At 41.7% G+C, this 137,372-nt stretch overlaps 3 protein-coding genes across 4 annotated transcripts; 2 read left to right on the top strand and 1 right to left on the bottom strand.

Moving 5' to 3' along the window:
* The first annotated feature begins 16,788 nt into the window (after nt 1-16,788).
* On the top strand, nt 16,789-31,841 carry cdh15 (cadherin 15, type 1, M-cadherin (myotubule)). Its single transcript, XM_053423770.1, has 15 exons — nt 16,789-16,991; nt 24,188-24,355; nt 25,841-25,996; nt 26,821-26,965; nt 27,605-27,786; nt 27,871-27,999; nt 28,131-28,313; nt 29,006-29,250; nt 29,344-29,484; nt 29,708-29,709; nt 30,242-30,472; nt 30,582-30,821; nt 31,063-31,211; nt 31,322-31,513; nt 31,641-31,841. Exons 1-15 carry the CDS (start codon nt 16,941-16,943, stop codon nt 31,839-31,841), a joined length of 2,415 nt encoding a protein of 804 aa, XP_053279745.1. The 5' UTR covers nt 16,789-16,940.
* A 724-nt stretch (nt 31,842-32,565) lies between these two features.
* On the bottom strand, nt 32,566-40,640 carry spg7 (SPG7 matrix AAA peptidase subunit, paraplegin). Its single transcript, XM_053443488.1, has 17 exons — nt 40,213-40,640; nt 39,550-39,652; nt 39,369-39,458; nt 39,016-39,257; nt 38,786-38,925; nt 38,248-38,350; nt 38,008-38,133; nt 37,645-37,807; nt 37,358-37,531; nt 37,152-37,276; nt 36,168-36,270; nt 35,923-36,033; nt 35,716-35,831; nt 34,941-35,097; nt 34,477-34,640; nt 34,188-34,265; nt 32,566-33,717 (listed from the first exon to the last, which is right to left on the bottom strand). Exons 1-17 carry the CDS (start codon nt 40,414-40,416, stop codon nt 33,511-33,513), a joined length of 2,406 nt encoding a protein of 801 aa, XP_053299463.1. The 5' UTR covers nt 40,417-40,640; the 3' UTR covers nt 32,566-33,510.
* A 1,970-nt stretch (nt 40,641-42,610) lies between these two features.
* On the top strand, nt 42,611-136,443 carry ankrd11 (ankyrin repeat domain 11). Of its 2 annotated transcripts, none has more exons than XM_053443043.1 (14): nt 42,611-43,054; nt 66,756-66,835; nt 110,736-110,881; nt 115,202-115,334; nt 122,075-122,248; nt 123,241-123,441; nt 123,547-123,689; nt 123,989-124,136; nt 124,261-128,710; nt 128,828-131,570; nt 131,766-131,864; nt 131,968-132,111; nt 132,217-132,309; nt 132,424-136,443. In XM_053443043.1, the coding sequence occupies exons 3-14, from the start codon at nt 110,795-110,797 to the stop codon at nt 132,607-132,609; spliced, it is 8,601 nt and encodes a 2,866-aa protein (XP_053299018.1). In that variant the 5' UTR covers nt 42,611-43,054; nt 66,756-66,835; nt 110,736-110,794; the 3' UTR covers nt 132,610-136,443. The 2 variants fall into 2 exon arrangements, with proteins under 2 accessions (XP_053299018.1, XP_053298945.1); XM_053442970.1 differs by having other exon boundaries at nt 128,825-131,570.
* Nucleotides 136,444-137,372: the final 929 nt, after the last annotated feature.

Below are 137,372 nucleotides of genomic sequence, written 5' to 3'. Positions count from 1 at the left end.
GTGGGGCTGGCAGAGACTCTGAACCGGACAGGCAGACAAAGACGAGGCCGGACGTGGCCGGTCACAGGCACAGGTGGGGTAGTGAACCCGAGGCAAACAAGTGTTTAACAGGAGGGAGCCGACCGACTGGGAAAGCATCAAAGCAGAGGCAAAGCGTGGCTGTGACGTTTGTTCCACCGCTGGTGACTGAACAATCTGCTGGAGACTGGAGGGAAGATGGTTTTACAGCTGCGTCTCATGAGGAGCTGACCTAAAGGGGAAACATGAGGAAGAGGGGAATGAGGAGGGATACTCTCAACACGTGGGGCTGAGTTAAGCTTAGTATGTGGTGTCAATCTTCTCAGCACAGAACTAATTAAAAGAATACTTGAAAATGTGCATACTAGTTTATAACTTATACTGCAGCCATCAGCCACCATGATCCTTTCTTATTTTCAGCTCTGGGTTCCTCTAGAGTAAAGTCCTGTGACCTGAGTCACTATGAATACAACAATTCTGAAATGTGCCCAGGACCTGCAGCATCTGGAGCCTGGGATGCAATAATTAACATTTAATATTGAAATAAAATGAATATTTAAACATTACAGCCGTGATGCAGAGGGGTGACACTGTATTAATGTGCTCGCTGCATTCACAGCATTTGAAATCAGTCGTGCGCATACACACTGTGTTACTTTGAAAGTCATCCTCGGCTGCTCCGGCTCCTCAGAGGTCTCCGTCAGCCTGTCATCCTGCCGGGAACATGAAAGCCGTCCGTCATGAATGATTCTGGAGAAGAAAGAAGTTCTTCCCTCGTCTCTTCTTAACACCGGCTGCATAATAAACAGGTCAGACTGAAGTAGTGAGTCACAGACACACGGTGGCCTCTGCGTTCACGGCAGAGCTCTTACACACTGCTGCTCTGTTGTACATTTCTGGCACAAACAGAAATATCAAGCTACAATTATACAGTCAAACATTTGCATGTGCACACTTTTGACAGTCACAAAAGGTCTGCGGGCCTGCAGCTACTTGATCAACATGACAGGCTTTATGCATGTAAGTGGGTGGAGGGGAGGAGTGATCGGAGGATGACAGGCAGGGCTCCTCAGCCCCGGGGACACCCTGAGTGTACAGAGCACACACACACTCAAATGCACATCAGTGAATCCAGAACCCCACCAGGTCCGTGTGGGTACATAACCGATGCTTGTAGTGGCAGGTTGTTGTTTACATGGAGCTCATGTTTATTCTAAAGCTACTTACACCTCACTGGCTCGGCCTCGGGCTCCGTTCCTGTGAATCTCCTGCTGACTCGCTCTCTGTTTTCTCTTTGCCTTTTTTCTCTGTTGATCTTTTTTCACATTTTCTATCCCTCTTTTTTCTTTTCTTGTCTTCTCGCCTCTGTCCCTCATGACTCTGTTATTTTTATTTGTCCCATCGTTTAGGATAGAGGATATTAGACGTCACATTTCAGAGGGCTATATTTTATAGTATGATCTTTACGTCCGCCTGCAAAGTTGGGTTATCAACTGTGATTGTTTGTTAGTCAGCAGGATTATACCAAAACTTACGGTTTGCCAGGAAACATAGTTCTGATATCCTATAGGGAATAATTTATAGATCTTGATTGAATTTAAGGGGACAGTTGGGACTTGGTGGAGCCATGTTCTCTGAGTAACATTCTAGTTTTTATTTGTATTGGAACATCTCATCATGATATTGCCAAGTAAATATTTGTTATGCTTTTTTTCACATCTCTATGTGTGTCTTTTGATTTGCAGTTAAAATAACAGTTTTTTTTGGGGGGGGGAATAAAAGTTAAAAGCTCAGAATCAATACTGAATTATCATGTTTTAGCTCTCATAACTCGGCCCACTCCACAATGGAGAGAGACAAGGTCATGAGAGAATAAATAGCAGGCGGACTAGCTAATGATCTATCATTCTGGACAAGCGGCTGCACCCAAGAGCGGGCCGGCTGACAAGATCATTAATAAAAGCTGCTGGGAGAGTGATCGATCGGCTTGATGGATGATCAGAGCCACAAATACTATAAAACACCTGGATGTCAAGCCTCGTCTCTTTGAAGAGAGGGACGGAGGGAGGGAGGGAGGAGAAAGAAAGAAGGAAAAAATCCCGACCCCGATGGGGAGTCGTCAGAGGGGATCAAACCCCCGGCGCTCAACCTCTGTACTGTGCTGGAAAATGAATTCAGTGCCGCAGCCGCAGGTGTGGTTTCATGCACGCAGCCTATCTGTGCATAGCCGCGCTGTAAATCTGTCTGTTTTTGATGCAGTCGCTGGGTGTTGTCGTTCCACAGACGCTCAGTGTGAGAGCATCATTGTAATTTGAGGTGGATGGGGGAGCCGGCAGGTGTCGTGTTGTACAGGCTGATGCAGCAGTCCACTGTGGTGTAATGGGAGGTATTTATTATTGACGTGCTCCGCTCACACCATTACTGAGCTCTGTGGTGGTAATCTGTGTCTCTGCAACGCGTCTCCACTCCCTCCTTCTATCTCCTCTTTCTCCCTGCTCTATCTGTGGTATCTGCCGGTGTGTTACAGTCTCTTTTGTCATCTACACACACACACACACACACACACACCTTACTCAGCAGTTCATCTCAATTCCTAATCTTTTCAGTAAGAGAGAGAATGAGTTCAGAGGGAGTGTAGTCTCCTTGCATGGCTGCGTGTATCAATATCTGTACATTGATCTGGCCTCGCCTCTCCTCCATTCGTGCAGATATAGATTGGTTTTCCCAGCAGGTATCTGTGCCTAGAATCTGACTGATGGGCGGAGTGCATAAGGGAGGCGGTATTGAACCAGGGTGTCCCACATGCCACTAGAGTGTGTTAGACCACTGAGCAAAAAAGCTTTGGGAGGAGGAAGAGGGGGGGGGGGGGGGCAAAGCTCTACTTCAGGTGAGTGCAGCAGATACTGGGGATAGAGGAGCGACTTCTTACCGATATCTGACCTCATGCTGATGTAAATACAAAGGCAGAGGGCTGCAATGATCGTTTTAGTTATGGATTCAACTTTTGATTACTTTGGGATTTATTGATCAGTCATTTAGTCGATGGAATGTCACCAGTGAAAGTGGTGAAAAATGCCCATCGACCAGGAGTCCAAAATGTAAAGATATTTAACCCAACAAACATTTCAGAAGCCCAAACCAGATAAGATATAACATTTTTTAGATTTTAGCTTGATAAAACATGAACTTAATTAATATATGAAAATTTGGACCTCATAAATTATGTTCATTCAGACTTAGCTGCAGATAAAAATAACATTGAGGTGAACCTTTTTGAAACATTGCATTGATATCGTACCATTTTTTTTTAGAATAGTTTTTATATCAAACCTAGGATATATTAAACCTAGGATATATCAAACCTAGGATATATCAAACCTAGGATTACTGGCCTTTGGTTGTATGCCTCCCTCGTATGAGGTCACGTTGACCTTTGACCACTCAATTTGAGACTGAGGCACAGATGGTTAATTTCTCAGCCTCAGTGAACATTTGTGATAAACCTGAAAGGATTCTCCCCGGGCTTTTTTAAGAAAACCTATTCATAAGACAAAAACATGTTTTTCTGATGTTGCTGTGACCTTGACCTTTGACCTTCACCCCCAAAAGTCGAATCAGTTCTTCTTTGAGTCCAACTGAACATTAGAACCAAATATGAAGGAGTTCCCTCAAGGTGATTTTGAGATATCGTGTTCACAATAGTAGGAGAGACAGCCAGCCAAGACATAAAGATATTATTTTAAAAACTTTATGACATCTTTAAAAGTCATGTTATATTTTGTAGTTAAAGACATATAACCAAGGCTACCTGCTCTGTGACTGGCAAATACCATACATGAATTAGTCAGCACATTTATTTAAAAAACAGACACATGGTCACACACAAACTTTTCAACAACAATAATATTAATGTTAAGATGTCAGAACATTTATCTAAACATATATAATAATAATAAATGACATCCTGATTAATGCATGTTGTCCCCTACATTTAAAAGCACCAGCTTGACGGCACTGACTATTTAGTTTACTATAAATATGTTAAAGCATAAACCTGATGGATAAACTCCATACAGTAAATAGAAAGCTGTGTAATCTGTGTTTGGGTTTTGGAGTGTGTAGGATGTTTTATGTGCGAATGCATTTTGTCTGTGTGTGTCTGTGCTGTTAGCATCGGTGCCTGACCATAAATCAGAGGCCCTCAGGCCGGGGGATTGCCCATCGCGTGGCTCCACGTGTAATTACAAAGCTGACATTTAAACAGCAGCAGCCATATTTCACTCGCGCCAGCACCGGACGCAGAGTGGTCTACGGATGGAGTAAAAGTTTTCAAAAAAAAAGAAGTCAGGAAAAAAAAATCAATAGGACATAGAATGCATTCTAATGCCTTGTTAATGGACCCGCATATTAATTATTCAGCGGTGGCCATTTTGTCTGCTCATTAAAGTGGCAGCTGTGAGGAGAAATGTGCAGCATTACTCCGGCCTGCTCTGCAGCTCGGGCGACGCTATTACCTCATTCTCCTCCTCCCACAATGCAACATGTCTGCATGCGCCTGTCCCCTCTCAGAACACTGATGTGGATGTGTTGGTCTAAAGATCCCTCATGTTTGTATTTCCTGGTTCTTCTAGGAGATGATATCTCGGTGTGTTGAGAGGAAACTTTGTTTTTGAGTTTAATGCACCATGTAATGTAATCGCTAATGAATTATTTCACATCAATCATGTTATATTATTACTTTTATTTATTTACTTGTGTGAGATTAGTATTAATTATTATTTTCTACTCATTAGGAATGGAAAAACACCTTCATCTTTGACTTCCCTTCTTCGATTGCTCTTCTGCATTACATCTCTCTAACATGGATATACACTATCATACTGTCTGACTGAGGCAGAAGCTGAGGCAACGTGAAAATAGAAGTCGAAAGGCAAACTCTGGAGTTCATGTCCGAAAATGACTATACAGTCACATGTTTATTTACAGGCTGCAAAAATGTATAGAATTTAACTTGAAAACTGTCTTAAAAGAGGCAAAGTAAGATTTGTCTCCATTTCAAATTAACTGTTTTTTAAACTCGACAAATAATGAAAGGACATGATCTTTGTTATTCAATGTATGATTAAGATGACGTTTTCCTTTTTATTTAAGTTTTTATCTAAATCTTTGAACATCCTCCGTATTTACTAAATCGTATTTACTAAATCAATATCTTATTTTTTTTACTAAATTGAGGAATACACAGTTCACACTAAAAAGGGAAATTAGAAAATTCCAACATTTAGAAAATGGGTTTTAACCTTTTCAAGCTTGTTTTTGCATTCTGCATGTTACTCATTATGTTACTGGAAGTAGTTTTTAAAATCCATGAAGGTTCAGCAGTGTCGAGGATGAGGGTGCACGCTGCTGCTGGCAGGTTGACCCGGTGGTTAGGAAATGTATCTGAGGTGGGAGCTGTGAGACATGGGTGGGGGGGGGGATTAAAATTCCTGTTTGGCCTGCTGTCAACCTGCGTCTGCTGACTGCTAAGAGAAGCCGCTGCGTGACGGGACTCCTAATGACACTGCAGCAGCTATTGCCACAAATTGCTTTGACTTGATTTATTTCTTCTTTTACAACCCACCTCGCCACCCACCCACCCACCGCTGCTCCTCCTCCTTCTTCTTCTTCCTTCCAACAGCCAGGCATTCGGTTTCTCTCTCTGTCTCCCTCTGTCTTCGTACACACACACACACACTGTGTGCACATGGGATGGCATCTCCTCTGCAGCGCCATGCCAGTGGCAGGCAACATCTGTCTCTAGGTCCCCCTGCCACACAGTGTTAGAGTCAGGGTAGGTCACTCACTCGACTGGCCAGTTTGGAAAGGCCTGTGGGCAGAGCAGAGCAAGACTGGCTCCGAAATGAGGGCGTCCAGGCGGAAACTTGTCCCCAGGTCCATCCTGCTTTGCCTGCCTCATGCAATTTGTATCTGTTTGTGTGTGTGTATTTGTGTGTGTGAGAGAGAGAGAGAGAGATAGAGAGAGAGAAAGAGAGAGAGAGAGAGAGAGAGAGAGAGAGCTTTTGCAAGCACAGACAATGATTTTGTAGGTCAGAGGGCAGCAAGGCATCAAAAACAACTAAAGGCTGCTTCTACAAGTCCTCTCGCCCTGTGTGTCTTTTCTGAGCTTGTCCAATGCTTGTCTTTCTGTTTGACTTTGAAATGTGAGTGTGTGTGTGTGTGTGTGCGTGTGTGTGTGTGTGAGTGTGCGTCTCTCATTCTTTCGGCAGAGCACAACCCGCAGTGATGCATCCCTGTGCTCAGCCACTGTTTGGCCAGTTTTAATCTCCTTACATTTAGACTGTTTAAATTGTCTCAGTTCAGTTAAGTTCCTATTTACCTAACCAAAGTGGAATGCTATCTGAGGCAGCAGGCAGTCGTCTGCCAATCACACAACAGATAGCTCCTTCATGCAGCGACAGCCCAGATAAGAGGAGAAAGTACCGTTTCATTAAACAGTGGAGGGAATAGGGGATGAGCACAGGCAGCCTGGACCGGCTCGCATCAGCTCTTTATTCATTCCATCGCAAAGTTAGTCTTTAAATTCAAAGTAGTGCTACTGCTTCAAAGTAGTGATTTACAAAACTGGCCTGAACCTTTAAACTGTATCTAAATCAGTGGTAATGTCCAGTAAAAAGCAATAATCAGCTTGGTCAACACGAAGTCACAAATATCACTACTAATTTTAACTGTTTAAGAGAGAGGTTGAAAATAAATGTTATGGTAGGTATCACCATAACCATGAAACTTGCGTGTGGATTTCTGGCTTTTGCTCCAGCTGGAAAAAAGATGCTTGAAACCGTATGAAGAATCAATGTGAAGCAAAAAGTATAAGACCCAGACTCACATTATCATCTTGTCATGAAGCAATGGAGGCACTGGCCAATCAGATGGTCTTAATTTGACAGAGGAGGCAGAGAACTAGTATATAGACAGAAGTGGAACAGCAAACACTTTGTTTTATGGGTCTATAAATTATAATTAATTTCCAAATGATTTCTCAAGATGTTTCATAGAAAGAACCGTGTAATCTGATATTACAGGTAAAATCAGAAGAATCAGTCGATAAACTAGCTTTTTATAAAAAAGTGTGAAATTTGTTTAACAAACACTTGACACTGTTCAGCCTGAATAAGGAATACAGTTTGCAGTAGAAATTAATAAACTTTTTATAAATATTTGCTGGGAAGATTACTGAAGAATTTATCTAACGCAAATTATAGTATATATTTTTCTCAAAATAAATGATTGGACAAAACGAAAATAACTGTTTTTTATTCTACTTGTTCCAAATTCAAAACTATATAAATTAAATCTCTTTGTACTGAGGTTATAGTGAAGCTGGGTTTGGGTTTATGAACTGTATAGCGGAGGTTCCTGGTGCGCTCATGGTCGTCCTGTCCCTTTCTCTGTTGTTTGTCTTCTTCTTCACTTTCTTTCATCTTGAAATCCACGTCATTCTTCTCCTTCAACTCCACAGTTTTTTTTCTCCTCTCCCACAATCAGTTCATTTCGATATCTGTAACTGTCTCTCTCATTCCATATCCATCCATCTTTTCCTCATGCCCTTTCCAGGAGGTGGGGTATTTATCATCTTTATACCTGGAGGTTTGAGGGCTGTGCACTGGCCTGATAGATGGGCGAGCCACTGATGTGCAACCACCTCAGGAGACACAAACCAGACAGCTATTTAGTAACTGAACAAGACACATTGCTTTTTTATTTTATTGTTTTCGAACTGCAAGGATGTGTGTTTGCGTCTGTGTGTGTGTGTGTGTGTGTGTGTGTACAGGGAGGGTGGGGAGAGGGCGGTTTAAGAGGATGAGGACAAGGAAGGAAAGAGAGGAAGAAAAAACTAAACAACAGATGCTCCTTCGCTGTCCAGAAAAATGCAACAACTGTGCACAAGATGGGCCATTATCCATCTATAGTGTATCACAATGTTGTTGACAAATCAATGGCTCTGACAGTGATGACTCTGTGTTACAGCAAAACACAAAGCACTCAGACAGTCTCCCTGCCTGCTATGGAGACTGCAGCGAGGGAGCACTCGGGGCAAGGGTACTCAGAGCCAGGAGGAGTGTATGCGTGTGTGTGAGTGTGTGTCAGTGTCCGTGTGTGACACACAAAGAGTTTATATTGAGCATATTTGTGTTTGCTGTTTTTTCTAAATTAATGTAAAAGCAAAAGAGATCCTCATTAAACCTTTATGCGATTGATCAGATTTAATGAATCGTACATATTATTGCTGAGGCGAAATATTAACATTAATTTAAAAAGCACCTCTCAGCCTGACCTCAGACATTTTCCTGGTGTCCTGAAGTGCTGAGGTTAACTCAGCCACTTTAGTTCTTTAACACAAATCAGTCTTTTCACAAGCGCCTGCAGAGGCTTTAATGTGAGACCTGACCTGTTCCTGGGTAAAGCTGCTCTGCATTCATATCCTGCAGACTGGAAAATCTTCAGGAATCGCACGTGCCGCCTGTAGCAGACTGTGCTGCAGAACAAAAATCCATCTGTGCCGACAGACTGCACAGAACGTGGGATTCCTGGTTAACATGCAACATGCACGCTGAGACAGGGTCGGAGATGAGCGTGTGGCATGTAGTGAGAAAGAGAGGGGTGGGCGTAAATAGGAGTTTGATTGACAGGTGGTCTCAGAGCCCCCCCGTGGACGGTGCCAGGGGCAGGTCACTGGGGCGAGAGCACTGTTGCCCATATAGATATAAACGCTTGAGCGCTTGACTGCTGTCTTTGCATAAGGGCCTCTCCCCGCTCCTGAGTCCACTGGTTTATAGCGAGTGAAGCTGGTGCATTAGTTTATTCTCTTATTCTTCAGGGACACATTGATAAACACGCGGTGTGTTTTTCCTTTGTTGACCGTGTTCAGACGTCAAAGGGCAAGACTGTCCTCCCATCAAAAATGTAAACCCAGAGGACATTTGTGCGAGCAGCTTGATATGTCCCAGAGTTATGTTCTACCAGGAGGTGACGTCTATTAGTCTTGTCAGGCGGCATCAGTCTTTTCAGCAAATGCCCGAAAACATGTTTACATTCAAGTGACTGAGTCGTCTTTTGGCTGAAATATTATGACGGAGCAGGGGAGGAAGTCAGGTGACGTTCTGGAGCGAGGCTGCTTCTCATTTCCTGTTTCCTACTGAGAATTAACGCTGCTACTTTTATACTTTGTTATCACAATGACAAAGATCGTTTTATCTGAAAGGAGAACGCATTTTAAGTTATTGACTTTTAATCATATTTATCCGTGGCATATCTCTTGTTGTCATAAGGGATTAAAATTCATATAAAACTCCTGAAGGGACTTTTGTATACGCTCATTTATTTTCAAGGGCTTGTTGTAAAAGGCTCCTCAGATGCAGCGTTTATTGTTGAAGCCATGGAATTGAATTGAGTACAGTACAACTGAGCATCCAAGGAAAAAACATAGAAATAACATGTTTTTTATTCATACACCCTTGATAAAAAAAAAAACCTTGAATGTTGTACACAAAAAATTGTGGAAAAACAACATTTTACATTCATAATAATTATGTACATATAAGGGACTTAATATAATTATATGGAAGCTTTGTGAGTGTGGAGAAGTGAGTGTAATTTAGTTTGCAGGTTTAAAAGCACTAAGAAAAAATGTGCCTTTGAGTCGCAGCTGTTCAAGTAATCACCGTGTTTTAAAAACACTTTCTGCTGTTATTTCCAGAATCCTGCAACCACCTGGACGGTTCCTGGAAACAATAAAAACTATTTTCATACCTATATGAAAATCACCAATATTGATAAGAAAATAAACAAGTAGATTGGAATATTACAAATGGAGAAAGGAGTTATGACATTTCAGGCGACAATCTTTTCTCTCTTTTTTTTTGATTAGACAAAAGACTAAGACACAAACACACACACACACACACACACACACACACACACACACACACACACACACAAACTGGGGGGTCAGAGCTCAGGATCAGTGCAGAACAGCATCAGTGCTGAAGGATGGTCCCTGTTCTCAATGCAAAACCACACAGCCACAATTAAAGAGGCTACAAAATCTGGTTATGGATGAAAGGACAGAGGCTGGAGGAGAAAAGTAAAATCCCTGTGAGTGTCACTCTAACGTCCCTGCACAGACACGGGAGGGGGGGGGGGGGGGAGCAGCAGGGAGAAACAACAGGGGGAGCTGAGGGGGTTAAAAGGGAACAACGTCAGCGGCACACAGGCAATAAGACAAGTGTCGACAGCGACAGGAAAAATACGGAGGCTGCCCATGTGCCTATGTCTCCTCCGCCACCCGACCCCCAGCCCCCCCTCTGCCCCCACCCCCTCCACTGCAGACGAGCATATGTGGGCTGACAACATGACATTGCCGGTGAAGAGAGGGAGGGACAGACAGAGAGAGAGAGAGAGAGAGAGAGGGAAAGAGAGAGAGAAAGAGAGAGAGGGAGGACCAGGAGCCTCTGTAGCCCTGACATCCCCGAGTCTGACAGCTGATGGAGGCAGATTAGGCTCACGCATGCACATAACTGTCACCCACCTCCAACTCCACACACATCCCTGTCCAATCCCCCCCCCCCCTACCCAAAAAGACCTCTCTCTGCTCCTCTCCATCCCCCGGCTGCTGCTGCTCCTCCATCCCTCCATCCCTGCTCCGGCTGCACAGAGACCAGCACTGACTCCTAAACTCTCCTCCCTCTACTCCTTTTACACACACACACACACAAACACACACTTTCACACACACGGTTGGCAGAGAAAGTGACCATTACCGGCTCAGCACTGAGGGGATGATGTTACACAGATGGGTTTTGCATCACACAGAGCTTGGTGAATTTGCACTGGTACAATGCTTTCATACTTTTGCTTTGCGGGCCATGACCCGGCTCGTACTGACAGTCAGGGTCGTAACAACCGAATCAAGATGCAAGCCGGCAACCGCAGAGTCGAGACCTGTTACTGGGAGCAAGTTCACACCAAGCCGTCTGCCTATTGCAGTACACAGCAGATAACCATTACCATAATGTCTGTAAGCCCCGTGACTCGAGTGCCCTCACACAGCCCTGACACGGGGAGCTGGAGTTATGAACGCTGATGCATTAGCTGTACAGGTGCACGCATAACTTCACTATGCATCGAGATCTTTGGGTCTTATCTCACAGCGGATAATGGGGGGTGCTTTTCTAGTGGGAGGTCGTTGTTCGAAGCATAAAGGAAGACAAAGAGTGTGTGCGTGTGTATAGGGCTTGTGTGGCTTGTGTAGCTCATGTAGCTTGTGTACTGTGAGTAAGAAACAAAAAGCTGACATTTTACTCTCCGACAGAGAAGAGGTTGAGGCGAGAAAATGGAAGAGAAAGTGTGTGCATGTGTGTTGCCTCTGTGTGTGTGTGTGTGTGTGTGTGTGTATTTGTGTGTGTAGCGGGGCAGACGTCCACCCTGGGACTGTATGTCATCGATTGAGCTGCAGGAAGAGGCCTATTATCTCCAGCCATGGTTCAAGCGGGGGAGTCAAGTGTGTCATATGTGTTGGCTCTAATTGGCAACCCACCCTGGTGGAGGCTGACTGGGGGTGAAGGCAGAGCTGCTGCAGCAACACGACCACCTCACACACACACACACACACACACACACACACACACACACACACACACTCACCTCCCTCCACCGGTGCCTTTGGTTATGTTTCATTATTCTGTTTGGTGTTTGAGTCGCTGTTTCTCTGCACGTACACAGATTTGTAACGAGAGGAATGTTCAGAAATATGATATCGAGCATAATGACAAGCCGACGTAAACGCAGGGATTATTACAGTGCATTGTGTTGCTCTGTGTTTGTTTCTGTTGTTATATATGATGCAAGGATTTGGGGGATTAGCCGACTTCACTTTACTGTCGTGCTGTGAGTCAGTCTCTGTTTTGTTTTTTTTGCTCAATATTTTGCCCTCCATCCTCAGGGTCATTATTTGTTCTATTCTGCAGACAGATCTCTTATCAGACAAACCCTCAAGTCTCACAAGTTTCCCCTTCTCTTGTCTCTTCAGCTGTCTGCTAACACAGTCTAACACTGCCCCCTACAGGTCCACAAAATCATTGCTTTCCCTGCAAAGATAACTGCTTTCAAAACACAAAAAGACCTGATTTTGGCTCATGAGGTCACAGTGGATGGAAAATGCACAATCTGATTGATGCAGAGGTTTTTTTAAAGTCCTGTATATGAGTTTTAAAGAGCTTTTTCAGCCTCAAGTCTTTTACTTGAATCGTCATAAACTACTGAATATTTCGTGACATTCATTTGTTTAGTTGGTTTAATATTTCCCCCCTAAATTATTGTGATACAACATAAATAGTTCTATATGAGCAAAGAAAGATTAGATGTGATGGTACATCCATGTGTCTAAAGACAAATGACTTTGCCAAAATGTGCAAAAACAACAACTTAAACAAATCTGAGGCTCTGGCAGCCAATCAGTGACTCACACTGACGATGCCAGAGGAATTAATCAGTTGTTCACTGACAAATAAGAGCTGCAGCTACAAAGTTGAGTAAATGAAATATATATGTCAAAGTATCCGTATGATAAAGTGATTCAAGTATTACTATGAAGGGGCAGCAGAGTGGATTGGTGGTTAGAGAAGGATGGCAATTCAAATCCTGGGGTTCTAAATAGAGGTGTAAATGTGAGTGTCTCTGTATTTTGATTGGCTGGCGCCCTCTGCAGGGTGTACGTCGCCTCTTCTCCAATGTCAGCTGAAAGGGATAAGTGGTACAGATAGTGGATTGATCGATAGATAATGGACTGATCGATTACTGTGAGGCTGCCTTGTTACACCATGAGCCACCGATAGAAGTTTCATTCTTTGATTTGTGAGTCAAACCTTAAAGAGATATCTTGTGAGAGGAGATATAGTTCTCATCAGGCAACACTGCTTTTATTATTTTTTTTTCAATTTAAAGAGCTTTAAATTAAACCATGATAACATTCTTCATTGTTTCTTAAAGTGGGCTTCATAACCAAATGACATTTAGAGGAAATAATCCTCAACAGTAGACTTGTTCTCGACTGTAGCTGCCACTGACGACAGATGTACGTGAAAACCAAGTTGCTCTGCTCCCTCCCCACAACATCCATCATTACTGGTGTTACTGTCTGCCTGGAGAGCCAGAGAGCTCCCACGTCTGGGGCCTTATTTTCCGATCAGTGGGGCTCCGAGCCACCTGTATGTTCACAATATTGTGTAGTTACATGACTACAGCTTCCAGAGCACTACAAGTCTGCTTCGCCATTATCACCTCAGTGGGTCCCAACAGGAACCAGCCTTTGAAAACCTCATTTCATCGTGTTCTGCTGTGTCTGATGTTGGCAATGAGGTTCAGTAAATATATACATAAATTATATGAATTACCTTTGCAGAGTAACCTATATTTTCACCACTGTTAGTTTGTTTGTTTGTTGGTTTGTATGTTGTCTGTTTGTGAGCAAGATTACACAAAAACAATTGAATGGATTTTCACGAAACCTAGTGGAGAAATGCCGTACAGGTCAGGGATGAACCCATTCAATTTTGGTGTGGATACGGATCAGATGGTGAATCCAGGAATATTATATAACGCTCTGTCTCTCAGTGAAATTTATATATATTTATTTCACTGAGAGACAGAGCGTTTTCTCTGGGAATAATTTATGTATCTTGATGGAAAAGATCTGGCACAATTAGGGGATTGACATTTCTGTGTGTGACATTTGGTGCATCTTGATTTAGCTTAAGGTGACAGTCGGGCCTTGGTGGAGGTACTTCGTGTACGTTCTTTTGTGTGCTTTTCCAGTTTGAATTGTCACCCCGAGAAAATAACTCTGAAACTGTTCCTTCCTTCTGGATTAATATTTTTATGATCATGTCGAAACAGCCCATTAAAACAGAGCCTGAGCTTGAGCTGCATTGCTAGCAAGCATGGATGATGTTAGAGAGAGCGCATAGTGCACTGCGGAAAACCAGCTAAACTTTCTGTAACATTTATTTTTAAATATTCTCTAAAAAGATATATGTTCATTAATAATCATTGAGATGAGGTTCTTATAGGGTGTTGCAATAATTATTGTTGTATATTCAACCACAGATTTGAGGTATGCAGCTTTCTTCAGATCTATGTTTAGCATCTTTCATCTTCTTGTTTTAGTTTTGCTGCCTGGATTGTAAATAACACATTTCATCATTCAACCAGAAACATGACTTTTTTTTAAGGATCCTCTTTGCTAAAACGTTAACGAACAGTCTCTTCTTACAATAGAAAGAGACATATTATCATATTGTGATACTTTCCTAGGGTTGTGTTTACATTTGATTATTTTAATTAGATGAAACATGGCTTCGATGAAAACAAGGCCACATCATTCATTTATAGGATTTACAGAATTTCTGAGTGTTCCATCAAGGTTCCACTCTTATTTAGTTTTGAATAGATTTAGTTTTTTTAGGTGCTGCTTGCCCATGTGTTCCATTCAAAAGGCTCAGTTGAGTTCATGCAGCCTGCTGCCTCCAGTGGGCAGCAGAGCTCTGTCACTAAATGTGTAAGGAATGTTTTTTAGCAAGATTATAAATAGTTCAACTTACTGACTTTAGTTTTTACCTTGTGTTTATGAGAAACTCACCTGGACACCTTTTAATCCAAACTACATTATCAACTGGAGAAGAGGCACTCCTCTGGCACCATCTGAAATGTCTGCAGGCATGCTGTTAAGAGCTGTGTGTGTGTGTGTGTGTGTGTGTGTGTGTGTGTGTGTGTGTGTGTGTGTGTGTGTGTGTGTGTGTGTGTGTGTGTGTGTGTGTGTGTGTGTCATCAGTGTGGCTCCTGCCAACTGCCTCTGCCTAAAATGACAGAGACAGGTGCTGTAAAATCACCCCTTTATACCAGACACACACACACACGTACACACACATTCATGAACACACATGGAAGCATGCGGACACCCACTCAGCATGCAGGGCCAGTCTGCCAACACATTCCCTCTGCTCTGCTTTCTAGCACCAGTCTCTCTACTGTAATATCAACAGTCTCGCTTCTCTTACTGTACATTCATAACCCAGCCCGTGATTTTCATGTGTGTGGCAGCGTTAACTGGCGGAGCGAGTCTTCACTTGAGGTTTTCAGCAGAGTTTGTTGTCTGACCTGTGTGGTAAACCGATGTGCTCCGACATTGTTTATGCTCTAAAGATCCGTATCGACCGCTGACCTGTGATCAGACTTGCTGAGAGGGTGTTGATGAGTGCTGAACGTAGCGTGGAGGAGACTCTCTACGTCTAACGGTCCCATAATGACAAACACATCTTTCCTGCAGGTTTTCTCTCCCTCGAGGGCGTCCGTCCTGCATAACAAACCGACCTTCTCAACTTTGTCCCAATGAGGCGGACAAACAGCAAACCACCTGTACGCAGGCATTCCTCACTTGTACCTGGCGACGTGTCAGTCACATTTCAAGCGTCTCAGAAATGGCAGTCTGAATTTTGACATCACTCGTAGAGAACTTGGACAGAGAGTTGAAAATAGCAGGCCATCAAAGGGTTGTGTGTGAATGTTCTGAATATGTGAAGGTGCAACTCACACCACACGGCACAGGGAGGTCAAACATCCAACCTCACGACATCAAGACCCCTTGACACAAGATGGATTTAAGAAGAAATCCTCTTTTACGCCCCTGTAGACTTTGACAGAAGAGTATATTGTGTTGTCAAGTTGGGTCTGTAAAACACTAGAAACATGTTGTATTTCTGTTTCTCTGTTATCATTTCAGCAGGAGATGTTAGAGGACTTACAAATAATCGAACTCTTGAATCGATTTTTCGTGCCAATTTAGTTTTAGAACAACTTTTTTTTTATAGAAGCCAATTTCTCACCACTTTCCATCAAGTCATTATAATGAGAAACTTTAACAAAATAATGAGATACTTCTTCAAAATAGCCTGCTCAAAATTACATCAAACCACCTTAACTTACTGACTCAGTATCTCAAAATAATGAGTTAATTTCACAAAATAATTCATTTGTATCTCAAAATGATGAATATTCAGCTCTTTGTTTTATACCATTATATAGTTTTGGGCTGTTAATGAGACAAAGCAAGACATCTGAAGATGTGACTTTGTTTCTAAGAAACTTTGATGATTTCACCGACAGCAGATTTTATTACAGCAATTTGAAATTCAAGTCCTTTTTTTTTTGCTGCTAAATGGTACGGTGCCATCGCAGACGACCAGAGTTGCATCTGACTTCACATTATTCCGTCATTGCCAGAACCAGAGCTCAGAGAATTTGGAACAGCTTTCATCACTTTTCAATAAGCTACATTTAAAAAGAGAATTTTAAAACACTTTCGGTTTGACTGAAATAATGATTTCACAATTCTGCTTCTTATGTTTTGCTCAGAAACGTGTGGAAGTTTACTCACACGCTCATTTTCATCTGGTGAGGACACAGACTGCGTCCACACTACCAGCAGCTGCCCTGCCTCTCTCTCCATCTCCCTCCCTCTCTCCATCTCTCTCCCTGTTCCACTGGGTCCATGAGTGACAGCACATGTGCTGGGGTACTTGGGAGGGCCGCTGCTGAAATTCAAACCCCCTACCCAGCGACTGTGAGACATACCCCAGCTATGGACAGGGAGGAGCCCTAAGAGACGGGCGCTGGGAGAGGGAAGGGGGGAGAGAGAGAGGGAGAGACTGCGGGAGCGAGAGGACAGAGAGAAGGACGGAGAAGGTTCAGGATTGGAGAGTTTGGCCCAGTGGAGACACTCAGGAGCTCAGGTCTCAGTTGGAGGAGCCTCGGATCTTTGATTCCTCAGTGGTCTGTTAGTACTGAGTTTCTGAGTGCAGGTACTGAGGATGGGGGTGAAGACGTTGATGGTGTGTCTGCTGGGTGCACTGGTTGGTCAGGTAAGAAACAGACTTTACCTCATGTTGAGTTATTTGAGCATTAAAGTACGTTTTCTCTCGTTTCCTGTTGAGTTGAAGACTTTCGAAGATTTTAAAGCACAGGTGCTAGTAGGAGTGGTAGGGGTCTCTTCTGAAATCGCTTCTTAAAAATGTCACTAGCAAGTACATCGACTACTACAAAGACATATGTAGTTTGTATCCTTTATGGTACTGCCCCCCCCCCCCCCCCCCCCCCTCCTCTGCTCTTTGGGTCTATATTCAACCTACCTCTATTTGTTGGCTCTTCTCACTTCCTGCCCCTTCAGAGTGCGAGCTTGGCTGGAGAGTGACCTTTCACTGGCCCTGCTCCTCAGATACACAGTTTATGTATTTACCTGACTGATGTCCTCAACCAAACATCAACTTATTTCCATCAATATGGAGCCACTGCACCAGCTCTGCAATCAGAGGCCGAGGCCGATATAAACACTCGAGTTGTATCGAGGATGATGAAGCGTCCCGAGGAGGACGAGACTCCAGATGTGTACAGAGGGCTCCGGGCATCATTAGTCGCCCCTGTCAGCAGACGCCATTATGAGTTCCAAAATGGATGGCAATGTAAACTGACTTATTACCAACAGCACTTCCAAGGCCCATCTGTCTTTCTCTGTGTTTGGAGCTGTAATGCGGCCCAGGTCGGGAGGCTGAGTGACGGGGCCATGGGTGATTCTTGGGGAATGTCTTGCTATGATTTGCTCATAGTAAATAATTAAAGCCATTGTTAAATGTGGCAGTTTCTGTGTGGCTGTGGAAAGGAATAATTCAGATCTTCTTTATCTGTGAAATTTCTCACCAATCATACATTTTTGCAAATGTTGAGTATCTTCAGAGTCTTTATTTTTACCTTGCAATACTTTTGTGGTTCATTTTCATCTTCCACCAACTAACTGATTGAGAGAAAGGCCCAGAAAATATTTTTTGTCTATTTTGAACATGGGAGTAATAAATCACTGCCACAGCCATGGGGAAAACCAATTAGTCACAGTGAGGCCCTGAAGTCCTGTGACATTACACAAAAGATATTTCTGCTCAAATACTCAGGAGAGTAATACTTTCATGTCAATGAACAGAAGTAACCTATGAATGATCTGAAAGCAACATGACCTGTAGTTCATGGATCCTGATGAAGAAAAATCTGTCATATTATTTTATATGATTATATGATTTAGTTTATTTTTATTAAAGAAAGTTAATTTGAACATTTATGCATAAATGCAATAACTTAATAAGTGACGAATTGACTACTGTAAAAAACGTTGAGGCCGAAAAACAAAGTAAAGGAAACCGACTCCTCGGTCAACTGGTTTTATGACCGGGACGTTGTCTCTTTATCGTTTGCTCCCCCTGAAACCTTAGTCGGTGTAAAACAGCTTGCAGGTATCCACGCCCAGCAGGACGACTGATTCAGGCTCTAAATCCTCTGACTGATTGTTTCCGATGAGTGAGACCTCAGCGGCAGCTGGCTGCTGCTACACTCTCTTGATTTGTACCCAATTTCATGCTCCAGAAGTGGCCCACTCCTCTTTCCGCCAGGGGGATTACAGAGCGGGACAAATGGCATCACGTATGCATCTGGGAACAGCTGTGGCTGCTGCCCACTCCTCACCTCAACAGACACCCACCACCGCAGGGCCGAGCACTGTCCGCTTCAAAACAACACCAGCCCACTGAGAATGAATGGAGCACAACTGACGCACAAGTGGAAGCTATCAGGTGACACTGAGAGCTTTCACTTGGACTGGACAGACAGCTGCTGATGGTTGAATATTGATCTATTCAGATTATTTACTCATTAGAATTCATAATATATTTCTATTCATTTTACATATGAAACAGCCAAGGGTAATACTTGAAGAATAATTTACAAAGAAAATATGGGTAATCTCTGTAGAGATTCTGCACATGAGGCCACTCTCCGTGTTAGTGGATGGGACATGGGCCAAACTAAAAAAGTCAAAGTACATGTTAAATACATTATTATCTGGTGAGATTGGATTTAATTAGTCATTTGATACAATAACTGTGGCTCCACTCCATGTTTACATCTCCACAGACTTCAGGTCCATATTGTTTCTATTTTAGCTTTATTTTGGGACAAAGGAAGTGGAGATGTGTTTTCCATGTTTATTTTCATTCTAAACTTAAAACTCTGGAAAGCTTTTAGCAATTGTTGATTAGCCTCGAGCCATATGTCCTCCTCCAAGGGAAGGGAAGGGAAATACAGACTTGAAATTCTGTAAACAGACTTGTTCGGTGTTGTAAATTCACTCTCTAAAAATGAAGCTTCTGAGTCTTCGGTTCCTCAGTGTAGATCGTGTGTTCAGTACGTTCCAAACACTTCACTGTTGATCAGTCTCTTCCTGTTTGTCATGACGCTTGCCTGAACGAGGTGTGTCTAGCGGTTTTTGGTTTGTTTGGAGTAATTTAAGATGTTTTCTCTCATCACGGTGATATTGGATTGTAATTGGAGTCAACTAATGCTGCTGTTTCATGTGAGGGAGTCAGTTATAAACATTTTAGAGTCATCTTTAAAGCTGTCATTGGATTAGTCATTTGTATTCCAATGATGGCAAATCAGATTTGCCACACAATAAATAGACTGAAGTAGATCGGCACTCAGCGGAGGGGATTCCTCCACCAACGCCCAACAGTCTCCTTATGAAACCACATTCAAATTCACTAGAGACTAAGATTTCTGATTGGATCTTCACCAAAATTGCACACTCTCATACATATCAGTCCCTAAATATGAAATCATCAAGATCCATACATTTTTATGGAGAGAAATCAAACCAAATTTGTCATAGTTTTTGCGTAATCCTGCTAAACAAACACGAATGAGAACAAACCTCCTTGACCGATCTCATCACTTTTTTAAGTATCTTGAAACCACCACTTGTCAGATGACGTTATTTCCGTGTGCATTGTTTCAGTGCCTCCACATTTCTCCCCTTATTGAGTCCTCCCTTTGGACTTACTTGAATGTTACAACCTTGCTCAGCATTCCGAAAGATCAGACATCTGCTCCAAAGAGGACGCACACTTGTAGTGGCTCCAGAAATAGGGTGTCCATACCGATGCTGGGCAGTCATGACTTAGCAAAGAGTAGGGTGTGTGGGACCAGTGGGTGGTTGCGGGTGAATGTGGTTGATTGACCAGTAACAGAAGTGACCAGGGAGGCACCTGTGCGACCTCATGGCCTGCGGCTGAAGGAAGTGTCAGACGTGTGAGACGTTACTTCTCAGGCTGCGCAGTGTGTTGATCTGGAGTTGTTTGTGTGACTGGTCCACTTACACACGTCTGGTCCGGAGACGCTCAGGTTGAGAGAGATTGAGATAAAGATACAAAACAGAGATTCACTGGGCTCGTCTATAGGTGGGGGTGCTTTTCTAATAAGTCAAATGCTATGAGGAGGCATTTTTTAAAATTCTATCACTTGTTTAAAAACATCAGAGGAACTGTGGTTGTCCCAGTTTCATTTCTTTCTTTCACATGTCTCCTTTGTAGTGTGGTGCAAACATTCCCCACTTCCTGTAGGCTACCAACACCTTGAGATTGTACCAAACAATCTGAAAGGTGTCCCTCTAAAATCAGGGCTGTTCTGAGGCATGCTGGGAAGGATGATTGTAAATGCTCTTGAATGTGTGTCCATAAGACATAAGGCATTTGTACCAGTTACAATACTTGGAAAGTAGACAGCCCCGTTGGATTTGTGAGTGAAGGTCCCAGGTTTATTGTATTTGCTGCAGTGGCCAAGCTTAAAAAGGCAATTTTTCAGCCATCAACATATGGTGGTGAATGTCTCATACTAGTTTCCTATTTTTGTCAATACCAGTATATCCTGGCTCTATTGATATGTCTATTTTCTGTTGTTATTGCTCTAAGTTATTAAACAAGAAACAGGAGACTGCATACCTTGCATGCCAACAGTGCTCCTAATGAAACCACTTTTAAATTTACTAGAAGATTTTATTTGGACCGGCACCAAATCGCACAGACTAATAAATATCTGTCTCTTAAAAGTGACAGATTTCTTACATCATGATCCATAAATTATCCTCTAACAAATCAGTGAAAATGTTGAAAAATGGCCGAACTCGCAATGTTCTCGCTTATCTTAATAAGCACCAAACTTTAATTGTTTATTTCTTGACCCCTCACACATCCTTCCACCAAGTTTCGTGGAAATCCTTCTGGTGGTTTTTTGTGTAATTTTACTTACAAATAAACGAACAAACAAATGGACAGGGGTGAAAACATGTCCTCCCTGGCAGAGACATTCATAAATTACAAACTGAATTTTGACAAAGTCATTTTTGATTAACAGTCATTTCCCAAAGAAAGGACACACTTCTGTACTTAAAATACTATCAACAGAATATTAAGTACAATGTGACACTTTTATTTTCACAATCCAGCATCAAGGAGGCAGAATCTAGCTTTTAAGAACTCAGCCAACAGTCTTCAGCAGCAGCAGAGTGCTTCATAGCTCCTGTAGTGAGGGCCTATCCTCCCTAAACAAGCTGTCCATGCTCATGTGAGGGCCAGGGGTCAAAGGTCAAGCTGTAATAGTGTCTGGGAAAAGCCTCTAAAACGGTTGATCTGTGTGTGGTGACATCTCTCAGACTGTCAGAAAAGGTACTTGTTGCTCTAATTGGTAACTTGACACTTCCATTCAAGTTTCCTCATCTTGGTCTGGTCAAACATTATAACAGATACTTGGTGGAGCCACCGTCCAAAACACGGTGTCATGTTCCGTTCAGACTGAAGAGACAGGACACTGATAAAGGTTGTGTTCAAAGAAACAAAACACTGTTCTCTGACTGTTCTATGCTTTTCCGTCTATTTCTTGTTTTAAAATCTGGAAAATGTTGTGGTTTACTTCAGTATTTCCACAACAAAGTTTGTTACTTCATTACTGTCCATTAAACTTGAAAACAAGCAACAGACTTTTACTTCAGTCCACAATTCTTTATTCACCAAACATTTCCAGATTTATTGCAATCATTGCCTGAGATTGTTTTTCATCTTCATTTACTGCATGTAACTGACGATCGGTTACACAACGTAAATATTTACACATATTGAAAACATCATTCAAGAAGAGAAATATAAATTGTAATAAACAGGAATTATTCAGTTTTCCAAATTGTTTTAAATATTCTGTAGCACATGCAGGCTTAATCACGGCATGTTGGTCAGTGATCAAGAAAATAAATAAGTGAATATATTTATATTTTAGTGGCACTTTCCTGACATTGCACCGAATTAGAGGAGAATTCAATAAGATGAGTGTCCTAAAGAATAAGAAGCAGTATTATGAATTAATGAAGAATTATAGACCATAATGTCCAATTAGTTTTTGAATCCACATCAAATTTTCTGAAGATCTGAAAGTCTCAATGAATCAGCGCAGTAATTCTAAAACATGATTCCTCCATGCATATTAGAGGAAGATAAAGATGGTGCAAAAATAGACCAGCAAATTAATAAAGCTACCAACTTATTTTCTAAAAATAAATCTCCAGGACCTGATGGTTCTGACAATGATCTTGATGCTCTACTTTTGCATGTATAGCCACCATCTTAGACTAGATTAACATTCATCCTAAAATGCTGCTGATTTGAATTTAACCAAATGTCAAAACTAACATCAACCATCATCCTCAACCATATAGTTTAGTACGAATGATCAAATTCTATCAATATTTAGACAGAAAATAGTTTTTGTCAAATTCATCATTTCAAAGTCTCATAGACGATATCATGTCACACTTTTATCCTAAATGTTCTATTGCTTACGTGGGTAGTAACACAGGATGTTCTACAGAGAAGGGCTGTGTCTCTATGATGAATTTGCTATGTGTGTGCATTCTTAAGGAGGAGGTGGTTGCGCCGACCGAAGAGTTCACAGATCAGTCAAACTGAGAAAGTGCTATATTTGGACGTACGACTGTGATGCAGCTGTTATTGATTTTGAGGTGAAGTAACCATACACAATGTGTGCAATGCTGCAGGAGGCTCGAGAGCTGGTATGTGCAGAGGGCTTAAACATGGAAGTGGATAGATATCAGGATGAATTTGTGTGGGCGACAGGCACTGCTGGAATGCGCCTGTAAACATCTCGGTGGATGTGTAGTTTGAGGACGGCTTCGAAAAGTTAAATAGGTACGAGCCGGGAATATAGAAAAAGTCTAAGATTAGCCTGCCCCCCACTGGGCCTGCAGATGCCTGCCATGGTTGCCATTCCTCGCTGTACTGTCCAGCGGCGTGCCAGAGGATCGGAATATTAGCTCCCCCACCCCAGAGACAAGGGATCACAGGCCATTAGGGAAAATATTCACAATTGTATCCACTGTTTTAGTGAGTTCATGTTCAGTTATATCTCGGTTTATGTCTGGTTTCATTGGACTGTGTCTTTGAGCTGTTCAACATATGGGACGTAATGCTGAGTCCAGTGAATTCCCACAGAGGAAGCAACTTACGGAAGTGTAATGTTGGACGTGAGCGTGGGATGGTGCTTTGTTGATGCACGTGCGTGTACTGTATATCAGGGTGTGTGTGTGTGTGTGTGTTTGTGGGGGTGGGTGCGTTTGGGTCTGTGGGATTCTTGCAGCAGAGCAGATCCGTAAGGTGACCCCCAAACTCCCAGTCAGGTGCAGAGCTAAGCATGAAGGGGGAATTTGTGAATGTGAGTGGGAATGCTGGTGGGAAAGCACAGGATCTAAATCCACAGTCGACAGCTGTGGCCTGAGTATGTTTCTCGTGTGTGTGGGTGTATTTGTGAAACGAGCGTGAGTGTTTGTGTTTCCTCGTCCTCAGATGAATTTGCGCCCAGTTCAAAGGGAGCTGACAAAGACGTGTATTAGTGAGTGAAACCTGAAGCCGCGGCCCCTCAGACCTCCTGCCCTGAACAATCCCCGCTACGGCTAACATACAGAAATTCCATCAGGCCTCTGAGAGTAAATAGCACTGAGGGATACTCGTGATATTGTTTTTAACAGCTGCATATGTCCATAACGACATAATTTGTGTCGGTCCCTGAAGGAGAAAGACTGGAAACAAAAACTTCAAGCGACTTATCCACATATTATATGTTCATGTTTGATGTAATGTAGGTTAACTTTGAATTGATTGCATGTTCCTGTGACCATCAGGCGTGGAGCGCTGCAGAACATCAACGCAATGAGGAAGAGCTTCCTCCTCTGGTCCTCTACCCCTGGAGAAATCAAGGAAGGGGATTGGTCCGGGTGAGGAGAGACTGGATCATCCCTCCAATCAGAGTGTTGGAGAACAGCAAGCAGGTTCCTGAAAACCTTGTCCAGGTAAAAGCTCCAATATATAACATCATGATAGATAAATGCAGATCCCTGGAGTAAATGGTACTTCAATTTAAGGTTTACAATAGAATCTGCTGAAAGACGATGTCCCTACAGTGTAATAACATTATATAATAATGATAATAATATTTCTCCTTGCTGTGGTGCAAAGTCACTCACTCTTTACAAATTAAGAGTTTATGTAATTATAGCTGAAGTAGCTGATGTGAGGCCCCAGCAGAGAAACACACTCAAGACAAGGAGCATGATCAATGCCTGTTCACACGGCTCACACACAGTTTTCAATTTACCTCTCAAATTATTTTGAAAGCTTCAACGCTACAGTTCCCTGACTTTCAAAAGAGGTGCAGGTGACTGAAACTATAACTGTTTTATAACTGTCTTTTCAATCTCTCCAGCTGTGAAATCATAAATCTTGGAGGTATCTAAAATTTGATAAGAAAAGACTGAGGCTAAAGCTACATGACTTGATCCATATAATACATTGTTCTTGCAATATAATAGATATAGAGCTGTTCTGTTGTAGTATTGCAAAGTACATGGAGGAAAAAAACGGTCTCTGATTTCATGGAACAAATCGTGTTTGGCTGCTCAGCAAGCTAATAAATGACCTCATGTAAATCATTCACATTTTCATTCACTTGAAACATTGCAAGAAAACACTCCGACATGTTTGGACAGTTTAACAGGGAGCTGACAGGAACGGCTCTGGAAAATGTCCAGAGCAATGGACACGGACATTCGCGTTCTCACAATCAGCCCATCTGGAGAAATGAAAATGTCTTTCAGTACATGTCTGAAAACAGCTTGACTTTAGTTGTAGTGACATTTGGCTTCTAAAGTTGAACAGCAGTTGCTAACCATTTGCCAAACAAGTGCATATATATGTCTATATAATGTGAGTCACAGTTATACTTTCACTATAATCAAAATTAGATTGTGATGAAGGAAGAATCTGGTGTTTTTCTTCTCCTGAGGGAAAACTCTTTATTCTGCATTTGTTTCAATGAGCTGATGACTGACTCCAGTTAAACACACTGTCTGGTGGAGCCATGCACTGTTGATTTGAAATGATGACCTCACACTGCACTGCACCCGTTTTTAAAAGACGTGTGTCATGTAAATGTTGTGTTAATGCTGTTACAGGCGACCTGTAATATATAAATCCTATCAAGCAAGAATAAATATTGAGGCACTTTTATGAAGTGATGAATTTGCTGTAAAGACGATATGTCAAAAGCAGGTTCTGCAAAATGCATGAAATATGGACTCCCTGCCACTATTACTTCAGAATCTCATTTCCTGCTATAAGTCAAAGACCTCTCTGAGTTTAAACACTCTTGTCTCAAGGTCCCCGTCAACATCCAAACATCTGGTCTTACGACATATGGTTTACAACCCCCCATCCCCCCCCCCCCCCTTCCTCCTTCCCCTGAGGTTGTAACAATCATATCTCCTTCCTCTGCCCAGATCAAATCGGACAAAATCTTTACAGGTGAGGTGATCTACAAGTTGGAGGGACCGGGGGTGGACCAGGAGCCCAAGAATCTGTTTGAGATCGACGATATAACGGGGATGATCAGGAGCAAGCGGCCACTGGACCGAGAGAGACACAGAAGCTTCACGGTGAGAGAGCATTTATTGGTGCGGCCGCTTTGAGTCCTCCAGTCGCTTGAAATGGGTTTTAAAGCCCAATCAAACCGAGGCACTTAACACAGCGAGACACCGGCCAAGTGTTTCAAAGTGTGGGTCCATGTTTTCATCTCAAAGCCCAGATCTGCCTCAGACACCAGCACAAACAGCCAGAGGTCAGTTTCCAAGGGCTTTAATGGGCATCTAGGGAGCGACTTCAGGATGTTTCACACCAGATGACTCGTGATGGATGCTCATGGTTTCGAGGCAAACATCCTGCACATTTCTTTCTGCCATACCCAGCATGTGTTGTGTACACATATTACAGATACCTGCAGGTTGTCTCCTCTGTAGTTTCAGGGGTAAACAGCGTTGCAGCCAAATACTATACAATTGAAGTACATTTTGAACCACAACTTCAAACAGGAAAAAAACATAAAATGCCTCCGTACTGCTCGTGTGGTATCATCCAAGTGTCCATAAGCCTCGACATCCAATTAAAACTCTAAATGGTGTCATTTACACAATTCTTTTTACATTTGAAGAAGTGGTCACACTTAATTGCTATTTAACCCTGACTCTATGTCAGCATCGGCCTCACATTGTCACAGATGGTTTAAAACATTGAGTGGCATTATGGGCCATGTTCAGCTTATGAAATGACAGTGTTTAATAAATTTGAAACCATCATTACTGTATTTCATCATAGTACAGTCATATTAGTTAGTTTACAGCTCAATAAATTCAGAAGAATTAAAAAAAATTATTGAGAAACATTTGCTCTTCTAACTATTTGTGTATGTTTTTGTAACTTGCAGCTAAAAGCCTTTGCGCTGTCGCCCAGTGGAGAGAGACTAGAGAATCCCACCACCATAGAGATAGTAGTGCTGGATCAGAACGACAACAGACCCGCTTTCATCCAGAGGGAGTTTGTCGGTGCTGTCTCTGAGTTCTCTGTTCCAGGTACGTCCATGTGTCATATGTTACATCACTAACCTTTCATTCTCTCACTTTACACGCAGTTTTACTAAAAATCCCAGGTTACATTTCCTTCCTGAAGTGGCCTGAGTAGCTTTCTGGTTTGAATCCGGGGTCTCCCTGTGTGCAGTTTGCATGTTCTGGGTTTTCTCTGTGTACCACGGCTCCCTCACACATCACATTTGACAGATTTAATATTTATCACTTTGCTGCATAATGTGAATAAAACTTTAATCCATAACCTCATCCATGAACATGATTTGCACCTGAGTTGCATCAGGTAGATTTTCATTGGTAATGGTGATGAATCATTGATCCAAAGCTGCTTCATGCTTCCATCAGAGCAGGTCTTTTCTTCTTGTTTAGATTGGGAGACCCCTTGTTGCTAGTTATATATAGTAAATTTAACTTAAATGTGTAATTTGCTAACAAAGTCACCGAATCAACTTACATCAAATATGTCAGTGTTGTGTTTACAGGCCGAAAAATCTTAAATTGAAGGTTTCAGTAAAATACTTCATTAACCTAGAGACACATTGTCTTTCCATTTTAGCTATAGTATTTATATATAGTTTAAATCCTGCAGCCTCAGCTCAGCCATCACGTTCTTGTTATTTCTCATAGGCACATCAGTGATGACAGTCTCAGCCACTGATGCAGACGACCCAATGACAGAAAACGCCTTTCTGAGCTACTCCATCCTTGGCCAGGAGAGTGATCCTGCCAACGCCATCAGCAAGACCATGTTTGGGATTAACAACGAGACGGGAGCCATCTACACGAGGGACGTCGGCCTGGACAGAGAGGTGAAGTGCAGGTCAACGTTAAGATGCGTTTTCTCTCATCATTACATCGTTCATTTCATTAAAATGAGCTGAACTCTGTTTCAGGTGGTGAAAAGTTTCAGATTGAGAGTGCAGGTTGCTGACATGGGGGGCATGGGACTAACAGGGGAAGGTGTGGCGGTCATACATGTATCTGACATCAACAACCATGCTCCACAGTTCAGCCCTGTCTCGGTGAGTCTCACACAACCATACAAGAAGTCATCCATATTATATTACATAAGGTTAAGTTAATTTATATATTATGAGATACGTTGCTTCCCAGTGATTTCAATGCTTCGGCCTGTGTTCTGTGTGTTCTGCAGTACATTATGACAGCAGTGGAGAACAGGCAGGACTACGAGATCGGCCGGGTGAATGTGACGGACAGAGACGATCGGGGAGCAGGAAACTGGGAGGCCAAATATTTTATTGCCGATGATCCTGATGGAAATTTCGCCATCGCTACAGACCCCGTCACCAACCAGGGCGTCCTGTCAGTAGTTAAGGTACAGTGTGCAGGAGGAGAGGGTGAGGGAGGGGTCGTGATCATTGTTAGGTATCACACATGCTTTTATTTTACAGAATTATTGTTGTGTTTGTTTCTTCTCTTTATTTATAATTGCTTTTAATCAAGTTTGTGATTAAACTTTAAAAGGTATCAAGCCTCAGTTGTATTTCATTGTCATAAGGGTTTGATAACATCTCAGGAATCCTTGCCAGTAATTTCCAACATACATATTTCCGCAGATATATCGGTTTCAGGAATATTTTACTCCTTTATATTCGTGTCGACTTCAGCTTCCAAACCTCCACATCAGTCGAGCTCTGATTGAGACATCACATGAGTCTCAGTGTGATCAAACATGTGGATTCATGTCACGTAACCACAGTCACTCTGACAAACACAAATGAATCGTGTATCTGTTGCTGTGGGGCACAGGAGTAACAAGAGGTTTTCAAAATGGGTGACTTTGCCCTTTAAATTAAAACATACACTGAGGTCCACAGACCCAGCTCAACTCAATAACACCATCTAGTGGTCAGGTTTGGAACTAGAGGTTTCTCGTATAAAGATTTTAATTTGGCTTTCCCAACATGTGCGATGGTGAATTCGCTAGAAATGACTGAAATGTTGGTTTTTGCTTTAAAAGTGAATTTTTTCCTTCAATTAAAAACGTCGTCCTCTCCTGTGTTGCAGCCTCTGGATTTCGAAGCACATAGTGAGCATGTGCTGAGTGTAACTGTGGAAAACGTCAACAGTCTGAGCAACAAGGCTCCCAACCTCCCAGCGAGCTCTGCTATGGTGGTGGTCAGTGTTACGAATGAGAACGAAGCTCCACATTTCAGGGAGGACCCGATTCAGATCGTGGTCCCTGAGTCGGTGGTGCCCGGGACCCTCCTGAAGAGCAACATCGCCTTTGACCCTGATTATTCTGAGCTGAGGTATGAAGAAACATCAGCAACACATCGGGACCATTTTTCTATTTATAGAAACTGACAGTAAATAAAAGTAATCCTCCGCTCTCTGTGTTGTAGATATGAGATCGTCAGGGATCCGGAGAAATGGCTGGACATCAACAGAGATACAGGAGAAATTAGAGCCAAGAGAACCTTTAACATGAGATCTCCAAATGTTAAGAACCGTATCTACACTGCTGTGGTGAAGGTGACAGGTCAGTTCATCCACTTACTCTCACTCTGCTCCTCTGTTATTCAAAATGTAATATTTGCATCTATATCTGTATTTAATATGACATTTGAGAGTTGCAACAGTTCGAATGAGTTGCAGGTTTGTTCTTGAAGGAAATTAGTCTTGGACACACACTGTTAAAAAAGAGTAACAAACTTGCATACACTGGCTTTCACACACATGCACACACACAGGGCGGCTGTGGCTGAGGGGTAGAGTGGTCGTCCTCCAACCTGAAGGTCGGCAGTTCGATCCCCAGTCTGACCCATCTGCATGCTGAAGTGTCCTTGGGCAAGATGCTGAACCCCGAATGGCCCCCCCCCCCCCATAGAATAACAAAGTGCTGCGAATAGATGCACTGTATGAATGTGTGTGTGAATGGGTGAATGTAAAACTGTACTGTAAAGCGCTTTGAGTGGTCATCAAGACTAGAAAAGCGCTATATAAATAAAAAAAACATTTACACACATACACATTTTTCGTAGTGAATCAATTTATAAAGCAAGAGACCTAAAAAGAGCATTTAACTGCCTTAAAATATACTAAAAGAAGGCAGGTCACTACACGAATATCAACATATCGAATTATAAATTGTAGATGAGGAAATAATGTCTCAATACAAACTTTAATTGACTTGTTTTTGCATTTGGAGAGAGATTAGCAAACCTAATGGATTGTTGTGGTATTTATGGTGGACGTTGATAATACAAAGTTGTATCATTGTATTTATTGTCTTCCCTGTAGACGGTGGTGGTGTGTCGACCACAGCCACAGTCGTCATCACCCTGAAGGAGACCAATGACTTCCCCCCTCAGCTGTTTCCTCTGAGCGGCTCCCTGTGCAGGGGTGCACACCGCACACGCTCTGGCCTGATGGTGACGGCGGTGGATGAGGATCTCCCTCCGCACACTGCACCCTTCACCTTTGAAATGTCAGATCATCTGTCAGTCAACTGGACTGTTCATCAAGTCAATGGTAAGGAGACAGTACTAAGGGTGAGAGCGGAGGGGGTGCTGTGGATTTGTATAGAGGATGTTTAGTCTCCTCCAGATGTCAAACCATTCTCGTTTTTTCTCATCTTCAGACACTCATGCTGTGCTTCAGCCCCTGGTGGAGCTGGAGGCAGGAGAGTATGCAGTCACAGTGCTGGTGTCAGACTCCGGCAGCCCAACTCTGAGCGCCTACGCTCAGGTCAACATCACCGTGTGTCCCTGCGACTCCTTCGGAGACTGTAAGACTGAGGCCGGGGCTGTCTCAAGTACCAGTGTGGGAATCAGCTTCATCGCTCTCATTATCATCATGGCCTGTGTTGCACTCCTACTGGGTAAGTCCTCTTAGAGAAGCATCAGTCTAGTTTCAGACGCTTTCAAACCTGTGGGCTGATGTGTAATATGAACTGAACTATAAAGACATGTTGACTTTGGACTGTTTTATGGAATCTGAAGAATGTTTTATTTATTCTTCAGATTCAATAAAACAGTTAAATAGTAAAATATGTCACTAATAATGTTGGCTTCAGCTCTATCACCATTGAATCCTCACTGACTTCCTGTGTTTGATTGCAGTGCTGCTGCTCCTGGCTGTGGCAGCGACCACCTGCCGGAGACGCCACCACATCAAGAAAGGAGGCGGTCTGCTTGTCGGGGAATCGGAGGATGACATCCGGGACAACGTCATCAACTATGACGAGCAGGGAGGGGGTGAGGAGGACGAGGTGAGGCTACTATAGATTTGAATTACGGTGGATTTGTTTTGTTAGTTTTTATGCGTCATAACGCTGATCATTAATGTGCACGTCGTCAAACCGTTCATCTTATCTTGCAGAACGCCTTTAACATCGACATGCTGTGGACTCCCCATGATGCACCTTCAACCCCAGGGTCATACTGCCCGATGCCCCGTGTCCCTCGAGGCAAGCAGCCCCTCAGGATGGACGCCCCACACAACCTGCCCTCGCCCAGCTACCCAAGGAGACCTCCTGCAGATCCTACTGACATCGAGGAGTACATCAATGACGTGAGAGACATTCATGACAGGCCCAAATCCTAATTTAATGTCATACAAAAGACTGTCCCTGTGTTCTTCTCTGGGCATTTTCCTTTCACATGTCAAACCTTCTACATCATTCTGTTTTGTCCCTCAGGGCCTAGAAGCAGCAGACAACGATCCCAACGTGCCTCCATACGACACAGCTCTGATCTACGACTATGAGGGAGAGGGATCCCTGGCAGGCAGCCTCAGCTCCATCGCCTCAGGCAGCTCGGACGGAGACCAAGACTACGACTACCTCAACAACTGGGGACCACGCTTCCAGAAACTGGCCAACATGTATGACCCACGTTAAGTCAGACAGCGCCCCCCCCCCCCCCCTCTCCACAGAGAGAAGTATCACGAGTAGCTAGAGACACAGATCCTGCTGCAGGCGTTATTTTCTAGACACGTTTGATGAGTGTTTTTTGTCCAGGAGGAGATTTGAAGTGCACCGGGGGAAATGAAAGTGATGTGAAAAAAACGTGGGGCTTTAATCTAATGTGCCTTATGTTGAGGATCATTCGGACACAAGTGTCAAAATGGCTCGTGCCACTGTCAGGAGGTGAGCTCAGGAGAAGTCAATGAGAATGTACAAATCATATGTTGACGTGGTCACACAGGAAGGAGCTGTGCATGTTACAGGACAAACAGAACGTGTGTTGGAATGTGAGTCCATTTCTGTTGTGGTTTCTCTTCAGACAAGGATGACTCGGTAATGATTCATACAACAAACCTGAAATATAAAATATCTTTGAAATGTATTTCTTTTTTTTATATCAGTGATTATTTTATAAAAATGTTTTGCTTTGATATTGATTTTGTTTGTTTGTTTTTTCTGTTGTCATCACAAATCCTTGGAGGTTGGAGGTTCAACATTTTAATGTTTATTAATGTTTATTATATTTTGGTCGTACTGGTTTCTTCAGAATAAATGTAATTATTTTATTTAGTGTCTACTTCATATAATGATCACTATCAGATACGCTGCAGGGTTACTCGTACTACATACATGATACCAATGCTACAAGAACAACACACAGTATTTAAATATTTATTTATTTAAATATTTAACAACACAACCCTTTGGATTTTCTTATTCACAAACCAGCACAGAGCCTCTCAGACAGATACTGTGTTATGTTTTTCTGTTAATTCAATCTCTATCTGCTGCCAAATCACCAACAAGAGTCTTTTGAATTTCAACCTTTAAGGCCTATTTCAAAATGAAAAGTTTCCCTGGTGATGGAGAGCAGTTTAATTTGTCCTTTTTTTCTTCCACATCTGTTTCAACCTGGTCAAAGAAAACACTCCACAGCAATTTACTCATGTGATTACAAACACAGTGATGAGGACCTGAAAGCGTTTGTGTAGAGTCAAAACATCCAGATATTTTTGTTGCAGTTGGCAACTCAAAATCTCCCTTAGTTAACTTTTTCCATAAGTGTGCAACTTGAATCCGAACCTGTGTGTGCCACAGTGCATCTGCATCAAATGATCCCACATCTGTTTCAGGTATTAACACAGAGTTGTGGTATCCGAAAGACAAAACATTTAATTGTTGATTACACACAAAGTAAAATGCTGATTAGAAGCTTTTTTCTCTCTTGTCTTTATGCAAGTCAGAGACATCCTGTTTAAAAAGACTTGTCTTTATTGCTTCCAGGGTATAATTAACTGCGGCACACGACTAAAAAAAGTAATGGACTTCCTCCCAAAATAATCATTCTGCACTGGCTGCACATTTAGACCTACGTCAGCTGATCAAATGGCTCCGTACACTGGAAAATAAGTGCAAATGTTCATTTGGACAAACGTCTGCATGGAGTTCTGAGAAGCTCAGATTTCACCTTCAGTCATATAAAGCTTCAAAGTGAGGGAACAGCACCGGGTCTCATAAAGCTCACCCAGCCCCTGATGAACCGCTGCCCCCCCTTCAACAAACGCAGTAGTTTGAAAATACTTTTGCTACATTCACTTCAAGATCAGACTAGCTGTGGATCCATGTCGTCTTCACTCTGTTTGCGAGGAGGTGGTTGAGGTTCGTCCTCTCCTGTGTCTTGTTTGTCCTTCTCAGCTTCCATCCAGCTCTGAGGCATGATCATCTTCTTGGGTCCGTGAGGGGACGGGCCCAGCAAAGCTTCAATGTCATCGTAGTTCACCACCTCGCGCTCTAACAGGGCATTGGCCAACTGCAGAGACAGAAACAGACTTGGTCACTTAGGCCCCGTTCGGATCAGGTATTAACATCCGTCCTGAGTGATCCAATCACAAGTGGACAGAGCTAAGTTCTCCTGTGATCAGATCTCACGTCACCGCTCTATATGCAAATCAGAACCTACGTCATTTGTGTTTGTGGAAACCAAATGATATTTTTACACAGCTTACAAATGTGTCCAATATTACTGTGAGTGTATGTGTGTGTGTCTGCACGAGTGAGAGAGAGAGAGAGAGAGAGAGGGAGCAGAGTCAGTAGGGGCTGGATGTATAAATCAACGGTACGAAGAGCTTCTATGCAGAAAGATCTGGAAAGGTATCAATTGGATGTGGTGATCAGTGTTGTGTACGTTAACACATGTACTTAGTGTAGAGCACTAGTGATCAGATCATTTTGTAAAGAAGTTAATAGCAGGGTTAAGACAAAAAAAAAGTAAAGTCTGACCAGTGTCAGTTTGTCTCTGTTGTCCTGTATCAGCTTCTCCGTTTGTCGGTAAGCGCGGGCTATCAGCAGCTTTGCCTCCTGAAAGAACACGTTCACATTAATAACATCCATTGTGAACTAGATCAGTTAAACAGGGTTAACATTTCGGCCTCATGAAACATAAATAGCTAAAGTTAAAAAAAATATCAACATTTCAAGGATTTTAAGGTGATAACCAAAACTGAATGTGTCGACTTTCACAGTGTGCTAATTTAAGAACAGAGAACTAATCCAATTTTAGAAAACTCACGAGGTCCATCTGCTGCTGCAGGCCCTGGCTGAAAGGACGACGCCCGACGGCACCCTGCGCCTCGGTCTCTGCGAACGAGACCTGTCCGACGCTGTCACACATGCCGTACTGCTTCACCATCGAGTAGGCCACACGTGTCACCTTACGCAAATCATCCTGAGCTCCTGAGGACACAGCGGGACATTCAGTGGGTGTCGGGGTGAACCACACAGAGTAGTAGAGTATTGGCTGTGTAGTCGGATGTTTTTAAACATTTCTCTTATTTAATTTTTGTAGCAAGAATAAAAATCAGATTTCATGTTAGGAATAATACAAAAAAATTATTTGCGTGATTTGAAAACTTAGGAATTTGGAAAAAGTGAGAGTGAAAGCTATGAAGAAGTTACTTGGAAACTATCAGCAGGATAAGTGAGGAGCGTTTGTGAGAAGATGAAATGCAAGTGAACAGGCTGTGGGAGATGTACCTGTTGTAACTTTGTTAAAGGTGATAGCTTCTGCTGCTCGGCCTCCCAGAGCCATACACATCCGCTCAAACAGCTGCTCCTTGGTGAACAGGTACTGGTCACGGGGCAAGATCTGAGCAAATCCCAGCGCTGCATTGGTGCGTGGAGCAATGGACACCTGGAAAACACATCAGGTCATCCATCAATACCTGAAAAAGTTACCGTCTTCAAGGCCTTTCTCTGAGTCTATGCATATTGTGCAAACATTTTATCAGCCATGAGAGGGTTGCTGCTGTTGTTTTCACCTTGTGAGTCAGTGTGTTTTATAGGTGTGTCTCAGTAAACAGATTTTGTCACCGCAATCACAGCTGCCACAACTTCCTGCACTGACTTTGCCCACAGCAGAAATCGTAAAAACATTTTCATTCATAATTTTGGCGACAATTTGTACTCATTCATAGATAAGGTTGGGTTTGTAGGTCGCTACGTCTGGCAGCCAATACCGTATTAATTGAGCGTTCCATATTTAACACTTAGTCTGATGCCCTGGTCGATTGGGTTTCGACTCATAGACGTGTGGAGGAGGATCTGGTTCATTGTTCTACTTTAATATAATACACAATTGCTGCAGCTTTATACATTGCCGGAAAAAAACATCATGTCCTCAGAGTCCTCTCAAAACATTAACACAACACTGAACAACTTTTTTTAAGTTAGGGGATGTATTTACTCAGATCTTGCGTTTTAAATAAAAGCCTACCCCACATCAAGCAGCAGACATACACAAGTGTGTTACCTTCATGACTGCCTCTGTGTGCTCAAGTAACCATCCCACTAGGGCATGTCCAGACTCATGGAAGGCAACCACCCTCTGCTCCTCTTTACACAGGATCTTACTCTTCTTTACGCTTCCTGAGGAGACACACACACACAAGCGTATATGATTTCAGGGTAGCAACTGAGACATATGAAATGTGTTGGTGTGCTGCTTGTACCATGGTACCTGCTATCACTCTCTCCACTGCGTACTCAAAGTTGAAGGTGTGGATGGACTTGTGTCCCTCTCTGGCAGCATGCAGAGCGGCTTCGTTGCAAATGTTAGCAATGTCTGCACCTGCAGAGAAACAGCGGAACAGAGTGTTTTCATATTTGTTGGAGAGTTTTGACATCGGGGGTGCGGGCAATTATTTTGTTATGGCCACAGATGTTCATCGATTCACATGAGGACAGACCAGTAAACATGCGTACCACTGAAGCCTGGAGTTAGCTCAGCCAGACGCTGAGAGTAGAAGTGAGCTGGCTGCGTCAGCTTCAGGATCTTCAGATGCTGCTCGTAGATCTCCTTCCTCTCCTGAGAGACAACAAGGGAGATGAAACAAAGTAGATCTAATGTAGGTGTGTATGCGTCAATTGTCCCGGTATTATATGTTGATACATTGTACTTTAGATTGTACAATAGAACAGGTTAATCGAAAACTAATGTTCAGGAATGGAGTAGTTACAAGCAATGGAAAGTTTTTTTTTGTCAGGATTACATCTGAGATTGTGAAATAAACTATAGTTCACTATCATTCAACAGATACAGTGGTTTGTCAACAGTTAATAAACTCACAGGGTTTTGCTTTACAATAGTACAAAAACAACATGTTGAGTAGAGATGTTCCAATACAGATACCAGCATCAAAATTGCGTCTGATACTGCAGAAAATGCTTCGAAAAGCATTGACAAGTACACAAATGTATGTTCCATATTTTAAGTTTATAAATAATCACCCAGATAAAACTTCTATTTTCTTTTCGTGGAAATTACTTCTTCTTCTGTTTTTAGACCAGTGAAGAAGACGTGATTTCCAGTACTGTAGCGTGAAACAGAGCTAGTAAAAAATGGTGATGAGTACCATATCCAGGAATCCAGTTTCATATGGTGCCACTAATTAAAAGGTCTTTTTTTTTGTAATTTCATGAAACTGGGGCTACACTTTACGTCAAGTTTTCAAGTTTTAATAGGAAGTAACTGTTGTATATTCCAAGCTTAATTTAGATTTGATAACAATCATAACTCCCATATAGGGTTACTAGCATACAGCTGTTAAAATATAAAAATATATTAATAATAAATGTTTTTATGCAACCACGTCAACTTATTATTGAAAAGACTCAAAAAGATACAAGTAAGGGCAGTACAGTAACTACACTTTTTTAATTTAAACCAAAGTGAGTGTATAAGTCTACCTGCAGGGTCGGCATGTCTATGAAGATATGCCTGTCCAGTCTGCCCGGTCTCATAAGAGCATTGTCCAAGATGTCTGCTCTGTTGGTGGAAGCGAGGACGATGACATGGTCTGTCGTTCCCATTCCTGTAGGAGAAGAAGAGTGCAGCGTTTCATGGTTCTGCCTCTGAACAAAAAGACTGCTATAACGTCCCAGGTTTTACTCACCATCCATCTCGACCAGCAGCTGGTTGAGGGTCTGCTCCTCCTCATTGTTGGAGAAGCCGGACGTGTTGGTCGAGCGCTTCTTTCCTACAGCGTCGATCTCGTCGATGTAGACGATGCAGGGCGCTCGGGCACGAGCCTCCTTGAACAGACTCCTGACCCTCGCAGCACCCAGGCCTACAAACACAAACACAAAATAAGTCAGATCACAGCTGTAACATACCCACATCTAATGTGTCATGAGAAATGAGTCTTCTGATAAGCCTGCCATGAACTGCCGTTATAATTACCTCCAATGACCTCCACAAACTCAGAGCCAGCCATAGCCAGAAAGGGCACCGCGGCCTCAGTGGCTACAGCCTTAGCCAGCAGTGTCTTGCCACAGCCTGGAGGACCCAGCAGCAACGCACCCTTGGGAACCTTGGCTCCCAGCTGGAGGTATCGTTCTGGATTCTGACAACACACAAAATCACTGTGGTGAGCAATGCACTGCAATCTTAAGTGTTCAAAGTTTCATTGACATCCTGTAGCTAAGGGGGACTTAAACCTGAATCTAAATCCCTCCATCTTTAGATTACTTAATTGGAATTGAATATTTAGGGGCTAATATATCATACAAGAGTGACATATATTATTTGAGTCTGGTTTCTTACCTTGAGGTAGTCAACGAATTCCTTTACTTCTGTTTTAGCCTCGTGCAGCCCTGCTACATCTTTGAAACGCACACCTTTACCCGACTTGCCATCCACAATGGTGAACTTGGCCATCTTCAGTTGATTCTGTCAAGTGTGTTGTAATATTCAATTAATACGCATGATAAAGCAGTGAAACAGCCCAAAAAAAACTAAATGTTAATGTGAACAAGTAGATTTTCTAATGCAGTGTCAACTCACAAAAGCACTGAAGCCACCTTCTTTTCCACCCATACCCGCGAGTCGAAAGATGTACCAGAGAATAGCCACGCCAATAGCGGCCATCCCCAGAGCATAGACTGCACTGTGGAGAGAAGGGAGATAAAACGGCATCGTATCAGAGCTTTGGTCTCTTTACATCAGTGTAGGAGAAAATCTAAATATGGGTTTAAGATATTAAAAATAGAGCTGCCTACATCACAAGTCACAAACATAGCCACATAAAAAAAGAAGAAAAAAGAAACTGTTCATGGATTATGGTAACAATACATAATGATAGTGACTGGCACTTTATGAAATACCAATGAGAAGAAGAAGAAGAAGAAGAAGAAGAAGAAGAAGAAGAAGAAGAAGAAGATGATGAAGAAGAAGAAGAAGAATCCAACATAATTACAAGTTCATTGATAAGCTTTTTGTGATTGACATTTCCTTTGACACTATTTGGAGATAGCATTCCTTCAAACAGGAGGAAACACCTATTCGATTTTTAAGTTTACGGTGAGAAAGTTCATCTTCTTACTTTCCGAAGAATCCAGTACGTTTGTACGACACCGGGATCCTGTCTTTAGCGTTAATACTCAGCTCCTCTTCAGCAGCTCGCAGCTTCTCCTCAAATTTGTCTATATTGGCGACCTGCATTCTGTACATGAGCGCCAACCTCTGCGGAGCGAGAAACATGGAGAGGTTAGCGTACCATGGTGATGTGAAAGCTCTGGGGCTAGTAACATGTTTGCATTAATCCATACATACAGGCCTCCCAAAGATGACTGCGCCAGGATGAAGGTAGATTTCTACGATGTCACTTTCAGGAACGACTTGCACACGGGACACCTCCCCCTTGGCCAACATCTCATTGACAAAGTCGTTCCAGGAGATGTTACCACCGCTGGTGTTAATAGAGTTCAGCAGGCTCATGATGAGCGCGATGATGAAGAGCGTTCTGAGGCGCTCCCTGTACATCTGGTCCTCTTGCTCACGCCGTTTCTTCTCCTCTGATAGGCGAGGAGGAAGGAAACAAAGAATATCAAAGAAAATCGTTAAGATCACAGCCGGATGTTGTAAAGTTATTGAACGGCCATCTGCCAAAGCAATTCATGACTTACCTTCATTTTCCTCTGGAGTTTTTCCCTTCGGTTCATCACTTTTCTTTTTCTCTTGTTTGGATTGAGACGCACTGAAGAAGTTTGTTGACCCTGATATCAGAGTGTTTTGAATCATGAGTCAGTCACAAAAAATTAATACATAATCATATTCAAACTAAGGTTAACATAATTGATTGTTTACCTAATAGATTGATCAAACCAACAGGGTTCCTCAGTAGGTTGTTCCTGATTAAATCTTTGCTAATTCCCAACAGGCCAGGACTCAATGGTCTGTGGAGAAGACTCTGAAAAGGAAAAAATAACATTAGGGTCATTCAGTGACAAATCCTCTCACTTTAGGGTCGAACCATCACAGATTTGATCTGACATGCTGATTTGATCACGAGAAACTGATGGGACTGAAGATATGAGATATGAACTTTTTTTTTTGGGTACTCTGTTACTTTGACTTTGACTCTCTTCTTTACATATACAGTAAGTCACGTGGTTCTCATATTGTTTAAAAGCTGTATTCCAGCTCGAAATTTATCCAATTATAGAAGTTATAAACCAACAACAGTGTGCACAAAATCTTTAAATAAACGTATGTATTATACTGCCTCACCCTGCATAAGCAATATAAAAACATATTGAACTTACGTTATATTGCTATCGGTGAAGATCTAATAATATGCTTATTGATATCAATCCTACGTATTGTGTGTGTTGATAAAGTTGTGTGCTATGGAAACACCTGACTCTCTTCTATCAGTTTTCTACATTTGACTCAAATTGTGTAAGACAGTTAATAACAAACCACACGTTAGCTCGGCCTGTTTGAGGATCCTGGATGTGCTGGTCTCACCTGGATGAGTTGCTGAGGCTGACTCGTCACTGTCCGCTCAGACTGGGAAAGCAGCATCTTTCTGAACAGTACATTTTGAACCCTATCGTTGCAGATCGTCCTGTTAGCTAAAGCATGAGCGCCTCGCCTCGACAGTAACCACAGTAAACGTGAGCTGTGTTTACTACACAGACCAAGACGGTGCTGTAACAACCGAGCGGCCATGACACCGGTGCTCACTGACTTTGTCAACTGAACAAGTGTTACGACATGGTAATTGATGTCGCATTAAGCTGAAAGTCAAGCTCTGTTTACCTCTAGCTTGTTGCAGCGCTAGCTAGCTTGATTGCTATGTTATTCAACTGTGCAACAGAGCCAAGATGTCAGCGGAAGAAGGAGGGACCTGGCTGCAGACAACATGGCGGACCTCCAACCTTTGCTAGCGCAGGCCCAATAGATACGCACTCGACAGGAAATTATGCAATCCCAGGAGCGGAAGGAGATCTTCTTACTTTTTCATCCTCGTGAAGAAAGCTTATTTTAACACACAGATTTATCAAATTATAAAAACTTCATTCATTATTCATGTTTTTTACATCGAGGGTCGATACTTTGCGTTATGTAAATGTATACATTTTTTAAAGTTGATTCAACAGGTTCTGTAAAGGTTTCTAATTTTTTATTTAGGTTTGAAATGAAATTTAGATACAAACAACATATTTTTAACACTGTATAAACGTATAAAGAATATAGGCGATAGTTAGATATACATGTATCAAAGCAAAACTTCCACATATGTTGTTTCCTTAAAACAACTGATGTTTTTGTTGCAGTTTTCAATGAGAATAAGGACAGTTTACAATAATATCTGAAATGCTAACTTGAATTATCAGATATATGAAAATAATTCAAAATTATCCAGTTGTGTGTTTATATATTTTCTTGTTTAGTATTTAGTTTTTCCTTTTTTTGTGCATCTGTGTGTATTATATGAAAACTATACTGTAATATATGTCCTCTTGAGTGCCATGAATAGGTGCATGTTTTGCCAACTTTATGAGAAAGTGCAATAGGGATATAAATAACATTTGTTGTTGGTGTACAAATGTGTCTTTATCAGTGTGGTATTAGGCCCATTTAAACCACACTGTTTGTCTCGTACTAAATTTCATGGTACCAAGAATTTAACAGAAAACTGTTTATTCAGTTAACTATGTGCACTTGAATGTAGAATCTGGACTCTAGAATCATATGATTTTATTTTTTGTTAGTATAAATAGATTTGTTGACATAATGGTTGAACAGAGAACCAGGAGAGGGCACTGTTGGTTAATTCATGACCCAGAGCTGTGGAACTCGGTCCAGTTGTTACGTTTAAATATTTTGTTTACAGCTGCACGAGTCTACTGGTAAAAACCCTAAACACGTTTTAAACTGGATTATCGTGTTACTAACAGTGAGCCGCCAATTATCATCGATAATAACCAGAGCAGGTCGTTTTATTAATCACTTTTAACTCCATACTTTAGAGGATCACAAATCATTGAACTTTACGACCAGTATCTTCACAAACTAATTTCCAAACAACTGCAGCGTGTTAGTGCTCGTGCCCCCATTCGTTGCTGGGATTATCGAAGGAAAGAACGTAATGTTGTTTAGCGACGTGTACGGGTCAGTTTGAGTGACATGTGAAGTCAGCGATTGAGCGTGCAGGATCTTTCTGCGAGCCAATGGGATCCTCGCTTCCATCCCCTCTACGTTTCAGCTTGACGTTGGTGCGCTCGATGTTTCTACCGACACGCTCCGATCTCTTGCGAACTCGGTGCCCCCCTTACATATGTGACCTCTATTTGAGGTCTGATTCTCTCAATTGAATACGATATATAGAGAGTAATAATGCCCCAAATATATGGTGTACACTGGCACCTTAGGTTATACATTTGTGAGAAGTTAGATGAGCATAAATAGCTGTTACTACAGAAATTCGTAAAATATCTTAGTTAGCAATATTAAGTGTATTTATAATTATTAGGTGCACTTTTGAAGGATACATTAAAGTTCAATTGACCTTTGAAAAATATATATGTATCAACAAAACCACAAAAAAAACTAATTACACTTTGTCAATACGCATCACGGTTTGTATATGTGTTGAAATCGAGCGCACCCGACGCTCGTACTCCATTTCCTTTTCTCGATCTCCAATTATATAATGGAGTGTGGTCCATTGCGCTTGAAACTGTGCGCGTCTGTCAGCCACGTTGGGGTGCAGCTCGCGTTTATTGTGAACGTGGAACGAGACGCTGAGCGGATCCAAAATGGCGTCAGTTTCATAGAGCGCGGAAATGGTATCCACCCACAGCAGCGGAGCCAATCAGGGCGCTCGTTTTTATCTTGGAGCATTTCCGCCCCGCACGTCCACACAGCGAAGTCAAAGGCCGTTCGAAACCCGCTCGAATGTGTTGGCGGAGAGGATTAAACCGAAAGAAAATATTGTCTTTTGATGGTTTACGACCACCACAGCAAGCCCGGCGTCGTGCAAATGGACTGTTAAATGTTCCGAGTTGGCGGTGGAGACGAGATAACTGCGCAGTAAACGAGCTTTCGTGGATATTTTAGTGTTTCTCCCCCCCCACCCCCCCGCTGGAAGCCTGTTCGCACTGTTTTCACAAGCTAGCGCTACTAGCCTCGGCACCGCGGAGCTGCGATGGTCGTCGCGGGTTTTAGCGGATGTGTCCGGGCCACTCTTTACTGAACCGACGACAACAAATGGGACCATCCAGCATCGGCCGAAACCATCGCGGCATAGACTAACCTTTAAGAGACATTTCTCTCTTTTGTTTTTGTGGGAATTGAACCCGAGGTAAGTCACATTTTACTTTGCACAGTTTAAAGGTGAACAACAACAAACTGAGTATTCCCAGTCCCTTGGGTGACGCTGGTTGTTGTTTGATGCAAAGAAGGTCAACTTTATATCTTCAATTCACTAACGATTTAGAAGTATTTGCGTCATCAATGGAATAATTAGTTCTCATTGGTTTTTGCCACGCTGCTCTGTTTATGTAATACATCCTCCCAGCTGCTTGTTGAATCATGATAATCTGACCAGAGATGTAGGTTATTACGTGTATAACACCACCTCACACTGTTTTGGTAAACATAGTTTAGCTGACATGAGTGTGATGGGTCTTGCACGAACAGCAAGTTGGTGTTTTTAAACTAAATTCAAATGTTTTGAGGGAGAATCTGGTGCTGCATGCCTCCGTACCATGCATGCACGTATACGTACGTGCAAGCCACCAGAATAATAAATCAGCCTTGTGCATGTGTGGTGGGAGGCTTGTGTGTGTGAAGCGATGATGCATTTATTTATTACTCTGTACAATCAGTTTAATAGTAATGTTTGGTTTTGTGCATACTGCATTTTCAATATCACACGCTCCCATTACCATTGCCGTTCTCAATGAAGAAAACTGACAACCTCCAAATGTTGACCTGGTTTTGATTGTCACATTGGCAATAGTTACTTTGCAGGTGACCAGAGTCAACTCTACTCGACCTGCCTATCCAGTTATGTGTGCATGGCGTCATAAATTGCTGTCACCATGTCTTGCCCATTTGCTGGTGTGTTCCTGCCCTACAGCAGAATTGATGTGTCACGAGCCTGTGTGCAAGGATGGCAATGGACTATATTGTGAGAACTACACAGCACCAAATATATAGGTGCTTTGTAGTACTATTTAAAGAACGGGTCTTTATAATGCCCACAGGCCATCTGGAGTTGTCAGGAAGTGTCAGTAAATAGTAGACTAACAGTGGGCTGTATGAATGGGTAAGTGCCACTGTGATTACCTGAGCTGGTTAAGTGGAGTGCCTGTGTTTTCTGTGCTAAAGAACATGTAAAGGAGGCACAGCATGATTGGATTTGAGAGACTAGTTGCAGAAGGAAACTGAGTGTGGATAAAAACCTCTCTACTTTGGTGCAGTACCAATGCTGAGGAAAACACTGCAGTGCCGCTGGTGGTGTTTTCCACCAAGATACTGAGAGTGTTTTAGTTTGTTGGGGCGTTCATGTTGACTACACTGCAGAGGCAGGGATGCATATCTCTGTCTCCCTTCAGCTTGCGTAGGTCCTATTTTTCTGTGCTATATTAAAACACTAATGTTCGAATGATATCAAATGCTCTTCTCCGTTACATGATGATTATGAGTATTGGGATGTAAACATAATCAAGGCTTTATTGCATAAGTCTTTGCAGAGGTGATATCTCGTGTGTTTCATCACTGATGTGCTCACATTGTGAAAGTATGACAACCCCAATACTGATTTAAAATCTCATTGTAATTAATCTTTCTTGCCCATTTGGACAGTGTCGTAGCAACATTTTATATTCTTGACATTCTGTTCAATTTCACAAACATTTTTAAGGTACTGCAACAGAGTGATCTCTTGTCTACCTTTTTCTGAACTGTTTCCAGTCTCTTTTTGAGACTTTCTTAATGCCAAGTACTTATCTTGTCTCATGTACCGATAATTGCCATGTTGAAGGGCGCTCCTGATCTGTATGTCTTTTGGCCCTGCCATAAGTGGTACCATATACATAAGGCATATCCTCTGTCTGCAGCAGGAAATTGAGATTTGTTGGCATCAGAAAGGGCTGTGGTTGTAGCTCCAGGTTACACATTTTGTGTCGTGTAAAAACAGGTAGCAAGTTTCTGCTCCTCAACTGTTGTTGCCAATTTGATTCTAAGACATCTTGATCCTACTGTGTATTTGTATTACCTTGAGTTGAAGGTTTAGTATAAGGCAAACACAACTGAGTTAATTCATCATGGCAAACATACAAATAGTTAGAAAAGAACCAGATACTTTACATTGCTGTATTTGGACGACTCACCATTTGTACAGGAGGACACAGAGGATTCTATTAATATTGTTATTATACATAAATATATATGCGTTGTAACAATTCTCAATCCGAAACCACGATCTACACATCCACGGTTTCGGTTTGCGATACGCAAAGACGGAACGGCAACACGTCTCCCTGCCCATCCGCAGCCGGTTGCTTGTGTGCATATGTATCCAGCCACACTCCAAACTAATCACAACAACGGGACCCCAACCCTTTGTAATATGAACCAACACAGAATTGACCAGTAGCATCAAAGCAATGCATGTCAGAGAGGATCATTTCTTTTACTTTTACAAACCTGTTTTTTAAGGTTTGCGTGTTGTCCCTGCTCGAGAGCAAATGCTCTAAAGTCGAAGTCGGGAGGAAATCAGGTGTTTGAGCCAGGTGGAATCTTAATGCCTTGTGGAGGTTTAGAGTTGCTGGTAGGGATGGCCATTCGATTAAATTGTCATAATCGATCGTCGGGAGAATTAACGATCGATTTTCTGTTAATCATTTAAATTTTATATTAAAATTCACTATTTATAGGCTATATTAAAATGCAGTGAAAATAAAAAAAACTGCGTGTTTCCTCATTGAGATCTTTATTACAAAATGAACAACTCTTGTGGCAGTAAAACGGGATCCGTTCAATGGTTACACTGGAAAATATGCGCTGCTGTACTCTTAAGCCTCGATGAGAGAGCAGCTAGCCGCTGAGAGCTAGCTGGATTTGACGGTTCTCGATCTCTCAGTCCGGTTGTTGTCACGTTCTCACTCCCGGAACCCCTCACCCAGACCAGGGTCTGTCCGGGTTCCCTTCCCCGTAGACTGAGGGTCCGTGTGCGGACATGAAATCGAGCAGCGGAGGCCAGCTCCGGGCTTCTTCCTCCAGCTGCTAACATCCTCACTGTGCTGGTCCCAGGCAACTCAGATAATCCTACCTCCTACTTGAAGAAGCATTGGACTCCTCAGTCGCTCAAGGAGACGTAGAGCTTTGCAGTGTTGGCAGTGAACGCAACAGAACATGCATTCGTTTTAGCGATGAAAAAATAATGTCATCAACGAAATTCTTAATGATCAATTAATCGATCGTCAATTAATTATGCCCATCCCTAGTTTCTGGCCAGTTTATGCCGGATTCACCTGTACATATTATATATATGAACTAGGGATGGGCATAATTAATCGACGATCGATTAATTGATCATTAAGAATTTCGTCGATGAAATATTTTTTTCATCGAGAAATTCGCTAATTACACATTTGACCACGTGGGGCAGTGTTTGAAAAAAACGCCACAGTCCTACTCAGTTACCTGCGACTGGCTACGAGTTACCCTGTAGTTCCATTTCCAAGTAAACATGAAGAGGTCACGGCGAAGTGTTGCATGGGACCATTTTGAGTTAAAAAATGACTTGGTTCACTGCCAACACTGCGAAGCTATCCCAGAGGCTGGGGGAGAAGAGGAGCCTGCGTTGTCTGACACGGATGAGGGGAGCGCAAAACACCGGAGCCGCGGCCAAGTTAGCACGGAGCTACCTGTGTATCACGGCGACGTCAGTCCCCTCAGAGCGAGTTTTTCTGCGGTTGGACTGACTGTCACCAGGCTGCGTTCGCGTCTGACCCCAGAGCATGTTAACATGCTCATCTTTAACAACACAAATCCGTAGGCTGGTGCTGAAGTTGTATGTGAGTTACTGGTTATTTTTTTTTAAGCTTTCTCGACTCGGTACCTTGTTTGATAGTTTTGAGTTACATTTGGCAAAACCTGTCAGACCTAAGTATTATATATATCTGTAGTCGTTGTTTAACATTATGTTTTTTTATATTATTATTATTTTATTTTGGAGGGAAAAAAACGAGGGTCAGTTGTGTTTAGTAGCACCGGCTTCTAGCTGTCGGCTCCGCTGCTTAAGATTACGGCAGCGCATATTTTGTTCATGTTGTAATAAAGATCTCAATGAGGAAACACGCTTTTTTTTCCCCACTGCATTTTAATGTAGCTTATAAATAGTGAATTTTTTAACTTTAAAATATTAATGATTAATCGAAAATTCGTCATTAACTCTCCCGACGATCGACGAAGACAATTTAATCGAACGCCCATCCCTAATATGAACGCTGTTGTTCTGGCTTCTCTTTCCGTTTACTTTCCTGAGGTTGTTGGTTAGGTAAGATCCGCAGTAAAAGTCGGAACAGATTGTTTTTGTTATATCTGTTTTTTGTTGTTTGAACTGGATTGAACTGAACTGTGTTGGGCCTTTGGGGGAAACTGAAACTGACTTTGTATATATATATAGATTGAACTCTGGACGTTGAGACTGTGGAAGACCCACCTCTACATCGCTCCTATTCATTGGTTATTTTTGTTTACGTAGTTTCATGTCCAACATGTTCTTTAGTGTTCTTCTCTTTGCTGCTTTTTTTTCTTACGAACCCACTACACACTCACTCCAAAATGAGGTATGTCTCAAAAACTGAGGGCCGAACTGATATGCATATAGTATAGTCAGTATATATATATATATTTGACTATCTTCACTTGAGGAGATGGTTTTGTCTATTTCTGCAATCATTATTCAATCAACAGAAAGTTAATGTTAATTTTGATAATTAGTCATTAAAGTAATTTAATAAACTAAATGCCAAACTGCTGATTTCTGGTATTGACTAGTAAGTTGTTGTTGTTGATGGAAAAAGGTAATATAAGTGGTCGCTGAAACGCTGTTTGTTTGTGCCATACACTTAACTTTGTAGTTTTGTTTATGTATCAGTTGTCTTTCCGGGAAAGAATGGGCGTTACTTTTCCTGTTCCCATGCTCTCCTTATAAGATCTTTTATATAATGATAAAATGCGGAGGTGGCTGACACTGTAAAATGATTCATTTAGCTATTTCTGCCTTGAATATTGCTGAGAAACCCTCTTTAGGATCAAATGGAAGAATACAATATCTCGTGCTGGTTGTGAGAAGGGGGGAAAGCATTTTGCTGCAACTTCAGCACTCACTCTGCCTGCCCTCTGTGTATCCAAGCTCTCCCCTCCCCCTCTTGTGCTGGGAGTGTGGTCCTTTTAGGTAAACAAGCATGGCTACTCCTGTTTCTTGCCTCTCTGTCTCTCCCTTGATTTCTCTTTCTGTCGTGGTTTCTCTCTCTCTCACTCCCCTCTCTTCCTCTGTTCAAGTTGTCTAAATCTTTAATTGCTGCTGTTATACCAGCACAATCTCAGCGGATACTCAAATGGCATCTGAAGCCCTTTGAAATTCAGACTAGTCCTTTGCCCCCTCCTCTATCCTCCAAGCAAAATGGAACAAAATGGCGGGCCCCAGTCCTGCTGTTTCCCTCTGGGACTGTAGAGCCTTATTTTGGGGTTAAGGAGGTCCTGGTGGTTGACGGCATCTTTAACTCATGTGAGGTTGTGGTTACTTGCTTGCCTTCCACTGCACCACTCTCGATAATATTTTCTCTTTCCAGAGTCGCTTGAACATCAAACGGACGGGTTCTCTATTCTGGCATGCTGCTGCTTTTCCAGAAATGTGCATTTACAGACTTGGCTTTTGATCTTTCAAATTTAAGCTTGAAGAAGGAATATTTTATGCCCTAAATTTTAGAGGTACATTACCAATATGCCTTGTCAGACTCTCGGGCCCCCAGCAGGTCTCCAAACCTGTATAATACACGAGTTTGCTCCTGGGGGGTTTGATACGACTTGTTATTCTTTCACAAATAAAAAAATCTTTAAAATGGCAGGGAACTGATCTTGTGTATTTGAAGGTTATTAGGTACATGCTATAGTAAACAGGAAGCAGATTGTCAATTTGTGCGATGAATTGTTAATGAAAGTTAGCGTTAGCATTGCTTTTCATACAGTGCTGGAAGTAGAGTCATAAGCTGCTTCTAAGTATTGGACTCGGCAGATCCACCGTCATTTTTGTGGATGAGGTGCATTTGTGCACGCAAATGTCCGAGTGAGACGCTCCACGGGTACTACAGACAATATCGGCTGACCTCCTTGTATAATGTCTGTAGAAACCCAGGAGAATCTGATGTGTGAACACAGCCAGGGATCCCCCAATGGATTTACGTGCAAGTGGGGGAAGATGACCCACAAGAGTTTGTAGAGATGAGACCTGATGACGGTGTCGGGGTAATGTAAACATGATCACGTGATCTACGCAGCAGAGTTAATACGTCACTTCCTTCCTCTCTCTGATGCACCATACTGCTCCACCTCTTGCCTGAATAATGCAGAGGATTTAAAGCTGCAAGTGTGAAATGTAGCCTCTGGGTAAACTCCGTAACCAGTTTTCCGGGTTTTACCCAGAGGTCAGGTCTTAAATGGCTTTACAGCAACTCCCAAGTGGCTGGAACACCAGGTTTAAACTAAGCACAAGTGATGTTTAAAAATTTAAAGGTATCAGTGTTGACATATGGGCAGATATGAATCAGGGGTGGTGCAAATCTTAAGACAACACTAGGTGCTTTGATTGGATGTGCCGGAAGTAGCATGGGATGATGCATTTTCCATACATGGTAGAAATGGATACTACAGGAAGTGTCCTGAGGTCAGTTGGCCAGGTCTGGGAGCTGATTGCAGAGACAGTCTGTGTGATGTGTCCCTCAGGGCTGAGCTGTTATGGTCTGCTCAGCTTCTAGTTGACACACAGCGAAGAAGACAGGCTTGCTTGCCTAGTATCACTTACCTACTCTGTCTCTACTCCTCAATCTTAAGTCCCCTTTTTAACCATTTGCCATGACTAAGGTATCAGGCTCATGTGTTTTTTTTAAACCTCTTAACAAGCTGTGTTATAAAACAGAATGTAATCCATGCTTTGCAGTGATAAATCCACTACTGAAATATATTGTGATCTAGCTCACGCATTATACACAGAACATTTAGTGAATGAAAGTTTGTTTTGAAGTAACCATAGCAGTTCTTGCTGACAGAATCCTATATTGGTTTAGTTCCATATTATGTAGGCAAGGAGCCGGTCAAAATTAATATTGGGTCATTTCAACACTTTTGTTGAGATTCGTAGGCAAATAGCTACAGCTCCCAAATGCAGATTGGAGAATGATATCAAATTGACGGTAGACGTGATATATGAAGCAGTTTTGTCTTTTGTGTTTCCCATTTCTACAGAGATGGAACAGGATTTTGTGTTGTGTCTGTAACCAACCTTTGTCATCCTGAGATAAATAAAATATGTCTGGGATTATTGCCACTTTTAGAGATTGCTTCATGCTGTCTACTTGTGTGCTCTGAGGCAAATGGCTATATCAGTTTTCTTTAAGCCGTCTTGTACCCAGACGACCGCTTCATGTTGGACATAAGCTATAAGCTGAGACAGGGGGTAAGGGTGTTGTGACAAAGTGTCGGGTGGGGGAGGGTAGAGGTGGTGTGGCCTGGCTGAATCTCAATCACCAAGGCCCTTCAGCAGGGCTGGCCTTTTGATGGGCCAGCTGCAGCCATTCATCCACCCATTTACATTGAAATGCAACAACAGGAAGGGGGGAGGGGAAAGACTGTGGGGAGATAGGCCTCTGCGCTTGTGCAAGTGGGATGTGAATGAAAAGCAAAGGCATACCTAAATACCAAAGAGAGGAGGTCCGTCAGTCGGGCCCACGCCCCTGCTAGCCAATGCGTACTTGTTTTTCACCCAGCATGCTGTGGGGCAGTATACTTTACACAAAGGATCTAAGCACCCTTTTGACCAGTACATGCATTTTCAACACTCAGCTCTTTTCCATCTTTACAGCCAGGCTAGTGGCTATAAAGAGATTGTGATTCATCCCACTGTCCGCTTTAACAGGACTCTAATGTTACACCTGTTGACCGTAATGCTTTTTTAAAACTTTTTCTTTGGTAATTGCCTTCAGACAGATGATTTACAGATGCTAGTTCTTCATCAAGACTTATTTATGAAGCTTGTAAGGGCTGTGGAATTTAAAGTTCTTGTTCCCGGCTTGCTGTAATGGAGGCCATGCTGGCTATTGGCCGGGAGAAGAAGCTTGTTCTCATTACGAGCTTTAGACACACAAATGAGGCCAGTGTGTCATTTTTCTGAGCTCATGCAGCTTTCCAGGATAACTTGGATGTTTTCAGAGGTGTGCATGTGACAATGTTCAAGAGGCGTTTTGGGGGACGTGTTAAAGCCAAATTCATACTGGCAGTAATATTGCATCACTAACCACATCCTTATTTATGTCAGGTAAACTACTACATAGGTAGCCCAGCTAGAGGGCTGCAGCAAAACTGACATAACTTAAATCTGGCTGAACTTTTGCAGCTACACAATTCATCGTCAGCCAGCAAAAATACTATTTGGGTTGGTCAAATAAGTTCAAGCCTACTTCCTAGGTAAAATTCTTGGTAGAACAAAGGATAAACAACTGCTGTAAAAGATAAGTATTAGGAACTTTAAGAATTTACAGAAATGCCAAATAATAAACATAATCCAATTTTTTTGTGTGCTAATAATCTCAACATCTGGGCCAGCTCCACAAATATAAAAATCCCTTTTGATAAAACAGAATTGGTCGGCTGGATCAAAATCATGTGGCGAAACTGTCACTATAGCAATTTTCAGACGTGACCTGCGGGTGAATCCCGGAGAATTAGTTTGTCTTCACACATGCACAAAACAATGGGAGGTTCTCTGCACAGACGCTTCACCACAGCATAAAGTCCTCCGCATAATTCAAGCCAAAGGTACAGCAGCCGGGTAAAGCGGGCCGAGGCAGGAAACAACATATTACCTTTGCTTTGGAGATCATGTGATTGTCTTCACAACACACAGACACCAATGTCAGTGTTGCACCCCTGAATAAGAATTACATAACTTGAGTCAGAAAAAAAGTGAGGGTTCAGCTTTTCAGCGTTTCATCAAGGTGATGTCTTGTTGGAGGACATCTTGTATTAATCAAACCTTTGTTTTGACGTTGGCTGAAGTGATACTTGGTTCAGGGACTAATATAGCGGCGCTTATAATATCATGCCTTACATAACTTTTAGATTGCAGGAATGGTACCTCTCAACCGAGGCTGTTGAATATTTCTGGACCACTGCACCAAGTCCTGCAATCAGATCACTATTTCATGCTCATAAACCCTTCTGCAAACAAAAACAGAGATATGTCAACTGAACCAACTGTTCTCTATGATCACATATATTCACATACAGAATGGGTGATCACAAAGAACTAGGTTGGTCAGAGGTCGATTCTTAATTTGTATAATGGCATATAGGAAGTTGAGTGCTATTGTTTGTGTTTCGTTATTAAACTGGGAAAAGAAAATCTAATTATTTACCCTTTCAACTCGTATGTCGTGAGTTGACATTGTATTTTACTTGTATCATGTCTTTGAAGAGTTGAACATAATGCAGTTGCCTTTTCACAGAGATACATTTGCATTACATCACACAATGCAGGTTTTTGACATTTATTCTATCTTTAGAAACATATTTTGGGGATATAAGGTCTGACTGAGATATTAAAGATGTCTCATTGACTCAAATAGTTATTATTGCTGTTGAACCAATGCTGTAAAAGCGTCATGGTATTACAGAGTTGGTAGCTGTAGTAAACAGTTGAAGCTTGAAGGGTAGGTGCTGCCAAGCATGCACATCAGCAACAGGACATGTACATTTCAAGTAAAAAAATTCAAAGCCCAATGATCTGTTGAAAATGTATAAAGCGAGGGAATATCACTAATTTTTGCTCGTCCACTTTGCTAACTTCGTACGTTGCTTTAGCTTGTCAAACTAGGGCACTGTAAGTAGTGTTTGATGCTTTGCTTTGATTCGCTGTACAATAGTGTGAGATTCAATGTGAGCTAATGCCATTTGTCAAACACAACAGTTGATGTTACATCTGAGAGTAAGAGTCAGAGAAGAATTCAAATATTTGAAGTGCATTTGTGTTTGAACAACATACCATCAAATCTTAAACACAACTAAGCATTGGATGTGTTTGCTGTTGGTCTGTTTCCCACAATTCTAATATTAACCAATTTAAATGTTGTAATTCATTCAAAATACAAGAAAGCTTAAATTTATATTCAAAATATTCACTTTAAGTCATCGAGAAGGTGAGAATGAAATGTGTCTTTTTGGGGGGCAGGGGCAGGAATTAGCTTGTGTGTTTAACTAGAGCAGTCAAGAGGGAGTGGAAAATCACATCATCTTCATTCAGCCTGCACAGGGACTTTCCCTCCTGAATATGTGGCAGCACAGAGCAGATTTTAAAGCTACAGGCCACTATGTGTTTGGCCCTTGTATCGAGCCTTGTACGTCCACATTGAATCCCTGTGTCAGACATTGTGAAGGTAATTCGCTGAGGTATTTGTTTTGCCCAGAAAGGCAGTAGCCTAAATGAGAAGTTGAAAATAGGAGAACAGGAAATATAGAAAACATTTGAAGTTGGCCTCGAGCTACCAATAATCTTTCCAACATTTCACTATGTTTGTCTGCCAAGGCTTCGCAACAGTCATAGATCTATGATTGGGTGACTACAGTTAACCAGACACTGATCTTCTAAGTTCTTTTGATGCAAGAACCTTCTTCCCTATAAATACACTGCCTTGTTTTTGTGCCCATCTCTGTGTTTGTGAGGGTGTCTGTGTGCGTGGTTGTGTGTGTGCTTGTGCCACTCATACTCCCTGCAGTGAATCTTTTTATAGAAACAGCAGCCAGCAGTGTAATCTCTGGCGTGGATGTAGGACCGCCTTTTATTCCTCCTCATTACTTATGCAAAGCCATTTCTCACCCACAATCACTGCATAGCCTGTTTGAAAAAGGTGAACAGTCAAAGGATCATACTCGTGTTTTTGCATGGTTCAGCACATGTTCTACAAATTGTCTATACTTTGTTGCTGCGATTCCTTTCTCTGAAGTATCATTTTTTTACTTTATTTTGAATACCTTTCTCCTAGCTATGATCTGCCATGCCTTTATTTTAATTTCAGTGCAGTTTGAAGTGTCCATGTATCGTAACAGTGTTGTTATAATACATAAATAATATAAAAGAGGAAACTTAAGCTGGCACACAGTATTATGTTCACGGTCTGTGGTGTGAGAAAACACACCTGGAAGACAGGAAGCCAACATTAGTGTCGTAAAAACAGTATAATGAATCGGATGGCTTCCTGCATAAAAATGCCCTCCTTTGTTGCCAGCTCTCTCAAGTCAGATTTTAAAGCCCCACCATTAAACCATCTAAATAATGGAAAAACACAGCTCCTGTAAGCTTTAAATGCGCACATATTTTGCCTCTGGCGTTTCATCTCAAACAATAAATGTCAGAGGCTATGATTTGGTTGATGTCACGTTAAGTTTCCCAAGGTTGTGATCAGTGATAAGTAATGTTGTTGTTGGTTTTAGTTTTTAGGGACCATGTGGTTTTTAAAGAACCTCTTTTTTGCTGCATATGTTTTATTTTTTAATTATGACGTTATTAGTGGCTATTTTTCAATCATGCAATAATTCATAAATCCGGTTTGTCTGAGTTGATTGGCAATACACATATCACCTACTTGTACTCACGTGGAACAAATCTATCAAATCTCACCATGTTATCTGTATTTCTTGGACAGAACAGATTGTCTCTTGAACTAATCCCTGTGGTGCACTGTTATGCTGCTCTCTCACTTACTTGGATCAACTCTCCCCCCATCCTCTCTTTCCATACCCAACTAACTCTGTACTTGCTCCTCTTCTGCTTCCACTCAAACCCTTATTAACCAACATTTGGCCATATATGCTGGTTTTTAAATGCAGGCAAACCCAATTATTCTATTTCCATTGCCAGTAGACACGTTACTTTACGTTTTTGTCTTTTTGGTTCTGAAGCCTGAAACATGCTTCTGCGACTGCGTCTGTGTCTTTTCACGCCGCTGTGGCGCAAGACTCGTTGTCATTCATGCTTCCCCAACCGTTGCGCGTCTTACAAAGCAATTCCGCGCCAGAACACTAGGCGGAGTAATGCTTTTTGAGAGACCTGAGAGACGCCTTCTTTCTTCTTCATCGATTGTTTATTTACATAGCTACTGCGGCTCCTTGTAGCCTTTTTCAGGCTTGCACAACACATCGGGAGGGTTTCTGCACAGACGTATTCACAACTGCATCAAATCCTCAGTGTTATTCAGGCGAGAGATGGAACAGCCGGGTGCAGCAGACAGAGACAGGAAGTGAAGTATTAACTCTGCTGTGTAGATCACTTGATCATGTTTACAATACCCCGACACCATCGTTAGCCCTTATCACCACAAACTCTCTTGACATCTTCGTCAGTGTCTTCTATGTGTGTGTAACCGCTTTTTCACCTGGGCATGTTTGTTTTCTTTCTGTTTTGTATCTTTGTGTCTCACACATGCACCTCCTCCGGAGAAATTCGGAGGCTCTGCAGAGTCCTCTGCATGTCTGAAAGCAGCTTATGTCGGTCTCTGCAACCCTCTCCGTATTTTTGAACACTGCATCCTCACATGCCCATCCTCCCTCTCCCGTCCCTGACAGCCCACCATTTCCACCTCGATGCAGTAGCCCTGGGTCCTCAGGAAGCTCTGCTTGCAGGAAGCTGAGGGCATTGGACCTTACTGTTTGTCTTGATTCCTTCTTTGACAAAAGTCATAGTTAATGATGCACACACACCTGCAGGCTTGGTGTTTTTCCGTATTTGGTCTATTGCATTTTGCTTTAGGTCGTTCAGGATTATTTACTTGACATTTTTTTTTTCTTTAGTCCAACCTTCAAATATGTACATTTATATAAGAAACCCCTTTTCCTCTGCTGGAAGAACCTGACACCAAATCTTTTAAGTGATGACCAACCTGCACTGCTGATATGATAGGGGGTGCAAAGTTCACTCTATTACCTTAGTGGAGGTGATTGAGATCTCTATTCTTTGTGTGAGGCAACGAGAGGCGGGCTACTAGCCATACAACTGTCATGGCCTTTTAACAGACCAAAAATGTGGATGAATTTAATTATCATTGCCTCTTTCATGAACATATCATCTGTTTCTACAGTTTGACATTCGATATACAGTATATCCAGATTTATGAAATGAGGAGATTGTAAGGCTCTTCTTTAGTGTTCTTGTTGCCTCCTTCAAGCTGGTTATGTTTTCAATGCTCTTTGTTTGTCTGTTAGTTTGCAGCATTTTACAAAAACTGTTGGACAGATTATCATGAAAGTTGGTGGAAAGATGGGGACTGGTTCAAGGAAGAACACAATACATTATGATGATGATGTGGACCACGAAAGTTTTCTCTTTCTTAAATGTTGCATCTTTATTGACTATTTAGATTTCCCAGTGAAAAAATCATTGATCTTATTCAAGGGTACTGATATCTGTAAGCGCGTGTGCACTTTATCCATGTTTTTGTCATAAATGGCCACCGTCCTGAGTCCTGTATATTTCATACCTCCACAGAAGAGTTGTCACCAGCTTTAACTAAGGGATCAAAGCCCTCTTCAGCAAGCTTGTGAGTGATTTGTCTTTTCCCTCCAAGGAGTGAGAAAAAAAATATATACACTACGCTCATACCGTGTGGGTGTGTGTTTATTCATGGAGTTCAATGGCAATTGTTGTTTTCATAATAGTGGCTTGACAGCCTCAGTTAACATTGTTACTTAGCATGTTTATATTCAGTGGCAACCCTTAATCGGGTCATGTTGTCATGCATCAACCTACTGCTCTTGTCATTTTCCCACTTTGTGCACTGTGGGCCTTGCACTACTTTTCACACACGCTTTTATTTATGCACGCCCATATAAAGCATTTCAATAAATGCCAGATGCAGGCCAAACAGATGACTTTTCTTAGAAATCCAGCTGGCTACTCAATCACGGTATTCCGCAAATAGTGACCACAGCCCTTCTTTTCCTAGAATGCAGAAAGTAAAGTCTTGATTTGAGGCTGACTTGTTTTAGAGATATATTTTATTTCTAATTCCCTGCGTTTGATAAGTGTAATCGTTTATATTTTAATAAGAAGCCCTGTCTGCTCACTGTCCAGGGCTCAGCCGCGGTGTATGCTCCCCAAACACGGTGAATCACAGCAGCTTCAGAGGGAGGAGGACATGAGGATGCAGTGACTACTTTGACAATTGCAATTTCAGGAATGTTTTCATTCTATTGATATTTTAGATGTCTTTGCATTGAGAGATTATTGATGTAAAAGTAACTTTTGCTGCTCTAAAATACTACTCTGATATGACTACTAGTCATATCAGATTCTCCAAATAATATTTTAAAAAGAAGTAATATAACTTCTTACAGTAAAACACATGATCGTATTGATATATTCTTTCCCACCGTGTATATATTCTACCAGAGCTACCAATTCGAGCTTTTCAATGCTAAGGACACCCCTAGCTGACTTCTTTACTTGCTCGCTTGTTGCTCTGTTTACTTTTTTTAAACCCCTGTTTTCTAAGGTTTTTACATATGTAGAAATGCCATTGTGGCGCAACCTTGTCAAAAATTAGAAATGGGTTATTGACAATATGGCCCAACAAAATACAATGACGATCACAAATGGCTTTTTGACAATGGTACAGTCATCTTGCATGATGGCAGGGTGGAATTTGCACCGATAGAAATCTGAGTTGCACATCCCTCTGTAGAATTGGAGAGTAGACTTTGGTTCAGTTTGTGTGGAGACAATATGTGTCAGCTGAAGATATGTATTAAATGCCTACTTTTTAACTGGCAGAGAATTGTGTGGGTGAACGGATGGCTGCAGGCTTTCAGAACAGTCGACTTGTTTTGTGGTGTTAGAGCATGTGCGGGTGTTTGTCGATAATGTACCATGTGCTGCTGCTCCTCCATTTCCAATATTCATAGGGCTCTGTCTTCCACTGCAACCATGGCAACATAAATTAACAATGGCAGAATTGTGGAGATAGGTGTTCTTTGAAGGGCTTATGTCGATGCCGATTATTAATAATCAGGGGACCGATAACTGACATGGTTATCAAGTGATGCGCAAGAAATAACGTTAAAGCGTATGGTTTTCTTTTTCCTAGTTAGGTGGTATTATTAAAGATCAACAAAAGAACTTTACTTTTACGTCACCTATCACATTCAAGTTAGCTCTATGAGACAACAAAGCTTACGTTATAATGGCCGTAAGCTAGCCTACCTATAACCTATGTTAAAACACCATCTAACTTAGGGTGAGTAATGTTACGTAGGGTATATGGTGGCTAAAAAGAGTTCCAGTTGCACCAACGTTACTCAAAAGATATAGCTTTACATACATAAACTTAACTGTAGGCTATATCGCAAGTGGGCATTTTCAGTGTAACTGGGAAACTTGGCTTCTTTGTCATCATAGAAATAGATGTGTGGGTTTCACTCTAACACACACGTCACTGATGCGCAACAGGTCAAATAGGATGACATCCTATCCAAATTATATAATTTATTGCCATTTTTAAGGCAACCCTTTGGGGTAGCATCTCCTCCTATGCAGAACTGTGGCTAAACAGCAGCCAGTGTAAACCGCAAACAACCGCTACACACACAAAAACAGCAACGCAGCCGTTCCACGGCGCAACAGCAGCCAGTGTGGTCCAAGCAGTTCTTTTGAAACATAGCTCTGCTCTTCGATCAAAGTTGCTCCAGTCTGAAATGCGTTCCTTTGCGTCGGTCTGTGATAGATGTGATGTCTAAGAAATCAGATAATGCTGTGGGCGGGACATTGCTCGAAACCACAGAGTTGTCAATAGATATTTTTTAATTAATTGATATTATCAGCAATCGGGATAAAAACAATTACAGATACAGATAATCTATAATAAAGAAGCAATATATCGTCCGGCCGATAATCGTCCGGCCGATAATGGATCGACCCCTTATGGAAATGCTCAGGTTGTGTGTGAGGCTGAAAGACATAGCGAGCTTTCTTGAAAGAAAATCAAATCCCTGTAACTTAAATGTCTAACTTCCCTACGCTTATTTATAATGCCATTGTTAAAAAGCACAGCGTATTCAATTGTTAAATGACGAGACAACACGACTCAAATATAATCTAAAATACTTTGTGTTGTTTGACCATTTTGTTTACTTTTGGTAACAACTAGATGCCGATGTGGGACATTCTGTATCTCGATTTGCAATATCATAATTAGGAACTATAATGTATTTGAAGCCATCAGTAGTGTTTGAAAGGAGCATATATCACTTAGACACCACGGGCCTCTAGAGAAACAGTTTGTAAGTGCAGAAATTATTGTTATGTTATAGTCAGTTGACATAAAACGGATGTCTTATACATTTTAAAGTGTATTTTCAAAGACATAACTTAGGAAGAACACATTTACATCGTCTTAAATGAAGAGCAGTGTTGTTGAGTTTTGGATTTACTGAGAAAAACCTGGTTGTGGTAGTGGTGAAATCAATAGCCTATGGATTTAGTGCTGATGTGGCTTGGCAAATGCAGACAGTTTGTCTTGAGATCAGTGATTGTTCAGTTATCAACATTAATTGCATAATAAATCTAAAGCCACACTCCTTTCTTGGCTTCTTCTGCATTCACAGGTCTTGTCTATGCAGCAGTTCTGGCCCTTGCTTCTGTAGTATTGCTTTAAGTTGTATATATGAAGTCTACAAGGAAATAGCAATAGGAAGTTGATTAACTTGATTTAATAGATATTAAACTTGGTTGCTGTTGGTTTGTGTGCTGCTGTCAGTGCTTGTCAAGAGGGTTTGTGAGCACTACATTTGTAATGCCAATGTACAGCCATGAGTTTGTAGTATTTTTCACCACAAAGTTAGACATTGTGTCTTTATTTCTGAACCATAACCACTACAATTTTAAACAACAAAGAAGGTGAGTGAGATTAACTCCCCTATAGCGGTGTTATTTTAATATGTCAGATGCATAGTCTATTGGTCAAATTCTAAATAACCTTATCAGACTCACAATCAACATAAATGCAGTATTAAAAAAAACACTTTTTCTTTAATTGGTACTCCTGTTACCACCCTAATGCCTGATTTAACAGTAAGTCAAGCCCTTCAATCACTATTCTAAACTTACATTGCTAGTAAAATGTTAATCTGCTGCCAAATAACTCTATAGTGAACCTACATTATTGGTTATTAGTTTGCTGGTGTACCTTTTTAATTCTTCATTTTCATTCCAGCTACATCTGAAGTTACAGTATGGCGGTACAGTATGATTTCTGAATTCCATGGGAATTTGGAAAGTGTTTTCCTTTGTTGCACAGCCAAGCTGAGGATACGTTCATCTGCACACCCCGTAGATTAAGAGCACATGCAAGTTTCTGCTTGAGACCATCATTGAAAAAAAAAAAAAAAATAAAGCAATTTTTTGAATGTGAAGGTTTTTCCCAGTCCAGAGAGCTTGTTACCTTGACAACAGCAGAAGATTTGCAGCAAGGGGAACTGAGCGTGTGAGCTGAGCTTGCAGTGGCATGGCTGTGCTGAACAAACAAGCGCTGTCGCTAACCATGTCACGAGCAGTGCTGCTGCTGCTGCTTTTCATTGCAGCTCTTCTCCACTCCCTGCTCCTCCTCCTCCTCCTCTAACTCCTCAGCCTTGATTTAATATCAGGCTTTTATTTGGCTGGTTTGTTGTTCAGCTACCCCAGCCATGTGACAGACACACCTTTTTATCTTTCCTATCTTTTATTTCTTCTAAAGGCTGAATTATAGTCCTGCGACTGCAACCGCGGAAGGCCACGCAGCTGCATCGACGGACTCGTTTTGGTTTATACTTCTCTAACATGCTGCGCGTGTTGCAACGCAATTCACCGCCAGAACCTTAGGCGGAGTAACGTTTTTTTTCAAAGACAAAACACACAAAGAAGAGACGTCTTCTTCTTCGTCGACTGTTTATTTACATCGCCACTCCGGCTCCTCATAGCCTATTTCTGGCGGACAAATCGGCCAGTCAGTGACGGGTTATACAAATGGTCATACTTTCGGATCTCTTCTGCCAAGTGCTCTTCTATTTGGTCCATATTCGTTCTTCTAAATCTTCCGTGATTTCCGCGTATTGTGGGCCATGAAACCGGAAACTAGACTCCGGACGGGATGTAGTAAGCAGACCAATCACAAGCCTTGCGGGCTGCGTGAGGCTCGCGTCGCTTTGTCGTGTAGTTAGAAAAATTGGCGGACGCACGCAAGCCCGCAGAGGGCACGAAAGGGGCGTGTTGCGTGCATGCGTGCAACCCGACTATAATTCGGCCTTAACTCCCAGCTCAATCCCCCCCCCTGCATGCTCCTACCTGCATTTGCTTTTATATACCTCTCATTGTTAACTTCTATGCAGATTTTTTATCTCACACTAGTGTGTTTGGTGCTTGGATAAGCTGATTTGGATAGAGCTGTCATGCTGCTGTCTGGGCTGGTTGTTCATGCTGGAGATATGGAGGACCAGTGTTCTTTGGTCCCTCCCTGCAGAAGCCAGGCTTTATCAATAATGTAGATGTTTTTGAGGAGGAGAGGTGTGGTGTGTATCTCTTTTCCTTTCTCCTCCCCCTGGCCCATCTCTCCATCCCCCTCAGCTGTCTCCCCATACCCTCCAGTGTCAGGTTTCCCCTCCAGTATTTGTGCATAGAAGAGCAGATGACTGAATCTAATTAGTGAAGATATTACAATAAGCTCCGATACCTGATGCTTTGACATACTGCAGGCCAAATCCAGGCATCTATATTAAGCTGCTGTTGCCTCCTATTGTTCATTTGGTATCGTGATCAGATCTTATATAGGGGTTCTTCACTGACAGACAACCTCCAGATATTGTAGGCAGTGTTTATTCCATGTGTAGTACATCATTTTAGTAAAAGTAGTAGGGTGTTTCCATTGATTCAATCGATTATAATTGGGATGTCAAAATACCAAAATGTAGTAGTCGATGACGATGGCATGAAATTTCCACGATTCCTGATACGAAAATGTCAGTTACTGAAAGACAACAGCAGAGGCATGCACATGCAATGTACTAACACACACAAACACACCTATATACTTGAGTTCAAGGCTGCAAGCAGTAGGTTACTACAGCAGTAGTGACGGACCATTAAAACATATATTCAAATGCTAACCCTATCAGTGCCCCACCTCTGCACCGATCATCAAATGACTCCAATCACACACAAGTAAAACCGATCTTCACAATAACCTGCTGAACTCCCTGTTCCTAGATAAACCTGCCTTAGCTGTTTCTGCAACATTGAGGTTGAAACACTGTTTCGTCACAATCTGTAGAAAGGACTTTGCCATAAGTATATAACTTCAGCTGCTTTCAGACATACACTGAAGTCTGGACATTTTCCTGAAATTTCGAGAGTGGCTGTATGAGAGAGCGTCCGCATCAATTGCTAATGGGATTTTCTGGAACTTTTCCTGGCAGGCCCCTGGTAAAATGTCTGAGTGAGGTCATTTGATAACGCAGCAAGAAAATGTCTGGAAACGAGAATGAGTGGGCATGTTGATGAAGTATCTATCACACGACAGACGTGATATGGGAAGAATGCAATTTTAACAGGACAAAAAGAGGTACCATACACGTAGACGCCGATGTTGATGTTAACTTGGAAAGATTATAAAATTTGATCGCTTTTGGCAAAAAGTGCAGATGTCGATGTGCTGTCAACCACTCAATCACATTGCCATTGATACGACAGCTAACAACGTAACTTTAGGCTAATGCATTATTTCATGGGTCTTTCATCAGGCTACATTGGGCCGATATACTTTATTTCATCGTGTCTAAAGGAACTCAATGTTCCTTTTATCTCGCAAACATTTCTATTCCAGTGCATATCGAGTCCTGTATATGAGGTCCTCTTAAATTTGGCTAGCTTGGGAATTTTTGTTCCAGAAGATTTACTGTGCTGCAGATTCTACAGTGGGATCATGAATTAATGTCCTGCTTTGACATGTATGAGGCCAGCAGTATGCTTTATGAAATCGGACAGAGGGTAGTATTTGTGCTACAGCTGCTTTTTTAGTTCTCTGTTCTGTTCGCCGACATGACAGCCAGACACAAGACTGACTGAGGAGGTGTTCTGCAGGCCTGCGGGGGGTGCACAGTGATGTGTTTGTATTATATGGTCCAGGTATCACACACAAACGTCATGTGCTCCCATTGTGGGCCCAGCATTCTTTAATTGTTTTCCGACCATGAGGTCTTGATAGCAATCTGCCGTTTTGGTTTTGTCTCATAAACTAAATTCACCTTTAGTTAATAGTTTACTATTTAATCTCCTGAATGTCACCTCGCTATTGAACATTGGAGCACATTTGAGGCTTTAGTCCTTGAATATATTGTAGGACAATTGTTGCAACGATTGAATTGAGTAAAACCAACTAGCAAAAGCCATATATGGCTGCAACTAAACATTTCAGTCTCTCTATTGCGAAGCCATTGCCCCAGCTCCAGTGAAGAGATGTATCCTTATCTGCAGTCATAGTCTGGCAGCATCAAAGACCGCTTCTGATTCTTGTTGAAGGTCACTGTTAAAACCAGCATTGGTCTCACCAGCTCTCTCACTTACAGCAGTGTTTTTAAAGAGCTTGTAGTGCAGCTGCCTCGACCACACATGTGCCTCTTGCCCCCCTGTTCCTCACTAACAATTTTGATCATCACCCATATGGCGAAATCTCGGCTGCAGTGATGAGCTTAGATCTCTAAATCTCTGATATTTCAGCTGCTTGTCGACAGTGACATGTCTTGTGAACATGCAGAGGAATTAGTAATGCGGACATGTTGTCATGGTGATGCAGAACTAGAAATTTGCTGTATGAATGGCTGCACTACGCTGAAGAAGGTTTTTGACTCAGGTCAAGGTTGAATTGAACCACGGTTTAAAGCAGGGGTTTGGCCTCTGACCTCTGTTTCATCAGCTCCACCACATTAGTCTTGTTCACAAATATTTAATCACATCTATAGATTTTATTTTGTACAGACGTAAATTTGACTATTTAGCAGATTTGCTATTTGTCATCCCCTCATTCTCGCCTTGTGTAGTTTAGTCAAAGCCAATAAGCTAGGTAGCAACTGTTACTAAAGAGCATGCTTCTTTGAACTTTGAACTGTCCCAACCTAATGTTTAGTGCTTAGTTGAATTTTACTCAGAAGCAATTCCAAAATAATTGACACCATTTCAAACAGGTCGTTTGTGTTGTGTTTAAAAGTCAAACCGATCACAGCTCAACCAGCTAACTTGGGTGCTCAGTCAACTTAATGTTTAACACTGAGACTTTTTTGAGTGAACATATGATTATTGACATATTTAATATGATTGATCTAATAATTATTTAATAGAGTTCACCCAGTGTACCATGGCCGGTTTAGTTAATCTAAACAGTACCCTCAGGTTATTATTTTCCTGCAACAAATCGATGTGTGGTAGAGTAGATGCGATTTCAGGCAACTAAGATTAACCAGCTACAGCCCTAGAAAACTTTCAGCTTCCAACTAACTGGTGCAACTAGTTCAATATGTTTATTTATATTCTTAAGCTATCATTAGTCTTATCTGTTACACCACAATTCTTGTTGGCAGAGCATTGTGACCTATGTCTTTGTCCTGTTTACACAGAGGGGTTCGTTTTCTGAAGTAAAAAATTTAAAAGCGATTGTTAGGTAGCATGTGAAATTGTCACTGATATAGCTAGTAAGTGCTCAGTTTTCATATTCTGAACGGCTTTCTTTTATTTCCCTACCTGACAATTTTCAATCTAAAAATGTTCAGTGAAGTGACAGGTGACTCGTTTTCTTACAGCTCATTGTTTTGCTTGCTAGTTTGTTTTCATGATATTGTAATAAAGATAATTCATAGTTTTCGTCCCTGGTTTACATTGGTGTAGAGATTTTTTTGTTGTTGTTATTTGAATCGTTTATTAATCTCCAACTCTCAGTTGAAACTGTGTCCTGTATGCTTTTTTGGTTGATTGACCAAGTGAATTTATGCTGTGTCTCAAACTCTGTTGTGAGTAGAGGGTTCTGCTTCCTGGCTGGATTATTACATTCTGTCAATCCTGTGATTCCTACTGGGAAAGCCCCAGAGGTTCCACTTCAGAACAAACATAAATACACATCTAACCATCATCCTTCTTATCACTTAGGCCTTTCCAGCATGGTCTGGCCTTAATCTGTCCTGCATACACACCTGCCACCCGGCTTGTACTATCAGCTTTTGAGCTCTATCCAGTAAAACCCTGTACAAGGGTCCTGTTAGATATTCATACCGATGGCAGAGGTACCAGATCACTCCTACCCAATAATAAATAATAATTTGTACATGAATGCAGATTGTTAGATAAAGGGGACTTGTAAGTACTATATCTATTTAAATGGTATTAACCCTGACAGCTAGATGCAAACGACCATTGGAATCCAAACCTCTTGTGATGCTGTAAACCAGATTGATTGAACAAATGTAGGTTCAAACTAGGGTGGGGGGGGCTTCCAATAATCACTGGAATGTTACCAGTTTAGCCTGACAATGGACCTCTGTTAAATAACCTCCCATGTCCCATGTCCGGCCTCCTAAATCCTGATAAATCCTTGTCCTAATAGTTGGGAATAGACTGGGGGAAGGGCTACTAGCCAGACAGGTCAGTAACGTTAGCAGATCTCGGACTCTGGACTGTGGCTGATGTGTGTTCCAATTTGACTCCTTACTGTGGACCAGATATGGAAATGTTCTGAGGACAACCAGGTGCAATAGTCTTAGGGGTTCGCTGCCACAGTCTTCCTTATATGTACTTCTTTTACAAACCATTAAACAGGACACAACTAAGTTATAGGTCAACATATTTTTACACGTAATCCTTGTTCATGAAGTTGATGCATTGTGTCATTTCATGAACCCTCTAAACGCAAGAATTGCAGAGCACTGTATAGTTGTGTTGGTGCAATACCTAACCACATCCTGTTTATAAATTCAGAAATCTTTGTCTCCTTCTGTCTACGATTCTAAGTTCAGGGCTTTGATAAGTGCCCTTTGAGACCCCAACCCCCAATGCTTTTAATACTAGAGTTGTTCTGATCTCACTTATGTCACAGAAATCCAGGTTGAAACGTTTAGTAAGGGGAAGGGCTGTCAATTATTTTACACCATAAAACTCCAAGCTATTTATTTCAAGTGACCTCAAAATCAGATGTTCATATGTAGGATTCCTAACAAAGCGATGTGAAGAGGCCTTTTTGTACAAAGGGCCTGTTGATGGCATTTTATGGAACTAGTATAAGTTTTCCAAATGAACTGAGAAGTAGCAGTTAGCCTATTTTAACTTTTAAATTTCTGATACCAGTAGCTGTATTCTGCCTCACTTGAATAATGTTTCCAACTCATTGCTGCAAACCTCAAAATGCAGGCAGTTTATTAGCATTTTTGTTATGTGAACATATATAAACGACTCTTGCCCTATGTTCTAAAATGTATAAAGACATGGTTTCGAAAGAACAAAAAAATTGAACAAACAGCTCACTATATTTCAGTCCCTCTGTACCCTGTTCTCCCATAGGCCTCTCTCAGCTTGTCAGAGAACAGTGGGAGAACCTATCCAGGGAGGAGAAACATGACCCTCTGCATCCACCCCAATACCCATCCATTGCAAGGAATGTGAAACTGCATGTTCTGTCCAAGTAATTAATGCCTGGTTTTGTTTTCATCTTGTTTTTCAGGACTCTGTGGACTCTGCAGCAGCAGGTGTTTTTCTAGTTGGATTTTAGCCCACTGACGTTCTCCCACAGCCATGGAATCGGTATGTTAATGAAAATCATCTTATACATCTTCAAGCCGATATTCCGTCCTTTTATGGCAGTTTTAATTGAAACCGCTGGTAAGCACTTGCTTTTTAGAAAAAAAAATTCTGACTAGTTCCTACATCTATTTGCACTATAGTACAAAATATGCAGTACATTGTGGTGTGTGTGTGTGTGTGGATGTTGTTTTTAAAATTTTGGTATAGCAACTTGAGACCCTTTGAGGATATATACAATTTCCCCTATATCTTTTTATATCATTTGCTTAAGTATACAGTATTTCTGCTTTGGTTTCACTGCTAAAATAGACCCCATACAGTGAGTAGCCTTATCAGACTGATACATTTAAACGCATTATTTCAATTCTACCAACATAGTTGTATTGAAAAAATTTCACCTGGCACCCGAAAAATGTCAATCTTTATGTGATGATCAGTGTTTAAATTGTGGCGCGTGTTTTATGTAGAGCGTGAATGCATGGCACATCGAATACCATTTATCGCAGTTCAAGTCTTTTGCGATATGTATATCGCGCTAGTTCCTATCATTATGAGGGTAAATTATTTATATATATCGTGCAGCCCTAGTACAAGGTTTTAGTACTTTATTCAATCTCTGTGGTATGATGATATACGTATACAAGAGCACAATGAAATGCCTTTGACCTTGCATGCCGCCCAAAGGGAAAAATTAAATGCGGAAGACGAGAGGGGGCCCTCCTACACAAGAGTACACTCCTGCTGTGGAGCTGGCCCTTTGCAATAATGAGGGTCGTTCATATAAAAAATTGTCAGGGAACTCCAAAGGGTTTTATGGGTCTCTGAACACTTTTGCGCTTCTAAGAGATCATCTGATGATACACAAACCAAGCTCCACGGGCCTTCCGCAAATAGTGCTGTCGTTTTCCAAGAGAATTAATTGGCCAATAGGTGGTGCTTTTATATGCATTTGTTAGTTTTGATCGAACTTAACCAGCTCCTATGCAGATTAGGTGTGTGAGGTTAGTTACCATGGCTATGTCACCTACTAGTGTTACCCTGAATAACCAGGGTTAAATATTAAAGTATCTCATAAATCAATCTGAGGCATCTCAAGCTCTTCTTTTTAAACCAAACAACTAGTGTATTGTGTTTTTTTTTTAAGCAGTATTGAAAAAGACTGCCTGTACATGAGTGCACTTAAAAGTCAGGCTCTACCTTTTATTGTCAGTCATCCCTTTGTGTGACTGACTGTGTGTGTATGTGCAGAAGTTGCTTGTACCAACAGGCAAGTGCAGCAGAATTGAGCTCTATCCACTGGAATGCATGTATTAAGATCAGGGCTTAGTGCATGGCTAACCTCTGCTTTCCTGTCCCTTCGTCAGAGGCTGTGTCTGTGTGTATGTTCTTGTGTGTTAGAGACTGTGAAAAATAGGTCACAGCTTCTGTAGTGCAGCGTTAGCATGTGTCAACCCGAAGCCCTCCACCACCCTCTCTCTGTCCCGCTCACACTTACATTGCTTACCTCAATACACACAACTACATCCTTTTGTTTTGATGATATTTTTGACAGTACAAATATGTATCTTTGACGCACTGGATCATTACTGAGTATGACCTCTCCCCTGAAAGTGTGACAGGAAAAAACTAGAGCACATTAGCTTCGATGGTTCTCCAGCTTGATTGCAAGTCCACTACATCCGAAAGTCTAGCTAAGGCTAATCTTATCTGGATGCTAAAAGTTATTACAATTTGTTAAGATGAGAAGGGATGGGTCAAGAACTCTGACAACCACCGCTAGAGCTGTGAATCTACCTCTTTGTTTGAAAGGTGCTTTATAAATAAGATTGCCTCGCCTTGCCAAGATCTGTCTTTGTAAACTTTAAAATAAGGGTTGGTAATCCTGGAAAAGTTCAAGAACAGCTAACTCTTTGTAAGAAAGCACCCAGTACATCCCAGCCTCCGTCCCCCCCCTATTTTTCCGAGCAGAAGTGTTCGATCTGTGAGCCACAATACCAGTGAATGGGTTATTAGAAATCTGCGGCCTGGTGACCAACAGCTGCAAAACTGTCTACGCCCCCCTCTTCCTCTGCAAAAAGTCATCTCTCTCCTCTGTCTCTGTCTCTGACTCTCTAACTCTCCTCCCACCTTCCTCTCTTGCGTCTGTTTGTCTGTAGCTGTGCACCAATAAGAGCTGCTAATTGTTTACTTCTCTGAGCTGCCTATATCTGCTTACTGTCAGTGGCAACCACGGAAACTGATCACAAAGCTTATTGTGGTGCCGGGAATGAAATACATGCTGTCTGCATGGGTGCCTATGGTGTCTGGGCATGCTTGCACCTTACGCGCACACACACCTTCTTCCACTCTCCTTCTACCTCCCCTCATGTGATACCAGTCACATGGTTTCCAGGCAAGCGGCTCAGTAAATCAGAATCAGACTTTTATTTTTAACTGCTTTAAATCCTCCACCTGGTCTTCATCATTAGCAGAAGTGACTGAGGTGTGACGTGATTAAGACTGGGTTTTCACAACGATTTTTATCAGTCAAATGATTCTAAAACACACGATTTGTCACGATTCCATATCTGTTTGTTTAGGGATAATTTTGTTACTCTTAACGCTATGTTTTAGCACTGAATATGTGAGTGATGTGTAGAACTCAAGTTATGGGTTCAGGCTTTTGTGGCAAGCCTTTATATTCACATGTTAGAAATAGTTTTGGGACCAAAGTGGGTTGAATGTGTCAGTTTTTGTCTAAAAGTGGTGTCGCCTCTGTGTTTTAATAGCAGCTTTGGTATTAATCTGACTGGTATCCTTCAGCAGATGAGCTCAGAGGGGAGGAGTGTCAGCGTGTTTTCGATTTATTGCAGATAAAAAGCTAAATTCTTGTTATCACACCTTCTCCACTGGTTCTCTCACCGCTCGCCTTCTATCCCCTCCCCTTCCTCTCAAGCAGGGCTCGTTCCTCAGTGGGGATTAGTGTGTGCTGCAGCTCAGAACAGGGAAGTGGGCCCTGCTAGTGGCATTACATAACCAGCCCCCGCTAGTGCAGCTCGGGCTGGCCCGGCTAGAGAGACGACTATAGAGGCTTTGTTTTTCCAACCTTCCCTTCTTCCTCCCCTCTGCCGCTGCTCCTCTTCCCCTTTAAGCAAGCTGCATACTGATGCCGTATAGAAGGAGTCTGTTTGCCGGGAACAGGCAAGGCACTGTGGCATGGAGTGCAGAGAAATACGCTAATAGCAAGCTGAATGGTGCGAAGCGCACCTCTTAGGCAGAGGAATTTGAGGGCTGCCATAGGTCATACAATTTCAGGGAGATAGGGAAACAAGGGACTGCAGAACAGGGCTTTAGTATCCACCCAGGGGCTCCACATCAGCATTCACAGTGTTTATACAGAAGGTTAGAGTTATTTTGAGTGTTGGAGCTCTATGCCAAATTTCTCAATGTTGACAGGTTATGAGATGCTTTCTAAGTATTTTTTGTGCAGCACATGAACACACACGCACGCACACAAGCACGTACACTATTCCCCACCTGGCAGTCTGCCACTGTAGGGTGGGAGTGGGAGGCCAGTGTGCTCTGTGTAATGGAGGTTCAGACCAGTTAGCACTCTGACTGAGAAGAAGTAACCCGTAGACGTGAGAGTGAAAAAGATAAATACCAGTGCACAGCGGCAGCTTTATGCACAACATCTTGCAGCAATGAGTCCTTTGCTTGCTCTTTATTTCTGCATTTGTCCTTAAATTGATGAGGAGGGAAAGTAACTCGACACCAGAAGATACTTGGTGTTATGGGTATGAGTAGCAGGGATTTTTCCGTCTCACACAACAAAACACTTATTTGTTTCTACTGGCTTAAATTCAAATTTGGGAGGTATTTGAATGCCATGCCTATAATCATGCTAGAAGCATATTCAGCAAGTTATCTCTTGGCTTGACTGTCACACATTGCTGCAGCGGTTAAATGTAGTTCATATGGTCTCGCTACATGGTATATTAGTCTCTGCATTTCTTCCTTGTTTCTGACTCTTCAGGGGTTTGGTTATTCATATGTGTTTAGGAACATATTTGTTTTAAGGTCACAAAAGCCCTCAAGCATTTAAAATACTGTTGGCAAAGTTTACAAAGAAAAAGAATAGTTGTCATATGTTGATGGTATAAACATTTAATTTACATGCAAGCCCCTCTTGCTATTTAGATATGAATACAATTAATGTGGTAACTCACATTTGGGATATATATATAGTAGTATCTGTGCTGGTGCATGGGCTCCATGAGCACAGGATGTTGGTTTGCTTTCATCAGGCTTTTTCCTGCTCTTGCTGGGAGGTCATGGTTTCTTCCCAGGCACTGTTTTCCACAAACTTAAGTACACGTTAATACACACTCGCAAACAGGATCTGTACCTGATGGTTAGACTGATTTAGACTCATTGCTTTATAATGTTGGTGGTCTATGAGTTGCCATGAATTCTACGGTCTACTTATTCCATCAGCGTCTTGAAGCCTGTGTTTTTAAGAACTGGTCTGTTTTATGTCATTCCCCCTCTTGAGTCATAGCCGCTGTCTTCGCCCGTCCTTTATTTTGTTTTTTTGTGGCTCACCTCACTCTATCTTTACAAGAGTCTTGTCGTGGAACTCTAGTTTTTTGAAAAAAACTAATTACAGATTGTGTGATGTGGAGGCAAAGGATTATGGCAACAATAAATGTTTTTATCAATATTTTCTGATATGGTTCATACCAGGAGACCAAATGTATGCTTAATATATTAATTTAAAAATTAGGTTTGATTGTAATGGCTTTCTTCATATTGATAATTAACACAATTGACACAATAATAGACACTACAACATTATGATAGTGATCAGTTAAGTTTATTATTCTGTGTTACTGGACCCACTTTCATCCCAAGGCTTCCTCCCTGGATACAAAATTTGAGACAGTCAAGGACTGTGTGTCTCTAGTTTGCATTTTTATACTATCTTGGCGTCATCTCTGCATTTGGAGATGGGCTTGAGTGTGCTTTCAGTACGCCAGCCATGAGCCAAGTTCCCATCAAAGAGTCGCTGCTGCACCAAAGACAGTGTTTAGATGTGATGGCTAATTTTAGAGCAGCTAGGCTCTTGTCCAAGGTGGGGGAGGATAAGATAACATTGAAGCAGCCCTCCCTCCTTACACAGTTTGGTTTTGATTGTCAAACCAATATCCATCATTCAGCTGCATCTATCACCCCTCATTCAGCCCCTGTGAGCAGCCCCCATGTTGGGCACAAATTAGATTTTTGGGAGTAGATAGATCCAAACCTCATTCATGGTTACCAACTCCCAGTGAGTCCATGATCTCACTGAGGATCATATTTTACTTAAATAAACTGGTTTTAGTACAATTGGCATTTGTCATATATTTGTATGTAGTTAAGTGCTATATCATCCTTCATTGTTGTGCTAATGCTACAGTACACTCAGAACAATATCTGAAGACAATGTGAAGATACACTAAAGGGACACATACTGCCTCATATGTCTCCACATCAATGTGCAAGAGCTCCGCCTGGATAAGCAGCTAGTTTGAATTTCTAAACTAAACCATGTTTGATTAATCTTTTGCTGTACCCGTGTGTAGTGCGAGTCAATTGGCCTTTTTTCTCTAAGAAGGTAGTCAAAACCAAGCAACGGGCTATTTAATGCTGAATGAGAGCAGATATCAGCTAGGATCCCGTCTCTACAGCTTCTGGCCATAATGGCAGTGATAATGGACTGTGTTCTGATTTGTTTGTCAGAAAGGCATCTGGTTTCAGGAAATCTGGCCCTCAATGGTTGTGGATATGTTACTCGTTCATTTATTTATTTATTCTCTACCAGAGATCTGAACTCCATCAATTTGGACGCGCACACAAAACCATGCAGTTACACTCCCCCAGCACATCATACTTATACACAGACCATGTGGCAAAGCTGTCCCTGTCTGGCCCCTCTCACAGCCACAGAGCACTGACCTTGGTTTCAAGTAGCTGTGCTCTGTTAGAAAGCCAACACCTCTCCCGGGATGGGCTGACCTTGTTGTCTGACACACTGTAAGTCTGCACGCCCCTCTCTGTCTCTCTTATTCAGTCACACTCACCTCAACCTCAGCGGTCTTTACAAGTGCCTCTGTGTGAACTTCACCTTTGCAAAATCATGAACATTATACTGTAGAGGAGCAGGTCTCTTTGTTGTGTTGTTTAAATACGAATTCAGAGTTTAGCAGGTTTGGGCTTCTTCCCCACCAGGTGTTCCTTCATCAGACAACCACGTCTTCTCTCAGTGACAACATGCTCTTTTATGATGGTATTTGCAGCATTGCACATCATTGTCCCCTCCCTTTATGCTCCTGACTTTGATTCCCTGCAGCTGTCCAGCTGTGCAGTGCATAGATGGGTCCAGACATGTATATCCATTTCATTGTAGGCTCATAACTGATAGTGTTCATATGTAGAGGAGGTTGTTATCCAATCATCAAGCTTGCCGCTTTCTCAACTTGTGTTTTAGTCACACAGGCATAGGTTCAACTTGTGTAAAAAAGTATTGCTAGTATTTGCATAAAGTGTCAGCCAAAGCAAATTTGAAGTGTATGACATTCATTGTGTCATACAGACTGTGGTTTTAAACAGGTTGTTCTATATTATGTGAGGTCATTATTACAAGCTAGCGCTTCAATCAAGCTATAAACTGGTAAACACGACCCAGAGCATATTCTTACATTTCCAGTCAAGTCGAAAGGAGAAAAATGTTGTTGGAGAAACATCAGGAATGTTCCTTTGGCGTCCAGGCTTCTGATGTGGTGGGAAAGTTTGTATATTTGACTGACAGCTGGGCCTGCAGCAGCAGTGAAGCTCAATGTAAACAAATATGTCCCTGTAACTGTAGTTCACCTGACAACAGTTGACAAAAATGACCAACACAATTTCACATCTTATCCGAAAGGCTATAGCCTATGAAAATGGTAGGTTTACTATTCGCTACAAATCCTCTCCACATGATCTCCTGATTGGGTGAAGATTTGGTTATTGGCTATGCGTGTAGCAACATAGCACAATAATGGCCGCAACAATATTTAAAGAAGCAGCCCTCATGGTATGTTTCATCTACACCTTATTTGAACTTCTAGTGTATTTTACCATTTACAGCCATCACTCTATCACAAACTTCTGTTAGGAGCTTAATTTGATACAGTTAAAACTTGGCTAGCTTATTTAAAAGATCCTACCAACAAGAATTTGTTATGCTTTTGAGTTTTTGTCTGATGGTGAGGCTCTGGCATGGACTTTCTATGTTTTACCACAAAACAGGAAGCGGTTTGTAACTCGATTGTAAATTGTAGAGATTGTAAATGTTCAAATCAGCCTCAAACAAGAGTCCTGATTAACATTCATACGGCTTTGACTTCACAACTTTCTGTTATTCCTATATTGTTATCCATTTCTTCTCACAACTGTCAAAAGTTATTTTCAAGCAGCAAAATGTTTATTTTTGCTCTAAGTTTGCTGTAGAGTACTGTAGAGAAATGTTAAAGACGTTCTCAGATGTTCACTTAAATTTATCGGCCAGGTCTTTGGCCCAGGGCATTGGTATCTTGTTGAAGGCCATCTGGAAAACCCTTCTGCTCTTATTAAAAAAATATGAAAAGCAATGCAAAAATGCTCAAACCTGTCAGCATTGTGGTTTGGTTGTGTGCAGTCCAGTTGTGTGTATGTGTTTATTTGGTTTATAAAAGTTGGGCTTGGGCCAATAGCCAGCCAGGAGGACAGACGAGGAAGCAGATGGATCTGTTTGGACTTAACCCTTCCCACGCCACTTCATCCTCTTGGCCCTCCTTTGCCAACCTGCACGCCCCTCTACAGAGTAGAATGAAGGGGGCTGTTTGTGTTTATGTGTTTGTGCACGTGCGTGCATGTGGCTGTGGGTGAAGACCGAAAGCAGACAGACAAAACAAGAGGGAGCGAGAAAGTCTTTGCTATTGCAGACCCCTACAGTTTTAGTCTGTTCTGAACTATGCTGACATATGGCTCCTGCTGCCATGTAGGAAATGCTCTGGTACTCGGCTCTCTGTCTCCGGCTCCCCCCCTCCGGTACTCTCTGCTGTCTGCTCTCTCAGCCAAACCAGCACTTTGCTTGTTTGTCCCACGAATGTCTTGCTTTTTCTGGGATGTTGAGTCACCACAACCAATAGGGTCCACTGGCTGCCTGCCGATTGTTTTAGCCACTCTGCTTCCCTCTCTCTTGCTGTAGCCATCTCAGCAGTCAACGTTTCACCTGCAAACATAAATGCTGTTGGTCCCATGCTAAAAAAAATTGTTTTCACAGTCAGGCACACACCACTATACGAAGCATACTTTTTTTGTGCTGAGGGGTGAATTGATCGTGACCTTGTTGTTTGGCCCCATTTCATTGCCTGCCCAGTGTCTGTCTACTAACATGCTCAGGAGAGGGTTTGCAAGCGATGTCACCACAAAATGTGTTGCAGTCACTCCACAACCACTGCAACAATGCAACAATTAAATATAATCCTCAAATGTAAAACAGCTGGTGAATTGAACAAACTAAATTGAACTTTCTCAGACTTTTGTAGTTTAAAAACAAGACAAAAAATGGAACAGTCGAATAAAGCAAATGGGAGATTCACTTAGTATACGTGTCAGAAAGCTCAAAATCTGGCTATATTTTCTGTTTAATAAATATGCATCTCACTGTTTCATAGAGTCACAATAAAATATGTTGTGCATGCTTACCTTGAGGCATTCGAGAGTCATTCAGAATTTGTGTAGAAATGCAGGGTCACAATATTATTGGAAATCAGTCTCAGCTGAGTAAAGTTTCTGGAAGACACCCTCCCTCCTAACCAGTGGACTGTAAATAGAAAACCCTGAGGGAAGATCAATACCAACTCTGCCTGTTGATGAGGAGGGAAGCTCACTGTGTGAAAGAGATGCACGGCATGTTTTATAGAGTAGATGTGCGCACATGGTATCCCAAAAATTGCCCCTATCTTTTTCCCATATTGGCATGGCTGGAAAGGTCCCTCTACTTTTGTATTTTGTTACCACTGGTAAGGAGGTTATTTTGCACCCCTACCAATAAGGTTGGTTTGTATGTTTGTAAATAGGACTGCACAAACAAAATATATCAATGGATTTAAGTCAAAACGTTTCTTTGTATCACACTGACTCCTCCACTTCTTTTTGGAGAAGAGAGCAGCTGTGGGTCAGTGCACTGATGTCATATGTTGCCTAATGGTAACAATAGCTTTAGTTCCTCTTCCCATTCCTTCCTTCCACCCATCCATTACAACTACTACAGCCAGTACCCATCTACTACACTCCGACCCCCCCTTTACCGTCCACCAGCAGAAATAAGAGCCTTGGTCTTATTGTTCTCAGTGATGTAGATAACCATAACATAAGGGGAGCAGGAGAGCCAGAGTCAAGTAGAGAAAGGGGTAAGGGGTAAGAGGAGGAGCACTGGAGGCCAGGTTTTGTTTAAAAAAAGTTGAGTCTCACAGTCTCGTGTGGCTGTTTTATGACTAGATGGTGGGGGATGGTACGTAGAGGGTTTAGACAGGCACTGACCTCTGATCTGAAAGACGTATTCAGGAATTTTTAAAGTCAACTAGTTCACCACCCTCTGGTGTCTGTCTCTTATCATTATCTCAGAGCGTCAACCAGTACCCTAGGAAAGACTGTGCTGTGCTTTTCTTATATAATCAGAACTGTGTTCTTCTCGTGCTTCTTATTCTTACCTCTTGGCCTTTTTTGTGACCTTTGGCCAAACCTTAATGGCACCGCATTGACAGCGTCACAAACCTTGTAGCCTTTGAGGGAGAAGGGATTAAAGTTAGACGCGTGTTCAAATTCAGCAAAGTAAGCTAGCAAAGTGTTGTTATGGTATGTGCTCGTAATGATATGTTATGGCGAAGCAGTTGTCAATGTTGATACGATTTAAAGTTACAAACTTTTTTCTATATATTTTGCATAGTTGCTGCAGTATCATCTGGGGATCAAATACAACATATGTCATAATTTCAACAAGCTTTAGAAGGGTCTCAAGAAACTATGTTCTTTGTTTATATATTAACTTTCACAAACTCATAATAACTTATGTTCACATTTTCTCAGAATATTTAATCCCCAATAACAAGCCATATATCTGTTTTTCAAGTATTGTCTCTTTTCTTTCAGTAACCGTTGATTTGTCACCATTAATTGTAGTACCTGCATGGTAGCTGAGAAAATGGGTTGACACATAATGTACCAGTAAATGACTTCCCAGTAGCGTTAGACTTAAGAATCTGGTATGTGCATGTGTGATAGCGGTGCAGTATTTTAAGGCTACATGCATACAAACATGGTTTCGTAAAAATAGAATATAGTAATGTGGATGTAGCCTAAAATTGGGTTGTGCCTGTCCTCTGTACTGATGCCTGGCCAGTAACTCAGTCCTCCTTTTTTGTACAATATTTGGCTGCTTTTACTTTCCTACCTCTTTTGTTTTTGTTGTTTATAGATTACAGTAGGTCTGTGGTGCGTTTTCCTAAAGCAGACTTTAAAAACATAAATGTGATAGTATCATGTGATGGGCTTTGCCCGCAAACAGAGGGGCAGCTCACAAAGAGCTGGCAGCTGGGAAAGTTGGCTTCTTTATATTATTGAGACACAACACCCTGCCAGCTCTGTGCATTTTTTGTCATTGTGTTTGACAAGCTTTGTATTTCGATCCACATCATAATTTAAAACTGGCATTTTGAGATCTATCCACTTCGGAGATTGTTTTTTGAAAAAGCACCATGATGAGCGGAAGAACATTGACTTTGACCGTAACTTAGAGAAAATGATGCCTTTTCAGATTTAGCAGGCTTAGCGTGGATATTCCCGTAACTAGCAGTCGTAGGCCGCAGCCACTCATAGTATGATGCACCATTAGATTGCACCATTCAGATTTAAAGCTCTTCCTTCTCTGTCTGCATGCCTGCCTCTGTCTTTCTCTTTGCTGCTTTACTTTCGCTTTCCTGTTTTATGGAGAGCACAACGCTCTTATTGTCTCTGATAGCAGTATTTGCTTAGACAAATGTGATGGCAACTGCTACGACTAACTACTAATGTCACAGGAGGCTTTTCTGCAGTTTGAATGCTTAGTTGTACTGTCATAGCCAAACATTTCTTTTAATGGATTAAAATCAGTCCTGATGGATTAATGAATTATTGGGTGCGTCACCATTTGAAAATAAATAAATCTATAATGATGTATTACAGCAAATTAGTTAAGGCCTTGTATCTTTGCCACAGATTGCTGTTTTTTTTTCATGGCCAGAAGGGAGAGTGACTCACACTCATCCGCCCTCACATTTAGAGTTTGTGTGCCTGTGAGGAGCGAGCGGCTTGTTTGTGTGACAGTGATGTGTTCAGATAAGACATCAGAGGTGTGGAGACTGTCTATTTTCTGCCCTGCATCGTTATCTGCTTGCTCCTGGCCACGTCACAAAGCTTGAAACTCCGACACTGCACATGTAGGGTTGTATTGTATTTTTGTCTTTTTGTCAGTCAGCAATGCGCTGCTGCACGCTCTTCAGAAATACCATTGTTGTGTGGATTGTATGGAAGTAAACTGGACACAGATCAAATAACCAAATATATAAACTTGAACCTTTTTTATTTATTCTTTTATTTCCAGTCACCACTCACATACTAGTAACCCAGTTAATGTAGCGATGAGGCAGGTTTTGGTCTGGTTAGGTCATGTTGGCTCTGCTATTATCTTGATTTAGTTATACAGCCCATGTGCCTGTAATTGGGAAAAATATTAGTCTTGGGTTAGGTCCGGACCCAAAAAACAGAATTCCTGTCTGTTTTCAGTTGAGCTATGTTATTTTTCTCTCGGGCTTGGACAGAAGATTGCTTCCTGAGCCGCATTCTAGTACTTATTGGTCTTTGATGTATATGTTTTGTGTTGTGCTTTACAGCATTCACATTTTAACTCTGTCCTAGAACGTGAAATACCCTTAGTGAGGACAGAAAATAATGGTTTAAATAAAGTATTACTAAACATATTAATAGGTGAGAGCCCAGCTCTTTTACTCGTGCACTAGTTTGCCAATTTTAGTTGTTTTTAACACTTATACACAGACACAGTTTGCCTGGAGCCAGCATTGCAAAAACTTGTGACGTACGGTTCTTCTTCCTCATGCAAAGTTTTCAACATTTCACCCAACTGTCTTTAGAATCAGGTATTCCATTGTGATTAATTCCTTGCCCCCAACCACCACCTCTAGCACATAACTGCTCACCTAGAGTACATACATTATATTTCAACTGGAGACTTGGGCTGTATTCAGACATGGGATTATCCAGACATTTGGTTCTGCCCATTCTCCAAACTTTGCCTTTCACCTATGACCAACACAGCAGGAGATTGTCCAGGTCAGATGTATTCACAACCACAGGAAAATTTTCACTGCACTCGGCTGAGGGGTAGCGTCTGGGTAGAAAATGAAGGAGGCAAGACATAACAAATTCAATTCTGCTGCGGAAAACCCCGTTTTTGTTTTAAACACATTGGCACTGCCGTCTGTTCCTTTTGCCAAAGCTCTCAAATATTACTGATCTTTGAAACCTTTGTTGGTATCTTCTACATGTATATCACATATTTTTCATCTAGATATTATGATTTTAGTTTTTTTTTGTTATGCGTTTGTTGTATGTTAGAAACGTCATCAACAGGCCCACTTTCTTGCCGTTAATTCTCTGGGTATTCTCCTGCTGTATTCTCACATTGACTTACTTTGATATTGTCAGGGCATTTTACTAATGATCTGTCAGGAAAAACTCCGGAGAGCGTCCACATCTGAATTATGTATTAGGTATTTTTTTTGTAGGGTGCCCTTGAGACAAACAAATGTACTAATGCATCTTTTCAATACACTGGATTGGTATTTAGCCAGACAGGACCAATCAAATTTCTTATTTGCTTTTGGGAGGTAGCAACAGTTACATGTACTATTTGTATTAATATTCACAAGCATTACAGTATTGCATATCCAATCTTTATTTATTGTGGTTCATTTCACAATTCCTATGCATTTCATTTGGTTCTACCTCAATGTGAAAACTCGTTCAGTACATGATAAGGTGTAGTTTTTCTGTCTAGTGAAATACTTCATTTGAATATGTTTGGTGATATATCAGAGGTGAAAGCGTCAAAGGGAATTTTCTCTGCTCATATTCACTCAAATCATCCCAGCAGGGTTCTTCTTTATCCACTGCAGTATATCATGAGAAATTCTATCTCATATTTACTGTATTTTTCATATTTATCTCAGTGTGACCCACAATTCCAATTTATAATTCAATGCAGTTCAGCTTTGATATGTAAATTACATTTTGAAGTATGGATTGCATGATTTGTACTATTATTCTGTGAAGATAGAATCCAGTAGATGTGGATGCTGCTAAAACTGTTACTCTGATGTGGTTGCATGCCCGAATTGGAACAGTAAATTATCCCGCTTATGCCTGTATCACACAGTACAAAGCAGGGGGAGGAATTTATCCTCTCACATAAATAAAAAAGTGACTTGACTAACATGGAAATTGGTGAAATGATAAAGGTAGATTTATCATTATTATTTTCAAGAACTACATTTTCACCTTATTCGGACAATTGAAAAGGTTTAATTTTGGCATATCTTGGCAAACGCTTGTGAACGTTTTCTTCTTGGCTTTGCTGCTGTGTAGTTCTTCAGTCTGTTTTGGCTGCCCCTCTTGTATTGAAGTGATGTAGAGCACTGGAGCCTGAATAGGCTGAAATAAACAATAGGAAGTCTAATCTCTTCCCCAGCGCTCTCCCCCTTGAGTTTCATAGTCCCGTGTTTAGACCTGAGCAGAGTGAAATGTCTAATTTTCAGCAACATGGCTGCCTCTCGACAACTTTGAATTATAGTGGAAAAGCAGCTTGTCAGTTTCTTCAATCTTTTACTTTTTACTAGCTATTTCATCCCACTAAACTTAGTTCAATGAGTTCAACCAAGGTGTAGATATCAAGCCCTTATACCAGCTCATTGTTTTCCTTTCAAACCAGATAAGCTCCAGTTTCTTCATTGAGCTGCATGGTTTTTATTTTCCGCAGAAATGTTGGTGACCTCAAGCTCAGTTCACCTGTGCTCTAGTTGGCATTGTATACTCCCAGCTTTCCAGTGCTGTGGCTCACATAGCCAACTGGTGTGAGTTGCTGAGAAACGAGGCCCTGCATAGCAGTGGAATAAAACATAGCACCTGTCACAGAGGCCTGAGGGGGACGTAGAGGACGTTGCTATATCAGCAATGCTCTCTGTATGTTTCTTCCCCTACTTTTTTATTGTATATATCCTTACATAGCCAGTTGAACTGCACTAAGTTTTAGTTTATACTGTAATGGTGTGTTCACCAGCCAATCCGGAAGAGCACACAGCTTGGGGGCTTTCACCGGCTCCTCCAGGAGCTGTGTCTGGTTGACACAATGTTACCTTTGGCCTACCAGTGGCCGGGCTTTCGAGACTCATTATCAAATATTTCAACTCACATTGGAAACAAATGAAGTGAAATTTGCATCCAACGCGCTAATGGTGCGGCGCAATTGACGAATGGGACGTTGTGGAGACAGAACCATTTATATCTCGGTGTGGATCTGGACAAAGGGTCAAGAACTAAATTTTCACCTTATTCTAATAAAGGAAAATGTAAAATTTTTGTGTATCTTGGCAAACGCATGGGAGCATTTTTCTTCTTAGCTTTGCTGCTGTGTAGTTCTTCAGTCTCTTATGTCTTTTGAATAGGACGTGGGCCAAGACAGATCCTTTTATATACCTTCGTGTGGATCTGGACAAAGGGGCTGATCTTTTCTTTCCCATTGTGTTATTTGATACTTCTCTGGGAATAATTGATGTAGCTTGAACAAGCAGATTTCTCATAAAATTTAGATCTAGCAGTTTAAAAAATGTGTTCATAGTTTGGCTGTTGGATCTTTGTGAAGGTACTGTATGTGTTCTGAATCCCATTCTAGGTATAGTTTAATTTGTATCTCTACTGTAACTATACTGATTTTGAAAGAGACTAGCATTCATTGTTATACTCAAGTGTTCTTACTACTAAACTAATGTATGGCAGTGCATGTTTGTGTGATCTAGACCACTGACTGGTTTCAACTGGTAGTAGGCTTACAGCAAAATAACAAATCCTCTCCAGGTGAAGGTGCATGTGTTAAGAGCTGTGAGTCAGTGCATGCACAAATGTAGTAGCTACTTCAAAATGGGATAACATGTCATATTTTACAAAGGATATTGTAGTGCATAACACATATGAGAAAATAGAAACTGGGTCCATTTTGTTTGACAGAAGACTATAAGACTTTTACATTGCCATTTCCAGCAAAGACAGGAATTTAAGAAAACAAAAATGCAATGGAGCGCTTCCCTGATTCGGAGAAACCTGAGGTGGAGAGCAACTATCTGGTGTTCAACCCATGTTCATAGTTTCAGATGTGGAGGCTGGCGTGTTTATGTGCAAGTCAGTAGGTAGATGGGGGAGCTGAGGGTGGCATCTCCTAATGAAACTGGATCTGTACGTGATCAGGAATGAGATGAGGCAGATCTGCTCCTCACCTGTCCTGTAGTGCAGGGTAAGACACGCACACATACACAATCTGTGTATCAAGGAAAGCCTGCCCTGAGTGCTTGCTGGATAATCTGATGAATCTCCCCAGCAGCATGTGTGCCCACCTATTAGTACAGCCCCTTGTTCCCCCTTCAATCACTACCACATTACTGAGAGGGGGGGTAATAGTGTGTTTTCGTGTGGATAAGTGGGCAAGAGTGGCTCGAGGAATGTAAAGCCACTTAACTGTTGAAAGATGACTGGTTATGGTGTGGTGGGTATAGGACAATATAGGGGTAGAGTGGTGCGTGTGTTCTGCTGATTGAACCATAAAGATCTGGAGATTAGTTCTTCTGCAATCAAACATGTGCCATACATGGGCTGCTTTTCTTGGAATCTTACATCCGATCTACTGTACGCTGGTGTAGGGATAAAGAGGCATGTGTGGTTGAAAAAGAGATTCCGGTGTTCAAAAGACCGAAAAGCCCTCCAGTTCTTTGCCATTGCTGTAAAGACGAGCCAAACATCTGAGCAACTTTTGAATGACAATTAACCAGCAGGTTTGACTCCTTTTGGCGTGGTTTTGAACACCAGTATTATAAATTAGTCATACTGCTACCTGGTAAGGCTGCATGGCTGAGAGCTGTTGAGTGTAGCGTATGGGTGCTGACCAGCTTCTTTCCCTCCATGCCAGTGTGAGTCTAAGAGCTTTCTGTTAAGGAGAACTCTGCTTGGGCTGATTGACACACTCAAGAAAGGACAGAAAAGTAGTACTCCACCAAAACAGCTAAACAATGTAAGAATATAGTTTTCAAATCTGTGTTTTGGTGCATGGAAGCTGTAGAAGTGAATCAGAGAGTGGCCAACACCAGAGTAAATAACTTAGCAGTTAGCAGCCGTTTTCAGACATAAACTCCAGAAAATGTCTGGAATATTGTGTCTGGAATTTCAAAACAACAGGCAAATGTCACTAACATTTAACAGAGGGGTGGTGCCTGGTTAGATTATGCAGGAGGTAGGTTATAACTTAGATATTTCGCAGCGGAATTCCCTTTTTTCTGTTTACAGCACATCAGCGTCAGTCCTTATCATCAAACGCTTTCAAAGCTAGTTGGCTTTAAAATTGACATCGTGCATTGCTCCTCTTTTTAATCCTGAGATATTTGAATTTGGCCTGTTTTGTGTCTGTTGTGTGTTAGAAACATAAACACACACACTGTGAATATACAAACTTTTTAATTCAGTTTTATCACATGGGTTCACAACATTTTTCGTACATTTTACCAGTGGGCTAGCAGGAACTTACTCAGAAATTTGCAGTGTCACATACAGCCTCTCGGGAATATTTCAGGAGAATGTCTGGACTTCAGTGCATGTCTGAAAGCAGCTAGCGACTGGCCAGCAGCAGAATACCTTGTTTAGCAGCTATTAAGAGCAGAGTTGAAGGTGACCCAGGTGGTCCTGATGATTCTTGTCTTCACCCACCAGGCTCCTGCAGACAGGGAATATTGAGAGAAGAGAAAACATGAAATAGGGCCATCACATGGTACATTCCTGCTAAGTCAACCAAAACACCATAAACCCTGTAGTTGCTTCACACTGTGGCATATTCTTCAACAGCACCGCACCTTGTGATTTACTTAGAAGCCCCCGCAGCAGCACAAGGGTTGGGTAGATCTAGAAGTGTGCAGCATTGTAGATAACATAAAAGCATTAGGTAGAAAAATTAACAAGTGCTGAAGCCACTGAATTACACAAATATGATGGAGCAAATTAGATGAGGTGATGTGTCCCTTTCCTGAGGGGTGGTTGCTGAAGCTGTTGGCTTGGTGTCTCTCGACAGAAGTAACCAGCACACACTCATTGGTCTCCTGCACTTCCCTTCTACCACTCGGTGGCTTTCACACACTGCAGAAACGTGAGCCTGAATAAATTGTCACACGCTCGCAGATTATCTTCCCAGGATGTTATTTTGTGCAGGGAGGATGTTTGAAATGCCAGTCACAGACACACTGCACCCTCCCCCATCCTCTCTCCCACACACAGTCTTTTATAATGTACCATTGAGCAGCAGTGGAAGAGTGCAGTGTAGTATTGCAGAGCTCTGCAGGGCTTATTTTTTTGGTGTTTTTTGAAGTGTGTGAGTGTGCCGGAACACATTGTGACAGTGTGGCGTAACGAGGCAACACGTGAGCCATTCTCACAGTGGGACTTTATGGAGAGGCTGATTTACAGCACAGCTATTCACACCATCCTGCTTGTTCCTCCAGACCCTCCCCTCTGTCTTTCTCAATGTGCATCTTCCTCTTGATCTCCTTTCAATCCCTTTCTAGTCTTTTATTTCCAGCTCTTTCCCCCTTTCCCCTGTAAAAATAAAATGCATTCTACCTCCTCAGTTAACAAGAGGAGGTGAGCAATATGAGGCAATGAGGGAGGGAGGCTGAGCTCAGCCGAGGCATTGACAGGAGTAGAGAGACCCAGAACGGGTGTGAGCAGCTAAATATAGAGCGCCTCTTTGGAGAAGTGATGATGTCACAGGCCGGAGAGGAGAGGAAAACAGGGGAAAAAGAAGCAATGCAAGACCCGGAGGCAGCAGCCACTTCTACTAACTGACTATTTGCCAAAAGCCATACACAAAGAGCTGTGTTTTCTATATTACTGAAGCAAGAGTAGATGTAGTAGTTTAAGGTTACGTTCTATGCAATTATGTAATACCAGGGATTTAGGTGTTTGTTTTGAAATCTGTAGATGTATGATCTATGGTGGAGATGCAGTAATGAGGGCTTAAGTGGTGATACAAATCATTTGGCATAATGTTTAAATTTTTTATTATGATAGGTACTTTCCAATATTCTTGATGTCAGGGACAAAAATATTTGTACTAAATTTCCTTTGCTAGAGTACTGATATTCTTCGTAGAAACATATTTGCACTGTTCTAGTTTTGCGTACATGGTGGGACAGTCCCACACACCCCCACCTCATAGTCCATATCAAGGAGACTACCTTTGTTGCACAAAACTAATATATAATCCTGTCAGATCTCTAGCACGAGATAACTGGATACGTGAATGCATCTGTAATGGTTTGCAGTAAAAGGAAATGTGGAGGAGCGCTCGATTTACTGCAGCAAGATCTATGTGGTTGTGCAACCGTACAAGCCTCCTTGTTTTTTTCTTTTTCCTGCTGGGTCTGTAGCATAACACATTTCAGATGATGGCTACTACAGAGGGATGTATAATGAGAAACATGTGGCGATATAATGCTTTACTGGATTTTACATTTCTTATATTGTGTCGTTCAATTTGTGTGCGTGTACATGTTTTGATAAATTAGAGAGGCTAATGTTAATGGTAAAGGGACAGAAAACAAAGCAGTGCTTGAATCACCTTGTCCTAATGACTGTCTGTCTTTTTTTGCTTTAATGTGTCTACATCACATAAATGTATAGTTTGGTACGAAACGGAATGGAAGATTAGACACCCTTGTTCCCATGGCTACAACAATATTTACTGCTTATTGGGAGGCCTCTGGTTTATGGATGTGACAGTTCTGATGCACGCTCGACACAGTTGACCAATTGCAAAGGAGTGGTCCAGCAAATTGAGAAAGAGAGTGAAAAAAGTCACTCTGATATACAGTATGAGACAAATGTGTATTTTGAACCTTACAGCATTTAAATGACCCCCAAATTATTAACCTGTAACTAGCAGGTGTAAGGGCACTTTTAAGTGTGTGTGACATTGGCAGAGTTGAGAACAGGGTGTTGCTGGTAATCCAACTAACACAGTCTTTTTATCAGTATTAACTTTTGTCAGGTCAGGACCAGTGAGGATTTTATTGCAATGCGGCAGCTGCAGCACAGAGCCATTGCCTATTCCTATTGATCACCAAGCCTGGTGGATTTTTCAAGTACAGAAGGTTGGCTTGTCTGGTTGGAGCTGTGTATCAAATTCACTGTAGATGATAAACAGCTACAGTAAAAATACCAGCAGCAAAAAAGTCGACTTTACATTTTTCAAGAAGCTGTCAGTTTAACGGTTGATTGGATCTTAAGAGTAAATGACGTGTGTTTGAGCTGAGCAACGCTGAACTGGACTATGCTCTTAACCCTTTGTGTTAGTAAACATGACAGCTGTAAAAGGGTAAAGTTGTCCCTCTTTATGACCCATCTTTAAACAGAGGAGTGTCCAGCTCACAATACCTCCCTTTTCTGTCATGCTCTCCACCTCTCTCAGTCATTGGCCTTGTTTTTCAGTACATTATATAAGTTGTTGCTCTTCACCAAGCAACTTGCAGTAGTGCTGTTGTTCCCTCAGTCAGATATCATTCATTTGTCTAAGGACTTGGACTTGAAAAGTGTGATTGTCACTCATTTAATCAATAAAACACTTTGGAAATAAAGAGTTGTGACTCAATCAAGATGAATGTCTTCTTACCTTTGACCTAGCCTATAGCAGATTTAACATCCCTTTGATTCTATCATATAAATAGAACGTGTATATCTATATAAACTGCTTCTATTTTCCAATCATTCTAGATTTGGCTTCAGGGGAGCATAAACCACATATTATTGTGTGTGTGGGTGTGCATGAGCCTGCACATGTCCCTCATGTGATCTGATGTAGAGTGCCTTTCTTGTGTAGGTTGCTAGGCAACATGCTGTAGAATTCTCAGTCATAATCTTTGATTTTAGCTCAGAGAGACCGAGAACGAGTGCAGGAGGAAGCAAGAATGAACGAGTGTTTTAGAGTGCATGGATAAGCCCTCAGAAAAACACATTCACTGCCTTAACAAGCTGCAGTCCTCCTTCACAGGGGCTTTTGTAATTTTCGTGATTCAATTTAGTTCTGTTCTAAAAAGTGGTTGTGAAGAACATCGTTTTCTTTGAATTATGATTTTTTTGGGGGGGGGACATAATTTTTATGAAATGTACAAAGACGTCCGAAACAGTTGAATTAGGTTGCTTATATGAACATGCAAGAGGAACAGATATTTTATCATGTGGGATCAGCAGTGGGATATCCTTAAGTAGAGTAAAGTAGGATGGTTCAGGTTTGTTATTGTGATCCGTGTAGAATATAGTGGTATTCAGAAATATTGGAATAAAGATTCAAATAAAACCTATTCATACTGGACCTTGCACTTATTTAAAATGATATGTTCATATCCCCCCCTTTACTCAGAAGGGACATGAACAAGAGGTGGTTATTCTCAGTGGAAGGTGGCCTTTAGCTGTTGCCCAATAGATAAAGCATGATGTGAGTAGTAATTTGGCTTACTGTGTTGTAATCTCTGTTAAGAGTAAATACAGCTGTGCAGAACAGTCAAAATGTCTTTCTCCAACACATATCCGGTTGACCTCATTTGCACATTTCCATGGAGAGCCTGCTCTCTGTTGTTATCATCTCCATATTATTCTGCCTTGTTTACACTTGTCTCGTGTATTCGTACCTTAACACTCCATATGCTGAAAGCATTATGGTCAGACCGCATTAAACACATAATGCTATTCAAATCCACTTTCCCATTGTTTAAATGTATTATTTGCCATAGTTACTGTGCTACTACTGTACTAACAGTAGCACAATCTCTAATGTCTACAATTGAATGGCATTTTAACAGGCTTATCTGAATATACTAGAAAAGAAAGGTAGGGAGAGGGGTTTGGAGAGCTGTTTTCAAGCAGGCTAAACAAACCTGGAGGGAAAGATGAGGTGCAGATGGCCTTGTAGCTGACTAAAGAGCAAGTTGGCGAGCGGTAAGGGAGGCAAGTCTGCGAGGGGATGGAGGAAAGCAGCCGAGTGACGGCCCAGAGGTAGTGTGTGTAGGCTGAGGAGCTAGCTAGCGCCCTACCTGGAATGAAACGCATTTGTGTGCTTAATAAGATTGTTGGCAGTGCTCCAGCAGCTCTGGCTAGTGTAGGATTAGGCTTGGACAATCAGGACTGCAGGATCAAAACAAGGGGCAGGAACACCAGGGTCATTCTGCTTGCTAGGATACCATCTGCCCTGCTTGCCTGCCTGCCTGCCTGCCTGCCGCAGTCAGGGGGAGGGGAAAGAGAGAGAGAGAGAGAGAGAGCGGGTGAGAGGGGGGAATGGGGGAAGGGCAGACCAGAGCTCTAGAGGCATCAACAATGTTGAGGCAGAGCTAGGCAGCTTTGTATGCAGCTCAGCTTTGCTCTGCTCAGTTCAGCATGCTGTGCTCTGCTTGCATACGCACACACTGAAACCCAAAATATATGCCTGTGCATCAATATCATCTATGGATATTAAAGATCCTCGGACATTGCTTTACCCCCAGCAAAAGGCATTTCAATTGCAATGGCCAAACTTGATAATAAAATACGCAACTTTAACAAAACAAATCATAATAAATGTCCTTTCAGTGGGATTATTATTTTTTTGCATTGAAAATTTCCTTTTTAGTCACATTTAATACAATATATTTAACTTTTTACACATTTTACATTTTGTTTTGATCTCTGCACAGTTAATTATCACATTATCAGTTTTGCAGACATTCTATGTTGTTGTTTGATTCCCTTCTCATGCTTTGACTAAAATTTAGATAAAAATAGCAAAAACAGCAAAAACAAAGCCCACAGAAATGTTAGAAATGTTTTTTTTTTTACCTCATTATACTCCTTGTTTTTATGGTTGATATTGCCAAAGGGCACTTAAAGGAAATTGCATGCCTAATATTGTGTTTGCGTGCGTGCGTGTGTAGGTTTCTTGGACGACAGCGCTGATTGCTAAGGCTCTTTTGGGATCTAGTTTAGTATTCAAGCAACGTCATGCAATCAAAAAATAATCTACTGCCTTCGATTTGTATTCAATACACTCTACTATTTATTCCCTTTCTTACCCCAAATTTTTTGCTAATTTTCCTTACCCCTTCGTCTGGCTTCAGCTTTATGCTTATCCTTTCTCACCAGTCTCAGACACAACATTACCTGCAGGCCCCATGACACAAACACGCACACGCACTCTCTCTCCCCCCTCGGTTCTCACACACCCTCTCTCACACAGACACGTACACACAAAAGACACGACAAGCTCAGAGCAGGGGTGGCGTCATATTGGTTCAGTCCCCCCTTTGTGTTTGTGTAGAATGGATTTGTCCAGCCGCCCTGTGTTGTGCTTGGCCTGCACACTGTATTGTTGGAGGGGGTGCTCTGCATGGCTCCTAGCCTCTCTATGAACTCAGATCTTGTGGTTAGCACTTTCCAAAGACTGCACCTGAACTCCCAACACAAGTATTTTTGTTAAATCATTAGTGTTTTGCTTGGTTTGCAATTTCCACAACAGATGTGAGACTGAGTGTATAAAAATATCTGGTGTTACAGCAGACTCTGTACTGGGGGGGGCTAAAAGTGTTGAGTGTGAAAGCTGCTGTAGGGATGGTGTGACAGAAGACAAGAGGGCAGGTTGAGGTAAAGAGATTAGAGGACTGTCAGGCTCATTCAAGGCAAAGGTTATGGGTGGTGGCTTGAGGAAAAAGAAGAGAGGGGGAAGCGGTACAGCTGATGTAATGTGTAACAATATCCATGCTCCTTGTAAATGCCTGTGTGCACCTTTTTAGAGTGTGTGTGCATGCGTGCATTAGTTCTAAGGGCCAGCCTGCTGGCTCTCATCAATAATTCACCAGTCCTCTTAGTGAGTCTCTCCTCCTCCCTACCTCCCCTCCCCCAGCAGCCTCCTCTATCCTCCCTCTTTGCCCTAACCCCATCTCTCCTTTGCCCATCACCAAACACCACACCCTCCATACTAAACCCTAATATTGATACCCTATCCTGTACTACAAAGTCCCAAGCTAGTGCAAGCCAGTGTCCATATCAGATCCCCTCCCCCTCTACTTAGAGATATTTGTCTAGTTTCTGTTATCGGGTTTATGGTCCAGGATTCATAATAGGGACATATCCCAAGATAATCTCAGTTTGTGTGAGAGAGAGGGCTAGTGCACCAGGGGTTTCGAGGAGATGACGTAGTTTGTTGTTTTGGTTGCAGCCATCCTCTTGTGGATGGCAGTCTTACAGCTTTTTGGCAGAGCTCCCATGGCCACATTTAATGCTTATGCAGTACAAAACACAAAGTAAACGAAAGGGGACAGTTGGGGGGGAAGAGGAGGTCGGCCTCTTTATTACAGAATTGTATTTCCTGATTAATTTTCCTTTCATTTATTTGTATGACTCAGTTGAATCAGTTGCAATGTTATTTCTTAAAAGCCAATTACTGTACTAGCTTCAAACACTGTACTATAAATCATTTTACATCCAGATACATGGATATTCTATGCACATTAACTGTGATACATTTAGGCAAGGTTTTTCTGTAGAACTTTATAAAAGCAAATGCCTTTTACCCTGGCCTTGGTTACCTATTATGGCCGCTCCTGTGGGGATTTCTTTCGAAAAAGAAAAAAAAACAACATAACATTGTCTTAATTTCAAAAGTAAATCTCTCAAGGTTTATTCCAATCAATAACCCAATGTTTGAGTCTTGTATTTTCAGAGTGATGGCTTTTCCATTTGTTTTACCACTTTTCCTTGTTCTCCTTTTGGTTTGCCTTAACTTTGCTTATCACCGACACTCACTGCTTATGCTCTCTTCCCCTCATCGTGCAGTTTCAGCTCAGGTCATCTTGTAGTGTGAAAACTGCTTCATTGTATAAGGAAATTTGTGGGTGAGACAAAAGAGGAGAAGAAACAGGGTGCAGGGGTGGAGGTAATTAGGAAACCAGATCCACAGCTTGGCTTCAAAGGCAACTAGATCCCTTTGCTGCGCTTATTGATCAGCCAGGAATGTTGCTGGTCTCCTTGGTATGGGTGTGAGATATCATGGAGACACTGCACTCACACCACAAACATTTGAATCTGTATTTTTCTTTTTCTCTTTTTTTTATGTCGATTTTAATATGCGGTAGAAATATAATGTTGGACTGTTGGCCAGCATGAATATTGAGAGTCTGTGATTATCCAGCACGCTGTGCATTTTGTTTTTTTGTAGGTTTTAGGAAATTCGATTTTCGGTGTTTGTCATGAAGTGTAGAGATCAAGAGAGACCACAACAGTGACAGCCATTGTATTATTTCACTCCTTCTTTCCTGTCCCCTAATTTCTCTTTTCCATCCTATCGTTATCTACCCCCCTCTTGCTTTCCTTTTTCCTGTTCCCTCCCTCCCAGAGAGCAGGCACATGCAGAGCAAAGTATACACTTTGATATGCAAGAGGAATCTCTCTTATCCCCCACCCCCTTCTCTTTCTCTCTCACTCTCTCTCCCCACAGCCTATGTAGGTCATCATGACTCACTACTTTATGCTTCAAAAGCCGGATCCCTGCTCAGTTGCTCTATCTTGAGCCCTCTCACGTTCATCGTTGTGTAAGAGAAGTGTTTGACAGAGTGTGCAGGCAAAAGAGTTGCAGACGACCATTTTATGTTTGAAATGGTTTTTCTGTTGAATTCATACTGTAGGATTTTAGCGTTAATTCTGTAGTTTGTTTGCTTGTTACATTCATTGCTTTCAGCTGCAATATACAGAATTCTTTCTCGAAGCAAATTTGTTTGTTTCTCCTCTGCATTTTCTCTGACCTAGATGCTACAGCAATTATATTTAACATTGTGCTCTCAGAAATTAAATGCTTTAGGCCTATTTCCAGGTTTGTGGGTTAGAGTTAAGTTTAACATTTTTTCTATTTCTTCTTTCGACTTACTTATAGGCAGGTTTTCACATTAGAAAATATTTCATTCTGATTCTTTAATCATCCATGCACATTGTGTACTATTTTTAATAGATTTTACATATGTTCCCTGTTTTTAAGGCCACATCCATCGCGTGACCATGTTAGCAATCCAATTGGGTTAAATCCAGGCCAGTGCATGCTCCACATCTGTTGCTGGTGCACGCTTTTACTACTCCTCCAGCCGGCTACCTGTTGACTGGTTAGCTCAGTATTTGTGTGCTTCATCCTTGTGAGGGGTTGCAGTTCAGAGGGAAGCCCCTTTTTTGTGCTCCCTCAACACATGGCAGAGTATCTACATATGAATGCTGCCTTCTGCTTCTCCGCACTGCCACTGAAGAACCATCCCAATAAACGCCAGGGCCTCTTGACATGTATGTGTGCTTACATGCATGTGTCTGCACTGTCAAAGAGGATAAATCTTTCTTTTGGCATTTATATTTGAAGATAGCAGATGAGACCAAACTATGCTGAATGTATTAACATCATCTGCTTGTGTGTGTTTGTATATATGAGCGTGTAAGGGTATGGTGAAACTGCCAAGGGCTACAGTCTGTCAGAGGCGTTTACTAGTGAAAGCCAGGCTTTGAGGACCAGCTCACTATTCTGACCCAGATCCCAAAAGGCCTTAGCGTGTCACATGTGTATCCTTTTGTGCTCCTCTCTCCAGGGCTGCTTTCATATTGGCCAGACCTTAGACGGATACAAAGGAGTGCACACAGGCTTTTTTTGATGAGTCACTCAACCGAACAAAAACAGAAGGAGGGGTGAAGAAAAAAACACAATGCCCAGCAACCCCCCAGCCCCTAACAGTCCTCCCTGAAAACAGTCCAATATTACATCACATACAGGGAGGACTGACAGTTAACAGTGTGTCTAGTGGCCTTAATTGTGGTCAACCAATACTCGCCACATTATGCCATAACATAAAGGGACATGCTGGGAGCAAATTTAAATCGCCAGGCGAGCACAATAAGCAGAGAGGCTGAAGAGGCTTGTGCATCTGTGTGCAAGATGAGGAGGGGGGGCTGGGTATACCATGGTAAAAGTAAAGCTTTGTGAAGGAAACCTGAGAAGGCTGAGTTTTGGGGCTTTACATTCACACACCTGTATCATCTGTCCCTTGTCCCCAGCCTCAGTGCACCCCTTGTACCCTGAAATATTCCATCACAGTCCCATCTTCCAGTCACTCCCGTACTACTAAGACCAGAAACTATGGCTTGATAAATATGAATGTCCCATACCATTTCCCCCTTCCCGATACCGACCTGAACTTGGTCATTGGCTTATACCGATTCTGATACCGGTGCATTTAAATAACAAACTTATATAATCTATTTTCAACATCGCTATGCTAGTAACCCTGTATCGAAGCGATAATTGCTATTATTGCTGTATTGCCTGGCTCAGGTTAAGCACTTTGAAAAACAGAGATGAAACTGAAGTCTTGCATTCGGTACACGTTTTATTTGTTGGACTTTCTACCATGAAATGTTATTGATATTTTAGCTAGCTTTGGCTAATGCTACACTTTACTAAACTAGAAATCATTTTTCTTTGCTGCTTTATAAGAAGTACTTGCCAGTGACAGTACAGTGCAACTGCTGTTCTGAAGCAGCAAAGTATAAGTGATTTCTGGGAAAAGAAAATTACAGACTTAACTTAGTCAAACTAAAATATATTATGTATTATATAATATGTTTTTGTATCGGTACATATGTATGCCTTGCCTACTCGCCAGTTCCCAACCGACCGTTTCGTCGGTATTTAATAATTTTCCAATGTTGGTATCAGAATCTCTATTGATAAGTGACTCCTTCAACAACCTCTATCCATGGATCAATCCCAAACAAAGACTGGGAGAGCTTCAAATGATGTGAAATCCTGTCCAGTGCAGTGATATGCAGTCCATCTTTGCCTTCCTCTCTAATATGCCGTCATTATTATCAACCTCCTTTTTAGCCTTGTCAGCAACTTCTCTCTAAATGCACTTGTGTATTTTCCACTGGTGTAATTTTAGTAGCAGTCTGTCTCTCTGGCATGGGTAAATGGTTAAGTGTGCCTCCAGTGTAAACTTTCCAGATTTTGCCAGAAGGCACCATTATGACATGCATTTATATTACGTAGTTTTCTCCCTCTGTCTCTCATGCTCATCTTCAAAGTAACTTTTCCATAAGAGAGTGGGTGTTTGCACTGGGCCATCAACAGGAAATTCCAGACTTGGAGTGTGGGGGTAGGGGATGGCTGGGAGAGAAATGAGAAGATCAGTGTGTTTGGCAGTTTTATAAGAGCACCCAAAGGTCTCAGAGTGGTGCTGGTCTGCCTAAGAGCTCCCTCTGGTCACTTGAAAGGGAAACAAAACGCAGCATCTTCTATACTAGTTTTGAATTGACTCTCCTTCCTCCTCTTCCTCCTCCTCTTCATAACCTTATTTTGCGTGTCATTGTTTATAATTACTATTTGTATTCTCTCTTCTTAACTATAGTTAGCATTTTTTCCTCATATTTACTCCTACATCATACTTGATACTTATTATATACTTATTTTATCTTCCTTCATTTTCCACGGAACATGCTTCTCTTATTTATGCATAAATTATTTGTTCAGCTTTACAAATGCTGCTGAGATTACCAAGCTGTTTTTCTACCTACTACTGTGCCTTGGTTTCTACATGATTTTAAAAAACTGATTTAAAAAACTCCACAAAAAGGAGGCTGATACTAACAAGCAATAATCCCTAGACATAGGTCATTTATTTATAATCCAAAATCTTTATTTGCCTGAACATTTAATTTTAAAATATATTATATATAGGCCGAAAACTTTACCTGGCCTGTAATTAAAAATTTTTGTGGGAGCATCAACTGGTGTGCAGACATTTCTTGTCTTCTATTGTTCTCTTGGTTCTCAGTTAGATAATGTTAATCTTCATGTTCATGCATGTTCCCATACTTGCTTAAACATTTGCTTTAAAAGCTGGAATATAACGTGTTTATCGTTGTTTACGACACAACGGAACTTGCCACCAAGCAAAGAGTTAATGCAAACCATGTATGGTATAATTACAGGACCGCATTGGTGATTAATTCATGTTAAAGTTTTGTGTCGTTAGTGGCATTAAAACTGAACAGGAAAGTGGACCAAGCAGTGAAAGCCACTGCCGTTTATACATCATGCTCATCTTCTTTCTAGTTGTCTTTTTTATTCCTATAATGAAAACAGTGTGTACTGCCTCTGCGGTAGGGCTGCACAGGGTTATGGGGTAAAGCTTTAATTGGCTAAATTGCATTCATATGTTGATAGCTGCTGTCTGGCTGGAAGTGTGTGCGTGTGCTGTGTGTTTGTGCACATCCGTTTGCAGGTTTAGATGTTAAAAAGTGATACCTTGTGAGCACCAGAAGAAGAATTCCCTCAGGGTAGTGCCTCTTTCAGTTATTGCAGTTTCCATTCCTGACGAAAATAGTCTGCACACATTCGCACATACACACTCTCTAGACACGCAGACTCAGACGTAAACTTACACGAAGAGATAAAGGGATGATAATTCAAAACTGCATGTAAACTGGGTTGGGTTATGCTGCTTGGCTTAAGCATTAAATCATTAGGTCTTGCTATTAGATGGGATCCATTGTTTCTTTGTAATAGTCTATTGATCAAGTTGCTGGTTTGGGCTCAGAAGTAGTTTTTGTAGTCCAGAGTGAGGGATGGTATCTCTATTTTTCCAAAACTCCTTAACTGGTTTGGAAAAGTCCAAATCGTAATGGCAATAGTGTAAGAGATCATAAGTGTTGAGCTTTTACCTGACTAGACCGGAGAACCCCATAGTCGCAATACAATACATGTTTCCCTCCAAGCCATGTTGATGATGATTGGTGATTTCAGGGCTTTATTTCATATCCAGTCTCAGTGCTGGCGATAGAATATAGTGATGTAGGTGCTCTGTGGCTTCATTGATGACCATTCAAGGTATCCTCAAAGGCACTTTCCTCAAACCACTAATTGGAGCCTTTTTGTTCCACTTGATGAGTTTATTGATTGTTCCATTATAAGCGAGTGTGGCCTGCTACAGACCCTACCTGGTCAGTTGTTTGCATGTCTTTCCTTCCTGTTTGTTGTACTTGTTCTCCATCAATATTTACTTTACTGTGGTTAAGGTGAGGCTTAGGTAAGCTTAACTGCTTTATGGAAAACCAAAATTAGCAAGAAGGAAATTGAAATATGCTAACAAAAACAGTTTTAAGACATCAACTCCCTAAAATGTCAGGAAAGTTGGGTCCAGACATTGGTCTTTCATATTTGTAGAATTCAGCAGGAGATTGTCCGGGTCAGTCGAATTTACCACAACCCGACAGTTTCCGGGACAGGAGAAGGGTCATGTCTGGATAAAGCAGGCTAGAGGCAGGACACGTCGTATAAATTCTGCTGTGAACATCACTATGTTTTTGTTTATAGCATATGAGGTCGTTGACACCTAAAGTTTTCTTGTCGATATCTTGTTGATTTTCCAAGTTTATATCTTTGTCTGCGCGTTCTTTGTTCAAGTTACATCTTCACTGTGAATTTGAGATATTGCATAACTGCAAGTCGCCTCACGTAATTATTTTTTGCGACAATTTCTTAACTATAATTATTTTTAAAGACATGTGTTACAGAAGTATTTCTTGTCTGTTTGACAGATTTGATCTATTAGTTAAGTTATGTCTAGTAATGTCAATAAAGACACTCAGAACTCGTTCTCACTGATACATTAATTTCCTCTCTGGCAACAGAACACGTCACTCCAGCCTTCAGAAACTCCTGTCGCTAACCAAACACTTGCAGTGTAAAGGCCGGCGCATGCTTCTACAACTGCACGCACAGCTGCATGAAAAGCCACAACCGTGTCGACAGACCCGTTTTAATTGATGGTTTCCAAGGGTTGCGCGTGTTGCAAAGCTATTCACCGCCAGAACACTAGGCGGAGTGACGTTTTTTTTCGAAGACGGCCTTAGAGACGCCTTCTTTATGTGTGGTAGTGTGTTTATTTACATCGCCACTGCTGCTCCTCATAGCCTTTTTCTGCCGGACAAATCCGCCAGTCAATGACTGGTTATACAAGTGGTCATACTTTCGGATCTCTTCTGCCAAACGCTCTTCTGTTTGGGCCATATTCATTTTCTAAATCTTCTGTGGTTTCTGCCGGTATTATGGGGCATGAAACCGGAAATGTGACCCCGGAAAGGATGTGGTAAGCAGACCAATCGCAACGTGAGGCAGTTGTAGCTTTGTCGTATAGTCAGAAAAATTGGGCGACGCACGCAAGAATGGGTACGCAAGAGGCATGCAAGGGGGTCTTGCGCTTGTGTGTCCCTGAAAATGCAGAAGCATACGCCGGCCTTAAGGCTGATTAACTCTGACATACCCACTGCCGATAAACTAAATTTACTAGCGTAGCCTATGTAACATTAAGGCTACATACCAACCCAAAATGTAACAATGTCTGGTACTTGCTCCATCCTAAAAGAACACCAATTTTAACGAATTGACATGCAAATACGGTACATTTTATCCCTAGCTGCAAAGAACTCCCAGCAGTTTGTTGTGGAAAAATATTACACCCAAGAATTCCTGCTACACCTACATGACCAGAGACTGCTGATTTGTAAGATCCTACTCTAGATTACACTATTGAAACACACCTTCTTTGCATCAGATTTTTTTTTTTTATCAGAAACTAAACTGTAACTTGTTATCAAGTTGCATATTTATCTGTTCATGGTGATATAATGACTGAGCTCGTCAAAGACTTTTACGTGGCATCCACTACACACACATTTCGCTTCTTGTAGTTTCAAGATTTTTTTTTCACACACACAAACACACCCTAAAAAATGTTAACATGCAAATTCTTATTAGGAATATGCACATATTCCTAATAAGAAGTTGCCTCAATTTGGCATCCCTGCCCCCTCTTTAAGCAGGCACCGCCCCGGCCCTCAGCTGGCTGTGCTCTGCAGTAGCAGGTCTTTCATCCCTCCATCCCTCTATCCGGCCCAACCCAGTGATTTATAATTCATCTGGGATCCTGCGTCCCTCCACCCCTCTGCACCAGGACAGCATTAACATTCTGTTTGGTCCCCAGCTACTCTGTACCCACGTGTGTGTGTGTGTGTGTGTGTGTGTGTGTGTATGGAATGATTCCTAGGCCCAGCCAGTGAGGCTCCATTTGGAATGGTTGTTACTGTAGCTGTATGCGTGTTCATTCTGTTCTGGCTCTGCCAGCTTTCCTCTGTCATTGTAGGCATCAGGTTGCTTGTCTGGCTGTCAGTCTGCTTCTAATCTCTGCTGTTTGTTCTCCTTCTCCTCTGTCTTCATAAGTCAGCTGCCTGTCCCTCCTTCTGATCCCTGTGTAATAACAGAAAGCAGTGCGGCAGAATGTTTTAAGAGAGCAGCTGCAATAGGGATGCACGATTAATCGTAAAAGTGCAATATCAATTCATACCTCGGCACAATCTTGTTTGTAAATGACAACTATTCTCCTGCATTTTCATCAGGGACGTCACCTGCATCCAAACAAGTGCTCGTACTTTCTCCCTCAACAAATTGATAATGCATACGTTACACTGCAACTGCCGAAACCAGCAGTAAGGAAAATAAACTCAGTGAATAACAGAAACATTTAAAAACAAATAAAAATGTATACAGAAGAAATGTGGGAATGTCTAAGGGGTTTTATGTTGGTAGTGGGACTGTCCAGGTGTTTGACAGAAGCACTAGCATCTTAATGGAATCAACCAGAGTATGTACGTTAGCTCAGATTGCAGTATAATCATTACTGAAAGTGAAGAGAGCTGGGATAGGAGCTAAACTAACTCAGTTTGGATTTAAGAGAGGAGACGTTTGGCCGCTCAACCTGCTGTGTATGCAAGTCGCTATGGCCGTTTTCAAGCTTGACCTACAGGTAAAATCAGGAGAGTTGGTGGAGAGATTACCGGCAGTTTGCTTTTCACACATGCCCAACACCGCAGGAGGTTTTCTGCACAGACACGTTCACAACACCATCATATCCTCAGCATTATTCAGGCGAGAGGCTGAGCATGGAGTATTAATTCCGCTCCAGATATCACGTGATCTTCTTAACACAAGATACGGGTGTCCGCTAGTAACACCAAGAGCTCTCTTGACACATTCGTCGTTGTATTCTACATGTGGGGCTATTTATTTATTTATTTATTTCTATCACGCTTAAGAAGCATCATCATTGGTTGTGTTTATTTTTAGAAGTCACAGAGAAAGGTTACCAACTGGAACACTGGTGCAACTCCGTCAATGTGCTGCCTCATTCTTGCAGACTCTTAACGATAAGTCCTCACTGCTAGGTTAAGTTTGATAAAATGGACATGATCACATGTCTCCCACTACGCATTGGTAGATATCGGGGGTCAATCATGGAATTGTAAAACGTAGCAAAACCGGTTTTGTTTTAGTGAATAAAGTTTGTAGTGCTGTAGCATTATTTCAGCAATGCCAATGGAAACTGATCTTAATTTAATTTTCCAGATCACATTTGGTGAGTGGTGGATGCTAATTTTGGAGCTAGTTTTTAGCTCATTGGCATTGTCAAACACACCAGCAAAACAAGTAGACATACCTGAGTGCAACATGTTAGTCAGCCTGTGTCCAGTGTTTACCACTGAATGGGCCCTCACAAGTCAACTCTGTTCCTAGGTCATTCCACCTGTCTACCATAGCTACTGACCTCATATATTGTTCTCATGTGATGACAAATAGAAGCAATGAGTGAGAAAGTCAATAAAAGAAGGAGAGAGCTATAACTGCTTGAGCAAAACAAGTAGGGAGGAGATAAAAATGGGCATCCCATGTAGTTAGGTCCGCAACAGAACAAACCTACAGCTGCTACAAACAGTGCATGTGTCAGGCTTCTACTTAAAACTGCTTTGGTTTTATCAGGGTTGCATCACGGCATACAGTTTGTTTCAAATGAGGGATGCTTTTCAGATGTTGGCGATTTCTACTTCAGTCTGTGTGTGTGTGTTTGCATGTGTGTGAGAGACATTATGATGCTCATCTGTGGAAAGGTCATATCCACCCTCTGTGCCTCTCTTGCCTTGCCTCTCTCTCACTGTTCATTATCCATCCAGGCTTTCTCCCTGCGCTCTGCATTTATTTTTACCTCCTCACGTAATCCTTAATTAATGTGGATCTAGTCTTCGTGCCTCACATTCTACGACCATACAGACTTGCTTGAACGAACACTCATTCATGTTCCCTCCACCAGGCACACACAATCAATCATTTATCTTCTCTGTCAGTCTCTTGCTGGAGAATAATGATCTAGATCAGACACACACACAACCACATCTTAACATATTGCATACTGAACAATCACAAACTGATTGAGTGGCTCAGGAAGCTAAAGCATTTACCATACAACCATCATGCTCTGAGTTCAGTACAGAATGGGACCTCTTACACATGCCAGCTCTACCTCATTCTCCAGCTGTGTTGAATAGTTTACAAAAATGTCACATTTTCATGATTTCAATTGGTGACTGAGCACACATTTTAGATTAGTTGAACAAATATGCCTCAAGTTTATTTATTATAAGTTGAAAATTTAAACAAAGTTCAACGTTGGAATGGATCTAGATTCTTGAAATACTTGTATATAAATAGGTATTACTTCCATCAAGACAGTTTTCACCCTTGTCCATTTGTTTGTTGTTGGTAGGTTTGTTTGATTGTAACAATGGTCACACAAAACCTACAGGATAATTTACCATGAAACTTAGTGGAAGGATGTGGTATGAGTCAGAGAAGAACCCGGTAAATGTTGGTGTGGATCCAAGAACATTTTCACTCTTTTCTCAGGGGATTAGTTGTGCATCCTGATGAAAACAGGCATGTTTAGGGGACTGATTTCTATAAGTTTGCAAATTGGTGCATTCCTTGGCTGGGGTTTGAGCTCTACTGAGTGCCATTCTAATCATTACTTTGTGAACCAAATCTAAATTATGATGTCATAAAGGGTTGTCCTCCTCTAAATGTTATACTATCTTGAGCATTACTTGGAGCAATAGCTTGTTCCTTACTGTCCAGTTTATCAACAAAAAACACTGAAAGGGTTCAGTGAATTGGCCTTTAGCCCTTTTTAGTTTCATAATAAAATGTTAAATGAAGATAACATATGTGGAATTATTTTTGGAAGGCTGGTTGCTAGCTGTCACTACAGTGGTGAAACCAGAGCTGAGACTTTTGTACTTCACAAAAAAAAAGCATGGCGGTGTTATAAACCTGTGCTTCCCCCCCAGTGTCTGCCCTAAGCTATAAGCAGCGTACACTGTCGTTAATTGACGTCACTGGTATGATTAGTGTAAGAGCCTAAATGAAAGAGGCTGCAAATGCTGTATGAGGTATGGGACATTGGGATGTTAACCCCTGGTGCTTTAAATCACATTAAGATGTAGTACACGTTTCTGTCTTTATGAATAGGACCTGGGAGTTGTATGGGTCATTTTTTACTTTTCATTTAGATCTGTGTGTTGTATATTATGATGTTTATCCTCAGTTGATGTCCATTATTCTTGCTCTGGAAAGAATATAACCATTAACCATCTGCAGATGACTCATCCGCTATTTGAAGAGGTCATTATTGTTATAATTCTGCTTATCACATCTCGTTTTTATTGATTCTGCTTTACTGCTCTATTGCTGTATTTACTTATTTTAGTTGGTAACTAAAGTTGTTGATGATCTCATGTTTAGGATATAGAGTATTAAATGTATATCTTTATCAAGGCATAAACATTACCTATGCATTGTCCATATTGTTTTGTCTTTCCAAATATGAGTTATAATAGTTCTGTTTTGAGAGAGGGGCTCTCTGTCGTCATGTTGAGCCATTGAATTTTGTTTTGAACTTCATAAAATGCACAATTTGCATATGTGATGTAGAAAGGTTATAAGGGTTTAGATTTAAAATCTTTCAGGACTAACAGTCTACATGGCATCAGTACTCATATTTTGAGTGGATGTCACTTAAAGTGGCAGCTTCGAAGATTTAAGCTCAGGTTGATATTGTGTCTATTCTAGTTGGTTGTAACCACAAAAGCCGGCAGGGCTCAGCAGCAAAACCAACTATTGTGATTTTATTTGTGAAGTCGAGTTATAATTGGCCTTTTTTCCTTCATTCTATGAGCAGCTGTGATCTGATGTTGTACTGCAGACCTATGAGTCTGCAAAGAGCAGCGCACAGAGAAAGTTGTTGTTTACCTCTCTGAGAAGTAGGAGTTGTGCAGCCTGTCGCTTGAAGCGCTTTGACTAACAGCTCATTCTGGCTGCACCACACCTGAGCTGTGTATATATTTCAAACTGATCCACTGTCAAAAAAATAAATGTTTTGTAGATTAATTTTGGATGGACGATTTTTCAAGTCCTAAGCTCACCATCATGTTGCCTTTCCTGTGACTGCTTCATAATAAGAAAACTTGTGTTTTGCCACTTGCATGCTTTTAGCGTCAAAACCACAACAGTAGGATATGTTATATTAGCTAAGCAGTAACTTAATACTGCATTTTCTTCCAGCCACAGGAAGAGAATTAGCTTGTGCTAAACAATATTTAACTGGAGTCCCCCTTGTAAAGAATCGTGTCTGGTAACTAGGACACTTAAAGATAAATTTGCTATTTTGGTGCATTTTGTGCTTTGCTGTTTGGTTATGATCCTAATCAGCCTGAGTATATTCCCTGAATGGAAAGATGGGTCAACCAAACATGCTGCTGTTCTTTCCATCACTGCTGCTGTTCAAGCTCAAAAGTCAGGGGGTTGGGGATGTGAAAATAAGGCCGAGTTATCCAGACAACTGGAGCAGATAATGTGTCTTCAGCTGATGTTTGAGGTGTCATTTTTGTAGTTGTTGTGTTTGTTGTGGTGCTGGTTGTTTTGCAATCTTTCACTGATTTCCCTGCTGCATGGTGTGAATACTCCAGTTATAATGTTTTTTGGACTGTTTTGCTATTTTGCATTGTAAAATTTGTTATTGTGACTCCCGCCCACTAACTGTCTACTTCTGTAGTATCTATGTTAGAAATGACATTTGTCAGCACAAAGGAGGCTGTGAATGAGTGAAACAGCCCTGTTTGGTCAGACGGTGATCCAAAGGTCATAAAGTGATTGAATCCTTGTTGCTTGAGGTTGAATCGTAGAGGTACTCTTTTATCAATTGGTTCCCTCTCTCCGTTCACAGCAATTTCACTAGCTTCTCTGATAGCCCTGCATCCATCTCATCCTTGAGTTGCTAGGCAACAGGCTTTCAGTGTGTGTGTTTTTGTGTGCGCGTGCTTGCCTGCTTGCGTGTGTGCTGACACGTTGCTGTGGCAATGTCAGGCTTTTGCCAGTGAGAGGAGAGAGGCAGAGATTGAGAATAAGGCAGATGAGAGAGACGTACTCAGAGAGGAGAGGGGGGAGAAATGAGAATGAGTCAGAGCACTGATGAAGCTGAGGGATTGGAGAGATGAGAGCTAAAAAAGCACTAGATTGTCTCCGGCCTTTCCTGTAGCCTAGCTGCACTTATACATACACTGCTATATCTATCTCTCTCTCTCTCTCTCTCTCTCTCTGTATATATATATATATCTATATATATATACATACAGGCCTGCAACTATTTTAGTGAGGTCACTGGCAAAGACGGTATGATTTACCAGACTGGCAGGCAGGCAGTAAGCACTGAGCTCTTATTGGATGGAACAGAGAGGTATAAGGGAGAGTAAACGTGCTCAGAATAGGAAATCAGAACAAGTGATTGGATTCCTCCCCACATCTCACTCCTCTCTTGCTGTCTGGCTCTATAAACTCCTAGAGCTTATGGATAATGGAACCACTCCCACTTACTCACATTTCAAATATATGTTTGTCATTTCCTAATGCCTTTGTTTATCACCTGCTGCTCATTTCGATATTTAACCATAAGGATATGTTATTGAGTTGAAAAATAAATTGAATATGATGAAACTATTGAACCAAAAAACTTTTGTTTTGCTGAAATACAACCTTAAATGCAAGTTGGTAGGCTAGCATTCTAAACCCTCCTGTTTCCCAATAGCAGACTTGTGGAGGAGCTTGGCATCCACCCTCCAGAAGTATAGATAAGCTCTGTTCTTTTATTCAATGCTATGCACACAGCAATTCTGCTCTTTTCAGTTCTCGTCACGCATAATGCAGCTTTCCTCCGAGTGCTTGTGTATGTGTTAGCACACATGTTTGTGTGTGTTGCTCTCCTCTTTCCCTACACAGGTTTATAATGAAGTGAATGGGCCCAGGTCAGGGACTGAGCAGCCAAGCTGGGCTCTGGTTGCCAGGATACAGCAGCCAAGCCCGGCTGGTTTATTTGTACACCAAACAGGCTAGTTAGCTGCTGCTGCTGTCCTGTACACCGTTTTCCTGCATAACATGTCAATAGATATCCATGGGCACTACTGGGTATCCACACAATGGCTGGTTGATATGGTATAATTTTGACATTACAATCACAAGAATTTGGCGAATGTTATTCTTGAAGTCAGGTCAAGGCCACAGACTTCGCCTGATGACTTCTGGATCTGTTGGAATAAAACTAGTTCTTGCACCATTGCACTTAATCTTTAATTAGAATGAGGAATACAGAGGGAGAAAATAGTTCACACTTACAGATGACACCTGAACATTAAAAACATGATCCAGTCACCATCCACATAAAAACACATTGGTAGCCTAGTGAGAGGTTTGAGGCAAACACTAGCAATCCATAGACGTGTGCTGGAATAGCACACGACTACAATAAATTACAATCTTTCCCCTGCCGTAGCCTGAGGGTAGGTGGGCGCAAGGCAATTTTTTTTATTATTTACCTAATTTATGTGCACATGTTTCTTTTGAGTTCGGTGTGAGAGCCTCGGCTGCAGTAGTCTCTCTCTGCTTTACGTTTCACCCTGGTGTCTTAGGCTCTCCACAGTCTCTGTCCTTCCCACACAAACACAGAGGCGAGGGGAGCAGAGAAAGACAATTTCGTAAGGTTAAGTGCATAAAACCTTTCTAGCAAGTGGAACCCAATCATCTTGAGTGTGAGCCTTTTTAAACTCACCTGTCACAAGTTGTACATTTTACCACCTTCATATAACTTATGTGTAATAGTGGGTGATGCCCAAACCAAACACAACAGGCTGTGTCAGTGTGTATGGTTGATATTATGTTTTTGTAGCCTTTGGTTTAAGGGACAGGAAGTACAGTACCTTGATGTAAATAAATTACAGTTTTATGCAGAATGTGATAAAAACATTGGCTATTGACTGCCCATATGTTTTTAGCTGTTAGCCATAGCCTTTAGCTAGTGGCACAGAAAATATTGCTGTAACATGATTTATGTTGGATGCTTATTAACTAAGTTAAATGTTTAAGTATTATTGTAGCAACACAGATTATTACCTCCACTAAGGAAGCTCTTCCCCTGTCCATTTGTTTGTTAGTTTGTTTACAAGAGTATGCATTAATAACAGATTACCATGAAACCTGGTGGAAGTATGCAGTATGGATTTGGGAAGAACCCATTAAACTTTGGTGTGGGGGCAGTTCCAGGATTCTTTTATTCAGTTCCTTTAACACTGCAGCGTTTTTGTGTTATGTATTTTGTTGAGATGTTCACTGATTTAAGGTGATGACTTTCCAAAGGGGGTAGAACTTGGCCTGAGAAAAGAATGAACTGAAGTTGACTCATAAACATCTCTGGTATGAGGACACTTTGACCTATATAACATTTGCTCCTCTATCTCCGTTTATATGCATGAGCCATAGCGCATCTGTTAACCAACACCAAGCTATCAGTTGTCTGGCTGTCAAAGAGTGTGCTGTCTGATTGTGCAATAGGCAACCAGGTTTGTGCACACAACACACATGAGCAGACGTTGATCAACGTGCCCATCCCTCTATGCAGCTGCTGTGTTGTTCAGCTGTTAATGTGGAACATTTGAGGTGTGTTTTTGTGTGTACAGTGAGAGTTAGGAGTGGCCTGGGGTTTGCGCAAACATCAGCTTTTCATCTCTGCACCTTCACTTCCTTTATGTGCATTAACATATCTGTTTCCCTGTTGCTGTATTTTATTATGTATGGTAGAAGAAGGTCCAATGAACCGTGTGTGAGGTCTTTTCATTCAGTATTAGTTTAACAAATGTCTCTAAACCATACCGTAGGATTTTACACCATCCTGTCATATTATTTAAAAAATACATTAATGAATATAACATTAAAAATGCTTAAAATGATTAAATTTAAAGCTGCATCTGCCAATATTACATGTCAGCTTTTATTCCTATTTGTAGTTTATAAGGACTAACTCTGCTATTGAATCTGCTTTTGGGGCCAAAATAATTTCAACTGGAGAAATTGTTTATTTTTAATTAAATGACTAGTGCTCATTTTGCATGACAGTTTCACTAGTTTTGAAATAGTTTGACACTTTTTAAATTACTACACGTTGTCCTAACTTCAAGGCAGCCTTAATGCAATTTGTTTGAGAAATTAAGTACCCTTCTACTTTGACGTCCCATGTAAGTGTGTACCTGTGGTCTGTGTAAGTGCGTCTGTGAGTGTGCACACAGTATGCTGCAATATGCTGAAGCGTTGGCCTCTGTCTGACCGCAGAGGGAGTGGCTCAGAGGATGGAGAGGATGCTACAGGAGAATGAAGAGAGAAAGTAACAGGGCTCAGAAAGAAAGGTGTGTGTGTGCATTTATGCACAAGATAGGGAGAGTGGATTGGATAGTTGTACTCGCAGGTCCTGTCCTTTGATTGGAAGATATTCTTCCTTTGGCTCACCTTTTACCATCTCCTCTCTGCAGTTATCATCTCAATGGCCAGGTTTAACTTGATTGATGTCACATATAAAACATTAAAACACAACGTGGCTGTTCCTCTGGGTTAGGGTCAGGGCATGTGTATTATCAAGAGATGTGGCCATAGTCTGCGGGTCATTCAAATATTAAACCTGACTACCGTGTTTGGTGGGTAATGACCCAAAGAAGAACTCACATTTTGATTTGGATCCTTAGCTTTGGTTAAGATTGCAAGATTGGTTATTTTTGATGTTTCACCAATTTCCCAGAGCATTCTGGATGTAGATTCAGATGGAAAAAGTATTGAGGGGACTAATATCAGTGTGTCCAATTTGGTGTGGTTTGAGTTTTCTTTTAAGGAGACTGTTGGACCTTGGTTAAGGTCTGGACTCTTCTGCGTGCTACTCTAGTAATAATAATGTTATGTGTTAATTCCCCACACTAAGTTTTTCATATCACGTCAACCTCAAAATACAGCCTTGCTTTGTTTTGTATTTGGTGGCTGTCTAGAAACAGGATACTGGCCTAGAAAGTTCACTTCCTCTGCTGCTCATTACAATTACCATAAGCTTGTGATTTGCCACTAATCTTCTTGCAAATGTGTATAAACCCAACCTTGTGGTTTTCATTAGATGCACAAATGAAATTAAGTAGCCTGGTGGTCATTTTAAAAAGCAGTTTGTGAAAGTGTACGTGCCTGTTGACCAATATGGACATAATGTACAATACAGTATGTTAAATGTTTAAAGGGTCATAGAGTTCAGGGTTACAAAAGTGCTACTTTGATAGTACTGGCAACAGCAGTATAAATAATTAAAGGCTGATTTTATTATTTTTATTATTATTTAGAGCTGTGAAAAATAACGCGTTAACGCGTTATGATTAAATTACAGGATTAATTCGTTGTTTTTTTTTAACGCATTTAACGCATGCGCAGAAGGACCTTCCAATTCCGCCGCCTCTGCACTAGTCGCCGCTCTAATGCAGTCAGACGGCAGCTGCCATTCAAACAAACAAACAACATGGATAATTCTGATGAACCTGAGGACCTTCTGGACGGGAAGATCGTGTTCCAAAAAAACAAAGATCGAACATTCAGTAAAACCAAGGTGATATGCACACTCTGCGAGAAGACGTTATCGTTTCACCGTAGCAATACCCGCCTAACCACCGCAACGCGAAGCATGTGTTGCTCGGCGAGGGGCGTTCAAGTGGAATGCGCCAAACCAGACTCACTCGCCGGACACATTGTGCAAAAGAAGCGGTCAGCTTTACTGTCAGAGAATTTGAACAAGTTAGTTTGCCTCACCAACTGGCTAAAGACCGAGTAGCTAAGAGGGCCTTTAGAGGCATTAGATTGTATCATGGTGTGGTTAATGGTTGTGTGACAAAAAATATAAAAAATGTCAACCATCCTATGGCTAAGAAGCTCAAATAATTTCTGTTTAATTTTAAAAAAAAAGTTTTATTCAACCACACAATGGCTAAGGAACCCGAATTCTGTTTAGGATGAAGATTATATTAATGTTCCATATGGAAAAGCAATGATAACTGCTGAAGAACTGCTGAGTTGCAGCACAAAAGAAAAGTTAAATGTCATAAATCTTGTTTTCACAAAAATATTCCGAAAAAATGATCATGATTAATCCATAGAAACCTGTGATTAATTTGATTAAAAATTGTAATCATTTCACAGCCCTATTATTATTGTATTTGTTGTTTTTAAGACACCTAAATTCTTACATTCATGATTCAAAGCATCGTGTTTACTCTAATCCTGCTAAAGTGTTTTCAACGTTTTGGCAAAATGTACTCTTACGGTTTAAATAAAAAGTCAAGCTCTGGAGAACGTATGATCAGATGCAATACTGCTTGACCACATCACAAAAGATATACTTTTCTATTGTTGAAAAAACTTAGCTTTACATTAACAAATTGGTTCAAACAGTCCTATTAACACAAATACACATATGGAACTACTCAAGTATTTATTGATAACAACACTTCACTGAGTGAACCACACACGCACGCACAAAGTCAGTCGCACACTGTTAGCAGATGTTGTGTATCTTTTGATTGGGATGGAATTACAAAGGAAATGAGGCCTGTGGTTTTCAACAGGGTTTCCTCTCCATAACTGTACCTTTGTGCGACTAGGAGTTTGCAGACATATTTTTCCTGTATTCCGCATGTCAGCGAAATATTCAGTTGCTCATCATAGTTGTCCCAAAATACTGCTGAGATTATTGTTCTAGAAGCCCAGCTGACCCAGTTTAAGGTGTGTGTGTGTGTGTGTGTGTGTGTGTGTGTGTGTGTGTGTGTGTGTGTGTGTGTGTGTGTGTGTGTGTGTGTGTGTGTGTGTGTGTGTGTGTGTGTGTGTGTGTGTGTGTGTGTGTGTGTGTGTGTGTGTGTGTGTGTGTGTGTGTGACACTGAGAGTAGTTGACCTTCCCTTCCACATTGTTTGATGTGGTGAAGGTGGAAGTTTAGGAGATGTTGAAATGAGCCTCACTGTAGTAGCGAATGGGGAATAACAATGAGCCATAGGAGAGAGGAAGGGGGGTGTGGTTTGCTGCGTCTCATGTGTCTCTCTTTCCATTTACCAGAAAAGGGGGAGCAGTACATCCTCTGTACTTGTGTGCCTCTCCGGTTGGCTGGCTGGCTCGGTGGCTGTCTTGACTTGACTGACTTGACTGGAGGGATATAAATAGCAGTCTTTGAGTAGGATAACTGCGGAGGGAAAGAAAGGGGGGATGGGCGGGGACATGTAAGTGGCGCTAGGGAAGATAGGAGTGCCAGTGTCTCCGAAAAAATAATGCAGCCATGGTCTCATCTGTTCAGTCACTCAGTCAGTCACAAGGATGATTATACTTGGACGCACTCAGAAGAGAAAGTGCATTATGGAGGGGAGAATTGAAGGGATGGAATGTATGATTAATTCATGGCCCTGTGAAGCTGAAGGCCTCGCTTCATGAAAGAAGGCAGTTGGTAGTAATGCACATGTTTTGTACATGCACAAGGCAAAATAAAGAATGAGAACACCGAGCGCATATGATATTGCAGAACCCTGTGTTGTTTAAGGTCATGATCAAACCAATCATTTCTACCTTATAGATTTAGAGTTTTGGCTCTTTGGTAACGATGTTCAATGTCGTTGGCTGACTATGTTGGCGTTTCCTTGAATCAGGATGGGGGGAAAATTCACAATTACAAGGGACGGCTGTCTTCGAGAAGCTAATTGGCTTTTTGTAGTCACGTTCCTGGAGTCATTCCTCAGCTGTTCCTAGCTCACTCAGTAGCTGACAACTTTGGTGTTATGCAATATGTGACATTTTGTGTCCTGGTCTGTCATTCCCTAACTCCAGTGTATCAATGCTTTGGTTGAAGTATGACTGAGGTTTTTTTTTAATTTTCACATATTACAAAGCATATTTTTAAGTTCTTTAGGCAGACGTATCTGCTGTAGCAGCAACTTAGCCGGCTGTCCTCCCTCTCAACTGCTCTTCCTCAGGAGCAAGGGGGTAATGGTTGAAAATAGAGTGCTTGATGTAGCACTAATGGCTGCATTGTCTGGCAGTGTGTAAATGTGTTTTCAAAGAAACCTAGTGGCCAGGTGCTAACCTCTACCCCCCCATCTCTTTTCCCCCTTTCTCTTTGTTCCAGACGGTTGATGACGATGCAATGGCAGCGTGAATGAAGCTTGGCGTGGGGAGAGCTGAACGATGCCCAAAGGTGGGGGTTCTAAAACCCCCCAGCTGGACCACTTCCCACTCAACACCGACATGGTGGAAAAGCAGGGTGGGAAGAAGGTAAGACTGGAAAACACACACTCCCTACCCACTAACCAAATGCATTTATACAAATAAAATCCCATTATGTGTGTTAGCTGATGGACAAATGAGGGGATATTATTTATATTATCTCAAACACAATATGAATTCGCTCTTGCCACAGCATCACTGTGTGTCATGGCCTTTGTGGTAGCCCAATTTCAACCTACAGCTGTGATTTACTCGACAGAAACATTTGCTATCAATGAACAGTTATCAACATCATATCTTGGTACCAAGAACAAACTGGATGCTGTGGTTGAAGAGTTCACCAATAGTAACCCAGACCGTGGCAGCCCGTCATATTCTAATCTGTCCTGCCACACTTTCATAATGAACGCAAAAGTTGTTCACACTTCCCATAATAATTAGGGCTGTGAAATGATTACAATTTTTAATCAAATTAATCACAGGTTTCTATGGATTAATCATGATTAATCACATTACCGATTTTTTCGGAATATTTTTGTGAAAACAAGATTTATGACATTTAACTTTTCTTTTGTGCTGCAACTCAGCAGTTCTTCAGCAGTTATCATTGCTTTTCCATATGGAACATTAATATAATCTTCATCCTAAACAGAATTCGGGTTCCTTAGCCATTGTGTGGTTGAATAAAACTTTTTTTTAAAAATTAAACAGAAATTATTTGAGCTTCTTAGCCATAGGATGGTTGACATTTTTTATATTTTTTGTCACACAACCATTAACCACACCATGATACAATCTAATGCCTCTAAAGGCCCTCTTAGCTACTCGGTCTTTAGCCAGTTGGTGAGGCAAACTAACTTGTTCAAATTCTCTGACAGTAAAGCTGACCGCTTCTTTTGCACAATGTGTCCGGCGAGTGAGTCTGGTTTGGCGCATTCCACTTGAACGCCCCTCGCCGATGCGCCGGGTTCACACCGGACGCGGAAGCGACGCCGAAGCGAGGCGTAAACGCAGCGCCAATCCTCTGGCTCCCATCCACTCCCATGTTAAACCGCAGCGCTGAACACACCGGAGGCTGAAGCGTAGCGTTGTGCCGCGGCTGCCTAGCGCCGTGAAGCGATCGTTTCGGCGTCGAGTCTATTTTTTCCGCTTGACGCGAGCGTATCGCAACAGGAAACACACTGAAAAATGATTTTAAACGATATAGATGACATATTTTATATGATATAAATGACCAAATATGCATCCCATACTTTGTAGTCACCTTCTGTTGTCTTGGAGTTTTAATTTTACCACTTTTACCAACCACATTATTAAATGTCCCCCTCTGCCAATCCACTACAGCCACACAAGCAGTGATAAAGATAAAAAAGAGAGGGGGGCTACGTATTCTCCACGATAACGTCTTCTCGCAGAGTGTGCATATCACCTTGGTTTTACTGAATGTTCGATCTTTGTTTTTTTGGAACACGATCTTCCCGTCCAGAAGGTCCTCAGGTTCATCAGAATTATCCATGTTGTTTGTTTGTTTGAATGGCAGCTGCCGTCTGACTGCAGAGAGCGGCGACTAGTGCAGAGGCGGCGGAATTGGAAGGTCCTTCTGCGCATGCGTTAAATGCGTTAAAAAAAAACAACGAATTAATCCTGTAATTTAATAATAACGCGTTAACGCGTTATTTTTCACAGCTCTAATAATAACATAAGAGATCTCTAACGCTGTGTTTTGCAGCACTGTTTGTTGTATGCTCGCTCGCACCATGGTCTGCAGCGTTTTAACCATCCACGCAGTTGGAATTCATAGTTTCATGTGCACAACTTCAAATGGGAATGGGTGCAGTTCTCTCTCTAATGCCAGAATGAATGTTTCACTCTTCAGTCTCTGTACCAGTCACGCAGAATCTGTTGCACAGAAGAGTGACCTTAATGCGTGTGCACATAGTTAGTTCATATTTCCTAACCTTTCCAAGACCACTTTATGACCCACTCGTAGGTGAACTATTGGTGACTGATTAACCCTTTTTGTGTCCTTGAAATTATGGGGGGAAATTCACAGGATTTATCAGCCATATTTAGGCGCAACAACAGCAATGTTGGCAGGGAATGCCATATTCAGTCTTGAATGTTTGGAAGGAATCATATCCTTAATTTGACACAGGTACGGTCATGTTGTTTGCAGTGGAGCAAAGTGTGAGGCGCAGCTTGATGATGTCACAGTGTGTGCCAACTGTTAAGCTACAGGCAGCCGCACCAAGAGGCAGTGAGAGGAGAGGTAGGGCTTATGCAGGCATGGATTTACAGCCCTCTGCAAAGGATTGCATCAGACTCTGGCATGGAGGAAGGGAACGAAGAGCACAGGGGTGGGTGGAAAATGGAGTGAGACGAAATGAGCAGGCATTGCTAGGAGACCACAAAACAGTGTGTCTAATGAAGACAGATCGGAGGAAAGTCTCAATGTCAGATCTGTCGTTAAATTTAATTCACAAATGAACAACATGAGATAAGGTTCTTAGTTATTTGACTATTTTCTTCTATTTACTTCCAATTCAATAGGTGCCAGGTCAAACCAAGTTCAAAATTTTCGGTCATATTTTATTTATTTTCTTTCTCTCTTCCCCCAAATCTTGCTCTCCCTTTCAACATGGCAGGTGTGTGCAACATGCTTTTGTGTGAATTGTGGGTTCTCTTGTAAAGGCCTTTGTGTAGGTACGGGAGATAAAGACAGCGAGAGGAAAGGAGAGAGAGGGAGAGAGAAAGGAAGAGAGATCGCCTGACTGTAGCTGACAGTGTTTGTCTCTACTGTACCATGACATCATAGTCTTATGACTCGGGCAGGGCAGGGGGAGGAGTTCACAGAGTAGACACATAATGGAAAACCTGCCCCGAGGGAAAAAGAGATGAGTAGGGGACAGAAGGTAGGGCCGAGAAATTAAAAGAAAAAAAGTGAGCGCATGTTCATTGTGTCTGACCTGCTCCTGTGTCTCCTTATGAGAATTTAAACCCTCTGTAAATAAAGCCTCATTATTCAATGTATCTGGACCTTGCAACAAAATACTCAATTGTTTGTACACTTACGCTTTGTGGCCAAATATTTAGCATTAAGAAAATCAAACTAACAAAAACAATCGCTGTTCAGAGAAGAGTTTAAGCTCCACATCAGAAATCATCTCTGTCTATATCAATACACCTGAAAAGGCACATCGCCTGACCAATCCCCTACTCTGAGCATAAGTAAATAGTTGCTTGCTTAGTTGCAGGTAATGCTACAAACAAGCAAAAGAAGCTTACTGAAAGTAAGGGTTGGCAAAGCTTATAATCTATTATCCATGTTTATTTATTATTCCTGTTGTATTCACCACTTTACAGAAAAGTTAACATGGGTGTCATTGTCTCCAAAAGTCTCACTTTCTGCCTGTCCAGATTAGAAAGCAAACTCAACAGTTTTCAAAGTAAAACAAGGCTAGCAATAATTTGATTGAAGATTAAGAGGTTTGAAAACTACAACATATTAGTACTTTGATATTCTACTGATTTGAAGCATTTTGCATTTACACATAATGAAATTGTTAAAAGTCACAACAATATTTTACGTATCAGTAATCATCTTATTATTGATTTAAAGATATCTTTGCTTTATAATTGTCAATGATACTTTTTTAGGGTCAGAAACACGTCTGTGTTTTTTTGTGTTAAATATGCGTTGGATATGTCTAATTCCCCAGGATATATCCTGACCTGCAAACGTTTGTTTTAGTGTCCTATAGCATATCTATGACATTATCACACAGAAACCTACGATATGCATTTTAGTATTGACATTATGTGGACAAAGCACAAAGCAACTCTTTTTATGTTCTTTGGTTCCAACTGTTGTAAGGCTGCTAGTCCGGATAAGCAAGTCATTATCACTGTCATATTCAAGTACAACAAAGAAACCTGTTGAACAAACACATCAGTATTTACATCTGTTGATAGCACATACAGTTGGGCTTGTGATTGTTTCCAGCAGCTGTAGACCACAAAGCTGAGTCGGCGTCAGTGCTGCCTCCTCGCCCTCTGCCTTGCTGTTTGTGCTGCGGCCAGAGATCCAGGAATGTAGGAGGAAAGTCCATTGAAAGGTTTTGCTTTGCAAAGTCAGGAATGGAAAGAAGAGTCAGGGCAGAGAACGGCACTTAATTCAGGAATAGGCTGCACATTCCCTGCCGTCTCAAACGGGTCTGTGTCTGATGGCCAATGTCTCATTTTTACTTTTTTACACTTTCTATTCAGAAAACAACATAGATATTGTTTAGTTTAGAGTGATCAATGGTCTTTAACTCTTAACCATGCCTTGCACAGTGTTCTTCATGTTCTGATCTGTTTCCTTCACAGGATAAAGTGTTGTCAAACAAGACGCCCAAGTTGGATCGCAGTGATGGGGTCAAAGAGATGAAAGAAAAAGCCCCTAAAAGGAAGCTGCCCTTTACTGCTGGAGCTAATGGAGACCAGAAAGATTCTGACTCAGGTGAGAGATTTTAGCATATGTATACGTCACACCACCATGTGGGTATCAAAAAAGAAATGGGAGTTATTGCATCTCATCCTCTAAACCTGGCAGGAATTTTTTAAGCTATTCCTTGTGATAGGGAGTTGGGCTTTTAAGTGAAAGAGCTCCCCGCTCCTGGTTCAAGTCATTTGTGTGTCTGTGGCAGACCCAAGAAGCTTGTTCCTGCAATCACAGACAGAAAGGAGAAGACGACCACACAAAATCATGATCCAATTAAGTGGGGATTTGTGTAACGTACAGGTCTGACCAGGTCTGGCTTTGGTAAGGCTCCGGCTTCGTGTTTTCTTTAATTAGGGAGAGAAGGACTACTGCTCGTGCTTGTTTGACTTTGGGCTTTAAGGGTTAAGGATTTAGTTTGTTGATAATGGTCCAACTCAGAGGCTTTGGTAACTGCCTTCATCAGCAGCATTGGCTGAGTCGCTACATTGGTTTATGTTCAGCGATTAGAGTTGGAAAAAGACTTTCCATTCCAGGCTAGAGTGGAAAACTAAAAGGGTGTGTTGCACCAAATGACTGTTATGGTTTGGGGTCATGCATTTTCTCGACATGTGGGTTTGTGTGTAGCGCAAGGGAATTGTGAATAGGTGAAATGTTTGATTGAGAAGATGTATCTTAAATATAAATACAGACCATTTTATCTTGCTTCCTCACTACTTTAATTTTAACTCTTGTTCTCCTGTCGTGTTTCATGCATGTCATGCCGTTTGCATGCTAATACTTGCATTTCAAGATGATTTATTATATTCTCAAGAGTAGTGTGTTCCTGTTGTATATTATGATTATTATTTAATCCTAATTTGCTGGTTTCATCTCATTTACCTGTTGGCTGTCTCACGCTGCTTCTTGTAGCTTCTGGAAGAAAGAGAGTAACCACACCCCCCCTCAGTAAAGGAAGGTGTGAACTTTCGTCTCAGGGACAACAGCAGGACAGTCAGTTAGTATGCTAATAGTGTGGTCTGTTATTCGATGGGGCTGTATGGTTGTTCAGGCTCTCTGCAACATATTCTCTAAAGGAGTTTCTACCACAGAAGCCTTGAAATATCCAGGCCTCATGCCATTGTTGTTTATTAGGATGGATCGCAACATAAAATCATTTATAAAAGCTGTGGCTAGGCTAATGCTTGGTTAGAGAATTTGCTCAGTATGAATGCCATACTTTCCTCAACTGTGTGTTGAGTCGTTGTGGTTGTTTTATAACTGTGTTGTATAATCTGACTTTGTTGTGTCCCCTTCCTACTCTGACCCTGCTGGGTCAGCGTCTAGCTGCGCTGCAAAATTTCACACCTCTGATACATCACAGCACCCACCCCCCTTGCGACCTTACCCCACTACACACTCTCCTCTCTGCTTTGGCTTTGGCTGTTCGAGATTAACTACGACCATGTGGCAAAGTATCATATACCGACAATATTTTCTACAATCTTGTGCTTGCTAACATCGGTATTTAATTTGTTATACGTTCATGGTAGTTAGGGGAAATATTATGCTGAACAGTTAATGCAACTTATTATAGACCAAGTGATAGTGTTTTATTTTCTATCCTTTTTTTAATCAGTTGGTTTTTCTGTTCAATGTGTTGATATGTTAGATTTGTGGTTGCTTCACAATAACCAGGCATTATGGAGTAGGAAAATTATCTGAAATCAAGTAACCACAGGCATATTTCTCACTGTGTAGCTCTTAAATCCTGTCCAATCACTTTTCATTAAATTTAGCTTATATTTTGGCCTCTCTAAAACCTTTCAGCTGTGTTCTTTATATTTGTGTCGTTTCGGAATTGTCTACTGTTGAATACAGAATAAGCGTTATTCTCTAGCCTGAGCTCGAGCTAATTTTAAATCAGTATTGCTTATTCGGTCTGCCATGTAGGTTTGTTTGTTTTTTTGTCTGTTAGTCAGCAGCATTACACAACAACTACTTGATGGATTACCTTGAAACTTGGTAGAAGGAGGCAGTATTGGTCAGGGGAGATCCATTTAATGTTGGTGCGTTTGCTTGCTGTGAATCCTGCAGAGGATCTCCTGCTGTGTTTTTATATTGGCTCCTTTATCTTTATTAACTTTATCACGACTAGGAGGGCCAGACGGAGAAAGTCCACAGAAACTCTGGACGCTCTCACTTGGACATTTTTGCATTCAAACATACAACCCCTGCAGAGAAAGTCCAGAGGATTGCTGGAGTTCAGTGGATGTCTTAAAGCAGTTTATGGGTGTGTGAAATTTGGTGCAGCTTAATTGAATTTAAGAGACTGTTGGCCTTGGTGGGGTTATGTACTCTACTGAGTTCCCTTTTAGTTTCTACATCCTGTACAGCAATTCCAATGTTGTTTGTGTGCATTGCTCTTAAATCAGCCTCTGATTAGCATGCACGTGGAAGATTTGTGTTTACAAATATTACAAGCACCTACTAGCAAACTAGAGAAGTGACAGGAGTATGTATTGACTCTATGCCTCTGAATAGTAAACAGCAGATGATTTGAGATGAGGTTGATCACATCCCGCAGAACTATAACTCATCATTTTGCAGAATCGCCAAGCCTCCCTTGACCTCCTCATGAGGAGCGTTAGACAGCAGCATTCTTCCTTACTGAGGTCATCCTCCCCTTGTCCTCTTCACCACCACTTTCCACAACAGCAGTTAGACTTCAGGGATAGATGCTAGAACAGTCTTGTCAGATAACGACAACGCCCAATCTAAAGATGGATAATTCTGAAAGTGCTGTTTACTCGTGAAAACCGCCAGCGTTTTCAGGTCATTTTTGTGGACATCAATGATGCACCAAAACAAAAGAAAAAGAACAAAATATTTTATTCTTGCCCCCACTTGTCTTTTCATTTGGAAATTTTCTGTTTGTTGAGACCATACAGAGCGTTTTGGTGTGTTGGAGTCAACCGGTCATCTATTAGTTACTTGGCAGTTTGTCAAGTTTTAAGCTCCTTAAACCAAAGGATGTGCTGCCATCCGTTTTTGTTGTTGTTCAGACTATTCATTTGAAATGGTTGCTTTTCTGTGTTGGTTTTTAGTATCTTTATTGAAGAGCGTTCTCTTTCAGTTTGAGAGCAGGACTTGCACTGAGTTTTTTTTTTTGGTGGGAAAGATTTCCTGCTCTCCAGCTTCAACCGACTGCAGTTCGATTATAAACTCCCCCCCTTTTCATATTCCAATTTTGAATAAAAAGTAACGGCTCTAATTTACAGAAGGCCAAAACAAATCTGCCAAACAAATCTTATCAACTTCTGTTGTGTGGTCTACGTCATGTTTCCTTTTTGTGTCTTTGTGCAGTTTACGTAAATGTGCTTAAACGGAGTCACTTTACTCCCCTTTGTGCAGTCTTTTGTGTTATTGCAGCCTCTCCTATTGGTTCTTTTTTGGCGGTACAGTAGTGCCAGTCATCTTTTGTTAACGTAAGCTGAGCCATGTATAGAGGTTTGCAAAAGGAGCCGGCACGTCCGTCCGTCGCCCTTGCAGATTATAGCTTACAGAGATGTGTCTTTCTGACTCCCAGACTCACTCTGAATACAACCAGAAGACAAAAGCTATACACGCATGACCCAACTAATTTAAACAATGTTTAACACATGTGCCAGCTGGACAGAGAGGGCAGACACAGCTTTATACACCACTATGTTCATTACACATATTTGTGAGTCTCTCTTGCTCAATACAAAGCATTGACAAAACATCCTGTTGGCCACTTCCTGCCTCTTCTCTCTTAACTTCCTGTTTATGCAACCTTTATGAGTCCCTGAACACAACACGTTTTTTTCTTCTCAGTCCAACGTGCCTTGGTCAGAGATACCTGGTAGGACTGGTTGGAGGGGTTCTTCTTGTTGTTGCGTTTGTTGGCTCACTGAACCAGACACTCTCTTTGTTTTGAGATTGGCTAACACTAAAGGATTGTCTGCCTGCCATATCAAAATCTAACTCTATTATAGCTTGACATCTATGTATGATGTGGTCCCCTCCCACAGTTGAGGTAGGCAGTCTATTCATGGCCTGACTCTCCCTAGCTAGCTTGTGTTCCTTTTTATATTCTCCTTTTCGCTTATCTTGTTAGTCAAGTTTCATGCAGTGAAGAGAGTTAGGTTTCAACCCTGTCTGTAAGCTGAGCAATATCATTTTACTGAGACAAACAAAGGCCACAGCAGTGTTCCCTAAATGGACAACCAACTACCACTCTATATGAGACACAACGGTGTGCAATTGTTCATATGAGTGATTCAGTCATGCACACGTGATGTGTATTTTTGGTTCACGTGATGATGAATAATAAACAGTTTGTGTTTATTTTCTCAAATTGATTATTCTCATATTTCTCAGGATGAAAAACTTAACACAAAATTCCTATCCCTCCTTTGAACATGTGGAACACACTTTGTGTTTATTTGTATTCCCTGTTGTCACTTCAAAATCAATGTACAAACACTAGTAACTGGGTTAAAAAGTTGTGCTTTTTGCTTCACTGGTACAGCTTGAAAGTTGTTAGTTTCAAACAGTGATCTTGCTCCAAATGTCTGTTCAATTCTGAGCAATTTTTCCATTTCCAATACTGACTCTGATACCTGGACATCGCCTTTCGGCTGCTATCGAGTACCACTCTGTTCCATTGCATTGGAAGTGATGACTATTATCATTATTGTGTGGCCTATTTCTAGTGTTGTTAATGGCAACACTCCTCGTAACTGAAGTCCTGCATACGGTACATTTTTACAGCATGAAATATTGCTGATATTTTAGCTAGCTATGGCTAGTTCTACACTAATGGAAATCACTTATTTTCCCTTGCTCTAAAAGCAGTACTATAGTATAGCACAACTGCTGTGTTTATGCATTGAAGAAGAAATGATTACTGTGAAGAGAGAATTAAAGTTCTATTTTGTTGAAACTAATATACAATAAAGAAGTTGTATCGGATAGTTATATAGATTTGCAATGTCTTTCATGCCCAACCTTGCATTTTCTGTCGTATCAAACAAATTTTGGATGCTGGTATTGGTACCAGAACATCTCTCAAACAAACTGTCCTCTCTTTTTTTTGTTACCTGGAGTCTGATCCATATGATGATGACTCTTGTATTTTAGACTTTTGCCTTGTGTGTTGTTTTTCATCGCAGTCCTCAATGTGTGTAACAGCCGCCTTCCTGGTTCCCAATCTTGTAAACATAGTATGGAAAGGCAAGCGTAGCACTCTTTTCTCCTCTGCTGCCCGAAAACATGTTTGGACTGCTTCTGTGGTTCCCGCTGTTAAAGTCTTAGCAGAAGGAATGTGTCTAAATGGCAAATGCTTTGGAGAACGTGAGAGTGTATCAAAGAGGGGTGGGGGCACATTAGCTGTAAGTGCTCACAGATGTTAGTGAAAGTTCATCAGCTCTGTACTTGTGACTGGAAAAATATTTTCCTGGAAATCTTTAAGCCACCGGAAGCATGAGCTGCCATGCTTCCTCCTCGACTTATTTACTTGTGTTTTTGTGGCCTGGAGCAATGAGGCTAGACTTTGAATGAAAAAATGTCCCACACAAATAAAACTCAGACCTTTCCATTATTCTACTGGTTCCTCTGTACATGCTCATTTGAATCTGCAGGTTATTTTGCTGCTGTAGGAGTCTGTATCATTGACAGTGTTTTTTAGCAGTGAGCTGTGGGAGTTGTTTCCCCTCACTGATGAAGTGTTGCAGTCCTGTGTAGCTTTACCCTCCATAAGGGTCATCAACTGGTATGTTGCCACTGAAAATAATTGCTGGGTGTGTCTTTGTGGAGCAGCTGCTTTTGTCCAGTAGCACCGTGTCTCCAGTAAGCCTGGCATGCAGGCAGGCATGTGGTGACCTTGGCAAGGCCATGTTGAATTGAAATGTACACCAGATATTTCATAATAACTGTGGGTCTGCCAAGTCACACCCTCTTTCCTCTCCTCTCGATGTGGGCTGATTGGCTTGGAGACAGGCAGACATAAACACGCCGCCTGTAGCCCCTCCCTTCCTCAGGGGCAGCTGGGTAATAACAAAAAAGTCGCCCCCTCCTACCATCCAACCTCTCGCATACTGGACTACAAATGTGTAGTATGTAGTATGTACCTTTTTATAGAGGATTTTTTTAGATAGTTTAGATTTCTTTGGCTGTGGAAATACTAAGTGTGTGCTGCATTAGGTAGACTAGATTTAAATTCAATACTACTTTTATATTTTTGTACTTTTTATAAACATTTTATAATTAGTCTGACTGAAGTGATATATTTCATGGGCTTTTGAAACTTTGTCAGATATAAGAAATGCAGTTTCTACCGTACAGCTTTCCTTTAAAATGAATGCAATTTAGTTTATATTACTAGTGTTAATATATTTGGTAGTCACAACAAGAGATGGTCATCCATCTATTAGCTCTATCTCTTCATTTTGTGGGTCACGGTGTGCTGAAGCCAATCCCAGCTGGCATTCAGCGAGAGGTGGAGTAAACCCTGGACAAGGATGGCAGTCTGTCACAAGGCTGATGTACAAAAACAAACAGCTAGGACCGCACACATTTACAACAATAGACAATTTACCCAATTTATGTTTTTTGTGGGTATAACACTCATAACACCATAACATAACCATTACTCTCCCATGTCATGAATTTGTTTGTGTATGCATGACTGATCATGTAGTGTCTATACAACCCAATAAAATGAACTTTTCTCCTTTCTTTTTCTTTTATCGTTACAGAGAAACCAGGTCCAGAGCGGAAGCGAATTAAAAAGGAGCCTACCAACACCCGGAAGGCGGGCTTGCCGTTTGGGATGGGGATGCCAGGGATCCGGGCCGGGTACCCCCTTTCTGAGCGGCAGCAGGTGGCCTTGCTCATGCAAATGACAGCTGAGGAGTCCGTCAACAGTCCAGGTGCGTGCTTATCATGGAGGCCACGTCCAGTGTGGACGGGTGGCAGAGGAGGACAGGGAGGGAGCTTTATGTTGAATGTGTGTATGTGTGTGCCGTGCTTTGCCGTGCGCGTGCTGTAGATGAATGAGGGAGGTCTTGAAGGGGGACGGGGTGATTGTTTCTGTTTCTGCTTTTTAGCTCTGCATCTTGAATTTAGTTACACAAGCTAATCCGCATTAATTCTCATTACAGCTACTATGTAGAGCTATGCAGTCAGTGAAAGTGGTTGTTTTTGTAGCAGCTGTAATAGTCACATATTGGTTCATCAACAGCAGTGAAACTCTTTTCTAGAATATAGCATGGGGCCGTCAAGGAAATGAAACTAAACTACCCTGGTTGGTATTGCGTTAGACTGGAACTAATGGCGCAATTTCACAATCTCAGCCAAATCGTAGCCAGACATCCAGATGTAAAGCTCCTGCAAGGATTTAGTTATTGTTATAAATCATAGTTGCTGTCAGATGGTAGATCTGGCCTAGTTAATAAAATGTACTTCCTACTTATCCTCTCATTGTTATTTTGTTGTTGTTGATAAATGTATTGGACACAAACATTTTTTTTACTTTTTCTCTCAGTGTTGACATTTGGTAAGGACCAATATGTCGCCACTTTTATGTATATGTAATTCCTCTGTTCTATGCCTGTCTGCATGGACAATGATTAAGTGGGTGTGTTTCATTATTTGTGACAATAGCGATACAAACTCAATAATGTAAATGTGATTAAGTCTTGGATTTAATCTTGTAAATGAGATGAAATGAGCTCAAGTGAAGTAGGTCCAACCACTCTGCTGCTGACTGATAGGGTAAGACTGCCCCCCTCTGGCTGAAAGCAGTTCAGATATATTGATATTCATAGAAGTCATAATCGTATCAAGAAAATCGTTATCTTAATAAATGTGGCCTACAAAACTGTTCTAGTGTTAAAGTGCTTTGTCCATCTCCGTCCAACAGACACAACACCAAAGCATCAGTCGCAGTCCAGTATGGGTCAGAAGGGAACACCAAACTCTGCATCTAAAACCAAAGACAAAGTGAATAAACGGAATGAGAGAGGAGAGACTCGGCTGCACAGAGCAGCGATCCGTGGAGAGGTACGCCGCATCAAGGAGCTCATCAGCGAGGGAGCTGATGTGAATGTAAAAGACTTTGCAGGTGAGAAGCTCTTGTAGAGATTGTCCTTTGCTTTTTGCATGAAGCAATATATGTTACTTCATATTCTGCATACAGCTCTCTTACTGTAATTCTTCTTTTGTTTAGGCTGGACTGCATTGCATGAAGCGTGCAATAGGGGTTACTATGATGTGGCCAAGCAGCTGCTGGCAGCCGGAGCAGAGGTCAACACCAAGGGCCTGGATGATGACACCCCTTTACACGATGCATCCAACAATGGACATTTCAAGGTAGCAAAAATAAACACTCAGTCAAAACGAATCATGTCTGAATTCTGTCAATACTATTATCAAAGTAGTAAAGCTTTAGAGAAACATTTTTACATTTCCAAAGACTCTGAAAATGTAAATGGTTGTAGAGACCCTTTTCTCATCATTTCCTTGACATCATTACTCTGTCACGTTTATTTATACACTCCAATAGTAACTTTTAAGTTATTGGTGCATTAATTTAGTGTCCACTATATGTAATATAAATATTCTTAAATTAAAGTATATATTAATTAAATATTTCATATTATTTGTTTCAGGTGGTTAAGCTTCTTTTACGGTATGGAGGGGACCCACGTCAAAGCAACCGGCGAGGTGAAACAGCACTGAAGGTTGCCAACTCTCCAACTATGCTGAATTTATTGCTGGGGAAAGGCACGTACACTTCAAGTGAAGACAGTTCATCGGGTACGGAACAACAAAAGTCTTGTGTCACCAATCACATAATTGTTACAAGTGATGGAAGTTATTCATATAGATAAGCTGTTAGTGTTAAATTGTGTTTAATTGTGCCTCTCTTTACTTTCCACAGAATCATCAGAGGAGGAAGATGCCCCCTCATTCGCCCCGTCCAGCTCTGTCGATGGCAATAACACAGACTCAGAGTTTGAGAAGGGCCTGAAGTTGAAAGGGAAAACTATGGACCCTCCTAAATGTGCGACCACACCAGTCAAAGATGAATATGAATTCGATGAGGACGATGAGGAGGAACGTGTCCCTCCAGTGGATGATAAACACCTCTTGAAAAAAGACTTTCGTAAGGAGCCTGTTCCCAAGTCCAACAGCCTCACCGCCATACCCAAGATGGATGTCAAAACTTATTCCAAAAGCAACACGCTCACACCAAAGAAAACTGTCAGGCGGATCATCTCTGACAGTAACAGTTCAGATGAGGACGACAGGACGTTGTGTTTAACTCCAGCTCCTACGCCGCGGCAACAAGCCCAGCAAATAAATACCAAGGCTAGAGACTCTGGCTCTAAACAACAGAAAGACAAGAATAAAGTCAAAAGGAAGCGGAAGAAGGAGCCTAAAAATAATGTCAGTAAAGAAGTCAAGTCTAGTAAAGTCAACGACAAATTCTGTACATCAGATTCTGACTGTGGAGACATGGAGAGTGAGGACGACAAGGGCTCAAATAGTATAAAGGACTCCTCTGCAGTGAGCCTGAAAGAATCCCCTGGCTTTAACGCATCCTCCTCCTCCTCTTCCCATGGTACCTCGAACTCACAGAAACAAGCCCCGTCATTAGCGGAACAGCATCCAAAGCAGTGGAGGACAGATGGATGGAAGACTGTATCCTCTCCCACATGGTCAGACGTCAGTTCTCTCTCTGATTCAGTCAGAACAAGACTATCCAGTGAGTCTGACTACTCCTCCGCTGATTCCAGTGTAGAGTCAATAAAACAAGTCAAGAGGAAAGCACAGGAGAGCAAAAAGAAGAATAACAATGTCCACAGTAACACAGTGGAAAAGAAAAATTCTGAGCTCTACAAAAACTCCAATGCAGAAAGTGCGGTCTCCAAAAGCGACGTAGACGGCAAAGTGCTGAAAAAGCATAAAGTGAAGCACAAGCACAAAAATAAGGAAAAGGACAAGGCTCCTAGTCTAGTGCTTAATCAAGACATGAATGAGAAATTTGTCAAGAGCTATTCTTTTGATTATGATGATTCTAGGCATAAGTCCCTAATCGTTGAGTCAGAGTCACCAGCTGAGAGCAAAGTCAAGTTATCCAAACATGAAAAAGACCATTCGAAAAAGGAGGACAGGCTTTTGAAAAGTAAGTCTGATGACAAGGATTGGTCGTCTGGGAAAGACCTGCACAGAACGACAAAGGAAGAGAAAAACAAAAAATCGAAAGACTCCACTAAGGACAAGACAAGTAAGGAGGAGAGGGAGAAACCAGTGAAATCTGACAAGGAGAGAGCTGTCAAAGAGAAGGAGAAGCCCAAGGAGGATAAACAAAAAGCTCACAAAGAGGAGAAGAAGAAAAAGTCCAAGGAGAAGTCCTCCTCAAAGGCAGACAGGAAAAGTGAGCAGAAAGAGGAAAAACATCTAAAGGTGGACAAGGAGAAAAACACCAAGGAGGAAAAAGAGAAATGTAAAAAAGACAAAGCACCGAAGGAGGAGTCTGAGTATGAAGGCTATGACGTCAACAACCATTTCCTCAATCTTGAGGACACAAAGCTCAGTGCCTCAGATGACCACCATGACAGATGGGGCTCCGAGATGTCCTCTGACTCCTCCCTCTACGAAGATGACAGTTGGGATGCTCCCATTAAAGAGTACAAGGAATACAAAGCCAACAACACTGTAAAACTCATTGTTGAGACTGTTAAGGAAGAGACCAGGAGGAAAGAAATCAAAGTCAAGGACAAGAAATCAGATCACAGTGAGAAAAGGTCAGAGAAGGAAGCTACATCTAGAAAGAAAGAAAAAGACTCCTCTGAAAAGACAAACGAAAAGAAAAAAGACTGGTCTGAAAAACAAAAATTAAACTTGAGTCACTCAGTTGAAAAAGAAAAGAAGCGGAAGGAGTCCACAGAAGTGGTCAAAGACAAAAAGGACAAGGATTCTTTGGACAACAGTCGAGACCGTAAAGATTCACATGAGTCCATAAAGGATAGAAAGGACATGAAAATCAAACAGGAATCTACAAGAGATGATTATGGCAATGATGCTTTCTTTAAAGACATTGATGCTGCAAAATCAAGTGATGTCCGAGAAAGAAACTACTCTGGAAAGGAGAAAGAAAAGAAGGGGGACGGAACAGACAAGAGAGAAAAGACAAAATCGGACAAGCACAAAGACAAAACAAAGGACAGAGGCACTGATCAGGAGAAGGAAAAAAGTGAGAAAAGCTCGACAGAAAAACCTGCCAAGGAAAAGGATACAGACCGGGTCACCAAAGACAAGAAGGAGGGAGTAAAAGACAAACACAAAGAGTCTCACGGTAAAGACAAAGATCGAAAGATGTCTTCAGAACAGACCAAGGAGAAGAAAGAAAAGGCCTCTCAAGACAAACACACTGACAGGGAGAAAGATTTCGTGGAGGTAAAGAAAGAGGAAAGAAAACCAGAGAAAACCAGAGAGAAAACGTGGTACAAGATTGCCGACATATTCACTGATGAGAGTGACGATGAGGAGGAGAGCTACAATGGTGGTGTGCTCGTTCCTGACTCCATTAGGAAAGACTCAACACCTGATGCAGACGAGCTAGATCATTTCCCATTAGAAAAAATAAGAAAATCTTCTGTGGAAGCTAAACACAACACTGAAAAGGCAAAAGACAAGGACCACAAAGAAAAGAAGAAAGAAAAGGCTACATTTGACACTGGTAAAGAGAGGAAAGGCTCCCTGGAGAAACACAACAAGGACAAGAAGGACTGTGTGGATGCAAAACACAAGGAGAGAAAAGACCGGATGTCAGTGGACTCAAACCTAGAGAAGAAAAATAAGCAGAAGCTCCTGGACAAAAGGGACACGAGTGAGGAAAAAACAAAGAGCAAATATAAAGACAAGCTGGAACACTCAAAGGAAAGGAAACCATCAAAAGGCAGTGGTGAGAATGAAAAGTCCCTTTTGGAAAAATTGGAGGAGGAAGCGATGAATGACTATAAGGACGACTCCAATGATAAGCATAGTGAAATCTCCTCAGATAGTTTCACTGACAGAGGTCACGAGCCCGTCCTCACCGGTTACTATGAAGCCATCAGTCTGACTGACGTGTCTGAGGACAGGCGAGACTCCCTGTCCATATCTACACCCCAGGACAAGTTCAGAGAGAAAGAAAGACATCGACATTCCTCTTCATCCTCATCCAAGAAAAGCCACGACAAGGATAAAGAAAAAGTCAAGAAAGAAAAAGGTGACAAACGTGACAAGACGGAGGAGATAAGAGAGTCCTACAGCCGCAGAGAGAGCCTACCTTTTGAGAAAGAGCCCATGCCTCTAGAAGCTGACCCTTATACTTTCCCATTCGGAGGTAAGGGAGACGGAGACGATGACTTTGAAAAAACTCTGGAGTTTGAAAAAGAGATGTCCAAAAAAGACAAAGACAAATCTTCGAGTGTCATCAGTGACAGAATGAAGGAGAAAAAGAAAAAGGAGAAACATAAGGAAAAAATTAAGGAGGAGAAAAATAAGTACATCGATGGCTTTGGGTCATTGAAACACTCCAAAGAGGATGTAAAGTTAGGCTTGAAAGACAGCCCACAGGTCACCGTTCTCAAAGACAGGTCAAAGGAAGACAGTCCTAAATTTGATATGAAAAAAGACAGAAATCGGGATATACTGGACAAAGACAACAGGGTGGACCACAGCAAATCTAAGGTTAAGGATGAAAATGAAAAGATCACTCAGTCCAAAGACACAGTGCGGAAAGATAATCGTCCGCGTGAAAAACTTTTGGTGGACGGTGATTATCAAATGACGAGTTTTGGTCAGATGTTGAGTCTAAAAGACCAGGAGATTGAAGAGCGCCACAAGAAACACAAAGAGAGGATGAAGCAGATGGAAAAGCTGAGACCCAAGTCAGGGGACCCTAAACTGAAGGACAAAACCAAGTCCACAGAGGAAGTACGAAAGAACCGCAGTGAACTTTCGTCAAAGAAATCCAACAGCCTGGAATCTGGTCTTAAAGAAAAGAAGCTGAAGGATGTGGGTCTCCCAGCGCAAATGATGTCTCCGGGTAGGAAGTTCCAGCCTTCAGACAGTCAAACCTCAAAGGACTGGCTGAGCGGACCCCAAATGAAGGAGCTCCTCCCTGCTTCTCCCAGGCCGGATCAAAACAGGCCGACTGGTGTCCCCACACCGACATCTGTTATCTCTTGCCCCAGTTTTGAGGAAGTGATGCAGACTCCACGTACCCCATCATGCAGTGCAGAGGATTACCCTGACATCATGTTGGATGGGTTGGATTGTCAGAACTCAACAGCTATGACCATGTCAATGAATGCCTGCTCTCCATCGTTCTTTGAAAGGTATTTACACACACAAACAATAAGGCAGGGTTACTGTTGTGATCATTAAAATGTTTTCTTCTCCTAGTTGTGGCCTATTTTTCTAACGTCCTCTCCTTTGTCTTGTGCACCCAGCAGGTATTCAAACTCCCAGAGTTTCCAGGAAGGGACCTGCCCTACCCCTGCGAAGAACCTTCAGCTTTCACTCGTCAGCCGCTCTGCATCCTCAGACGTCCGCAGGCCTCTTGAGGATGAGTTTAAGGCTGAGGCTGAAAAGTTCCATCAACAGGAGACTGATCCAGAAGCCGACTTTGATCCACCCTCTGCCCAAACTCCAGAGGACAAATCAGCAGAAAGGCTAGAGTGTCTGTCTTCTCCTTATTTCTCCCCATTGGGTATGTTGTCCCCTCAGCAGGAGCCAGCACTTCCTACACCAGATGTGGCAGAACCAGCTCTGACTGGTTCTGAGGGTAGTGAACACCTTCCTGAAAGTGTATACAGCTTCTTGCCGAAACCCTCTACACCAGTTCACAGGCCAGACCCCCAGGAGCCCTGCTTTGACATCGCTGCACCACCAACACCAGCTCCTGCTGCTTTGCCACCATTGGACATCGATGACATCTCTGAGCCTCACCACAGTGAACCTAACCGCGTGATCTCCGATCTTCCTTCTGTCACAGAAGAACAGGAGCAGGAAGAAGAGGAGGAAGAGGAAGAGGAAGAAGAAGAAGAAGAGGAAGAAGAAGAAGAGGAAGAAGAAGAAGAGGAAGAAGAAGAGGAAGAGGAGGACAATGAGGAGGACAATGAGGAGGAAGGCGACATGGACGAGAGAGCTGATAGAGACCAATGTGCAGTGGAGGAGCCTGAGCAAACAAGGGAGACAGTTTCCTTCTCCCCTCAGGTTGAGGACCCTCTGAGGAAGAGCTGGCCTGCAGAGTCTCCAGACCGACAGGATCCAGAAGTCCCCGAGCTCTCCCCCACACACTCTGCCCCCAACCAGGGAGAGAACTGTTTTGATCACAGCATTGGCTGGAACCCCAATATGGACCTCAAATCTCCCCATAGGACATACGGGGAAATAGAGGCTGCTGTCTCCAAAATAACCAGTCCCTACTCTCACTCAGACAATGATATGCTTCACTTGTCTGGACACCCCTCTGTCACTCCCCCCTATGCCTGGAACAGGTGGCACAAAGAGGAACCAGAGGACTTTGATGAGCAGAAAGAGGCTGTGGCTGACATCCCCTCCCCAGAGAGACGGGACTCAGTAATCGATGTGGAACCTAACTATCTAAACACCTCATCCTCTTCCAACAGGCTGGAGTCTTTCTTCCAAGAATGCAACAAACCAAGCATGGAGGATAATAACCAGATAGTGGAAGAGTCAACATGTGTTCAACCAGACAGCAGACAGAGTACTCACACTTTCAGTGCTACAAGTGATGTCATCATGAGTCCAACAGTGGGCCCTGAGCCTGTGGTGCCCTGGGCAGACCCATTCTCAGCTGACACAGATGAGCTAGATGACCTGGGACCATTCTCCTTGCCTGACCTACCACTACCAGACAAGTCAGAAGAAGCTGAACCTCGAGACCCTGAACCAGCTGACCTCACCCAAACTGTGCCCATACACATCAGACACAGTATCACAGAGCAAGATGACCCAGACATAATAGAGGTGGACCTTCCAAGCCTGGCTAAGACCACCGGCCCTGCCGGAGACCTAAGTTTGGAGGAACCTACCAGTCAAGATTTGGTCGTACCATCACCGCATGACAACTTCCAACAGGACTTGGACCTTGAGCCTCAAAGTGTGCCGGTCAACAATTCTCTATCTCTCATTCAACAACAGGAGAGAAAAGGACCTTATACAGAGCCTGATGAGTCGGAGACTAATATGTTGTATTCATCTGTGAGTCCAGATGCCAGTCAGCAACATCACCTACAGATCCACTCCCTCACTGAGTCGCTGCAGTTACCCCTAGATTCAGTGTCCACTGTCAGTTCAGAGGTGATGCAGGAGGAGATGTCTGAGCCTGTAGCAGAACCTATGACATGCAGTCCTCTTCCTCAGCCACCAGTGGCAGTCAGCCTCTCCAGCCCACTGGAACTACCAGACACTCAGGAGACCACGTCCAAGCTAATACCTGTAACTCTGACCACTGTGTCCACCATTATAGACGTCCCCAAGAAAGTGGATGAAATCCCCCAAAGGATTACCCGCAATCGCGCCAAGAACAATCCCTCTGCCGCTACTGTCCCTTCTACCTCCAGCATAATAACCTCGTCTGCTACTGCCAACCCTGTAACGACCAGTCCAACAGCGAGCATTAACGTGATCCCCATTCGAACCCCAACACCAACCTCATGCTCCTCCATCTCAGTTCTGAAGAAAGACAAGGAATCTGTGATTCATGTCACCTCTACTGCATCTATTTCAACCCCTGCAGTTTCTGTACCTACTTCTGTGACAACTCCTGCATCAGTGGTTCTCAGTAGGACGACAAAAGGACGCCCTCTCCAGGTGGATGAAGAGGAGTCTCAGACCCAGCATCCGCGGAAGAGGAGATTTCCACGTTCTACTGGGCCGCAGGTCCAGGTCCAGCTGGTAAACACGGCCCTGCAGCAGACCAGGGAAATGATTCAGCAGACTCTGGCTGTTGTAGTTAATGCCATCAAGCTGGACGATATTGAGCCTTACCACTGCGATCGTTCAAACCCTTACTTTGAGTACCTGCAGATCAGGAAGAAGATTGAGGAAAAGAGGAAGATTCTGTGTTACATCACCCCACAGGCCCCACAGTGTTATGCTGAATATGTGACCTACACCGGTTCCTACCTGCTGGATGGCAAGCCGCTCAGCAAGCTTCACATCCCTGTGGTAAATGTTCCTGTCTTTACTTTTTCCTCGATCAAAATCTAAATACTGAGGAGTTTTCAGACAGTTTGGAATATATGCCTGATTTTTTTATTAATCCAAATTTCTGTCTGCTGCAAAGACAAACATTAGTGCATCAGTTTTTTTTTTCTTTAGATTCATAAATGCTGTATAACTAATGTTATATTTGTTTATCAGATTGCACCACCTCCATCACTGGCAGAACCTCTGAAGGAGCTCTTCAGACAACAAGAGGCGATAAGAGGGAAGCTCAGGTTGCAGCACAGCATAGAACGGGTAAGAAATATACTGTCATGGCACATCTTATTATCTGGGATTGTTGTCTTGCTGTTGGTCAGCTTATATTCATTTTCTTTTCTTTTTTTTTTACTGTTCACAGGAGAAGCTGATTGTGTCATGTGAGCAGGAGGTTTTAAGAGTCCATTGCAGAGCAGCCAGGACAATAGCCAATCAGGCTGTGCCATTCAGCGCCTGCACCATGCTATTGGACTCTGAAGTGTACAACATGCCATCAGAGAGCCAGGTATAAATCGGATACAACACATGATGATATCAATCTATCAGCGGTGGCCATATCTTTATTTTCATCATTACTTAGTTTATGTTCTAACTTGGTCTGTGTTCTCAGGGTGATGAAAACAAATCTGTAAGAGATCGCTTCAACGCTCGCCAGTTCATTTCCTGGATTCAGGATGTGGATGATAAATATGACCGCATGAAGGTAAGTGTCGACACTCTGCGGTGATTGAATTTGCTGGGATGTCTTCAGTTACAGACATTAATGCCACAGCCTGTGTATGTACCAAGCATGTTTATTCTTTGCTTCCCCCCCTAGACGTGTTTGTTGATGCGGCAACAGCATGAGGCAGCAGCGCTCAACGCAGTGCAAAGGATGGAGTGGCAGTTGAAGGTTCAAGAGCTGGACCCAGCAGGACACAAGTCCCTCTGTGTCAACGAAGTGCCGTCCTTCTACGTGCCAATGGTCGATGTCAATGACGACTTTGTCCTGCTGCCTGCATGACACACCTGTGCTCACAGATCGAGCGCAAACTTTGTCTGAATCACTTCTTCTCAAAGAGACTTCGTTGAACAGAACGAATGGAAAGGGCTAGCAAGTTCGACAGAGGACTTTAGACAAGAAAAAATTATATTCTATAGAAAAAGTAAAGATGAAAAACTTGCTCTCAATTCCCTTCCACGAAGAAGGAAACATGTTTTTACTGGGGAAAAAGAAAATACACAACTTGCACTTTCATCCTCAACGTTTTTACGCTTTCGTTAGGTCAGAGTGCGAGAAGCAGAAACAGTTTTTGCTTTGAGGCTCTGTTATCAGGACAAAGTTCCTCAGCGCTCGGTTACAGTGAGACCGGGGACAGAGGTATTTTTCTTCATTTGTTTTTAGTCCCTGCTCCAATAGACCCACCACCACTGGGAGGTATCTGTAAAGAGTTATCTCAGCAGTGTGGTGCCTGTCGTGAAGGAGGACTAAGGTGAAGCCTCCCCTGTTGATCCGGGGCTCCTGGTGGGCCAGGAGAACCAGACAAAGTCAGTGCTGGTCTATCAACAGAGTTGCGGTGCATTATGTGGATCTACCCCAAGAAATCTGGGACGGATGGACCTGGAAGCTAGAACCATACGCTGATGATTTCGGGTTTATAAGATAGTACACCCAGAGGACGCTGTCTCGGTTCACCGCACCAACTCGGGCTGAGCGGCAGCGCAACAGAGCCTGCAGCAGGTCGTAACATAGCAGAGGGTTAGCGATGTGTGTGCACGTCAGGCCCAGTATCTGAGGGGAAGAGACTGACCCTTCAGCCTCTCAGCCTGGCTACACAGAAGAGGACAGGCATGGATCGCCGAGGACCGACCGGAGTGTTCCTCGGCCACCGTGTTTGCTCCGACACAAAAACATCAGACCGCCGTGGACTGCAGAAACACCACATGACAACCAGAAGACACAAACATAACGAATGTCAGACTCAAAGAGACTATTGAGAAATTGTGGTTTAGCGGGAGAGAAATATTGTTTTTGTCTATTTCTTTACTTGGGCATTTCATTGCTTCTGAGGAAGTGACTTGAAACACTACAGAGCCAATATTAGTTTAATGGAAAAAAACAAAAGAAAACAGAAAAAAAGTTGTATTCCGTAAATTATGTACAGTTTTTATATTCGTTAACCAATGTATTCTTGCTGCCTTCTAGATAATTTATTTTGCCACACATTACTGCACAGTTGTAAATAACCTATGTACTGTAATCTCACTCAGTTAAGTGTAAAGAAAAAACATAAAAGAAATAAAAATTATCTTTTTATGTACAGTTCACTTTTGGGCAGCACTTTCCCCCCCTTCATATCCATGGGCCAAAATGTGCACACGATTCTGTCAGTATTGGAAAGACTCCAGTGCACAGTCATACGATCCCATCTCTAGATCCCGTCCAGGCTCGGATGAGAAGTCTCACCTGGACGCGGATCACCACAAAAGACAAATAGCTGACGGAAAACACTTGTGGATTTAACCAGCCTCCCACAGGCCAACCACCATATAGTCCCTCGGATGTAGCAGAATAACTGTTGAGGATTTATTTAAAGAATAGACAGAGGATTATTATTCATTGCTTTACTACACAATTATATCTGAAAATTTTCAAACCAAGAAAATGCCTTTTTCAGTGAAAAAAATGTACTCATTGTTGGGCAAGGTCACATAGATATATATCAGTGGGGTGAAAGTTGGAGAGATGTCATTTACGAGCAATGCCATCGTGTTCATGTTAGTATGGTTTCATTTTTCTTGTTTTTACTTTACAAAAATTGGACTGAAATCATTTAGAATGATCACAAAACATTGTGTGAAACCAACAAGACGCAGGTCTTTCAGCATTTCATTATATGTTCTGTTCTCCCAGCTCGTCTGCTTTTCACAGCAAAAAGACTGAAGAGCTGTAACAGCTTTTGAAAGCTTTCATTCCACAGCAACGTCACGCTGTTCCTTGTCGGTCTGTCTGCCCCTCGGCCAGTTTTGGAGACCAGCTTATTTCCTTGGTGCTGTTCCAACTTTACTCACTTGATGGCGCAATTGGCTCTGTGTGTCAGAAAATTCACGAAACCTATTTAGCTTTGCATGAGACCTGTGGCCTCTAAATATGTTTTATGTTTTTAAATATATTTAAATTTTACTAGAACCCATAGAGAGTTTAATTCTCTTAGTTTGGCAGTCAGTTAAATCATTCTCGGCTCAAGAACAAACACGTTTTTTTTATCCGTGCTCAATCTGAAAGGCGTTTGACCTTGTTGTTAGGGATTATAAATGTTAGGTAATTCTTGATATAACTCTGATGTGTCTGGGGCATTTGTTATGATTTTGCGACTTGCGTTGGGCCCAAGCTAAACAGTTATGAGACGTAGATCTTCTCCGAATCAACCAAAAAGTGAACAGACATCAACACAGACAGTGGAGAGGGAATATATAGCCTAATGCTGAACAGACCATTTGAAATCCCATTGAAATGTTGATTTGTGACGACCTGTATTGATTCTGTTTATTTCGTGGGTCTTGGATTTGAAAAGCTTTCCCAACCTGCCACACAGCGGACGTTCTGTCCGTGTGTGAGAGCTGCTCACGTATCCTGATGGCAATATTATCTGAACCTCTTTAAGTTATTTACACACTGTCAGTCAACATAGCTGTGTATGGTATGTCTAGTGCTAGTGCAATGGTTGTTGCTATTACACTGTGCAGACAAGGTGGCTAGATGCATTGTCCTGGATAGTTTTTGACAGATCCTGGTAAACTCACACACACACACTTGGATTTATATAGCCAGAAATATGGTTTCAAACCCTTGCTTGTCTTGATTTAGTTTTTATTTTGTTGTTGGTTTCTTACAGTTTTTTGGGACGAGGGGTAATGGGTAGCTCGGTGTTTGTAGTTTTGAATGTTGTTGTGTTTATCTTGTTTTGTTTTTTTCTCTTTCTAATTCAGACATAAACACCAGTGGCATGTCAATCACATTGCTTATCGAGCAGAATGTATAACGTTACTATGCCCCGACCGACAACACCCTCTCACTATTGTTTACAAGACATCAAGTGTGTTTCCGTTTCCTGATTCACCTTTTTAACGGTTTGAGCCCCGCCTTTGTTTTTGTTTTTTACTTCTGTAATGAGTCGTTTATTTGAACTACAAAGGCTTGAAATAGTGATGACCCCCAGGTCTGCGGTACAGCGTCACGCAGAACAATTGAGTAAAAACACTTCCCATCGCGTCGATTCTCCAGTGTGAATATTCAACTGACAAAAAGTCTAATTCTGGATCAAATTGAAAAAAAAAAAAAAAAGAAGACAAAACACAGTCAGTCCTCAGATGCACAGTAGAGCACTTGGCCGTGGTGATACAGATGCTAGCCTGACACCACCTCAGTCAACAACATATTACCTCTACTCTCCTTACATTCACACATAATGTTTATTTTAGATTTGTTATTTTAGTTTTTTTATTCTTACTGGACGTAAATATACATATTTGCTATTTTTTCATTATATAGAATCACGATTTCAAGCCTTTTTTCTAGTTTTCTTTTGTTTTCTTTTTTTTTTAATTAAAACCCAGACTGTAGCTGTTTCTTTGTTCCTTTTTTAGAATGGAAAATGACTAATAAAAAGCATGGAGAACTACTCTTTAAATGGTGAGAAATAACCTATTTATTATCTTTTTGTTTTTTCTGACACCTGTGGTATGTTTTGAGTTGAAGTTGGTCTCCGCTGTGTAAATTTTCCTCCTTGTAATGCGTGAAAGAGACATACTGTACATAGCTCTGTAAATAAAACCTCCCAGGACGTTTTGCACCCTCCTCTTTGTACTAGTCTGAAAAATTGCGTAGAATGTGGGGTTCTAACAGCAACGGGCTGCGTGCGCTCGCTGCAGGTGATATGATGTAACAATGTAACATTTTTTTATTTGTACAATGTAGTTTATTTGTGTAAATATTGTTGGAGCAGCTAAGGGGGAGGGCGGGAAGGGTGTAATGAGGGGGGCGGGGGGTTGTTGATGCTATCGTCAGTGCTGTAACAGAAATCCAGTACTTTCACCTCTAGCTGTTGTTGATTTCCTGCAAAAAAGAAGAGTTTAAGAAAAAGAAAAGACAAAAAAAATAAAAACGAGAGAACCCGAAAATGAGGATGGATGGCAAAAAAAGACTAAAACTAAAAATTCTAAATTGTTATTTTCTACAGTTGCATGTACAGAGAGCGCAAGAACTGCTGTTGTTCCTCAGAGATTATGTTCGTTAATAAAATTTTGAAATATTACCAGCTGCCCTCTGCTTTTTGATTTTTGTGTTTGTCATGAGCTGTACGGTACAGAAGCTTCATGAATGCTGCCGCTGATCATTTCTGACACACTTAGAAAATCCATTACTTAGAAATATCTATACATTTAAGAATAAACCTGTTAAAGAGTAGATACACATTCAGCTATAACATCGATCTCTATTTAATGTCCCAGAGACACGTTTCTATAGAGAGGAGGAAGAGGAAACATGTCTGATGTCAAGGAGCTGAAGATTAAGAATGAAAACTATGTCTCAGTGTGAATGTTTGATGTGGTCCATGAGGTCGTACTTCTGACGGAAATCCGATTTAACAGGTTGAAGTAATCAACAAACACGTACCTTAATGTTATTACTGTGTTGGAGTCCTTTCACCAAACATATTACTAACACACTTATGAATGTTACCCATAGACTTTAAACAAAGATGGACGAAGCGTCTCCACTTCCTC

This window comes from Pleuronectes platessa, chromosome 1 (assembly GCF_947347685.1).
Source record: "Pleuronectes platessa chromosome 1, fPlePla1.1, whole genome shotgun sequence".
Taxonomy (NCBI): domain Eukaryota; kingdom Metazoa; phylum Chordata; class Actinopteri; order Pleuronectiformes; family Pleuronectidae; genus Pleuronectes; species Pleuronectes platessa.
This window is presented reverse-complemented; position numbering and strand designations above follow the sequence as displayed.

Bases quoted from the DNA above. Each gene is read 5' to 3' on its own strand.
- spg7 (XM_053443488.1), bottom strand. From the start codon at position 40,416: ATGGCCGCTCGGTTGTTACAGCACCGTCTTGGTCTGTGTAGTAAACAC. The intron at 39,653-40,212 runs GTGAGACCAGCA...TTTCCTTTTCAG, and splicing joins AGCCTCAGCAACTCATCCAG to AGTCTTCTCCACAGACCATT. The intron at 35,832-35,922 runs GTACCATGGTAC...GTGTCTCCTCAG, and splicing joins AGTGGAGAGAGTGATAGCAG to GAAGCGTAAAGAAGAGTAAG.
- cdh15 (XM_053423770.1), top strand. From the start codon at position 16,941: ATGGGGGTGAAGACGTTGATGGTGTGTCTGCTGGGTGCACTGGTTGGT. The intron at 24,356-25,840 runs GTAAAAGCTCCA...TCCTCTGCCCAG, and splicing joins TTCCTGAAAACCTTGTCCAG to ATCAAATCGGACAAAATCTT. The intron at 26,966-27,604 runs GTACGTCCATGT...TATTTCTCATAG, and splicing joins CTCTGAGTTCTCTGTTCCAG to GCACATCAGTGATGACAGTC.
- ankrd11 (XM_053442970.1), top strand. From the start codon at position 110,795: ATGCCCAAAGGTGGGGGTTCTAAAACCCCCCAGCTGGACCACTTCCCA. The intron at 131,865-131,967 runs GTAAGAAATATA...TACTGTTCACAG, and splicing joins TGCAGCACAGCATAGAACGG to GAGAAGCTGATTGTGTCATG. The intron at 132,112-132,216 runs GTATAAATCGGA...CTGTGTTCTCAG, and splicing joins ACATGCCATCAGAGAGCCAG to GGTGATGAAAACAAATCTGT.